At 48.8% G+C, this 139,354-nt stretch overlaps 11 protein-coding genes and 1 pseudogene across 14 annotated transcripts; 8 read left to right on the forward strand and 4 right to left on the reverse strand.

Annotated features, from left to right (window-relative positions):
• The first annotated feature begins 6,709 nt into the window (after positions 1-6,709).
• On the forward strand, positions 6,710-22,112 carry LOC120705690 (annotated as a pseudogene).
• Positions 22,113-25,027: 2,915 nt separating this feature from the next.
• On the forward strand, positions 25,028-49,819 carry LOC120709424 (probable RNA-dependent RNA polymerase 3). The gene is made up of 7 exons (XM_039995056.1): positions 25,028-25,689; positions 27,454-27,679; positions 46,675-46,817; positions 48,362-48,521; positions 48,739-48,877; positions 48,975-49,144; positions 49,239-49,819. Exons 1-7 carry the CDS (start codon positions 25,028-25,030, stop codon positions 49,488-49,490), a joined length of 1,752 nt encoding a protein of 583 aa, XP_039850990.1. The 3' UTR covers positions 49,491-49,819.
• A 12,646-nt stretch (positions 49,820-62,465) lies between these two features.
• Positions 62,466-66,671, forward strand: LOC120705692 (cytokinin dehydrogenase 2-like). The gene is made up of 3 exons (XM_039990170.1): positions 62,466-63,201; positions 63,319-63,746; positions 65,698-66,671. The coding sequence occupies exons 1-3, from the start codon at positions 62,547-62,549 to the stop codon at positions 66,304-66,306; spliced, it is 1,692 nt and encodes a 563-aa protein (XP_039846104.1). The 5' UTR covers positions 62,466-62,546; the 3' UTR covers positions 66,307-66,671.
• A 1,629-nt stretch (positions 66,672-68,300) lies between these two features.
• On the forward strand, positions 68,301-70,962 carry LOC120705693. Of its 2 annotated transcripts, XM_039990172.1 has the most exons (6): positions 68,303-68,684; positions 69,283-69,403; positions 69,759-69,880; positions 69,990-70,111; positions 70,192-70,351; positions 70,688-70,962. In XM_039990172.1, exons 1-6 carry the CDS (start codon positions 68,365-68,367, stop codon positions 70,695-70,697), a joined length of 855 nt encoding a protein of 284 aa, XP_039846106.1. In that variant the 5' UTR covers positions 68,303-68,364; the 3' UTR covers positions 70,698-70,962. The 2 variants fall into 2 exon arrangements, with proteins under 2 accessions (XP_039846105.1, XP_039846106.1); XM_039990171.1 differs by lacking the exon at positions 70,688-70,962 and having other exon boundaries at positions 68,301-68,684; positions 70,192-70,519.
• Positions 70,963-71,101: 139 nt separating this feature from the next.
• Positions 71,102-74,496, forward strand: LOC120705694 (DNA replication complex GINS protein PSF1-like). Its single transcript, XM_039990173.1, has 8 exons — positions 71,102-71,547; positions 72,229-72,346; positions 72,760-72,827; positions 72,940-73,053; positions 73,173-73,335; positions 73,414-73,560; positions 73,638-73,687; positions 74,115-74,496. The coding sequence occupies exons 2-7, from the start codon at positions 72,272-72,274 to the stop codon at positions 73,662-73,664; spliced, it is 594 nt and encodes a 197-aa protein (XP_039846107.1). The 5' UTR covers positions 71,102-71,547; positions 72,229-72,271; the 3' UTR covers positions 73,665-73,687; positions 74,115-74,496.
• A 301-nt stretch (positions 74,497-74,797) lies between these two features.
• On the forward strand, positions 74,798-76,776 carry LOC120705695 (putative pentatricopeptide repeat-containing protein At1g17630). Its single transcript, XM_039990175.1, has one exon. The coding sequence runs from the start codon at positions 74,816-74,818 to the stop codon at positions 76,742-76,744; it is 1,929 nt and encodes a 642-aa protein (XP_039846109.1). The 5' UTR covers positions 74,798-74,815; the 3' UTR covers positions 76,745-76,776.
• LOC120705697 (phosphopantothenoylcysteine decarboxylase-like) lies at positions 76,718-78,002 on the reverse strand. Its single transcript, XM_039990177.1, has 2 exons — positions 77,223-78,002; positions 76,718-77,131 (listed from the first exon to the last, which is right to left on the reverse strand). The coding sequence occupies exons 1-2, from the start codon at positions 77,538-77,540 to the stop codon at positions 76,859-76,861; spliced, it is 591 nt and encodes a 196-aa protein (XP_039846111.1). The 5' UTR covers positions 77,541-78,002; the 3' UTR covers positions 76,718-76,858.
• Positions 78,003-78,161: 159 nt separating this feature from the next.
• Positions 78,162-88,084, reverse strand: LOC120705696. Its single transcript, XM_039990176.1, has 5 exons — positions 87,380-88,084; positions 78,995-79,047; positions 78,809-78,902; positions 78,597-78,695; positions 78,162-78,506 (listed from the first exon to the last, which is right to left on the reverse strand). Exons 1-5 carry the CDS (start codon positions 87,884-87,886, stop codon positions 78,378-78,380), a joined length of 882 nt encoding a protein of 293 aa, XP_039846110.1. The 5' UTR covers positions 87,887-88,084; the 3' UTR covers positions 78,162-78,377.
• Positions 88,085-88,823: 739 nt separating this feature from the next.
• Positions 88,824-91,725, reverse strand: LOC120705699 (mini-ribonuclease 3-like). 2 transcript variants are annotated; one of them, XM_039990180.1, is made up of 8 exons: positions 91,433-91,725; positions 90,536-90,669; positions 90,335-90,424; positions 89,999-90,051; positions 89,621-89,723; positions 89,396-89,511; positions 89,255-89,316; positions 88,824-89,170 (listed from the first exon to the last, which is right to left on the reverse strand). In XM_039990180.1, exons 1-7 carry the CDS (start codon positions 91,650-91,652, stop codon positions 89,268-89,270), a joined length of 765 nt encoding a protein of 254 aa, XP_039846114.1. In that variant the 5' UTR covers positions 91,653-91,725; the 3' UTR covers positions 88,824-89,170; positions 89,255-89,267. The 2 variants fall into 2 exon arrangements, with proteins under 2 accessions (XP_039846114.1, XP_039846113.1); XM_039990179.1 differs by having other exon boundaries at positions 88,824-89,316.
• A 126-nt stretch (positions 91,726-91,851) lies between these two features.
• Positions 91,852-95,545, forward strand: LOC120705698 (DEAD-box ATP-dependent RNA helicase 20). Its single transcript, XM_039990178.1, has 10 exons — positions 91,852-92,093; positions 92,206-92,444; positions 93,312-93,491; positions 93,589-93,750; positions 93,954-94,108; positions 94,356-94,448; positions 94,534-94,619; positions 94,700-94,926; positions 95,005-95,238; positions 95,357-95,545. The coding sequence occupies exons 1-10, from the start codon at positions 92,038-92,040 to the stop codon at positions 95,404-95,406; spliced, it is 1,482 nt and encodes a 493-aa protein (XP_039846112.1). The 5' UTR covers positions 91,852-92,037; the 3' UTR covers positions 95,407-95,545.
• Positions 95,546-98,255: 2,710 nt separating this feature from the next.
• Positions 98,256-100,933, forward strand: LOC120705700. The gene is made up of 2 exons (XM_039990181.1): positions 98,256-98,605; positions 100,578-100,933. Exons 1-2 carry the CDS (start codon positions 98,458-98,460, stop codon positions 100,673-100,675), a joined length of 246 nt encoding a protein of 81 aa, XP_039846115.1. The 5' UTR covers positions 98,256-98,457; the 3' UTR covers positions 100,676-100,933.
• A 1,542-nt stretch (positions 100,934-102,475) lies between these two features.
• LOC120705703 (cytochrome P450 90D2-like) lies at positions 102,476-108,892 on the reverse strand. 2 transcript variants are annotated; one of them, XM_039990182.1, is made up of 8 exons: positions 108,558-108,892; positions 108,125-108,461; positions 107,103-107,255; positions 106,719-106,991; positions 105,767-105,856; positions 105,446-105,631; positions 104,809-104,930; positions 102,476-103,022 (listed from the first exon to the last, which is right to left on the reverse strand). In XM_039990182.1, exons 1-8 carry the CDS (start codon positions 108,809-108,811, stop codon positions 102,935-102,937), a joined length of 1,503 nt encoding a protein of 500 aa, XP_039846116.1. In that variant the 5' UTR covers positions 108,812-108,892; the 3' UTR covers positions 102,476-102,934. The 2 variants fall into 2 exon arrangements, with proteins under 2 accessions (XP_039846116.1, XP_039846117.1); XM_039990183.1 differs by having other exon boundaries at positions 102,491-103,022; positions 107,103-107,252; positions 108,558-108,865.
• Positions 108,893-139,354: the final 30,462 nt, after the last annotated feature.

The following is a 139,354-nucleotide window of genomic DNA, read 5'->3' on the forward strand; positions in this document are numbered from 1 at the left end:
CTAAGTCCATGCCATTAACTCTAGCAAAGACTTCCTCGCTAATGGCTTCGAAAATTGCATTTCTAGCCTTAGCATTCCATTTTAATTGTTCGGTGGTGGGAGTTCCGGTGAACCCGGTCTTAGTCGCCAACCATACTTCGGGGGCAATCGCATCAAGGTATGCGGCCATGCGAACTTTCCAATAGGCAAAGTTCTTGCCCTCGAAGTGAGGCGGCGAACCACCCATCTTGGCCATAGCTCTAGGCGGTGAAGCCTAATGATCCAAATGAGCAACGAGGCTCTGATACCAATTGTAAGGATCGATGGACCAAGAGGGGGGGTGAATTGGGCCTTTTTCAATTTCTAAAACAAAGTAAGGCAACCTTAACCTATGCAAAGCTAGTAGGGCACCAATTCACCAACCGGATAACTAAGCTACCTACACAAGCTAAGAGAGATAAAAACAAAGTAAAGCCTAGCAAGGTAGAGCTAAGTTATGATCTCTAAGTCAAGCACATGAGTAAATTGCATGAAGGAAAATGCTTGAATAAAAGGAATGGACAAGAGACAACCGGATTTTTTCCCGTGGTATCGATGTGTTGGCACACACCCCTAATCCACGTTGTGACACTCTCAAAGAGTCTTGTCACCTCCCAAGTCACCGAGACGAGGGCGCTCACTAAGAGTCTCCGTTCACCATCCCGGCGTGGTGGAGATCAAGCCACGTACAATCTTCTTCTCCGGGCTCCCACAATCCTTGGCAAGCTCCGCGAGAAACACCTCGATCACCAAGATCGCCTAGGTGATGCCAATCACCAAGAGTAACAAGCTAAGGCCTTCACTTGAGCAAGAACCGATCACCAAGAACGGATGCACACTAGCTTCTCTCTACTCAAGTCCTTAATCTTGCTTCTTGATTGATTGAATGCACAAGTATGTGAATGATGAAGCTCAAGGTGGCTCTTGACTATGGTATGAGTGTTTGGATGTTGCCTGGTGTCAAGAGTGGGCGAAATGACCCATTGGAGGGGTATATATAGGCAGCTCACACAAATAGAGCCGTTGGAGAAAAGCTGCCAGAAAACTGCGTAGCGCCGGTTAATCCGACGTACCCCCCATTGTCATCGTCGGTTTAACCGGTGAATGTAAACTGCCTCTTCTGAAAACTAGCCGTTACGACTGGGGCAGATTAACCGACGTAGCATCGGTTTAACCGGTGTGTGTAGTTGTCCACTGAACCACTGAAAAATCAAGTCTCTGGACAACTGCACCGACGTTAACTCAAACCTATCGTCGGTTTAACCGGTGAGTACAACTTTTGAATTCCTCTGAAAAAACCATCTCACTGGTCAATTGCACCGACGTCTTGATTCAAACAGCGTCGGTTAATCCGGTGAATAGAACTTGAATTTCCCTGGAAAAACCAACTCTGGACCAATGCACCGACGTTAAATTCAAACACGTCGGTTTAACCGGTGTATTGAATTTGTCCAGACTCTGCTGACTTCGTTTAACCGACGTATAGAAAATTGAGAGCGTCGGTTAAACCGGTGTATAGACTTTTTCTGATTTTGTCTTTTCTGATTTGAGTCTTGAGTGAAATCCAAATATTCTTGAGATATAGTTTGAGAACCACTTATTTGAACTTCTAGAAACCTGAGTGACCATAGTGTGCATCCATTTTCAAATGACCATGTCCATGCTCAAGTTACTAAGCCTTAACCCCTCTTAATAGTGCGATCACTACAAAACTATAAAACCTATACTAACCTAAGTGTCCTTCTCAACCTTGTGACACTTAGGACTAGAAAGATCCTTAGCCTTGACATATATATAAGTTGAAAACCGAGATCGCCTTTTAGAATAACCGAAATTGAGGGGCCTCTTTTGACATATGACCAAATGAGCGATAATGATCTTTTAAGCTGCACAAACTCATTAGTCACAATAATGGTTGTCATTAATCACCGAAACATACCTTGAGGGCCTAGATGCTTACACGGCGAGCGGCGGCGCATGACCGGAAGTTCGCCGGAGTTGCCGTTTTGGCACTCCGGAACTCGATTCGGCTCGGGCTTTGGTCGAGAAGCTTGCGCGAGAGGCCATGAAGCGATCTAGAGGGTCGGGTGCGCGAGATGGAGGCCAGGTAGGGGCGTGCGGCGATGAGGAGCGGTGCAGGCCAGCGGAGCTTGCTCCGACAGGCGACAGATCACGAGGGAGATCAAGAGAGAGAGAGAGGGAAAAGAGGAGCGCGGCGCTGCTCACCCCACGGCGAAGCTCCAGGGATGCACGGGCGCGCGAGGAGAGGCGTTGGGGCAGCGGCACGGTGGAGCGACGAGCTGCGGCGAGCTCGAGCGCAGCGGCGGCTAGGGTTAGGGTATCACGGCACGGCGGCTGCTGCGGATGAGGCGGGTCAAGAGCGTAGGGGTGGAACTTATATAGGGGGGCAGGGGATCCTTGGCTTGCGAGCCAAGGCGGCGGGGCGACGCGCGTCTGCCGGCCGGACTCAACGGAGTCCCGCTCGGCCACGGAAGGAGGACGACCCCGACAGGCGGGGCCCGCCTGTCGGTGGCTGCGGGAGGAAAAGGCCGGGACGGGCTGGGCCGGAGGAAAAGAAAAGGTAACGGGCCGGCGATGGGATTTTGGGTCGCGGGAAGGAAAAAGGAAAAGGAGGGAGAGGGAGATGGGTTGGGCCAACTGGGCTGAAAAGGGGAAGAGGGTAAAGAAAAGACATTTCCATTTTTGAAAGAATTCAAACACATTCAATTCAAATTCGAATTCAAGGATTCAAATTCAAACTGAACAACAAACAATAAAACTATGCAAGGACAGCATGAATGCATAACCAACAAACAACCTCATTTAATTTAAAAGGCAAATGATTATTTTCTTTATACTAAATTCCCTATAACGAAAATAAATGTTGACAAAATTTTTAAAATTATGAGAAAATTGTTGTTTTATTTTTAATTTTAATCACATCCTGAAATTTAAAAATTTTAGTGTGTGACAGAACTACCCCCTTAAAAGGAATCTCGTCCCGAGATTCACAAGGCTAGCAAGAGATAAAGATTTAGGTCGGTAGCTTCCAACACAAATTAACTTTTTGCCCAGTCATTCCTTCTCACAAATGTATGCTTCTTAATTCCCGGTAACTCACACAAAACACTTCACGGACACTCGATCTAATTCCACCTTTAACTATCAATTCTCTCCTCAGTTTCGTTGGTCTATTTGTTGAATACTTCACTTGTGCCTTAATAAAGAATAGAGCTGGATTGCTTCTCTCTAACTTGGGTGTCTTGTATCACCTCTCAAGTCTTCATGTACTTCTATCATGGAGTTAATTATCATTTTCCTTTTCACACCAACTGGCAAGATGTCCGTCTTCTCCACACTTGAGGCAATATAATCTCGCATCACGGGACCTAGTTCTCTTACGCTTCGTTAGACACCGATTGGCATAGTGGCCTTTTCACCACAGTTATAGCACATTACTCTTTCAACACGTCCATCCCGACTACTTTTCTGCTCCTCCACAACTCTTAGTGGAATGGCTTGTACATCAGGATCCTTTTTGGCAGAGGGGTCACATGGAGGTTGAACAACTTTTGGCTGTGGTTGATTGAAACTAAGTTGAGTACCGTTATCTGCCAATGGTTGTGGTAACTCCATCTTCTCTTGGCTTGTTTTACTAATTTGTTTCTTAGGCTGCTTGCTTCTTTTAGGCTGAAACTCTTTGAAAGTGATAGTCCAATCCTCGAGGTTTATACTCTGACTGCTATCTTCAGCTTGAGCATTTCCTTCTATATTTGGATCTTGCATAGGGAACTTCTTATTGATATCTAAATAGTAACGTTCTCTTGCTTCTGCTATCATTAAGCTATCTTCCTGGAGACATAGATTACCATAATGCTTACAACATCGACACACTCCTGATCCCTTAATATCCTTATATTGTCTTTCCATTCCCAGTTCTGGTGTTCCACGACTTCTCTTATTCCTTTGGAGGTTCCATGCTTCGGCGACTTGCCTCTTCACTGGTCCGGTAGGAATCTTTGCTTTGGTCAACTCCATGCTATGAGGTGATGCTATATTAGGCTGCAACCTTCCTTGTAAGACACGAGCTTGCATAGCTAACAGCTTCTCTTTATCAAACGGTGGCAGACCGGTTGGGACTTGATGATCACTGCTAACAGGGTTGTGGCTCCTAGGAAATGAGGCTTGCTCTGTAACATGTTGTTGGATATTGACCCTGGTTGGAACCATTGCTTGTACTCCCTGAGTTTGTGCTGGGATGTTGATGTCTTCTTTCTCCTTTTTGCTGGGACTCACCATCTAGTTGCGTGGTAAGGATAAGGTCAGTAGAGAGAATGAAAAAGAAAAATCGAATTAACAAGGCAAAATCCATGATATCCTCCTAACTCTTGGTGGTCGCAACTTAAAAGAAATCAAGGTGGAGGGGAGAAAGACATGGGGTAACAAAAAGGAAAAGAGAGCATTCTTGTCTTCAGTTTCTTTCATTTGTTGATCATTGTAGACGAGTGTTGCCATGAACTTCTTTCTTGACATCCTTTAAATGATTAGGTAGAAAGATAGAAGATAACAAGGAGGTGTGAGGTACATAAGAACCCATCTAGCCAACCCTTTGCATGGATGAGCTGTAAATCACGAGACGAATCTAATGAACCTATTTAATCCATGATTTGCAACAGTTATGCTACCGAAACCATCCGCTAATTATTGATGTATCGTGAATTAATTAGCATCATTAGATTCAGGGTAAAACCATCTATGAAAAAAAATTTATAAATAGACTTCGTTTAGTACATCAAATTGCCAAACGTTTACTTTAAAGGGAACTAAACAGTGCCTCAGGAACGCAGATATTATGCGTCTTTGAGTTGACGCATGAGTCTGCTAGGTGGCCGTGTTTGGTTACCCATCAAATCAACTTTACACAAAAAGACGAACGTCCGCATGGAGTACTAAATGAAGTCTATTTGCAAAACCTTTTCAGAGATGAGTGTAACTTTCCGAGACGAATCTAACGACGGTAATTAATCGATGATTTACTACAGTGATGCTACAGTAACCATCCTCGAATCACGTGGTCAAAGACTTCATTAGATTCGTCTCGCGATTTACACGGGAGGTTGTGGAGGTGGTTTTGTAATTAGACTTCATTTGATACTCTAAATTAGCGGTCAAAGCGTGCTACAGTAATTTTGTGAAAAAAACCAAACACGGCCAGGGAATCCATCCCATGCCGTCTGCACCACTTGAAGAGAGGTTTGCAGGCCAGCCGTCCTGCAATCTGGCCGCCGAGACCGCCGCATCGATGGGAGGGAATCCCACCGCGCGTGGTGGCGCGGCACTGGCTCGCGGTGCTCGGCGGGGCTCGGATGATTAATTTTTTTTTGTAATGGAATTCAGGGTTTACCCGTTTGGGCGAAAAGTGTCTCTCCACCATACAGCATAACGATCCACGGTGTATTTAGTTCGCGAACTTTTCGCGAAAAAATTATTATAGCATGTTTCGATTTTATTTAGCAATTATTGTTCAATTATAGAGTAATTAGTCTCAAAAGATTCGTTTCGTCATTTACAACTAAACTGCACAATTAGTTATATTTTTTAACTACATTTAACACTCCGTACATATATTGTAAAATTCGATGTGATGTGCATGAAAAAATTTTAGTAACTTTTCGCGGAACTAAACACAGTCCGTCCGAGTGTGGAAGAACCTCCAAGTATCTCTGATAGTCTGATGGTGTTTGTTCATTCCAAACTTGAAAACCAGTTCCCCCGAGAAAAATTAATCAAAGTTTCTGTGCTGTGAACCCGTGAGTAGCGTCACGTTCAAAAAAAGAGTACTCCCTACTCGAATAGCTTTTGACTTGCAAAGTTGCAAGAGGAGCCGCAGTGTACTACACGGCAAGAAGGCAGAGCTCCATCACTGATGAGATGATTGATGGAACAGCACAAGGAGGAGGTTGCTTGCTGTGTTTAATTGCAAAATCTTTCTCAACAAATTTTACTATTCACCTATCACATCAAATCTTTTGTCTCATACATGAAGTACTAAATGTAGATAAATAAAAAATTAATTGCATAATTTTGATGTACGTTGCGAGACGAATCTTTTGAGGCTAATTAGCCTATGGTAGAACAATATTTACCACAAATAAACAAAAAGTGATATAGTATGCTATAGTATCCGATGTGACCTTTTTTATTATTTTTTCGGATCTAAACAGCCCGGTGCGTTTAGTTCGCGAAAAGTTCGCGAAAAAGTTGCTGTAACACGTTTTGGTTTTATTTGGCAATTATTGTCCAAACATGGAGTAATTAGTCTCAAAAAATTTGTCTCGTCATTTACAACCAAACTATGCGATTAGTTATATTTTTTAACTATATTTAATATTTCATGTATGTATCGTAAGATTCGATGTGACATGCGTCGATGAAAAATTTTAGGAATTTTGCCGGAACTAAACACAGCCTGCGTCGTCGAGGCCCGCTGGCGCGCCGCGCGCATTCCGAAGCATGCCGAGACCGCGCCACGCCGCCGGGAGCGCCACCGCGCCAGGACGGCAACTCCGCCGCCGCCGCGGCGCCACCCATCCAACTGTTCATCCGCCGGTTGCCGCTGCCCCGAGGGCCCCTCGCACACTTGTACTACCCACTTCGCGTGCCTATTTGATCGATCGTCCTCGGCTCCCTCCTCTGTCCTTTCCCAAGCCCCAGTCCGGCAATCCCGTCCCAACGGGAGAGGGGAGAAGCATCCCCAGCAAGCCAGCTCGCTCCCTCTCTCACCGCGATACAGCCCTCTCACTTTCTCGCCACCGCCGCGTAAGCCCTAGACCCTACACCCTACACGTACATGGAACCGGCTCCGACAATGCAGCCCTCGCTGTGCTACCAGCCGCAGCAGCCGGGGCTCCTCCCGGCGGCGGTGTCCGCGGAGCTCGCGCGCCTCGAGGCGCGCCTGGGCCAGGCCGCCGACCGGTGGGCGCGCTGCCAGCTCGCGGAGCTCGGCGACGCGGCGGCGGGCAGGGTGCTCCGGAAGGTTGCGGAGGCCGCCACGGTGCGGAACCTGTCCGCCTTCATCATGTTCTTCGCCAAGCAGGAGACCATGGAGCGCAACGCCGCGGGGATCCCCACCGCCAAGAGCGCCCCCTGCTGCAGCCTCGGCCCCTCCCGCGCCACCTCGCGAGGTCGGTGTCAGTCTCGCTCGCTCCCTCCCGGCCATTGTGGCGGCAACGTTTTTCCTTTTTCGTTTTGGTCTTGGTCGCTTGAGCTCCTTTTTGCTTTCAGTTCGGTGAGTTTGTCTGTGGTGAAGCAACGAGTCCTGCCTGCAGTTTCTGCAGCATTTCTGTCGTTTGTTCCACTCGTACCCTTTTGGGATGAGAATGGTTCTTCTCCATTTGGGGGGCGCTCTTCCTGATCATCAAATAATCTGCATTATGACGCTGTTCCTTCAATTGTGGAAATTGCATTATCTGTTTTCTGTTGTCACATAAAGCTATGCTTTTCGTTGCTCATTCCCGTTGACTCTGGCCGACGCCGAGGGATGCTTTGAGGTTGCCGTTCGTGTTCTTGCTCAGCTATGAGTTCGGTAGCTGTTGTGATTGATGTCGTCGTCGCTCTAATCATTTCGGTTTTTTTGCAAATGTGATTTTTCCTTGTATTTCGGACTGTAATGATTGCCTTCTTCCTGATCGTCAAGGTTTTTTTTTCCCCTGTCAAACAGACGATTTCATATTGGGGCCACTGTACGACAACGATGTTCAAATGGAGGTTCAGAGCCCTGATTGTGAAATTGCCTTTGGCCTTCCAAACCAAGCATGGATCGAGCCTGCGAGCTCTGTGCAGGAGATGCCTTGCAGATTGCAGAACGAGCAGAGTAGAGATACTTGTATTATTCCAGACCTGCCAGGCAGGACATCTCACGGCGGCTTGCAGAATCAGTCTCCTTTCTCACTAGTGGCAAATCGTCGAAGAACCGAAGCTGGATGCCCCGAGTGTGAGATGCCTGCTACTCCTGCTGGATGCCCCGAGTGTGAGATGCCTGCTACTCCTGCTCGGGATGACACCCCGAGCCCTGTTAGGGATATTACAAAGCGTGTTCAACAAATGGATGGCCCATTAGGAAGGTTAGGGGTCACAACACCACGTCCTCTTGCTACTGGGGATGCTTTGAGGGCAATAGAGTCACTGCCACCGAAAACTGACTCCAGAACCGAGAAGCCTCCGAGCCCTCAAATGATAGCACTTGGGGAGTTAGAGTTTGATCAGATTTTCCTCATTCATGTGTACCTTGCAGGGTAAGCCTTGATTGGGTTTATGTTCTTTTTCCCTACATAATCAGAAGAAATAAGTTACTGTTTTCAACTTCTAAGGGGGTGGGGTATTTGGTTGACACTCGTATATCCAATGGAATAAAATTGACTAAAAAGACTATTTTTCTACCATTTTCTGAAATGCTTGCTCTATTTGTTTGTCCTGTTTTTGTCAGTCTCAAATGATCTAATCCATGGTGCCTCTCTTTATGCTCATGCAGCAAGAAGTTAGAGGAAGTAATAGAGGATGTAAACTACATAAGGTATTTGAAGTCTCTGCCCATGGATTGCTTCGAGCAAGAAATCTGGAACAGATTTGGACACGAGTCTCTACCAGCATCACATAGAAGCAAGGTTATATAACCCTCGAACTTTGGTTGCACTACCATTTTATTTCTATCATTTTAGCTGATAATGGAAACTGTACCAGTTTCGTAGTTGCTTACAGATTCTTTTAGCTGCATCTGGAACTATATACATATGGGCATGACATGTTTGTTAATGTAATGCTGTTGCATATGTATAGCATGATCCTTGTCTATTTGATTAATTTAATGATTACAATAAATAATATCTGACATTATTACTACCACAGGCATTACTGGATCTCCAACAATTTATGTTATCTTGGTATCTTCTAGAAAGTCCTCATCAATTTCACACTGTCTTATAGGGGAACAAAAGAGATCATTGAGACTTTATTCGTTTCACGAAATTTTATCATAAACGTTCTTGCAATATGGATATTCCTATTTGTAACTTGTGATGGTTGTGCATCTCCTGGCTTAAACTATGTAGGATCAGCATTAATCTGGGTTTTCATCTTGATAAATCAAATCATATCATTATATCTGTGTTGTTTTCCCTTTTTTTTAACCTTTATAGAGAATGCTAGCAGCTATCTGATGTAACTGTTTGCTGACTGAAACCAGCAGAACCTTGATTGGGACCCAAGCAAGAGAATACAGTACCACTGCATTGCTGAGAAAAGAGATGATTCCATAGTGATAATTTTTAAGGTTAGTGAGTTCCCTATTCTCTTCTATCAGCGCCTCTCAACGATATTCTTTTGTACTGCCATGTTCTTCAATTTATTTTAAACTTTTGTTTGGAAATTTGGTTGGGGCCTATGGGTGCAAGAAGCCTGTTGTGAAAGTGCAAAATGGACTTTCAGAAAGGCCCAAAATTTGTAGACTTGGTACATAATTACATAAATTCATTGTTAAATCAGTTGTAGAATGGAGTTGTCCCCCATGAACTATTCCTGCATACTTCATGTTCTACTTGTCTTTCTTGGTTTGCAATACAGCACATGAATTTAGTGATTTGATATTTTGCTGGTCAAATTGACATTACATACTTCATTACTTGATTTATTTTTCTTCAAATAGTTTTTTACTAGAACTGTGCATTTTGCACCTTTCAAAAAAAGGAACTGCACAAAACTGCATATTCCTATACCCAATACTGTGGTATGTGATTCTACATTTTTTATTGTCATACTCATATATAACATCTTTTGGCTCATCCTCGACAACCAAAAGAGTCCAATTTATCCACAACAAATAATTTTTGAACCACTCTTTTTTTTTCATATTCAGTCATGTGCATTGCAAGAGGGATTGGAGGGTCACGTTTAAATATCATTTCTTTCCCACCTATTGAATATTGGAACATAATCTTTATCAGATTTTCAGCATGTTTCGCAAAAAAAAAGATAAGAGTCGGTAGAATGATTATTGTCATTCATTTTTTTAGAAAAAAATCTTGGTTGCTGGCTAATGTCGGGTTTAATCTGTAGCCTACTATGCTTGAGACTAAAAGGTTTTGTTTCTTTTGTTGAACATTTCATTTTAATTTCTACAATCCCTGGAGCTGAGTTACTCAAATTTTCATGTTAATCATTAAATTTCAATATCGACATTGTTTATGACTTTGTATTGTTTGATTGGGTTTAGGGATTATATGTTGACAATACAAGAACTCATCTGCAAAATATTGTTGGTGATGACAATATTCTTATCGTGAACTTTGCTGACATACCTGGGCTTACGAATAGTGATGACAACTTTGGTGTCTACTACATGTATTATCGCCAGATTCTTGAAGATGGTATCCTTTTGGGTCTGCTTCGGTACCGATTTTTGAGTAAGTTTTTTAATTTGCTTTTTTTCCCCTGGGAATGCATAATCTATTTAGCTCCATTTCAATGGAAACTACTTAATTTTTGCTGACACATTTAATGCACCACTGCCATGAAAGCACACTAAAGTCAGTTCCTAGCTTTCAGAAACGAGTTATTCTGAAATACAGTGCATTAGGGGCACAATGGGTTCAGTACCGAGTATACTACTACAGTTACAGTGTGCAGCAATCACTAGAAATGCGGCCTATGGGAAGCTGTAGGCTAACAACAATGACATGCAATAGAATAACTTTTAGTTAGAACCATAATGTTTAAATATTGTCTGGACCACTGTTCACCGACCACTTTTTTTATATTATCTAAAGAGTAAATTGTGTTGGAGGTCACCGAACTTACGCTCAAATAGGTTTCTAAGTCTCGTTACTGTGTTCTAAGTTTCCAAGTGTGCCACTCTGCTCACCCAAGCCCTCGTAGAATCCTAGTTACGCTAATGTTGAATAAATGAGTTAATGTGTGAATATACTAGGAGGTTAAATGCAAAAATCGTAAACTATTGTCCCACTACCCTAATGTGAACTAATTGGCAGAGTGGCACAAAACGTGGTGTCTACACCAATGTGATTAGTATGTTAGCGAGCAAGGGACCTTGGGTGATCCATCACGAAAGTTTAGTGATGAAACAATCCAATTTCTTCAGTGATCTATTTGCACATATAAGACAACTTTGGTGATTTCCTGTGTAATTCACTCTTGTATAGTGTAAGATGGTTTATTCTATTGCGGGACTGTAAATCATGAACTGGTAGGGGTTAGCTGACATTGACTCCGTTACTGCTCTTCGGTTTAGTGTACACCTGCGTTACCAGCTGTCCTCAGATCTCAACATGGAATTCAAGAGGGAAATGTGTGATATGGTACCAATGTCACATACATGTAGCATCCAATCTTCTGATGACACGGTGGTCATGGAAAGAAAGCAAAATGAATGCTATTGTAGTTTCTCTCTCCCCTCTCCCCCTCTCTCCCTCCCCCTATCTGTCTCTACCTCCCTCCCACTCTCTCTTTTGTCAATCTCAATGTGTTTCTCATGTGCCTGAGCTAATCTGGAACAGGATTTAGTTGCTAGGAATAAATTATAGCATGCCCTGTTTTCTTGTAAGAAAAATTACATACTGTTTCCAGGGGAAAATATATTTCTGTGTTGATGAATCAGAGTTTTGGAAGAAGCCGCATACCAACTTAGATAACGAGATGGCAGTGAACTAGTTACCAAGTTTCTGTTGCTTTACGTTCAGGGAATGCTAAGTTTGTTTTAGAACTGCTGTCTCATGTCAAATAGCTGCTCGCTGATTCTGCTGTGTGAGTTGTCTTGACTGACTGATCTGCCTTTTTACCAGTCTACAAAGATGGAGGGAAGGAGGACAAACAAAAAGAGGAAAAAAAAAAGCAAAAAACAAGAAATGCAGTCCTTCTGTTAGGTGCTTTTTTGTTCGCACGGAGTCTGGATGGGACAGGGGTTATCCCTATATCCTCTCTGGTTGCACAATTGATCAAGCTCGTAGGCGCTTTATGCACATGCACACTGCTCCCACTGTGTCGAAATATCTGACCAGGTTAACCTTCTTATTTACTCTTATTACCAAGTAATTTGTAATTGATACTGTTAGGCATCTATTATAGGCAATGTCTTGTTGGTAGTAAGCTGCTGCTATCAGTCTGTGGATTGGAGCTTGACTTGCAGATAAAAGAAATGATTTGCAATGGGAACATGAAATTTGATTAGATTTGGTGATACTTTTAACATTTGTTCAAGTGAAAACCTTTTTTTATGTTTATGTCTCTCAGTTTTACACTTTTACTGCATATGTAATATTACAATGTTGGACATCCTTCTGTCCTAGTTTCTGGTTGCTTCTAATGCCCCATTGTTGACTTTTCTTACTAAAATCTATGTGCTCTTTTGTGAGAATGATACAGGTTTGCTTTGATATTATCCAAAACTATCACCTTAGATGTTAACTTCTCGGAGGTTAATGTTATAATAATTAAAGATGAACCTTGTAAGGTATGCATCTTTTCCTCTGATGTTTAAGGTGGGTTCTCGAATATATTATTGATTTTTGGCACAATTTTTAGGATGAACATGGTAACATTGTTACCAATGATGATGGGGAGCCCTTAATACACACTGACGGGACCGGCCTAATATCATTTGATTTAGCTATGAAATGCCCGACCAGTGTCTTCAAGGGAAACTTTTTGAAGGGACATGAGCTGCAGGTGCCTCCCCCTATCCCCATAAACTTTCATCAATTTGCTACCCACTCTTCTTGTATCATTTAGTATGAAGACTGATAGTGTTCTGGTCCTACCTCTTTTCCTTGGTTCAGTTGCTTTTCAGTTACCTATTTATCCATTATAAGGCAGGGCATTACTTCAAATATTGCACCCTAATGAATAATGAGATTTACCACCTATGGCACTTATGTCTGCTATCTCTAATTAACACCGACCAATCTAGCATTGTCGTTTCATCAGTCTTGTGTACTTATTATTTATTTTGGTTATGCCCTCACAGGATACAGTGGATTCAGAGAAGCATCGATATCTCCTCTCATATGTATTCCCTGAACTGTATAATAGAATGACCTGTTCTTTTTAATTGCTCTATGACTTAACTAATGAGTTCTTATTTCTTCTCTTGTTTGTCTTTATTCTAGCCTCTTCTAATACAGTTCCGTATGTTCTATAATGGAAATGCAGTAAAGGGAACCGTTCTAGCTGATAAAAGGGTATGTTTTATCAATTTCTCATGGTTGGACATTTAATTTAGTAGGCTTGTCTTGGTTTAGCAGTTAGGAAATGGTTGCTTTGGGCCTTACCTTGTTTTAGATCTTGCTTATTTATCAGGTCTGCTGGCTATAACTTTTGTGTTAATTTGATACTTCTGTCTTCACAGTATATTAGGATTGGATCTGGTGTTCATATCAAAATATGCAATTAAATGATCCCCACGAAAATCATTTTCAAATTCTATTTACTGTTTGAAAATCTGTTATCCTTTTATAAACATAAAGTTTCTCCTGAATTTGTTGCTGCCAATTCTCTCAACTCAATCCTTCATGTAAAATCAGTAAGAAATTCATTTCTTCTATGTCTCAGCTTCCCGATAATACCATTCATATAAGACCATCAATGATAAAGATAAAGGCTGATTCAAGCTCATCAGGCGTGCAGACATTTAATTCATTCGAAGTAGTTACTGCAAGGTACGGTAAAGTATTGCATTTATTGGATCTATTAATTGCTATGATGTAGTTATACATGCGTTTGTTTGGAATGAACAGTTTACCTTTTCTATTTTACTCTGCACTTCTCTGTAAAATCTTTGTATTCACACTTATCATCAAAAATGAAATATTTTGGCCATTTATCCAAATTCTTTGTAGTGTAATTCAAGTTTAGCCAACACTCCTGTAGTGTAGTGGTAAACTTCCCAGTTGAGGAAGACACCAACCAGGGTTCAAATCCTGGTGGCAGCCAAAAAAAAAAAACTCACTGGCAACCTGAAAAAATAGTTGCAGGGCGCCGGGCAATGGCACCTGTGGTTGGTCTGGGCTCTCCTACCAGGGATAGTTGCAATGGTCGCTAACCCAATGGGTCGTGGTCATCCTAGGTTACACTGCAGTCCTATAGTGTGAAACCGGGGTTTGGGGGGTTTCCTGGCCGGCTTGGCTGAGATTTCTTTCTTAGTGCAATGCCGTGTGGGGCAGTCTGTGCCCTGCCGGTTGAGTTTTTCTTTAATGCAAGTTTACCAAACAGCTAAGCTTTGCCACTGATTGTTAGCAACATTGCTACTATTGTTTTCTACAGATATTGGATTCCTTTCCTTTTTGCTTAACACATCAAGATCACTTACAAGCTACTATTGTTGCATCATTTCAGCCACCGGCCTAGAAAGGCATTTACATCGAGGTACTTAATTGCACTGCTTCATTATGGAGGTGTTCCAGATGAGTACTTTATGGAGCTTCTCGGGAAGGCACTAGAAGATGTCAATAAAGCTCGTAATAAAGCTGGAGACTCTCTGGAAGGTTGGTTTGGGATTCATGAATGTTTGGTTTATTTGTCTCTCTCCAGCTATTCTTAATAACATAGTTCAGTCATTGACCTAGTAAATTTAACCTTGGCTATTTTCTTTTCATTGACTTGTTACCTTCTGCAGTTGCATTAAACCATGCTGACATGGATGATTTAATGTCTGCACGAATGATCCTTGCTGGAATTCAGCCAAAGGATGAGGCATTTTTGCAATACCAACTAGGTCTAATGACCAAAAAGGAAAGAAAAGGGTTCCAACAGGGAAAGATACCGATTGATGATTGCTATTATCTGATGGGCACAACTGATCCCACAGGGACCCTGAAACCAGATCAAGTTTGCATTATACAGTAAGTGGCAGCAATATCCACCACATCCTTCGAATTTGGATGAACCTTTGTACATGTTTTTTCTGATGGTCCTTGATTATTTTCAGACATAAGAATTTTATAAGCATTTTCTTGAATGAACTAAGCCAAATTGCTAGTTTAGCAATATTTATAATGCTTGGGTTTCATTCTTTCTATGGGGATATGGGGTGGTCGTGTTTTACAAATTTGTTTTAGTAGGAACGTAAAAATACATTAACTTCTTCTAACTTCCCAAATACATCATAAACTTGTCATTTAATGCCCTAAGATTGAATCATAATTATAAACCTTGGACTAGAGGGTTATATATTTTCGTTCATGGATATTTTAGGGAACCCAATTTTTTTGTGCTTCTAATATTTTTTAGGAAAAAATCTATTGCTTTGTGATTTTCCTTCTGCCTTAAAAGAACCTAATATCTGGCAAGAAACGCAGATGCTGGACTAGAGTAGTCTGAAATGGGCTGACTATATGAGTTCATGATGACTTGTATATGCTAGATTAATGGCCTTTTTGGTGATAAGCTAGGCTAATGATTTTATCAGGAAGTGAGCCTAGCTCAATTAGTTGGAATAAGAGGGTTATTGTGCACCCAACCACCCACATTCAAGTCATTTCAACTCTTATTAATGAATAACCACCGTAGTTCCTCGAGGTTGAGGCCCTGATGTATTTATCAGGGCAAGTTGCTATCCATTCCGGCCTATTTGATTCTACATTAATGCCTTATTATCATGATAACATAAACTGTGGGGCTTTTGGCCTTATTCTAAGTTTAAAGCTTCTTACCGACTTATTGTGGTAATAATCTTGAGCTCATCTTTTTGTTACTTACATTATATCTTGTTAAACAGTGACAACCACCAAGTTTCAGGAAAGGTTCTTGTCTATAAACATCCTGGGCTACACTTTGGCGATATACATAAGTTGACCGCAACATATATTGATGGTCTGGAGGAGATTGTGGGGAATTCCAAATATGCTATATTTTTCCCAACTTCTGGATCACGGTCCTTGGCTGATGAGATGGCCAATAGTGACTTTGATGGTGACATGTACTGGGTCTCATGGAACCCACAGGTTGCTCTTTGTTTCTAACATTTACCATTTATAGTGTACTGTTGATGCATTTGTTATCCTTGCACACAAATATAGTTTGTAGTTCACATTACTTGGGGATAAATGCTGTTTCTGTTTAGATTACTACTTCCCACACTCCTTGCAATTTTGTTTTGTCGCTTCATTAAATCTTTTTATATACTCCCTCCGTTTCAAATTGTAAGTCATTCCAACTTTCTTGGAGAATCAAACTATTTTTATGTTGGATCAAAATTATAGAAAAGGTTACAAATATTTATAGTACCAAATCGATAAGCTATGAAAGCATATTTAATGAAGAATCTAATGATACTTATTTGGTATCATAATTGTTAGTACTTTATTGTATAAACTTGTTCAAACTTGAAATGTTTTGACTCTCCAAGAAAGTTGGAATGACTTACAATTTGAAATTGAGGAAGTAGCAATTGACTGAAGTTTTAGAAAACACCATGAAACTATAGGAAAATTATATAGTAGCCCCATATTGTGCTTGGTACCTGCTATGATGGACCCTGCATGCCAGTCAATCTTGATTCTTCTTGCTGATTGACAAGTTACGATTATTCTACTTTAAGCCAACACTCTTGTAGTGTAATGGTAAGCTCCCCAGTTGAGGGAGACACCAATCAGGGTTCAAATTCTGGTGGCATCAAAAAAATTCCCCTTGCTGGGCATCCAAAAAATAGTGGTACGGCGCCGGCCTGTGGCACCTGTGGTTGGTTTGGGCCCTCCTACCAGGGGGTAGTTGCAGTGGTCACCAACCCAGTGGGTCGTGGTCGGCCCAGGTTATGGTGAGGCCTTATAGGGTGAAGCCAGGGTTCTTCAGGGGTTTTCTCGGCTGGTTTGGCTGTTGTTTCTTCTCAGTTGTAATGCCGCAGGGGTAGTCTTTCCCCCACCGGTCGAGTTTTTTATTATTCTACTTTAATGAAATGATATGCAGCTCCTGTGTATTTGAGAAAAAAATTGCAATCATATAATGAATGAACTATACTAATTTCATTCTCGAATCTTTCTTTCATTAGCCAATTCGTAGTTTTATTCATGAATCTCCGATTCCCATTTCATGATTTCTGTTTTGTTCCTTTTAAAGCCAATTCGTAGTTTAATTCATGAATCTCCGATTCCCATTTCATGATTTCTGTTTTGTTCCTTTTAGCATCTTGATTTTTTTTTGAGTAGGAGTACCTGTATTAATAGTTAAGGAAAACGTACAGATACAGGTAGACCGTACAAGGATACGGAGTACAGCTGTCCAACCCAGATTGCACAAAGGTCCACAAGAAAACAAAAAAATACATCCAGGTCCCCGGACCCCTTTGCAGGCCGAACTCGCCAGAGATCCCCGCCGTGGAGGATTGCCGGCTCCGGCCGCCGCAGCACCACGCCAGATCGGAGGGTGCTCCATCGCACGAACGCTTTGAAGAAGCCGCAGTGGACACTCGTCCCATAGAACGAGATGAGGCCGTCGCCGAGACGCCCATCGGCCGGGGCCACGCCCCGAGCACCCTGGATCTTGGAACAGAGCTCGCTGTCGATGACGACCGCCGCCGCAGGAACTCGAGCTCGAACCAACCACCAGTCTTCCACAAACCTAGCAGCCACCTCTGCACCTCGGAAGCCGACCTGGAAGATCCGCCGTCGCCGTCGCAGAGGACGACCGCCGCCAGCTCCTCCAGATCCCGAGCTCCTATACCCGAATCTCACAACCCTGCCGTCGACCCCAGAGCACGAGTCGGTGTTGTGGAGGAAGGGCCGGAGAAAGACACTCCACCTCGCCAGCGCCGCCGGGAGTAAACATACCTCCACGCAGGTAGGCCAGCATCGCTCCGCCGCCGGAGAACAGGAAGGCTCCCGAGCCGATGAATGCACCCGCCCGCGAACGCCTCCCAACCACCAGAGCCGAAGCAGAGAAGGCAAAAGCATCTCACAGAGTCTTCGCCGAAGTCCACGCCGAAGTCGTCGCCGTCGACCTTGCCGAAGACCCAGAGGAGCCAAAATCGCCGGGGTAGAGACACCTCCACCGCCGGAACCCTAAGCTCCGTCGCCATGGGGACGACGAGCAAACCCTAGCCTACTAGATAAAGAACAGCCTAACCTAGCAGCTATAGCTACGCCGGCCGTCGATCCGCCCCTTCCCCCACCCGATCCGGTGTCGGAGAGGCCGCCAGAGGGGAGGGATTGGGTGGATCGACGCCGGAAACGGTTCGCCTCGGTTTCGCCTCTCTCAGTACTGTAGAAAGGGGAACGGAGCGAGAGAGCAGAACTTAGCATCTTGATTTTTGTTACTATATGAATGTGCACTTTTTATTAGGAAACCTGTATGTTAGAAAAGCTGGATGCAAGTCTGATTCCCGCATAGTTACCTCAATGGAAGCTAGGCCGAAAGCAGGAACAAGTGGCTGAGCAACCTCCAGTTATTGAGCTTTAGAAACTTGTTGCTCCATGTTGTCGTCAATTGGCTGTGGTGGCATGTCGAGCGGAGAGAATGGATGATGTGCTACTGAGGAGAGGCGATGGCTGAAAAGTGAGGTCCCATGATTCTGGGGTTTAAGGATAGGTGAACTGGGAACCATTCAAAGTAGGGAGATGCAGCAACAGTAGAATCTCACTGTTGAGACCATCTGCTCTGCTTTTGTCTCCAAAACTTTGACACCACTAACTGTTGCTAACTGCTTACCTCTGCCATTTGTCACAGCGGAGGGAGAGAGAACGAGCAGTGCCAGCTGATTTGCTCACTAATATAATATGTGGGACATGCTCACATCTGTCCATAGACAAAACATGGAGCCTTATTTTCTGCAACAAATTCCTCTGAAACTTAAGATTGCACCCAAAAAAAAACCTTGAGAATCCGCTTCTTTAACTCGCTATCATTGTTTTTGTTAATCTAACTAATCTATAATAGATTTTCTTCTACAATTTATTTTGGAGCACTCATTTAGCATCATTTTGTTTTGATATGCCATCAATTCAGTCATGTTCTTTCTCTATGGGCGGAATAGTTACTATGATGGCAAAATTTACATTTTCAGTTACTGAAGCACTTTGAACCTAGTAAACCATGGGAGCATAGAGACCAACCAAAAAATACTAAACAGAAGAAGCCTCAGGATTATGACGGACCCGAGCTGGAAAACTTGTTGTTCTGTGAGTTTTTGAGGGCCAGATTCTCGCCAAGGTATTAACATATAAGGCTAATTACTACTGTATTTGTATTAGTTACATTGACATTTTTATTTGCCACTAGGATGGAGGTTGTCTTAACATGAAAGTGGTTGCTATACATTTTATTCTTGTAACATCCAAGAGGTAATAATTTAAAGGTTTAACGAATGTGGTGTTGATGAATATGATAATATGGTTTAAAATGGTGAGGGACTAGGGAATGCATTTAAATCAGGTGGAGCTGAATACCATGTACCAATCCACACTGGTTTGGTCATTTATGCACAAAGTGAGACACCAGTAAGAGAAGGGTGAGTCAGACCCACGCTAGTTGAGTCATTTATGCACAATGCGAGACACCTGTAAGAGAAGGGTCGGTGAGTCAGGCCAGGGATGCACACTGACGATGAGGTACACGTGGGAGTAGCTACAAGCGAGTGTAGAAACCATATATATGTTGTAGTCGGGTTATTTTGCTGTAACCATTCCCTTTATGGACATTTGAGGATTGGCTTTTGAGAGTTTCTCACTGGCACGTGTTGTGTTTGGGGCGGGGGGTGGGGGCATGTCTCAGTGAGATAACATAGTCGTAAATCCTCAAATGCACTTCATTGGACTGCAAGTTATGCATTCTGATGATGGACAAGATTTTCCATCCTAATTAACAACTTTTTACTTTTTCCCTTCAGTTATGTGATGGGTATAGCTGCAAATTGTTGGTTGACACTCATGGATCGGCTTTTGACACCTCAAGTTTCTCAGAGCGAAAAGGATTTAATAAAGATCAATATGCTTGAGTTGGTTGACATTTACTATTGGGCCTTGGATGCCCCGAAGAATGGGAATAAGGTAATTTCCAATCATGGCATATGTTTTATAGATCAGCCATACTTTTTTAAAAAACTTTCCATATGCTACCGGTAATTGGTATGCGGTAAATCATCCGAAAAGGTAAACCAAAATCTTGTGCCGGCATGTCTAAGTGATTGGACTCCAATTGGTATGCAAAATTCTAGATACTTAGAACCCTTTGTTCTTCTAAAAGTAGCAACACACAATAAGTGTTTGAAACAGGGAATAAGTTGAACTCGGTTCACCTGTTGCTAGCTATTATCAACACGTTCTTATGAATTCTTTTGGCATGATAAACAATCTTGACTCTGTTCCACATGATCCAGAAAATTCAAGATATTGCTGGTATAATCATTCTATCTTGAATCCCATATACTCCAAATTTCATGCTACTCGAAAAAGTGTGTTCTTTTTGTTTAAGAGTATCTTGCATTATGCCCTTCAAAGTCTAAAATGAGCAAATTTTGTATGCAACTTGTGTTTTAATTTGAGCCTCCCAAAGTATTGTATTGTCCCATGTAAGACTTCAAGGACATTGGCATATAATCATGGTCATATCAATGTGATAACAAAGATAATCCTTATGATCCAAGTTGGATACCATGTTATGTTGGCATTGTGAAATATTCTGCAACATTACAGACCCAATTGACTCACATTCTGCTAGGGTTCCAGCCTTAAATTGTTTATTCTGAGAAGCTTACAGAAAACTCATGTTTTGGCAAAGGGAGGTATTTTAATCCATCTTTCTTCAAAACAGATCAAAATTCCTCAGCACCTGATAGTCAAGAAGTACCCACACTTCTTGGAAAGGGAACCTTCGTACAAGTCCATGTCGGTTCTTGGTCAGATCTATGATCAAGTAAACTCACAACAGTTTGAAACTGTTCCTCCAATCAGTAAGTTGCTATTTTCTTGCCAGCTCATGTCGCTTCATTTTACATATAATATCTTTGACTAGCTTACACATAAGTGCATATTTTGAGATAGCTCATTAACTTTTTTTACACATTTTATCAGTGCCCGTTCGGTTTTGTCTAGGAACACACTCTTGAAATATTGTTTTTAGTGGAAAATGCACTCTTCATATATTGCAGTAGAAGAGAACTGCCGAATTTAATCCTAACTGCACAGTCAAGTAGCATGCATGCTTTTTGTTCATGTGGAACTCTGATCTAATCTTATTTCAGCTTAAGAGAAGTGTGGTTTTGTCTTCTGACACCAATTTGTTTCTCAGAGATATCGCCCCTCAAATGCTTTACTGAGGAACCAGTATCTGAAGATTACAAGCAGCGGTGGACAGGTCTTTACCGCAAGTACCTGAAAGAGGGCTCTGCACTCTATAAGCTGGAGGACAAAGAAGAACTGAAAATCAGGTTCCGGGAACTCTACCAAGACTATAAGCGGGTAAGGATCCCAGCATCTACCGTACATTGAAAGTTGAAACAGGCTCCCTATGGCGGGAAGTGCTTTTATTAGTTGCGAGCATTCTTTTCTTTCTCGCTCTCGTTTTTGGTTGCCGGCATTCTGAGAGGCTTCTGTGCTTGTGTAGATCCTGTACGAAGCCGAGGAGTTCGAGACGAGCCCGCGGAGCCACTCGGATCTGTTCGACGAGGCCCGGGCGATATACCAGGTGGTCTACGAGCACGCGATGCCCCGCAACGAGGTGAGCAAGTGCGGGTTCGCGTGGAAGGTTGCCGGCCGCGCGCTGTGCGAGCTCTACCTCATGATGCACGGTGGCGAGAGGGTCAGCTGCCTGCGCTCCGCCCTCGAGGACGCTTTCAAGAAGAACCCCCGCGGCCCGCGCTGCTGAAGTGTAGACGAAGCTGGTGTCTTCGTGGTAGTGCCCTAGTAGTAGTGTTGGACCGTTAGGTGATGTCCAAGGTGTATCGCTTTTATGTAGAAGATGCTCGTGTCGTGTCTGTTAATTATGTGTGGTACTATGTCTGTCGACTGGGTTTATTCAGGGATCAGGACTAAACCTGTGTGGCTGTGTCGTGGATTATCTGGAAACCAGTAAAACTTATTAGATTTGGCACTTGTATTGTATCTCTCGCCAGTGTCCCTGGGCGTGGAGGATTATTGGATAGGATCTCATCCCAACCAAATTCCGGAGTTCGATTCTGCAATGCTCTGTGCCTCTGCTCCTGTCGGAGCGACTGAAACCTATACCTATGAGGCCTAGTTTGGAACACGGGAAAACCAAAGGAAAAATACAGGAATGTGGATTCCGTAGGAATGGAAACAAATTTGCTGTTTGGAACAAAGGAATCGACAAAACCTTTCCTCTCGAATACTGTATTCAGATGCTGGTTCCACAGGAATAAAAAAAATCCACTCCGTTCAAATGTTCTCTTCCGTCGTGTAAGCCCGAGGCAGCTGCTGGTGCATTTGATGGCACGACGCCTCCTGAATTCGACCATAGGCACACGGCCGTCGTCGTCCGGCCATCCGCGCGGTTCCCCGTCCAATCCAGGCAACTCGCCGGCGCAGTCTTCGGTCTTCCGAGCAACCAAGCGGCATGGCACTTTCCCATGAAGCAGCCTTTGCCCAGTCACGCGATCATCAGCATCAACGTCATGTCGCTAGCATTTTTTGTGTTGAATAATACCACGCTGAACTAATCTCACGCTATAAAGGGTGGATGAAAAGAGGAGTGGACGACACCAGTTAATTAAATTAACGAGCCCAGGCGTCGGTTGTTCATGAAGCAAACGGTTGCAAACCTCTTGCCAATTGCTTACAAACATTCTAAACAGATAGATTACTGTCTACTTAAATTTCTTATACTCTTCTCGTTCCCATGTTTCAAACGACAATCTTGGCGAAGTTCCCGTATTTTACAATCCTCTGCCATCGCAATTTCTTTCCTGTTAACGGACATTCGATTAGAGGACGGAGTCTCTGTCCTTATCCCTTGCTACAGTTGAGCCAGGCGAAAAGGGCGACACCGAGGTGGTCCCGGGTTCCGGCAGCGACTCCGACGGCTCCCTTGCTCTCCGGCGGCCGGCTTGGTGCCGGAGAGGGAGGAGAGCCGGCGAGTCATCGTGCGGATGTATATAGGTTAGATAGGTTCTTGTTTAGACCTAGGGTTTGCTCGCCGTCGGTGTCGATGGCGGAGCTACGGTTTCCGGGGGTAGCGGCCGTGACGGTGCTACTTCGCTGGCGAATAATGAAGCTCCTCGGCGACGGCGGCGAGTCCTGTGCTTTCGTCGGCGACAGCTTCGTCAGGTTTTTGTGACCTCTTTTGGTGCGACAGGGGAATGGATCTTTCTGTCCCCTGTTCCGCAAGCTCTTCTCTGCTTGGATGCGATTCGGGTGGAGTTTTGGTTTGCCCTGTTGAGGGGCTCTTCTTCCGAATGGTCGGCATTGTTGCTGGCTGTTGCGGATTTCGCTTTCGGGTTACTGGCATCGAGCCTCGACGTCAGTTCCTCCGACGCCTTTCCTCCATCTATTTTGGCGACAAGGTGGCCGATGTTCGATCATAGGCATCAGATGTGCTCTGGATGGAGTCTTGGGGCACTGATTCTTGCGGCTTTACCAAGTTCGGGAGCCTTTCGTCGAGTAGATGGGTGGACGTTCTTGTCTCACTGGCGGCAGCTGCTGCAGCCGGAGGCGAGCAAGAAGAAGACTGTAGGGACTTGAATGTGGCTGTAATTTCCTTTTCTTTGAGGGTCCTTACTGTAAAAGGGGTGATGTACTTGACGTACTCTGCTTTAATATAACTCTACCCTGTTTTGCAAAAAAAAGCAATTCTTTTCTGTTCCTACATTTTCTACTAGTATCATTCCCGTATTTTCTATTCCTATCCAGAAGCTGTACCATGTCTCCTCCAGGACGATGAATAGCACAAATCTGTACCTGCACAGTAAAAAAAAGATAGGACGGCCCGTTGGCTTTTTTTTCCCCACTTATCCGGAAGTAAGTCCGTGTTTAGTTCGAGCGTAAATATTTTTTGCGTTGGAATTTTGCTAATTTGAAATACTAAATGAAGTCAATTACAAAACTTTTTGCACAGATGAGTTGTAAATCGTGAGACGAATCTAATGATGCTAATTAATCCATAATTAATCAATAATTAACGAATAGTTATTATAGCATCACTGTTGCAAATCATGGATTAATGACGGTAATCAATTAATGATTTGTTACAGTGATGCTACAGTAATTATCCTCTAATCACGCGGTCAAAAGCCTCATTAGATTCGTCTCGCGATTTACACGGGGAGTTGTGGAGGTGGTTTTGTAATTAGACTTCGTTTACTACTCTAAATTTTTTGTCAAAGATGCAAAAAGTTTTCGCGAAATTTTTTTCGGGCCAAACCAAACACGATTGGTTTTTTCTTTGGAAGAAGATGGCACACAAGTCAAGAAACTTTCACCGTTAATTATGATGTCGAATAAAGTCAATTTATAAAACTAACTCCAAAACCCTACACTAGAAACCTAAAAAATCTAATGAGACATTTGATCGCGTGATTAGAGGATGATTATTGTAGTAATACTGTATCCAATCATCAATTAATTACTGTCACTAGATTCGTCGCGAAAAATTATATTCATCTCTATTTTTTTAAAAATAAATTTTATTTAATACTCCATATATGTAAATTTTTTCTCTCGATTGTGTGCACTGGAAAACCAAACAAGACCAGCGAATAGACCTGGGCAAACGTCGGGTCGGGTCGGGTTCGGGTCGGGTTAAGATCGGGTCACGGGTCGCATAGGACGGCCCGCGCCCGACCCGTACCTATCACCGGGTCGGGTCGGGTTGGCCCGTGCACCCTGCGCGGGCGTGTCGGGTCGGGTTTTTTTCGGGTTGGGTCGGGTTTTGGGTCAAAAATCACGGCCCGTGCCCGGCCCGTTGATTGTTGCGGGTTAAAAAATACGGCCCGCGCCCACCCGCCACGTAGCTCGGGTCGGGTCGGGTCGGATTTTTTTCGGGCGGGTTGGGTCGGTGACCCATGCCAAGTGTACCAGCGAATCAGCCAAAACCTCCCGTCACGCGGCCTCCCTGCCTTTCGGCGCCAGCTCGGCCCTGCTCTTCGCCTCTGCCGCGTCGCGTACCCCCCCCCCCCCCCCCCCCCCCCCGGCCCAGCGTCGCGCTTGATCGAAGACACGCTGCGCCGCGCAGCAGCCGCTCCCCGACAACAGGAGGCTTGAAGGCTTCCCTCGCTAGCCACCTCTCTCCCTCGCTCCTCCTCCCTGTCTCCCGCTGCCGCGACACGGCCACAGCCCCCGCCCTCCTTGCCGCCGCCGCCGCGAAAGGCGGCCGCCCTGCCCTAAACCCTAAACCCTCCCGGCCCGCCGCGGCTCGGAATGCAGCCCTCGCCGGGTCCCCCGCCGCTCCCGGCGGCCGCGCCGGTGTCGGCGGAGCTCGCGCGCCTCGAGGCGCAGCTAGGCCAGTCCGCGGACGCGTGGGCGCGCGGCCAGCTGGCGGAGCTCGGCGACGCCGCGGCGGCCAGGGTGCTCCGGAAGGTCGCGGAGACCGGCGCCCGGGTGCGGAACCTGTCCGCCTTCATCAAGTGGCTCGGCAAGCAGGAGGCCATGCAGCGCAACGCCGCTGGGGTCCCCACCGCCGAGAGCGCCGCCTGCAGCTCCGGCCCCTTCCGCGCCTCCCCGCAGGGTGCGCTTTCTAACTCCATTCTCCCTCCCTCGCCACTGCCGGTTTCGTTTGTTGGACGGTTTCGTTTTCCTTCTATTTTCGAATTTCTCTCGACATACATACACTTCTAATTTTAGACAAATCCTGTTGCTAGTTATCTCTGCATTTTTCCATGATGACTTCACAATGTTTTCGACATGTCTCCACTAGTTTGGAAAAGTCTCAATTTTTTTTCTCTGTTCCCATAATCTTCGAATTCCCTTTCGGAATATCTTATAACCTACATTATTATGATGTTCGATTACTTGTGGAAATTGCATTTCTTCATATAACTAACCTTTCAGTATCTGAGTTCGTTGGATAGAACGGATTGGGGGAAAAAAATCGTACTTTTCTTTTTTATTATACTAGTTTTAGTTCTTTCTTTTAGGTAAAGGAAAGAATACTATAAGTAACAAAAATTACCTTAATTTCACTTTCTTTTTTTTTAAAAAATCTTTCTTTTGTTATTCAAATATGACGTGAAGGGGAGAGTTTCATAATAACTACCCCAAAACTATTTGGTTAAAGCTTATTTGGCATAGCTTATTTGGTTAAAGCTTAATTATTTTTTTAGAATAAAAGATAATTATTTAAATTAATTCAACTGGAGGTTGATAAAAGACTTAAGGAACAGGGAATCAGGGTGAGTTGTATGTATTGTGCATACACACCCTCCGTATTAACAAGTTTGCTAGTAGGTCCATGCAACGCATTCACAAAAAATAAGCAACACATTATTTTGCTTTAGATATTTTCCTTACATTCTTGATTCTTAGCAGTGTGATTTTCCTCTGCCTTGAAAGAGGATAACATCTGTTTGAGAAAAAAGGAAAAAAAATCCAAATTACTCTCCTCAAGATTTGCTGAAGTCCGGTAACCCCATAAACTATTTTGTGGGTTCAATTTACTCCCACAGCTATGTCAATTGGTCCAATTTACCACTTAATAATATTTTCCATTTTTGTTTCTCCATGCACAAGTTGAGTTTTAAGCTAAATTTTTTTATGGTGATAGTGGACACTATAACTTATGCTAAAAAATATATATTATGTATTTTTCGTCAAAATGTTTCATACAATTATATCCCCAAGGTTAATATATTGTTAGATGTCCTAACTTTACTTGTGCGTGGAGAAATAAAAAAAAGATAGTTGTGTGAGTAACTTAAACCGAAAAAAATAGTTTAGGAGGTTATACAGAGTTTTTTTCATACTTGAGAGAAGTAATTTGGACTTTTCCTAGGAAAAAAGAGAGAGAGGATGACATCTGACAAGAGAAGTAGATGCTTTGTAATATAATATGGTTTTATTATATTGATCTGAAGTTATTTAATATGGGTTTATGATGATTTGCTATGCCAGGCTAACATCTGCAAGTAACTTGGTTAACAATATGATTTCGTATGACTTATGTTGTGCTAGGATAATGGTATATTACAGTGTAACTTAAAAAATATGGTTCTTCTAGATGTCTACTATTGCTACCTAATACCTAATACCTTGTTTACATTTTATCCTTTATTATTTTTGTCTCTGGGTTTACAGCCTCCCCATACTTTGCTTGGGACTAAACAGCTTTGTTGTTAGTCTTTCATAAGTATTTGGAGCTTCTAGATCCCTAGTGTTTCATAGAATATGTGGGTAGCTTTTATGAATTTCAGTTGAGTTTCCTTCCAACGTTTTGACTCAGTCTTGAATACTAATCGTGACCTCATTTTATTAATCATGTTGTCTCATTAAACAGTGACAATGGCCAGCTTTCTGGAAAGGTTCTTGTCTATAAACATCCTGGATTACATTTTGGCGATATACACGAGTTGACTGCAACATATATTGATGGTTTAGAGGATATTGTGGGAAATTCCAAATATGCCATATTTTTCCCCACTTGTGGACCACGGTCTTTGGCTGATGAAATGGCAAATAGCGATTTTGATGGCAACATGTACTGGGTCTCAAGAAACCCACTGGTTGGTAATTTTTTTTTTCTAACATTTGAATTGTTCATGCATAGTTATCTTGCTTGCCTTTAGAAACCACAGAGTACATTGCTTGCTATTATATTATATCTTATTCTGATCCTTGGGATTGAAAGATTCTCCTTATTTGTTATCGAATTCACAGTACTATTTATCACTGATTGCTTGTTTATCTTGCAGCAGAGTTTACTTTAGGCTTGATTTTTTTAACTGTGCTTTTGGAAACCGCATGCCTGATGAGTAGCATAATACGATGCCAATTAAAGAAAATCATGTAACTGATGATTATGATTAGTGTAGGAGGAAATGATGGCTTGTATTCCTCCAACCCTAGAAGGGTGGGTAAATATAATACCTATACATGGGCCTCTAGATGGGCCTCTATACACATGGGCTCAATATACTCCAACACCCCCCGCAGTCTGAACTACCGGCGCAGTGGTGTTCATGACTGGACAACAAGAAAGCTAACACCCCCCGCAGTCTGAACAACCGACGCAGCGGTGTTCAAGACTGGACAAGAAGAGAGTACAAAGGGCAAATACCCCCCCGCAGCCACAACTAGCCACCGGCTACGTTGAGGCTGGATCGAAACTCCGAGAAGGTCGAGGAGGGCAGCCTCTTGGTGAAGATGTCAGTAAACTGGGAGGTAGTCGGGACATGGAGTACCCGAACGTCGCCGATTGCGACTCTATCGCGCACGAAGTGTAGGTCGATCTCCACGTGCTTCGTCCGCTGATGCTGGACGGGGTTGGTGGAGAGATACACGGCGCTGACGTTGTCCCAGTAGACGAGCGTGCTCTTGGCGAGCGGGCTGTGGAGCTCCGCCAAGAGCTGTCGTAGCCAGGACGCCTCCGCCACACCGTTAGCGACAGCCCGGTACTCCGCCTCGGCACTGGAGCGGGAGACAACCGGCTGCCGCTTGGACGACCAGGAGACCAGGTTGCCGCCCAGGAAGACGGCGTAGCCGGAGGTGGAGCGACGAGTGTCCGGGCAGCCAGCCCAGTCAGCGTCGGTGTAGACCACCAGCTCAGCAGAGGACGAGCGGTGAAGTACCAGGCCGAGGTCCACAGTGCCACGGACGTACCGGAGGAGACGCTTCAGCGCAGCAAGATGTGACTCCCGGGGATCATGCATATGGAGACAGACCTGCTGAACAGCGTAGGTGAGGTCCGGCCTGGTGAAGGTGAGGTACTGCAAAGCGCCGGCCAGACTCCGGTAGGCAGTAGGATCAGCCACCGGATCACCCAGATCAGCAGACAGCTTCGCCTGAGTGTCGACTGGAGTGGAGCAGGGCTTGCAATCAGTCATCCCAGCTCGCTCCAGAATATCGAGGGCGTACTGCCGCTGGTGAAGGAGAAGACCAGACGGGCGAGGCTCAACAGTGACGCCCAAGAAGTGGTGGAGCTGACCGAGATCCTTCATAGCGAACTCCTGCTACAGAGAGGAGATGACACTCTGAAGTAACTGCTGACTGGAAGCTGTGAGCACAATGTCATCGACATATAGCAGCAGATATGCCGTCTCATCCCCACGGCGGTAGATGAAGAGAGACGTGTCAGACTTGGCCTCGGTGAATCCCAGTGTCATCAAGAACGTGGCGAACCGAGAGTACCAAGCCCTAGGGGCCTGCTTCAGTCCATAGAGACTTGTTGAGCCGGCAGACCATATCCGAATTACTCGAGTCCACAAATCCCGCTGGCTGAGAGCAGTAGACAGTCTCTGACAAGGTGCCGTGAAGAAACGCATTCTTCACGTCCAGCTGGTGCACAGGCCAAGTGCGCGAGAGCGCAAGCGAGAGGACCGTGCGCACCGTAGCGGGCTTCACGACCGGGCTGAAGGTCTCATCATAGTCCACACCAGGTCGCTAAGTGAACCCCCGGAGAACCCAGGGAGCCTTGTAGCGCTCCAGTGTGCCGTCAGCCCGACGCTTGTGTGTCCAGATCCACTTGCCAGTCACCACATTGCAACCAGACGGACGCGGCACGAGGTCCCACGTCTGGTTGGCAAGAAGAGCCGTGTACTCCTCTTCCATCGCGCGACGCCAGTGAGGATCCGCCAAGACGTCGCGGACAGAGGAGGGTACCGGAGAGACCCGCGGCTCTCCCTCGGTGGCGGAGAGAGTCGCGGCCTGGGACGCCATTCGCCGAGTCACCATGGGATGGATATGCCGAGGATCCCGATGGATGACCGGCGGGTGGTACACCTCCGGCTCGGCTCGAGAGGGAGTCGGAGGTGGCGGCGGCGGCGACGGCTCCGTTGTCGGCGTCGCAGGAGCCTCTGGAGCAGGAGGCGGCGCCGGTGTCGACGTCGAACGACGCCGGTACACCTGCACCGGCTCAGCGTACCGCTGCGGTGTCGGGGTCGGCGCTGAGCGATGTCGGGGTCGGCGCCGAGCGGCGCCGGTACACCTGCACCGGCTGAGCGTACCGCGCAGGTGCAGGCACCGGGGCCGCGCTCGGCGCAGCAGGAGTTAGAGCGCCCCACCTAGCCAACCCGACCATAAAACCCAGGTGTTATAGTGGGAGGGGTGTGGGCCTTTATCCTTGGTCCAACATTCCCCCTACGGCGTGCGAGCCGGGCGAGCCGCGGGGCCGTGCCACCTGTCCGGTCTCAGCACTTCGGTCTCAGCGAACGCAGCCAGGGAAAGTCCAAGAGTAATGAGAAAAATCATCAACAATGACCAGATAATATCTATAGCCAGACATGCTGAGTACATGAGATGTCCACAGGTCACAGTGAATGAGATCAAAGGCATGCGCAGCATGCGAAGAAGAAAAAGAAAACGAAAGTCTAACATGACGACCTAACTGGCACGCATGACAGAGGTGCTCAGGAGCCCTAGTACATGGAACATCGGTACTACGGCGGAGCTGAGCCAAAACGTCGCGGCCGGGGTGACCAGGTGGTGGAAGAAGGCGTCACAGCAAAAGCAGAAGACGAAGAAGCCGAAGGCGAGGCAGCGGAAGCAGGAAGCCGAAGAGTGTAAAGGGGCCCCGGGCTGTCACATCGGAGGAGCGGACGCCGGGAAGCCGAATCCTTCACAGTAAGACCAGAGGAGTCAAATTCGATAGAGCAGGAGTTGTCAGCAGTAAACTGGCGAATAGAAAGAAGGTTGTGAACCATTTGAGGAGCAACAAGAACAGTGGGAAGACGAGGAGCAGAATCAACGGCGGTGACAGGAAGGCAAGACCCATCACCAACCATGATAGAAGAAGGACAAGAGGGGTGTGGGGGTCGGACAGAAGAGAGGATACCAGCATCGGGGGTGGTGTGGAACGAGGCGCCCGAGTCGGCGATCCACTCGGTGCTGGTCAGCGGCGTCAGTCCCATGGTGCTGAAGGACTGCGCCAGAGCGGCCTGGTCCCACCCCCCAGGCCAGGTCGGCTGCTGGATGGGCTGAGCGGGCGGGGTCCAGGACGGCGCGAAGAGTGGAGCAGCGCCAGTGAACATGGCCGCCGGCTGGAGCTGAGGACGGTGCCCCCCTCCCGGACCCTGGAACGGCCACATCGAGATGCGCCCTGACCATGGGTTGCTGAAGGATGGCCAGGGCGTACCTCCAGCGGCAGTGGCAGGAGCGGGAGCCGGAGCCGGTGGTGGCGCGCCCCGACGGCCTCCACCGGTACCGGTGCCCCTAGAAGTAGGGCCACCAGTGCCACCACCACCACCACCACCCCGTCGCCGGCGACGTCCACGGCCCCCCCCCTCCTCCGGTCTGCCCGGCGGGAGCAGCACCAAGGAGGGAGGTAGCAGGAGCAGCGGAGGAGGCCAGTGGAGTAGCAACGAGCGCGGCGGGGGTGGGCGAGGACGATCCGGGCGCGAGACCCCTGGTGATCTCCTCGAGGGCGAGGTCGTCCCGAACCTGCAGGAAGGTGGGGAAGGGCCTCTGGCGGGCGATCCAGCCCTTCAGGTGGTCGTAGGTGCTGCTCAGTCCCCGTAGGACATTGAGCACCAAGACCCGATCGGACACTGGATCCCCGAGGTCGTGAAGAGCATCGGCCATGCTCTTCATCCGCCGGCAGTACTCACCGACGGAGAGGTCCCCCTGCACGAAGGTGCGGAAGGTGGCGTCGAGCTGGAGAGCGCGGTATTCGGCGTTGCCGAGGAACTGCCCCTCGAGCGCCACCCAGGCCTGCCGCGCGGTGCCGCCGTGTGTCCTGACGAGGTCCTGAAGATCCAGGGAGATGGTCCCGAAGATCCAGGACAGGGCGACGCTGTCGAGGTGCAGCCACGTCACGTCACGCGCCTCGATCGGCAAGTCGACGAGGACGTGGTCGTCGAGGGCGTAGCGGCGGAGGGTGAGGAGGACCTGGTCCCGCCAGCGGCCGTAGGAGGAGGACACGGGGTCGAGGAGTACGGAGACCAGAGCCCTGATGTTCTGGACGCCGGCCGCCTGGAGGTGGAGCTGGGCGACCATGGGGTCAGTCGGGTCGTACCGAGCTCCAGATCCAGCGTGCGGGGCCTGGTGGGAGGAGGAGGTGCCGTGCTCGGGGTCGACGGGCTGGCCGGAGGAGAAGCGGAGGAAGCGCTCCGCCTCGGCGACCCGGAGGGCGAGGGCGTCGGCCGTGGCGCGCTCGCGCTCCCAGGCGAGGGCAGCCACGCGGACCTGCTCCTGGGCCGCTGAAGCTTCCGACTTGGTGGCGAGGAGTGCCGCAGCGAGAGCGGCGTCGGCCTGCTGACCACGGAAGGCGGCGGCGGAGAGCGGCACATCCATGGGAGGCATCCCGAGCTCGGGCCACGAGGGACCGGCGGCGGCCGCGGCTGCTGCGGGCTGCTTGCCGGCAGCGATCGCGGCACGGTGGGCGGCGGCATCACCCGCGCCCGCACCCGAGACGTCGTGAGCTGCGGCGGCGACGTCGGCGGGCCCACCCGCGCCTGCGCCTGCATCAGGGACGGCTTGGGCGGCGGCTGTGGCAGCGGCATCTCCGATCTGGGCGGCGGCGGCGGCTGCAGGTCGACCCGCGTCTGCACCAGGGCCGGGCCCGACCTGGGCAGCAGCTGCAGCCCCGGCCTGGGCCCCTCCCGCGCCTGCGCCCGCGCCAGGGCCAGCCTGGGCGGCCAGCGCGGCGGCCCCAGGCGGCTACGGCGCGGCTCCAGGCGGCGGCCGGGGCTGGGGCGGCGGATCCGGCGGAGGGGAGGGCGGCGGCCGGGGCTAGGGCGGCGGATTCGGCGGTGGCGGCCTTGGGGGCGGCGGATCCGGCGGCCCCCAGGCCCCTGCCGGCGGCGGCGGCTCTGCCCTGCTCGGGATCGAGCAGGGCCAGGGAGGCGGCGGGCCGGGCTGGCCATGGCGCCGGCGCAGAGAGGGGGGAAGGAAGGGAAGAGAGGGAGGGGAAGTCGGAGAGGAGAGGAGGAGCCAGAGGCCGGCGGCCGGCCATGCAGGCCGGCGGCGGCGGCGCAACAGGGGAGCGGCGCCCTGGCGGCCGGAAAACAGAGGAAGGTGAAAACCTAAGCTATTGATATCAAATTAGAGCGCCCCACCTAGCCAACCCGACCATAAAACCCAGGTGTTATAGTGGGAGGGGTGGGGGCCTTTATCCTTGGTCCAACAGCAGGGATCACCGGAAACGGTGCCGGCGTGCCGAGAAAACCTGCAGGAAAAGGACAGACAGGTAACGGTGGCTGAACCACCCAGTCAAAGAAGTGGAGGAGGGTGGGGAAGGTCTCAAACTTGGCGCTAAGGAAACGTCCAAGAGTAGTGCGAGAAGTCGTCGACCACCACCAGATAGTACTTATGACCAGAAAGGCTAAGTACAGGAGAGGTCCACAGGTCACAGTGAACAAGGTCAAATGCATGCGTCGCATGCGAAGAAGAAGAAGAAAAAGGGAGCCGAACATGACGACCGAGCTAGCACGCATGGCAGAGGGGCTCAGCAGGAGCCCTAGTACCAGGAACATCGGTACTACGACTGAGCTGAGCCAGAACATCGCGGCCAGGGTGACCAAGACGGCGTCGCGGCAAAAGCGGCAGACCAAGACGGCCAGGGCGAAGAAGAAGGCGAGAGTGGTGCAGCGGAAGAAGGAAGGCGAAGGGTGTAAAGGGGTCCCGTGCTGTCACACCGGAGTAGCGGACGCCGGGAGGCCGAATCCTTTACAGTGAGGCCAGAAGAAACAAACTCGATGGAACAAGAATTGTCAGCTGTAAACTGACGAATGGAAAGAAGGTTATGAACCATCTGAGGAGCAACAAGGACATTGAGAAGACGAAAAGAGCAAGGAACAGAACCCACAGCGGTGACAGAAAGGCAAGACCCGTCACCAACCATTATGGAAGAAGGACAAGAGGGGTGTGGGGGTCGGACAGAAGAGAGGATATCGGCATGTGGGGTGGTGTGGAAGGAGGCACCCGAGTCGGCGATCCACTCGGTGAAGACCGGCGGCGTCCGCCCCATGGCGCTGAAGGACTGCGCTAGTGCGGCTGGTCCCACCCCCCAGGCCAGGTCGGCTGCTGGCTCGGTGGAGCGGGCGGTGTCCAGAACGGCGCGAACAGGGGAGCAGCAGCGGCGAGCATGGTCGTCGGCTGGGGCTGAGGACGAGGGCCTGCAACGGCCTGGACCTGCGCGGCGTGCGTGGCGGGTGCGACAGCCTGAGCCTGCGCGGCGGGCGTGACGGCGAACTGCGCGACGTGCGCGGCGGCGAGGGAGGCGGCAGCCCGCGCGGCGTGCGTGGTGGGCACGACGGCCTGCGCGGCGTGCGCCTGCCCGAGCTGGGTCTCGAGGTCCCGCAGCACCTCCTGCATGCGCTCGTAGGTCTTGAGGTGCGAGGTGGCGCCGCGCAGGTCGTCGACCGCGGCGGGTGGGGCGGCGCCGGCGGTTGGGCGGCCACGCGCACGCGCAGGAGGCGCCCGTGCCACCCGCAGCGTCGGTAGTGGCCTGGAAACTGCCGGCGTCGTCCGTGGGCATCCCGGCGACGTGCTGCTGGCGGAAGGCAGCAGCGGCGTACGGCGCGTCCAAGGGGGGCATGCCGAACGCCAGCCAGGGAGGAGGAGAAGCGGCGGCTTCGGCGCTTCCTCCAGCAGCAGCTACCGCGGCGCGCGCGGCATCAGCGGCGCTCACGGCGGCCACAGGATGGGGCAGCGGCGGTCCAGGGGGCACCGGCCCACGGGGAGGAAGCCCAGGGGGCACCGGCTCAGGAAGGGGCGGCCCAGTAAGGGGAGGGTCATCCCCTTCTGCTGCCTCACCCGCGCAGGGCAGGGGAGGCGTCGAAGCGACGCCCGCCGCACCCCCAGCAGGCGGATCCGCGCCGGGTAGAGGGGTGAGCGCCGCCAGGGCGACGGCCTCGACGCCCGCCGCGCCCCCAGCAGGTGGATCCGCGCCGGGCAGAGGGGTGAGCGCCGCCAGGGCGACGGCCGCGCCCCCAGCAGGACCGACGGCGGCGCCAGATCCCCCCCCTCCCGCGCCCGCGCGCGCATCGGCGGCGGCGGCAGGGGCAGGCAGGGGACCCCGATGGGTCCAGGCGTTCTTGGCGGCGGCGGAAGGGGCGGCGGCGCAGGCGTGGCTCGGAGCAGAGGAAGGGAGGGGAGGGAAAGAAGAGAGGGGAAGGGAGGAGAAGGAGGCCGGCGGCCGGCCGGCCATGGGCGGCGGCGGCAGCGCAGACTCTAGGCGACGGCCATGGAGAGAAGAGGGAGGTCTGATACCATGAAAGAGAGAGTAGGAGATAATAATGGCTTGTATTCCTCCAAACCCTAGAAGGGTGGGATATATAGGTCCTATACATGGGCCTCTAGACATGGGCTCAATATACTCCAACAATCACCATATGATTTTATCAGATGGACGACTCCTATTTTTTTCAATCATTGTAAAATTTCTCATATAAATATAGTCAACTTCAAATTAATGCAAAATTTCTCATATAAATATAGTCAACTTCAAATTAATGCTACTGAGTTTTAATATTGTGTTTGTGATGGCTTTAGTATTTTTATTTCTGTTGAACTTATTTTCTTTATTATTTTTTCTAGTTTTGTTACAGTATTGCTGGTTCATAAAAAACTCATTGTTGTTTTGAATTTTGGTAATGGTATCCGTATGAACCCAATATGGAAAAATTGAGGAGCTCGATGTTTTGGCTAATTTGGTAACTGACGTGGCAAAACCAATAGCCACAGCCCACAGATACAATTCTCACAAAACCAATAGCCACAGCCCACAGATACAATTCTCAGGAGCGTGGTTTTCTTCAACAAGTTTTTCTTAAACTTAAAGTTATGGGGAAATTTTCATTTTTTTGAAACTCAGGTGTGAAGGAACATATTATATTTGTGCTTGGCACAACATCGGTGTTCCCTTTCGGAAAGAATTACATCATTTTGGAGTTTGTATAATGACTTTTTAAAAGGAAATTTCTATAATGATTTAATTTGTAACCAAATATGCATCTGCTGCATATGTTGTGTCACTTTAACACACTACAAATAGAGTGAGTGGGGTTAGCTTTGTTGGGGAGTACTCATGTTTCATTTTCTTTTATTTTTTTGGTTGGATTTGCCATTGTTTCATTGTGTTGGTGTATATTGAGCCCATGTATAGAGGCCCATCTAGAGGCCCATGTATAGAAACTATATATCCCACCCTTCTAGAGTTTGGAGGAATAGATCAGATTATTCCTTCGACATGGTATCATTAGCCTAGGGTTAGTGTTCCTCTCCTCCCTCTCCTACCCAGCCGCCGGCAGCCATGGCCGGCAGCCGGCCGCAGGCGCCTCCACCCCTCTCCTCTTTCCCTCCCCTCCCCTCCTCCTATGCTTCCGCCGCCGGACCGGCCGCCGGCCCCTCTGCAGCCGCCGCCTGGTCGGCCGCTGCCTGGCCGGCCGCTCCTTCCCCTGCTGGCACCGCCGCCCTGGTCGCGCAGCCCGGCCCTGCAGCCGCCGCCGCCGCCTTTGCCGCGAGCGCGGGGGCCTATGCAGCCGCCGCCAGACCCGCCGTGCTGGCCACTGCCTCCTCTGCCACGCTCGTCCTGGCCCCGCCACCGCCGCTCCGGGCGCCCTCGTCGCCGCCCTCGTCGCCAGGATTTCTCCTCCCCTAGCGCAGCTCCCTGCGCCGACCACGGGCGCCTGGCCGCCTCCCCATGGGCCGACCCTTGGCGCGACTGGAGCAGGGGACGCGCCGGCCCCAGCCGCGATTGACGCTGCATCCCCTGCTGCCGTCGGCGCCAGGGCCCTTCCCATGGGCGCGTGGGCCCCCGGCGAGGGTGCTCCTCCTCCCTACCGCGGGCTAGGCATGCCCCATGCGGACGCTCCAGGCGCCGCCGCGGCCCTCGCCGCGGGCTCGCGGCCCCTCGTCGCCGGAGCTCCTACGGCCAACGACGCCCTCGCCGCCGCCCTGGCGCCTCTCGCGGCCCCCGGTGCCGCCCCTGCTACCGCGCATGAGCGCGCGCAGGTGCTGCAGGACCTCGAGGCCAAACTCGTCGCGGCCAAGCTCGTCCAGGCCGTCGCGCACGCCGCGCAGGTTGTCGCGCCCGCCGCGCACGTCGCGCGGGCCGTGCGGGCCGCCGCCTCCCTCGCCGCCGCGCAGGTCGTCGCGCCCAGGGACCCCGCGCGGGCCGCTGCCTCCCTCGCCGCAGCGCAGGCTGCCGCCCCCCGCGCGTGGCTGCCCCTGGGCGCCGCTGCCGCCCCGGCCGTCAGATCCGCCTTCCTCGGGGCCCCTGGCACCGCCCCTGCTACCAGACTTCCCGTGCCCGCGCCCGCGCTCGCGACGGCCGCGCTGGCCATGGCGAGCGTGCCTGCGTTCGGTATGCCGCCCGCGGTAGCGCCGTTCTGGACCCCGCCCGCAGCCGACCTGACCTGGGGGTGGGACCAGGCCGCACTGGCGTAGTCCTTCAGCGCCATGGGGCGGACGCCGCCTGTCAGCACTGAGTAGATCGCCGACTCGGGTGCCCCTTTCCACACCACCCCTGATGCCGGTATCCTCTCTTCTGTCCGACCCCCACACCCCTCTTGTCCTTTCATCACGGTTGGTGACGGGTCTTGCCTTCCTGTCACCGCCATCGGTTCTGCTACTGGTTCTTTTCGTCTTCCCAATGTCCTTGTTTCTCCTCGGATGGTTCCTAACCTTCTTTTCATTCATCAGTTTACAGCTGACAACTCTTGTTCCATCGAGTTTGACTCTTCTGGCCTCACTGTAAAGGATTCGGCCTCCCGGCATCCGCTCCTCCGGTGTGACAGCACGGGACCCCTTTACACCCTTCACCTTTCGTCTTCCGCTGCACCACTCTCGTCTTCTTCGTCTGCCGCTTTTGCCGCGACGCCGTCTTCCACCACCTGGCACCGCCGTCTTGGTCACCCTGGCCGCGACGTTCTAGCTCAGCTCAGTCGTAGTACCTATGTTCCTGGTACTAGGGCTCCTGCTGAGCACCTCTGCCATGCGTGCCAGCTTGGTCGTCATGTTCGGCTTTATTTTTCCTCTTCTTCTTCGCATGCGACGCATGCCTACGCTCTTGTTCACTGTGACCTGTGGACCTTTCTGGCTACAAATAATATCTGGTGGTGGTCGATGATTTCTCACACTACTCTTGGACTTTCCCTTTGCGCGTCAAGTCTGAGACCTTCCCCACCCTCCTCCACTTCTTTGCCTAGGTGTCCACTCAGTTCGGCCTCACAATTAAGACCGTCCAGTGTGACAACGGGCGTGAGTTCGACAACTCCACCTCCCGTTCTTTCTTTCTCTCTCGGGGTGTTCAGCTGCGTATGTCTTGTCCGTATACCTCTCCCCAAAACGGCAAGTCTGAGCGGATGATTCGCACGACAAACGACATCGTGCGCACCTTTTTGATCCAGGCCTCTCTGCCCCGCGCTTATGGGCCGAGGGCCTCCACACCACCACCTACTTGATTAACCGTCTTCCGTCCACTGCTTCCCCTGCTCCCACTCCGCACCACGCTCTCTTCGGTATCCCTCCTCGCTACGACCACCTTCGGGTCTTCGGGTGTGCGTGTTGTTAGCAGCTCAATTTTCACTCTCATTGAGCTGAGAGGATGACACTCAAGTTGGGGAAGTTTTCTGGGTTTTTCTTCATTCACACTCACAATGCCATGCCTTCCAACGGGAGGGGTGGCCACGTTTTTATACAAGGGCTGCAGGGCAGCCAAAACACACACCAAGGACTAGTCTAAGATGCTATCCTCTAGGTCCTAATTGTTGTCCTCTAGATGCTATCCTCTAGATGCTAAAGCTAGTCTAAGATGCCAATGTGCTGCAGCTGCAGCAACCACCACGCAGCAAGGACCATGCAAGGTCTGAGATGCTGGTCAAAAGAAGAACTGAAACCTGTCCTAGGTGGAGACCCACAAAGACCGAGATGACATAGACTTATTCCTTCATTCTCCCCCTAAGTCTTGTCCGTCGTCTTGTGGGAGGGTTGAACCATTCCGGTCCTGGAGCAAAGCTCAAGGAACTTGATCCTCCCAAGGGGCTTGGTGAGCAGGTCCGCAAGCTGATCCTTGGTGTTGATGTAGCTCGCCTTGATGCTTCCTTCCTCCAAGCAGCCTCGGATGAAGTGATACCTCACCCGGATGTGCTTGCTCCGTTCGTGGAAAACGGGGTTCTTCGCCAAGGCCAGAGCGGACTTGCTGTCCACCCTGAGCTCCACTGATCCAGTGTCTCTGCCGAGTAGATCACCAAGCAGTCGAGCGAGCCAGAGCGCCTGAGTCGACGCGGTGGAGGCCGCTATGTACTCGGCCTCGCAGCTAGACAAGGCCACCACCTGCTGCTTGACCGACTGCCAGCTAACGAGGCACTTGCCGAGGAAGAAGAGGATCCCGCTCGTGCTCTTGCTGGTGTCGATGTCGCCGGCGTGGTCGCTGTCACTGTACCCGACGAAGTGTGCCGCTCCAGGGCACCTCGGGTAGTGGAGACCGTGGTCGAGAGTCCCCGCAACATAGCGGATGATCCTCTTCACGGCCTGCTGGTGCTCCGTCGTCGGTCGCTGCATGAACCGACTGACGTAGCCGACGGAGAACGCCAAGTCCGGCCGTGTGTGGGCGAGGGTAGCGGAGGCTCCCCACAAGACGCCGGTACTGAGTAGCGTCTACCTCCTCCGCCGTGCTGTCACGGCTCAGCTTCAGCCTCTCCTCCATCGGAGTGAGAGCTGGGTTGCAGTCGGTGAGCCCAGCGAGCTCGACGACGCGCTTGGCGTAGGCGGTCTGTCGAAGTGTGATCCCGGAGTCGTCCTGGTGCACCTCGATCCCCAGGTAGAAGGAGAGAGGCCCCAGGTCGCTCATCTGGAAGGTGGCCTTCATCTCCTCCTTGAACGCCGCCACCTCCGCATCCTTGGTGCCGGTGATCACCAAGTCGTCGACGTAGACACCCACCAGCAGGGCATTGCCTCCTTTGCCCCGCCGGTAGATGGCCGCCTCGTGCGGGCTTTGCTCGAAGCCCATCCCCTTGAGCGTGGAGTCCAGCTTGGCGTTCCACGCCCTCGGGGCCTGCCGCAAGCCATAGAGGGCCTTGCGCAGACGTAGCACCTTACCCTCCTTGCCGGGGATCGCAAACCCCGGCGGCTGGTGCACGTAGACCTCCTCCTTCAAGTCGCCGTTGAGAAACGCCGACTTGACGTCCATGTGATGGACACGCCAGCCCTCCTGGGCAGCTAGCGCAAGGAGGAGTCGCACGGACTCCATCCGTGCCACGGGAGCGAAGGCATCGTCGAAGTCGACTCCCTCCTGCTGCACGAAACCTCGTGCCACCAGGCGAGCCTTGTGCTTGACGACGGTGCCGGCCTCATCCCTCTTCAGCTTGAACACCCACTTAAGGGTGATCGCGCGGTGACCGCGAGGGAGGTCAGCAAGCTCCCAAGTGCGGTTCTTCTCAACTGCATCCATCTCCGACTGCATCGCGGCACGCCATGCCGCGTGTCCCTCGGCCTCTGCAAAAGACCGAGGCTCGCCGTCGTCGCACGCGAGGTGCAACTGCGCCTCCAGGTCGTGAGGCACCAGTCCCGGCACCGGCTGATCGCCGAGAAGGTCCTCCATCGTACGGTACCGCAGCGGCTCACCGTCGTGGTACGCGTCGATGCGCTCCTCGTCGTGAGAGAGCGGAGTAGCGAACTCCACCGGGCTGTGAGCAGGTGCTGGAGTAGGCGTGCCCGGAGGAGTGGCTGTCGGTGCTGGAGTGCGCGGCGTCGCCGGCTGTGGTGGTACAGCTGAGGAACTCGGCGCAGCCGGAGTCGTAGCTGAAGGGCGTGGTGCCGCCGGTGTGGCGGGCGCCGGAGTCGGTGGAGGCTCGGGGACCGGGGTAGGCACGCTCGGCGAAGAAGAGCAGCCTACTCCCCCAGCTCCCTCGAAGTGGACGTACTCGACGGTGAAGTCGTCGTACGTCGGAGTCGAGCCGTCGTCCACCGCCTTGTCCCACGCCCATCCTCGCCCTTCGTCGAACACAACGTCGCGCGCCGTGCGCACACGCTGTGTCTCCGGGTCGAGAATGCGGTAGGCCTTCGAACCCGCCGCGTAGCCGATGAACACTCCCGGAGTGCTCCTGTCGTCGAGCTTGCCGATGTGGCCAAGCTCCTTGGCGAACGCGAGGCAGCCGAAGACCCGCAGGTGGGAGACCGCCGGCTTGCGCCCATGCCAAGCCTCATACGGCGTCATGCCGTCGAGTGCCTTGGTGGGCGAGCGGTTGAGGATGTAGACGGCCGTCACCACCGCCTCTCCCCAGAAGACAGTCGGCATCCCCCTCTGCTTGAGGAGGGCCCGGGCCATCCCCACAACCGTCTGGTTGCGCCGCTCGCCGACGCCGTTCTGCTGCGGGCTGTACGGCGCGGAGTAGTGGCGCTGGATGCCCTCATTCGCGCAGTACGCCGCGAACTCGGCCGCCGTGAACTCGCCGCCGTTGTCGGTGCGCAGCACGCGCAACTTGCTGCCGCTCTCCGCCTCCGCAGCAGCCTGAGCACGCCTGATGGCGTCCGCAGCCTCTCCCTTGCTGCCGAGGATCATCACCCACATGAAGCGGGAGAGGTCGTCGACGAGCAGCAGGAAGTAGCGTCGTCCTCCCGGTGTGACCGGTGTCACCGGGCCACACAAGTCCCCGTGTACGAGCTCGAGCCGCTCCTTGGCTCGGAAGCTCGCCTGCTGGGGGAAGGAGTGCCGCCTCTGCTTCGTCAGCACGCAGACGTCGCAGAGCTGCTCCACGTGGTCGAGGCACGGGAGGCCTCGCACCATCTCCTTGGCGCCGAGCCGCTTCAGGGCCTCAAAGTGGAGGTGCCCAAAGCGCTCGTGCCACTGCCATGCCTCGTCGTCCCTGCGAGCTGCAAGACAAAGAGGCTGGGCCACCCCGACATGGAGGATGTAGATGCGGTTCTTCCCTCGAACCACCCTGGCGAGAAGCTGGCGACGGTGGTCCCAGATGCGGAGGACCCCGCTGTCGATCACCACGCGGGAGCCGCTCTCATCGAGCTGCCCAAGGCTGATGATGGAGTTCCGCAGCGCCGGGATGTAGTAGACTCCGGTGAGCATCCGGTGCTCTCCGGACTTGGCATTGAAGATCACGGAGCCCACGCCCTTGATCTCCACGGCGGAGGAGTCCCCGAACCTGACGGAGCCACCTACGTCGACGTCCAGGTCGGAGAAGAACTCCCGCCGCCCGGTCATGTGGTGCGTGGCGCTGGAGTCGAGGTACCAGCCATCGACCCTATCGTCGTCGGAGCCGTTGCCGAGGAGAACTCGGGCACGCGGCTCGTCGAGGAGGAGTAGAGCGGTGACAGGCGGTGCCGCCAGCTGCGGCTCCATGTCCCCGTGGAGTAGGAACAGAGCCGGCTCGTCATCCGGCTGGGCCTCCGCGACGTGGGCTTGGCCCCCACGCCTCCGCTGCGGGCAGTCCCTGGCCCAGTGGCCGGGCCTGCCACAGTTGTGGCAGGCGTCGTCTCGTGCCGCCTTGGGCCTGTCAGCGGCGCCGCCCTGAGCATCTCCGCGGGCGCCACCCTCGGCGCGCCCTCGTGCCCCGGCTTGGGCACCTCCGCGCCCCTTTCGCGGCTTGCCGCGCTTGCGGCCACCAGTCGAGGAAGAGGGCTCCCCCCTCCTCCTGTCACCGCGCCGAGCCTCCCACTGCTCCTGAGTGAGGTGGAGCTTCCCACCGATGGAGATGCCTCCCGAGGGAGGCTGTGGCTCGTCGCTATCGACGACCTTGAGGCGACCTATCGCCTCCTCGATCGTCATGGTGGAGAGGTCTAGCAGAGACTCGATCGAGCGAGCGGTCTGCCTGTACCTCTCGGGGACGCAGCGGAAGAGCTTCTCGACGGCTCTCTCCTCGTCGTAGGTGTCGTCGCCGAACTGTACCACCTTCTGCAGTAGAGTGTTGAGACGGAGGGCGAAGTCATCAACATCCTCACCTGGCTTGAATGCCAGGTTCTCCCACTCCTTGCGAAGTGCCTGGAGAGTGGTCTTGCGGGCGCGGTCGCTGCCGATACGTGCCGCAGCGATGGAGTCCCAGGCCTCCTTGGCAGTTCGCTTCTTGGAAAGCGTGAACTGCATCTCGGGCGGGGCTGCTACGATGAGAGCATCCAGCGCCCGTCGATCCTCATCGTAGTCGACGTCGCCGTACCGGACTGCCTCCCACATATGCCGCACCTGGAGCTTCACCTCCATGACTGCGGCCCACTCGACGTAGTTGGTCTTGGTGAGGGTGGGCCACCCACCACCGGGACCGACGTCCCTGACCACTGCCTGGAGGCCGTGGTAGCCGGGGGCGCCGCCGCGCGCACCCCAGCCAGGAGCGCCGCCGCCGCCCTGCGCGCCGCCGCCAAGGACGCGGACGCCGCCAGGGGCGCCGCCTCCGCCGCCGGGCGCGCGGCCCCCTGGGCCGTCGCCGGGCGCGCCGCCATCTACGCCGCCGCCGGGCGCGCGGGCCCCTGGACCGCCGCCGGGCGCGCCGCCGTCCAGGCCGCCGCCGCCGGGGTGGACTGCTGCCCACCGCGCGGTCTGCTCCCGCACTCTCTCCCTCTCCAACTCCTCAAGGTCCTCGTCGGCGGTGGTGTCGCCGGCGATGGAGCCGCTGAGGCTGCCGCGCAAGGTCTCAACCTCGACCTCCGCCGCACGCGCTGCATCCTCCGCCGCCTCTGCTTCCACCTCCGCCCTGGCCGCCGCCAGCTCCGCTGCAGCCAGCCTGGCCGCCCTCGCCGCTGCTGCAGCGGCTTGTGCCGTCGCTCGCCTGCGCTCCTCTGCCGCGGCGAGCTCGGCATCTCGCTGACGCCGTGCGCTCGAGGCGACCGAGCGCTGAGACGGTGCGTCGGACATGGCGCGCCTCCAGGTGGCTCCTGCGTGGAGAAGACGCAGCCTCAGACGAGCTGCCGCTCGTCTGCTCGGGTGAGGAAGGTGGCGTAGAGGGTGCAGCAGGTGCTGCTGCGCTAACTGCCGCTGCTGCTGCGCTAGCTGCTGCTGTGCTAGCTGCTGCTTGGGAGGGAGAAGTGCAGGAGATGTCTAACCTACAGGAAAGTACGGCTCTGATACCAGATGTTAGCAGCTCAATTTTCACTCTCATTGAGCTGAGAGGATGACACTCAAGTTGGGGAAGTTTTCTGGGTTTTTCTTCATTCACACTCACAATGCCATGCCTTCCAACGGGAGGGGTGGCCACGCTTTTATACAAGGGCTGCAGGGCAGCCAAAACACACACCAAGGACTAGTCTAAGATGCTGTCCTCTAGGTCCTAATTGTTGTCCTCTAGATGCTGTCCTCTAGATGCTAAAGCTAGTCTAAGATGCCAATGTGCTGCAGCTGCAGCAACCACCACGCAGCAAGGACCATGCAAGGTCTGAGATGCTGGTCAAAAGAAGAACTGAAACCTGTCCTAGGTGGAGACCCACAAAGACCGAGATGACATAGACTTATTCCTTCACCGAATATCGTTCGACGCCGACACCGGTGCCGCCTTCGCCTCCGGAGGCTCCTACGACGCCTACACCGAAGCCGTTGCCGCCGTAGCCTCCGCCGACTCGCTCTCGAGTCGAGCTAGAGGTGTACCACCTGCCAGTCGTCCATCAGGATCCTCGGCACATCCATCCCATGGTGACTCGGCGGATGGCGTCTCAGGCCGCGACTCTCTCCGCCACCGAGGGGGAGCCGTGGGTCTCTCCGGTACCCTCCTCTGTCCGCGACGCCCTGGTGGACCCTCACTGGCGTCGGGCGATGGAAGAGGAGTACGCGGCTCTTCTCGCCAACCAGACGTGGGACCTCGTGCCGCATCCATCTGGTGGCAATGTGGTCACAGGCAAGTGGATCTGGACGCATAAGCGTCGGGTTGACGGCACACTAGAGCGCTACAAGGCTCGCTGGGTTCTCCGGGGTTTCACCCAGCGGCCTGGTGTGGACTACGATGAGACCTTCAGTCCAGTGGTGAAGCCCGCTACGATGCGCACGGTCCTCTCGCTCCTGGCCTGTGCACCAGCTGGATGTGAAGAATGCGTTTCTTCACGGCACTCTGTCAGAGATTGTCTACTGCTCTCAGCTAGCGGGATTTGTGGACTCGAGTCGTCCGGATATGGTCTGCCGGCTCAACAAGTCCCTCTATGGTTTGAAGCAGGCTCCTCGGGCCTGGTACTCTCGGTTCGCCACGTTCTTGCTGACTTTGGGGTCCACCGAGGCCAAGACTGACACTTCTCTGTTCATCTACCGTCGTGGGGATGAGACTGCCTACCTGCTGCTCTATGTTGATGATATTGTGCTCACCGCCTCCAGTCAGCAGTTGCTTGAGCGCGTCATCTCCTCTCTGCAGCGGGAGTTTGCTATGAAGGATCTTGGTCAGCTCCACCACTTCTTGGGCGTTACTATTGAGACTCGTCCGTCTGGCCTGTTCCTTCACCAGCGGCAGTATGCATTCGACATTCTGGAGCGGGCTGGGATGACTGATTGCAAGTCATGCTCCACTCCTGTCGATACTCAGGCGAAGCTGTCTGTTAATCTGGGTGATCCCGTGGCTGATCCTACTGCCTACCGGAGCCTCGCCGGTGCCTTGCAGTACCTGACATTCACCCGGCCGGATCTCACCTATGCCGTTCAGCAGGTCTGTCTTCACATGCATGATCCTCGGGAGTCTCACCTTGCTGCACTGAAGCGTCTCCTCCGCTACGTCCGTGGCACTGTTGGCTTCGGCTTGGTTCTTCACCGCTCTCCCACCTCTGAGCTGGTGGTCTACACCAACGCTGACTGGGCTGGCTGCCCGGACACTCGCCGCTCCACTTCCGGCTACGCCGTCTTCCTTGGCGGCAACCTTGTCTCCTGGTCGTCCAAGCGGCAGCCGGTTGTCTCCCGCTCCAGTGCCGAGGCGAAGTACCGGGCTGTCGCTAACGGCGTGGCGGAGGCGTCCTGGCTACGACAGCTCTTGGCGGAGCTCCACAGCCCGCTCGCCAAGAGCACGCTCGTCTACTGCGACAACGTCAGCGCCGTGTATCTCTCCACCAACCCCGTTTAGCATCAGCGGACGAAGCACGTGGAGATCGACCTACACTTCGTGCGCGACAGGGTCGCCGTCGGCGATGTTCGGGTACTCCATGTCCCGACCACCTCCCAGTTTGCCGACATCTTCACCAAGGGACTATCCTCCTCAACCTTCTCGGAGTTTCGCTCCAGCCTCAACGTAGCAGGTGGCTAATTGTGGCTGCGGGGGGTATTTGCCCTTTGTACTTTTTTCTTGTTCAGTCTTGAACACCGCTGCGACGGTAGTTCAGACTGCAGGGGGGTGTTGGCTTTCTTGTTGTCCAGTCTTGAACACCGTTGCGCCGGTAGTTCAGAATGCGGGGGGGGGGGGGGGGGGGGTTGGGTGTATATTGAGCCCATGTCTAGAGGCCCATGTATAGAAACTATATATCCCACCCTTCTAGGGTTTGGAGGAATAGATCAGATTATTCCTTCGACAAATTGGACTAAAGCGGTAGAACATTTTCTTTTGGATTATTTTTGTAGTGCTCATTTAGCACCAATGTAGAAGAACAGCACAAAATATTCTGCTGTTCCTTTTTGTTTCCTCTGAGAAGAACTGTCACTTCAATTGCTAATTCTTTTCAGTTACTGGAATGCTTCAAACCACATAAACCATGGGTTCGAAGAATATCACCGAGAAAGACTGACCAGAAGAAGCCTCAGGATTATGGATCCAAGTTGGAATGCGTATTATTCCGCGAATATTTGAGAGCTAGATTTACACCCAGGTACTAACCGGCAAGGCTAGATTTCTCTTTATCCCTGTAGTTCCATTGATGTGTTTATTTGCTGCTAAGAAGGCTGGAGAATGTATTGACACTAAAAATAGTGCCATGCATTATATGCAAGAACTAAGAAGTCATGATTTTAGGGTCCACTGGATCCGAAAGGAATAACCTCTGTATTAGACAAAAAATGTTGATGACCACCAGGTTTCGTAGGATTAGTACTGTTGTGGGGGTTCTAGGGGTACCCACAGCCGGGTGGCGGAACGCACCCGCCTATCCCCAGTGAGGGAGTACTCGGGGAAGTACTAGGCGATGGGGCTGGATCTATGCTGAGACAAGGACTCAAGAACACACGATTTAGAGTGGTTCGGGCCGCCGGAGCGTAATACCCTACGTCCACTGGGAGATGTATTGTTCTCGGTGGTGTGTATGAACCTCTCCTCTGCTGGCCTTGGTTATTGCCCAGCCTGAGGTTTTCTAGCGGCGCCCCCTCCTTTTATAGATCAAGGGGGAGCGGATACATAGAACGTTGATGCTCCGACAGGTGGGCCCAACGTGACTGTGGCTACAGTGGTAGCGAATCTTTCCTCCGATATGCGTACTGCTGCTCCTCTGACACAGGGGGGTCTTCTCTTGTCCCGTCAGCTATGTGCCCGTTGGAGTAGCGTAGCTTGCGGCGTGGCCTGCTGAGGCTATTATGTAGCGTCATAAAGGGCGAAGCCGAGCCGTCGTATCCATCTGTTACGGCAGACTGGCAGTCGCGGCGTGGGCGGCGCCAGTGCCCCCACTACCTTGGTAATACGCGATCAATAGTGTCCCCTGGCTAGTCAAACGCCTCGGCTTCTGCTATATCAATGCGGACGTCCACCTACCGCAATGAATGCGAAGGTAGGTGGACCATCCTGAGGCGGGACGTCGAAACCTTCCCTTGGAGAGGGGTCCGATTGCTATGCGGGGGGTCCGGGACCCTATGAGGGGTCCGGGACCCCGCGGGGGTCCGGACTCCTCGGGAGGTCCGTAGCCCTGGCTCCTTGCGCTTGAGCGCCTGTCTCTCCTGGGACACGTGGCGTCCCCGGACCTTCCCCGGCCGTGGAACGGGTCCGGACCATTGTCGGGAGGACAGGACTTCGGACCGCAGGGGTCCGGCTTGTTTGGTTGTAGTCAAGGATGACTACTAAGGCTCTTGCCTAGACACAGCAAGAGGGGGTACCCCAGTCCTGGGGTACCGACAAGCACATTGGGTGCAAATTTTATTCTCATCTTGTTGAGGAAAATCATGACAGCATAAATTGTTGTAAAGTGCTCTAAGCTTATGCTGGGTTTATATTTTAGTATGTACCATGTTTTTTCTTAATTTTTTGTGGGTTTTAGGGTTTACTGAAAATTTGAGGACATTTTGGAATTTTAACTCAATGTCTTGCTGACATGTGGATCTTTACCTTCTTGGACCACATTCTAATGAGAAAATGAAGTGGTAATCCTTAGTTAGCATCACTGTAAAAGTCATGCAGTTTATTAACATATTTTTGTTTTCTGCCTTTCAGTTATGTCCTGGGTGCAGCCGCAAATTGTTGGTTGACATATATGGATCGGCTCTTGACAGGCAACATTCCTAAGAGTGAGCGGAAAGAAATAAAGAAGAAGATGCTTGACTTGGTTGACATTTACTATTTGGCTTTGGATGCTCCGAAGTCAGGGAACAAGGTTATTCCCAATCCTGGGCTGATATGTTTTGTTTTGATGTGAGAACTATTTGACTGAAGAATGAGATATATGTATGAAACTGGCAGAGATGAAATAATACAGGAACACAGAGAATAAACAGATGAACATTAAATCTGAATTATGTTTAAACATTTCCGTTTTAACACTTTTAACCTTAAGATTTTTTATCTTCTTTTGCCCATCTGGCTTCAAATAGATCACTGTTCCTGAAGAGCTGATGGTCAAGCGGTACCCACACTTCATGGAACGTTCTCCTGACTACCATTCGGCATCAGTGCTGGGCAAAATCTATGATGAAGTAAAATCACAAGAGTCTGAAGCTGGTCCTTCAATCAGTAAGTGGTTGATAAGTCTCGTATCACTCTTTCCCTTGACAACAGAGATGTAACTAATTTCTCCTTTTTTTCCCTTGCCATTCTTTTTTATTATCAGAGATAGTGCCCCTGCAATGCTTCACCGAGGTAGCAGTATCTGACGATTACAAGCGCCGTTGGACATCTCTTTATCAGGAGTACTTGAGGGAGAGCTCTAAACTTTGTAAGCTGGAGAACAAAGCAGAGAGGAACATCAATTTCCGTGAACTCTACCAAGAGTACAAGCGGGTAAGTATCCTTTTGCTGAATGGAATACATTGAAAGTTCTAATGGTCGTCCTAAGAACAGGCAGGGCTTTTTTTTTGCTTGTGGGATTGTGCAGATGCTGTACAAGGCCGAGGAGTTTGAGTACAGCCCGAGGGAGCGCATTGATCTCTTCAACGAGGCCTGTGCGGTGTACCAGGTGGTGTATGAGCACGCAATGTCCCGCAACGAGGTCAGCAAGTGCGGCTTCGCTTGGAAGGTGGCAGGCCGCGCTCTGTGCCAGCTATACACGCTGAAGCATGGCGGCGATACCGTGCTTTGTTCCTTCTCCGTTCTTGAGGGCGCTTTCAAGAAGAACCACCGCCCATAGCACCTAGCGCTTTGCGTAGTGGGAATGCCTTCTTTTTGTGTGTCAAGCTGATGGTGGTGCAGCACTTTGTAGTGATGCTATTAGGCGATGCACAATGTTACGAAGAAGCAGACCTGTTGGCTACAAATTCACCTGCATCTGATGCAGAGGACTGTAGTAATGTATGTATCACTCCTGGAAGATCTTAATGGTGTATGTATATACTAGTATACGGTATGTGTATCGAGTGGGTTCATTCAAAACTAGAATCTGGTACATGTCCATGTCCTCTCTTCTCGGTGATCCTCACCTTCTGTAATCTGAATGAAATGGAGCCCTTTGACACTTAATAACGGCATGCATCTTTAAACTTTTATATGTGCCACTTGGACCTCTCACTGGTACGGGGGGCAGGCACTTGATGCTGGCAAGTTCTAGCGGGGAACAAGGCCAGAGAAAGAAAGAAAAAAAAGGAAGAAACCCCCCGTCAAAATGTTCTGCTATGATTCTCATGAAAGAAGCGCCGGATTAGCGCTTTGGCCCAGTTCGTCCTTCAAATTGGCAGCCCAATTATTTACCACTCAGGTGGCCTTCGTCGAATGACCATGCCAACAACGGGTTTTGTTAAATAATTTATCCATAAAAAATGTTAAATAATTTCAAGAAACTTTGCTTCTTCAAATGAAATGAATGAATGAGTCATGCACGATAAGCAAAGAAAACAGCAATTCGATTTTAACACTAACCTCACTTCCAGCGACATAGCAGCCCGTGCGTCGTCAACGTCAACTGTAGCTTTTCCTGGATCCCCCAACAAAGCCGGCACGGGTTGCTTTCAGACATGATATGCAAATCGACAGGTAGTTGAAAACATCCTGGTCGGATCCGATAGACGACACGTGTACTTTCGCCTCAGAAACCGCACAAGATTAATTACATTACTAGTTTGATTAACATTCTCTCGAAAGGGAAATGATGCTAGCTTAGTATATTACTCCATAACAAAGATAGCGACTGAACTAGTTCTGACCAGAAACAATCGAAGTCTATTAATTATATAGGATATCGACAAGGTCTACATATATAGTGATGCTTTGAGCAACAGAATCTGTAAAAATATACTGTATTATCATAGCTAGCTATACGTATTATGAAGGTATAGTGTTCTTCTAATATATAAGTCTACTACTAATGCCAATTATATGTTGGCAATATCTATCCCATATAAAATCTTAGACGTTAATTAATAGTTAAAAGGAAACATATCAGATGCAAACCAATCTCTTCGTGCAAACTATGGAAACTCCAATCTGGATCATCAGATCAACATCCAAGGGGTACGAGAGATTGAATAATTTTATAATCTGGACCCGCCCTTGGACTGTGTAATCACACTTTTGCAAATCTCCCATCCCACCTCTCTGCGCCCCTCTCCTTAGATATTGATCTGAGGGTCTAGATTGAAGTTTTCATAGTTTGCACGGAGAGGTTGATTTGCACCCTGATATGTTCCCTAGTTAAAAACTGACTTAACCTAGATGAACGCAAGGGTTTACGTTACATCCACACCAATGGATCGACCAACAGTACATAAGTAGCCATCGTTTTTGTGATCGATCTGGATACCGACCGGTGATCGATGGATCTCTCATCAGCATCTTGGCAAGATCTCCTCGTAGGATGATACACATGGATCACCGATGGAACCTGTCGGCTGTCGTCGTCTATATATCTCAATCAGCTATAGTACGTCGTCTTTGAATAATCAACTGCTGCAGCTGCGTCACTGAACTCGAACTGAATCGGCTGCTAGCATCTAGTTATGCTAATGGTTAATTAGGGCACGTTCATATAGATCGATGCTGGCTCTACGAGGTAATTAACACTGGCCCTAGCTACATCTTTATTTAGTTTGACAGATTAGATGGATAGATCGGTCTCTCCAAGTTGGAGATAGATCTAAGCAAGACGTGGCCTAGCTACTCGCAGGGAGCAACTTGGTAGCTAGCTAGCTTGAGAAGGCAGGAAAATTCAGATGGATACGCGCGAATCTTGGACGAAGCATATCGACCGGGACAGTGACAGTAATCCAAGCATGATCCTGATGAACGACTACACATGATCAGTCTGGGCTTCTAGAAAACCGGCGGCTGGTGTTGTGTCAAAAGAGGAGGGATCTGCGACTAACTCGTTTATGACTGCATTCATTCATCACTAGCTAGTTTGGCTGGACAGAGACATCGTGTATGTGCTGGACAGCTTGAAGATCTATCCACCCAGACCTGATTTCAGGTACCATGAGCTCTAGCTACACCGGTTCTGAAGAAACAGTCATGTCGGATCCGGATATGCATGCAGGTTGGTCAAGGTGCATATCCGTAGCAAGATCCCGTGAGGATCCTGCGAATCAAACAGGCATGACGACGAAAACAAAATTCTTGACACGTCGTCGCCGGTCGTCGATCTGCATCGGTACACAGCAGCAGACGTCAACGTTGGATCGATCGTATCCAAATAGATCGTCGCATCTTGCAACGATTCCATCGTATCCACCAGGATCTCATGCTGCTTCACGTGACGCCTGCATTGACTTGCTAGCTAGAAGCTAGTAGTGTCTTGCGGATTCGTGAGCACGGCGGCACGCAAGCTAGCCCTGCAGGATTTGACGCGACGCGCGGCGGCCGTGATTGATGCATGGGGACGATGGAGAATTGGAGATGGTCGTCGACCGTCATCTGAATCCATCCTCGATCAGCAGGAATTTTATTCCTCCTCGGCTCCTCCGTCTCTGCACGGTCGGGGCCTGCGTGCATTCGAGATCAGCTATATATGCCATCGATCACGGGCATATATGTATATAATAAATATAATGTAAAACTACATATCGATCTACAAAAATCAGAATGATCTATAATATAATTTAGGAGGAAGTACCAGGTAATTAACCAACCACATCTTTTAGGGCAGTGTATATATGTGCGCATGCATGATCCATGTGACGTGAGGACCAACCACGTCTTTCCACGAAAGCGACCTTGCAGGATCGGAGCGAGCTAGATAGCAGCCAACGACCCCGATCGCTCTCTGCCTAAACATGCTGCTCCCTCCGTTCCAAATTATAGGTCGTTTGACTTTTTTGACATCAAGTTTGACCATTCATCTTATTCAAATAATTTGTGCAAACATAGTCAAATTTAAGTCACTCTCGAAGAACTTGTATTGATAAAGCAATCCACAACAAAAGAAGTTGTGTTTTACATAAATTTTTGAATAAGACGAGTGGTCAAACTTGAGGTTGAAAAAGTCAAACGACCTATAATTTGGAACGGAGGGAGTAGTAGCTACCTCATGTGTTGTACTGCAAGATCCGAAAGCTTGCGAGCTAGCCAATCGAATCTCTTCGCACACCCTGCCACTTGTCGATCGATAAATCAAAGTGCACCTTTATATTTCGGTCCCGCCACGCCAATCCAATCGCCGTGTGTTGCCGTGCTTACTATACAAAGAAAAGCTTCTAGCTCTGCACAGTTCCGGTTCCCTACAATGCATGATTACACGTACGTACATGTGCTGAATAAAAGAGGGTTTAGGGTTTAGGAGAAAGAAGAATCGCCCTTACTTTATTTAGAGTTGGGTGAATGGTAGGAGATGATGGATCTCAATCAGGCATGGAGACTGTTTTTGAGCTTTCAGGCAAATTTAAAGCAGATTCGGTCACATGGGTCTTTAATTAGGATCTATTTGTTTGGGCTTCCGAATGGCTAAAATGCTAAAAGCTCAAACAAACAACAAACTTCTTGCGCACCTTCCTGAAAGCTCACAAACTCTGAGTTTATGCGAAAAACTGAAAAGCAACTTCTGGCGGGCAGCTTCCAGTTATGCATCATGATTCGTGCTAGTGAATGAAGGGTGATTACGACGACGCGGGACGATCAAATCAACTACTGGCTCACATTTTATAAATTATTAGCAGATACAAAAATTAAAGTAACTGACAATAAGCAAAGTGTCTATCCATCGTCTACCCTATAGTTGTGCTGCCTGTGACAAGGCTTATGCATGAATCGGAGACGATATGGCATGGCCAATTAATAAGGTATACAGGTATCCGAGATACTCCACACTATATTTTGATTGGGACTTATTGAGAGCCACATCTTTGTCCTTAATGTGAGAGTTTAATTCATCTTCTGAGTGGAAAGAATAATACTAGCTAGTAATATATCTTCTTTTAACTGATCTGGGATACATATATTCATACATGCATGAATCCACAGCATATTAAATTTTACGTGCGTGTGATTACGTGAATAAACAAAGCAACTTTCTAGTAGTAGAGTTGCTTTTGGCGTGCCCAAAGCATATACATGCATCGTTGGGCATCTTTATTTATTTGTTCATTCCTAGCTAGATAAAGACGATGATGACATCTCTCTAGTTAATTTAGGCATACATGTAGGTAGCGACACCATCAAATCTGTCGCCCATGATGTCATGAAATCATTCGCCTTTCTTTCATCACCAAGATAGATCGTTCAATCCAATCATCCAATCAAATCCAGAGAACATGTGCATGCATCATGTACCGTATCCTACATCCTACATGTAATTAAAACACGTTGCTTGCATCAGCGTATCTTTGTCCGAGTCAAGCTCTGAAACTCGCAACCACACAGCATGCATGGTACCTGTAATACTGTACATCTCCAAAGACAAAGAGACAACTACAAAGGAGATACATAGACAGATGTGTAAGTTTCTTGTAGAAATTAAGATCTCGCTTCTGCCATCAGTGCGGATGGATGCAGGTCTACTTTCAGAGATCGATCAGGATCTCGTACTGAAGATCTCACGAGATCATGAAGGGGAAACATTTTGCTTGACATGTTGTGAAAGTGCAGCTTTCGTCCAGATCCTGCATATTCGATCGATCTTCACGGATCAGAGACAGAGAGATAGTCGTAGCATTCATGAGAGAGAGAGAGAGAGAGAGAGAGAGAGACTTGGATTATTGCAACAGAGAGAGAGAGACTTGGATTATTGCAACAATCCAATGCAAGTCTCTCTGTCTCCGCATCGTAGCTGTAGCGTGCCGTGCGGTGCGGTGCGGTGCAGTGCGGTTGCAGTGCAGCGCATCCATGCCTGCCTGCCCTGCTATAGGTGAGGCTGACCGGCCGAGACAAGGCGCGCGCGCTGCGTCGCACGATCGACGAGCGAGATCGGTCGCGTGTACCGCCAGCCAGAGCGCGCGCACCAATCGCTGACCCGTGCGAGGCGCGAGCTGCACGTACGAAAGATTTGGCGCGACATGCATGCATGATCTGCGGTACACTGACGCGCCGGCCGCGGCCGGCAAGCTCTCGGATCAGTGCGCTTTGGCGCTCTGACCGCACGCGACGAAATTAAAGTTGGCCGGCCACCAGGGCCCAGCGATGGATGGACGACGACGCCCGGAGCAAATCGCGCGCCGGGCGGAGATTGGTCGGTCGATGGATCGATCAAGGACGGCACACCCACCCTCTTGTTGCTATCTATCGTCAATAATCGTCCTCCGCCCCTTCGTCTGTTATCTGTGTCTTCCATGCAATGACAATCACTACCGGAAACATGATAGTTGCCGTGTGCCTCATGCTTTGCTGTGTGCTGTTTATCGGGCATATGGCAAAGACACTATTTATCGTGTGCTAAAAAAACAATGCACGGCAAATATAAGGCACACGGCAAAGACAATATTTGCAGTGTGCCTTACATTGGGCACAAGGCAAAGTTGTGGCAACAGGCTTGTGGCCCGTTTTATTTGCCGTGTGCCACCCATTTGGCACATGGCAAACATGTCAGTTGTGGCAACGGGCTTGTGGCATTGTTTGCCGTGTGCCTGACCATGTGGCACACGGCAAACAGCCCACGTGGCATGCTGGGTCAACGAGGTAACTTTATTTTGCCGTGGGTCCGATAAAACACACGGCAAACACCATGTATGCCGGCCGAGGTTTGCCGTGCGCTGTTTACCGTGTGTAACACACGGCAAATCTTTTGCCGAGTGTTTTTGGGTCTTTGACGTGTGCTTTGGCACACGGCAAACCCACTGTTTCCCGTAGTGAATTACTTTGATAGATAGATAAATAGATAGATAGATAGATAGATAGATAGATAGAAGGCCATTATATGTATGTGCAGCAGTGTGTGCCAGGCGCCATTACTTGGCTTGTTTGTGCGTGTATCATTATGCGCCGATGTCTAGCTCATTCCGGCCGTGATCGAGACCGAGTCTTTGTAGCCCAGCCCTACAGCCTCACACAGTGGATCGTGTCCACCACTTAGTCTTGCCCCTCGCCGGTCGCCGCTAGGGGCGTCAATGCGCAACAGTGGATTTGATGCGCCGGGTACCATCTTTCTTTCTCCGCTCCGATCCCTGCCTGAATTCGTTAGTACTATTTTGGCTTCTTGCGCAACCGCGAATTAATTACTATATACTACTATTACTACTATTATATATAGTATGTGTCCCAAAGTCAATTTATATTACGTATATAAATTTTATTATCTAGATGACTAGTGCCGTACTAGTATGTGTGAACTAGCTAGCTAGCTACACATGCATGCAAGAGTACTCGACATATCATTAGTGTGTCAGTATGTACCCATACATGCATGCCTCCATTATCTTGTCTGTATGTAGCTTGCTTCTAGTGTGTAGTTTCGTCTGATAGCAAAGGAATCACCTCGTCGTCTAGAATGGAACGGTCTACCACGGACAATGGCGGACCCAGTGGGTGGGCCAGGTGGACCAAGGCATACCTAAAATTTCAACCCAAGGCACAGGAAAAAAAATCATAGCCCAGCTCTCCGGCTACGGGGCGTCGGGGCGTCGTCCGCCGTCCGCTTCCTGGCGGCTGCGTCGTCCGCCATCCGCGGCGTCTCCGGATCTCCGTGGGATTGGCGAGAGGCGAGCGCATCGGGCGCCCGGCGCCGCCTCCGTCCTCGGCGTCCGGCCCTTCGCGGCTGCGCCCGTTTGCCCGACGCCGCCACGCCGGACACCCTACAACAGGCCAGCAGCCGCATCTGCATCGACGTTGAAGCACGCCGCTATTGTTTGGCTTGGCTGTGTGGCGCCGGTGGGCCGGCGGGCGGTGGCACTCCCTTCTCGCCGTCGCCACAAGCACGACCTCTTCCCTCCACGGCTCCACCCCTCCAGGCTCGAGCTCCGCATCCAGAATTCCAGGTATGAAATTTCACAATACGTACAACCCTAACTGCCTAATTGTATGTACCAGTCCGTGGCTAATTTTGTTTTACAGTGATTGAACAATTGCAAATTAATTCCTTGGTACTTAATTGTTGAATTTAAGATATGCAATGTTATTTACCGAATTTTAAGAGTTTTTTACCGAATTATATAAGATAATATACCGTTCGTATATGGACAATATACCGAATTGCAAGTGAAAAAATATCACGGCATACCCTTTACTCAAATCCTACCGCGGAGCTGTCCCATCGATGGCCTTGTTTTACCAAAGAGGCAAAAAAAAAAACAATGGACGGTGGACCGGATTTGGTTCATTAAATTATATTCGAGCTTGTGCCGACACAAACCCTAGTAGCTAAGCTAGCCTTTTGGTCGTTTCTTGTGTGCACCCCACCGTGGCTTTGGCTACATGCTAATGCCCAGAACGTGCGCGCGCTTGTTGCCTTTGTCGACCAAAAATATATGTGCAGTACTATAGCTCTAGAGAGAAAATCAGGTGACCTGTAAAGCCGGTCATGGGTGTCACAGTTCCATCCGATGCCGTCATGTCACCGCACCACATGCCCTAGCTAGCTTTGCGAAAGCGCCGGCCGTCGCCTGGCCATATGTGACGATCGATGTGCCTGCCCATTTCTACGCGCCCTTTCTTCCATAATCCACAGCATCGTCCTCGATCGAACCTAAAAGAGGACCGTCGTCCGGCCGGCCCATCGATGGAAGACGTAAAGCAGTGATGCTGCAAGCCATGGGGGGACCTTTTATTTGCATATATACCAAATGTCACTGCTAGCCATTCAGCTGCTTGCATTGCTTTGCTCACCAGTGCTTCTCTTTTCTACGGCCACTAATAGAAAACATGCTACCGGTCCACCTCAAAAATACCGGTAGGAAGATGACCTGGTATTAATTCTAACATTAGTACCAGGTCATCTTCGTATCGGTACGTTTGAGGTGGATGGAAAGGTTCAAGGACCTTTACTATCAGATGGTAACACCATCCGGTACCATCAATATCTCTAGTCTTTGGTACTAGGTGATTTAAAGGGCCATCCATGGGTTATTTCGAAAGGAAATTATCTTCGTTTATATTACAAGTGTAGTGTAGGTGAGTTGTTAAGAGATGTATTACGCACGAGGCAAGATGTTTTGAATTCGAATCCTGGCTGCCGCACGCGTATTTCGCATGAAAAAATCGCTGATTTGGGACGTGCCCGTGTGTGCGGGCTTCTTCACGGATTTAATATTTTTAACAAAAAATGCTCTGGTACCGGATGGAATAATGCTAAGAAAGAGGGTATCGTTTTCGTAGTACCGGTGCCTAAAAACTTTGCGAACCGATGCTGATGGGCTCTTTTCTAGTAGCGGGCTCAGCTAGCTGGCTCTACGATACCAGTACTGTCCTGGCCCATCGAGTGATATATAGCATCTAGGAACTTGTCGTTTTCCTGAGAAATCGAAAGTCCTCTTCGCGTTCACATGCTGACATGCGCACACATCGATCGATCACCGGCGTACGTGTACGTGTCTGATCACCTAGTACGGCACCGTATCTTTCGGTCTTTGTCTACAGATCTCGAAAGCCCAGCAGCTGTGGCAGCTCAGCTCCGAGCAAAGCTAAGTCACCGGTCGTCGTCTTCGCAGATAATGCGATGGATCATGGCCGGCAGCTACCTCATCGATCTCGCTTCTCGCAGCTGATGACCAGTTAATAAAGCCCGTGCCTAACAGTATCTCCAAGCTCTTTTATTTTGACTAAGTTGGCTAAAAAAAGAAAAGGAGACAAAAAAAAACTACATCCAAGAGCTCTTGTATCTACCGCGTTTTCTATCCTCATTTTGTATCCATGGGGTGCTGCTGGGCAAAAATGCAAGAGCCCATCGGCTTTGTATCCTCCCCGCACGGCCCCACCCCGCCCTCCCGCCCCACACCCGTGGCCCATTGGAGCGCCGCGCCGGAGACGCTCGACGCCGGCCAGCCGCGCAGGCCGCCGTGAAGAGAAGCGCGAGGATCTCGTCGGGCAGGTTCTGCGCTTAGTCCCGCACGGGAGGGGCGAACAGGCAGGAGGAGGAGCTGTCGATGCCCCCCTCGGCGACCTGCACAGGCACAGTCGTCGGCGGTGGCGCCATCGGGGAGAGCAACCTGCTGCAGCACGGCGGGGAGTTGGTGCTGGATTTGGAGAGGGAGGAGGGGAGAGGCCCATGCTACGGCGGCCCGGGGCGGGCGGGGGAGACGGTGGCCATCCATGAGACGTGCCGCACACGGGGGTAGGTAGGGGCGGATTTGTCGATCTGTCGGTGATTGGAGCTCATCGGCGACGGAGCGAGAGGAGAGGAGGTGGGGAAGAAGACAAGAAAATGAGTATGACATGTGAGGTCCACTGACAAAATAATATATAGAGAGTGCAGATTTAAAGAGCCTGTTAGTTTACTCATATTATAGGAAGTTTTCTATCTTTTTACAAAACTTGTAAAACTTTAAATTTAAATAAAATTATATAAGAACTATTGGAGATGCTCTAACACTACGACCTGCAGTCCAGCGCCGCGAACGAGCTAGCTACCCTTGCTATTTATAGGCTGTCCCGGGCTCTCCCCACTGCTCACTACTAGAAAAACACACATTCGTCCGCGGCCGTTAGTACTGGTCACGGCTTTGGCCGGTACTAACGTGCAAATTTAGTACCGGGCCAAAGGAACAGTGGCCCTGGGAGCCTATTAGTACCGGCTGGTGGCTCCAGCCGATACTAAAGTCCGCCACCGACAGACTCTGACATCCGCCACCGACAGCTAGTGACAGTTTAGTACCGGCTGCTAAACTGCTGCGAGGAAATTTAGTACCGGCTGGTGACTCCAGCCGGTACTAAATGTGGCGCGTTAGTACCGGCTAGAGCCACCAGCCGGTACTAATGCGCCCACTATAAATTGGCACCCTTCTTCCTCCCCGAGCCCGTGCCAGTGCCATTTCACCAGAGAAGCTCGAGCTCGGGGTTGTTCTTCCCTTAGAGAGTTGCCGCCATTTGTTCTAATTTTAGTGAGTGTTCTAGTTATCCAAGTACGTCAAAGGTTTGCAACTTCATCCTCTCTTCATTGATAGTCTTTATTCTTCGTTTTATGCTCTATAGTTAGAAAAATTTGTGACTTTTAGAAATAGTGAGGATGAGTATGATTTCTTTGATTTATGCAATGATTTGAGATATATAGAACCGATGACTTGAATGTGGGAGTAGGTTTATTGGCTAGGTTGAATATGAAAAATTTATAGACATATTTTTCAATCATTTTCTATATATTACAAATGACCGTAGCACATTTTTTATTTTTAGATTCATATGAGCATGTGGATAGTAGAAATTTTTAGAATGAGTGTAGACAAAGCATGTGATTGTAGTAGATATAACTATAATGTGGATAGTTAATTTTTTTATAATGAACTAATGAAAGAATTATAATAGATTTTTTTTATTATGAATTGATTATTTTGACACTCTAGTGATATATTTATTCAGGCTCACATTGAAACCATCTCCTCGTCCCGCAAAGAAGAAGAAATCTGCTTGGGTGCCGCCACCGCCACCTCCAAGATATAAGAAGACCCAAGAACGAAAGAAGAAAGAGAAGCCCACGCCAGAGAAGTCAGGTTACGAAATGACTCCAGAGGAATTGGATGCTTGGGTGCAAGAAGACGTGCGCAAGCAGTTGAAGCCAAAGAAGCCTCCGCCAAAGGAACCAGTGGATCCGGCAGCGAAGAAATTCTATCTATTCATGATGTGCCAACCAAAGCCTCCATTGATGTCGGACTACGACCGCTCGATTACAAAATCATGGGAGAAGAAGAGTAATCGGAGGTACAACCAAGTCCCCCAGCTCGGCGAACAACCCAAACAAAGCGTACCCCCTCTAGTAGTGCTTTCAAAAGAGGATGAAACTACTGCTGAGTTTGTCAAGGAAACAAACCTCACAAAAGCTCAGCTCCTAGGTCAGGAAAAAATCCCGGTTCACCAAGAGACGGGAAGAAAGCCATTTGTACTGGGGGAACCTCTGATGTGGCCAGAGTTGATTGACACCCTACCAACAAGAATGCGTGAGTTACATCAGCGGTACTTGAAAGCATGTACAGAGGGGTATATAATGCTAGCTGCTCGAATTAAACATACCCATTTCTATCGGGGAATGGATGACATTTGGATTGATTTTGACCATTTTTTGTTTCTATTCCATCAAGACGCCCTAGACAAGTCCCTCGTCAGTGTATGGTCTATATAAGTGTTTTCTGTCAATTGTATACTCTAGCTCTACTAAGTCGTTTAGATTTCTCATTCCCTTCTTTTATTTGTAATCGTGCAGGATGAAAATGCAAGAATGCCGGAAGAACGGGATTTACAACGTTGGCTTCATAGATCCGAATGTTATACATGAGGAGTGTGTACGCCAATATCCTAATCGGACCGAGAATAATTTAGTCATGTCCTTGGAAGGGCAGCACGATCGCATATTCATTCTGTTGCCGTACAATTTCAAGTGAGTCCGTTTACTTTTTGAGTCACTTCAACTAGCCAATAAGTGCATATATCTAATATTTCTTGTATCCATATGTATGTATCAACAGTTTCCACTGGATCCTATTTGTGATTGAAATCGATCGGTCCCGAGTTACTGTGTGGGACTCCTTGAATAAGCCATCAGAATTATATCAAAATCTCGTAGACATCATGCAAAGGGCATGGTCTCGGTTCCTCAAAACACAATTAGGAGTCTCGTCAACACCGACTGAGCTTGAATTCAATCATAACAAGCCGGTACGAATATCGCACATCTACTTTCATTTATTCAAACAGCATGAATATTTCATAACATATATATATGTATATATGTATATAGTGTTTGAGACAGAAATAAGGAACCAACCTCTGCGGATACTACGTATGTGAGCACATGCACTTTTTTTTGCAGAGATACCAAGAGGGTGACACAAGAAAACTTCGAAGTACGTATAACATTAGTAACAATTTCTTGCATCTAATTCCATGCAGGTACTAAATTAAACTATTGGTGTTTATTTGTTGTTGACAGATTTGGAGACTGAAAGAGAACCTCATCGAACCGGAAAGAATCGGGCAATTCAAGAAGCACTCTGTGGATTCCTGTTGGATGAGGTGATAAATCCAAAAGGTGAATTTTATTCCGATCCAATGATAAGTGTGGCTCGAGCTGATAAACTCAACAAACGCCGCAAGAAGGATGCCGGTGCCGATGACGATGCTGATGATTAGAATTATTGAAGAATTTGTCGGGAAAAATTTATGAGAATTCATACTTGTAAATATTATTGTCTTTTATCCATGTATGTATATAATTTCTAACATTTCTTTTATCCATGTATGTATATAATTTTTTTATTTGCTTTGCTCCATATACAAATACGAATTCTAGATACGAGTACGAGTACGAATACACAAACCGCTGCGAGTATGACTACTAATACTAATTAATTGAAATTGAAAGAAAAAGAGAACAAATATAAAGCATAAAAAAAACAATCATTTAGTATACCAACCGGTATTAAACTGCTCGGCCTAGCTGCTGGCGTCGCCAGCAGTTTAGTACCGGTTGGTGTTACCAACCGGTACTAAACAGGCCGTTTAGTCCCGGGCCAGCTGACCGGTACTAAGTACGCGTGCACTTAATACCGAAGGAGCGGTACTGGTTGGGAAACCGGTACAAACCGGGGATTCCCGACCGGTACTAATGAGAGATTTTCTATCAGTGGCTGCGTGCGAGCTCAGAACGAGAGGCTAGAGCTCGAGAGATCGAAGAGTGAAAGCTAGCTAAATGGTCTCCATGGCGGCGGAGATCGGCTTTGCCTTCATCTGCGTCGTCCTCAAGACGACGACGACCCTTCCGCCCACGCTCGCCTCGCCGACGACGACAACGTCCGTCGTCGACCAGATCCGCGAGCTCGAAGGCGCCACCGCCGGTCGAATCCGCACGGACGCCGCCGCGACGGCGCTCGCGTCCACCGACTTCGGCACCAACGCGTCGTCCGTAGACGCCGCGCGCCCGGCGGCCGTGTTCTACCCGTCGAGCGCGGCCGACATCGCCGCGCTGCTGCGGGCGTCCAGCGCCAGCGCCTCCCCGTTCCCGGTCTCGGCGAGGGGGTGCGGCCACTCGACCGGCGGCCAGGCCACGGCCCCCGGCGGCGTCGTCGTCGACATGGCGTCGCTGGGACGCCCCCGCGGAGACGGCGACGGCCCCTCCGACGCGCGGCTCGCCGTCTCGGCGCGCGGGCGCTACATCGACGCCGGCGGCGAGCAGCTGTGGGTGGACGTGCTGCACGCCGCCCTGGCGCACGGCCTCACCCCGCGCTCGTGGACGGACTACCTCCACCTCACCGTCGGCGGCACGCTCTCCAACGCCGGCATCAGCGGCCAGGCCTTCCGCCACGGCCCGCAGATATCCAACGTCCTCGAGCTCGACGTCGTCACCGGTACGTAGTAGCACATCGCCGTCGTTGTGCATAGCCATGTCACAAGCTAGGCATGGACTTGGGGTTGACAAAGATCGTACCTGCGGGAACACCACGCCATTAATTATTCGTGTTCAGGAACCGGGGAGATGGTGACGTGCTCCAAAGAGAAGCAAGCGGACCTCTTCGACGCCGTGCTCGGCGGGCTGGGGCAGTTCGGCATCATCACGCGGGCGCGGATCCCGCTGGTGCCGGCGCCGGCGAGGGCGCGGTGGGTGCGGCTCCTCTACGCCGACGCGGCGTTGCTGACGGGCGACCAGGAGCGGCTCATCGCCGAGCGCGGCGCGGTGGCGGGGCTCATGGACTACGTCGAGGGCTCCGTGCTCACCGACTCCCAGGGCCTCATCGGGAGCTGGCGCTCGCAGCCGCCGTCGTCCTTCTTCTCGGAGGGCGACGCGGACCGCGTCGCGGCGTTGGCCAAGGACGCCGGCGGCGTCCTCTACTGCCTCGAGGGCGCCGTCTACTACGGCGGCGCCGCCGATACCACCGCCGCCGACGCTGACAAGGTAATCACACCTTATCATCATCTGCCCGGACACCATTTTCTACGTGTGCACACGCCAGCCACATGATCGATCGATCGATGGGGTTACATACTGGTCGATCTGATCTGAGGATCCAACGGCCGGTGAGTCGATCTGTGACGCACGCGTATGCATGGTTCCAAAGGTGTAAGCAAAGTTGGTGGGGGCAGCATGAACAGCCGCGCAGCGTCAACATCGTACTTGGCCTGGCCTTGTCGGGCCCTTGTGGTGCATATCTTTCGCAAGCTTTTCACGCACTTTTTTTTCTATAGTAAAAGCAAATTAACACAAAAGGCAAGACGATTAGACACACATCACTCGCACATTGCATAAGCTAAAATAGTTATAACAAAAATCAAAAGTAAACGCCTAACTTTCCATTTGAAATATATGGTAGTGGTGACCTTTTAGATTGGGGGAATCTTAAAAAGGATCATTCGAGTTTGCCAATAATAATACAATTTAATATATAAGCTACACACACGTAATAACTTCCCGTTTTTCCTCTTGAAATAAAGTATAGTGGTGATATATATGTAACGACCCTTTTGGACCGGAGGAATATCATTACAAAACTTCTCTAGCTGGCTGGTTAAAATTCCAATATATATTTCTGATACGGTGGAACCAATTAATATAAAGATCTAATTTATTTTGTGGAGACTGCTGAGGCATGAAAAGGGATTAAAAAGAATACAACAAAGTGGTGGATTTTTTTTTTTGCTTCAATAGCTCAATTATTGCTCGAAAAAATGTGAAGAAAAATTTATTAACACTCACTTGGTTAGTAAGACTAATAATTCATGGCCTCAATGGGGTAGCCAGACAAAAACACAGGATTGTTCAAGCTATCGAAGGAATTTTTCTAAGATGGCAGAGCTAGCCAGAAGGTAGCCTAGCTTGGCAAGCTAGGCAAGCTTTAGCTTTGAAAGAAAGTCTTTAGGAGTAAAGTGATCCGTTAATTGGGCCACTGCCGACAAAACAAAACCTAGTTTGAGGATAGAAAGCTAGCAACAGTACTGAGCGTACGAGCTATGCAAGTGCACTAGCTAGCGTCTAGCAACCAGCCAGATCGCGAGATCAGTTGGGGCGGCCACGGTTTTCCACGAAAGGGACAGTGCGAGGCGAGAGCACCACATGAACATCCATGGCTTGGCTAGCCAGCTACCAGCAGGCTGCAAGTTGACATGCATGTGTACTCGCGCGGAGGTCCCGGCACGCACACATGCCAGGAACAGTGCCCGGATCTTTTGCACACAACCACTACCCGCGGCTACCACTAGACTGATAATGGTGCAAACTTGCAATGCATCACAACATGTTATGCCTTGGTAGCTATTACATGGTGCCTGGACCAGCATATAACGTATGTGACCTCACAGTCACAGAGTCACTTCACTAGCCCCCCACCTTGACACGTACCATTTTTAACATGTGTGGAAGTACATGCACATGCAAATTTATAGAAGAAGTACACACTATATGTGACATGCTTAATTGTTTTCTAGTTTAACCTTGTGTATGTGGAAGTAACTTTCTAGTTTACTCGCAGTAATTATACTACAGTGTAGTAATAAGTAGGTGTAGTAATAATAAGCCAGCTAGGGTTTAATTAGAGATTATTTATATACTCCCTCCGTTCCAAATTATAAGACATTCCAAGAATCTTGGAGAGTCAAAGCAATCTCAAGTTTGACCAAAATTATAGAGAGAAATATAAAGGTTTATAATATCAAATTGATGTACTATAAAAATATAACTAATAAAAAAGCTAATGGTACTTAGTTTATATACTAAATGTCATTAATCTATTATATAAATTTGGTCAAATATAAAAAATTTTGACTCTCCAAAATTATTGGAATGTCTTGTAATTTGGAACGGAGGGAGTATCTATCAAGCTAGGTGACAGATGATGATGACGTACGTGCAGGGTCTGGAGGTGATGCTGCGGGAGCTGCGGTACGCGCGGGGTTTCGCGTTCGTGCAGGACGTGTCGTACGTGGAGTTCCTGGACCGCGTCCGCGCCGGCGAGCTCAAGCTCCGCGCCGCGGGGCTCTGGGACGTGCCGCACCCGTGGCTCAACCTCTTCCTCCCGCGCTCCCGCATCCTGGACTTCGCCGCGGGGGTCTTCCACGGCGTGATGCTCCGCCGCGGCGGCGGCGGCGCCGTGATGGGCCCCGTCCTCGTCTACCCCATGAACCGGCGCGGGTGGGACGGCGCCATGTCGGCGGTGTTCCCGGAGGACGACGGCGACGAGGTGTTCTACACGGTGGGGATCCTGCGGTCGGCGGTGGCCGCCGGCGACCTCGCGCGCATGGAGGCGCAGAACGCGGAGGTGGCGCGCTTCTGCGCGGACGCCGGCATCCCGTGCACGCAGTACCTGCCGTCCTACGGGACGCAGGCGGAGTGGGCGGCGCGGCACTTCGGGCCCGGCAGGTGGTACCGCTTCGCCCGGCGCAAGCGCAAGTACGACCCCAGCGCGATCCTGTCGCGCGGCCACAGGATTTTCTCGGACCCACTTGCTGCGCCTACTAGCTGATCGTACGTTGGTCGATCGATGCACTGCACGCGCATGAAATAATGATGCGCGGTTCGATCAGTCTCACTGTACTGGTGGTACAGTTACTACGCACTGTTTGTAGCTGTGTCGTCTAGCTTAGGTCTGAAATAATGCACGCACGTCGTCGTCAGAAGTTGAACGAGAAAGTCGGAGCGCTGGAACAGTGTAACGTCGCCTCCTCAGGATCTGTCTGCATATAATGGTGACCTGGATGTACATGAACAGTGTCTGAACGATGATCTACTTTGCATGAATGAAATGTACATGCATGCCTATTGTATATATATGGATAAATAAATGTGCATGTACCATATGCTATTCCACATTTTAGGTGGAGCAGTTTATTCTACACCAATAGCGCTAGACTGAGCAAAAATTACTAATCAAATTTGTAGTAGTCCAGTAACCGGCGAGCTATTACTGAACATTGTAAATTTAGTTTAGTATTTTGATGATTATTTTTTCTATAGTAATAGAAGGTAGGTGTAGTATTATATTCTAGACCTAGGTGTAGAATAACATTTAAGGTACCTGTATGTGTAATTATAATCGTATATTATATAAATCGTATATTTAATTTTGTAGGTATGATACATGAATGAAATGACATGTATGTATAATTGCTTGCTTTTACCTTTCTTCGTTTTTTCACTGGCTTGCATTGGAAGCACACGCTCTACGCAAAGCTGATGACCACGAAAGTGCGCAGATTGCATTTATTTTTTTACGCGCATGGGACATTCACTGCTCACATGCTCCGATCTCCGCAGCACGGGCGGAGCTACGTGGCCAAAGGGGGCTATGACCCCCTGGCTATGCAAATTTTCCACTAGGTGAACAGTAATTTTTGGCACTGTTCATCGAATTAGCAGCTTAATTATTACGTCTGCCCCCTTAATTCCAGTGTTCCAGCTCTGCCACTGCTCGGCAGTTTAGTATACAGTGGTTCTCAGTCGTCGTCGCTGTTCCATGGATATTGCTAGATCCCAGCCAGATCTTGGCTGTACCAATACCTACGAAAGCAACAGCGGAGGATCTCCGTCAAGCTACTAGCCCACAGGCCACAGTCCAAGCTCTCGGTCGTGTGGCTAGCTAGCTAGATTCAGACGTGATTTGCAGGCAGCTGCAAGTTAGCCAGCGGGCATGTGACACGTACGGCGTTTTGGTTGGATCATGCATGACGCCACGACCACGAGCCAGTCGCATGCTTGTCATGCATGGCATGTTGGCGCAGACCGCAGTGAAGAGAAATCAGAAATCTAACCCTACTAATAAGCTTTTCTAGGCCGAAAAATCATTAAAAAGATTATGCATGCAGTTAACCCTAGAAGACCGAAAAATCAACAAAGATAGAATGCTTTCTATATCCAAAAAAAGAACATAAAGTTACTCGTAATAATTTTCCTCCGTTGCGTGCAAAACAGAGAATGATAAGCGATATGAGGCCCGGTAAGGTAAGAGCCTGACTCGTGGGGCCCGGCTGCTTCGCCCCTTATGGTGTAGTTACAGATAACTACATGAGTCCTGCCTTGCTGCAGTAGAAGTGTGTATCCCTACTACAGGGTACCGACAATCTAATATAGTCTTAAAATTTTTAGCTCGAAATTGTATATAATTAGAGCCCGACCCTAGTCCTTAGATTCTCTAAGCCAAATTCTAAGGCTCTTTACCACCCCTAATTGAGGCCACTGGATCTGGTGTACGTATTCGATGGACGGACCGATCGTTTTTCATCCAGATTTGCCTCTAGGTTTTCATCTTCATCTTTACTGAAATTTTATGATTCTGCATCCAATTTCCATTCTCTAGACACGATTACGTGGTGGAATACTATATCGGATAAAAAAATTTGACTGAAACATAAGCAAAAAAAAAAACACCCCGATTGTTAACTGAGAAAAGAAAAGGCCCGTGGTCACAAACACGGCCCATCAGCGGAAATCTAGCCCTCCAGTCCACTGTCCGTCAAGCCTGTAGCCAGCGCATCCGCCGACTGCGCGAGGCGCAACCAGCAGCATCTCACCGCTGGCGCCCCGTATGCATCTCGCCGCCGACCTGCCCCCGCACCGGGGCCGGGGCGGCCCCGGCGCGGGGCCCATCGCGCTCGCCTCCGCCCTGCTCCGCCGCGAGAACCACCGCCGCCGCGCGCTCGCCGGCGGGGCCGTCCTCGCCTCCGCGCTGCTCCTCGTCGCCACGCCGCGGCTCCGCCACTCCCCCGCGCTCCACCTCTTCGCCGACATGCGCAACCTCCTCGGGGTCCCCAACACGCTCAACGTGCTCACTGCCTACCCGCTCCTGCTCGCCGGGGTCCCGGGCCTCATCCTCTGTCTCTGCGGCAGTGGGTGCTTCGGCGTCAGGTGCCCTTACTGGCCCACTTTTTGTTTGATGGAATGTATCACTAAACAAGTTTGTCTCGTGTTCTGGTTTAATCACAGTGGGTCAATTGAATAGCTCAATGATGCTCAAATCGAAGAATTGGGCTAACCAATGTTTTTTTTTTCTTTTGAGGGAGTGGTAGTTATAGACGAGCCCAATCTGTCCCGTATAGCAGTATCCAGTTATGCTTGGGGCCTCGGAACTCAGAATAGGTGATTGCTGTATATCTAACAACCATACTGCTTTAGTTAAGATTTCAAGATGGTTAGCCATGACCTGCCTTGCCCTATTGAGATCCCGCTAATCCAGTGGACTAGAGTTAAATGAGAATGGCCATATAATGGGATTTGGATCATTGGTATTTAATTAAAATAGACTGAAATGGTTCAAGAAAAGCCAAGAAATGAAATGTGTGTGATCTTCTTGTTTGTTCAAAAAATGCCCACTTCATATGAAACTAAATCTCGTTTTCTGTGAGGTGTTCTGCTTAAAGAAATTTGCTATCACTAATGACACCAAATCCCTGCGCTGTATTAAATTTTGCAAAATGATAACATGTCACTTTGTGGAATTATGTAGCTTGAGGTGGGAGGCTTTGGGATGGTTCCTCTTTTATGCTGGGAATGTAGCAGCAGCATTTGGCTCAGCTTACTATCACCTCAAGCCAGATGATGACCGCTTAATATGGGACAGGTTGCCGGTATCTGAATACTACTTTCTTGCTGTCATCTTCTCATCTTCTGTTTACTCATTCCTAGGCGTTTTCAAATGTTTTTTTTATAATATAGGTGTTTCAAGCTGGACACTGTTTGAATGTATTAGGGTTTTTTTGAAATTGGTGTTTGAGAAAGTGTATTGTTTGCAACTTATGTAAATCTGTGACCATATGTTAAACTGTGCACAACTGAGATTTCATGCGGGTGTTCTGTGTTTACTGTAGCAATCAGTAAAAAAGATCTGATTTGAATATTTCATTGGCATCTAGCCAATGGGATAAATGATTATCAAATATTTTTTCTAGTTATGGATGTTTAATTGATGCTCTTGCGATGCAGATGATGATATCGTCCTCTTCACTTTTGTCAATATTGGTAATTGAAAGAGTTGATGAGAGGGTTGGACTATCTTGTTTGATCTCACTATTGTCTCTTATATTAGTGAGCAGTGCATGTGAAAGGTATAAATACATCTGACACTCATTCAGCGTGTTCCTCTTTTGTTTCATCTCGAAATAGATACTGGAAAGTGGAAATGAATCATCATCATATGTTCTTCTGGCTGATCAGGGTTCTTGATGATATGCGCTTATGGGTGATTCTGAATTTTGTTCCTTGCATTGCAATTCCTGCAATGCTATTCTTGTTTCCTCCAAAGTATACACATTCAAGATTTTGGTTCCTTGCTATAGGTAACTGTAACCGGTACCTGCATTCAAATCTGGTAACTTAACTCACATCAAACGGTTATTTGATTGATGCACTGGTGCAGGCTTTTACCTTCTGGCAAGATTTGAAGGCCTTGCTGACAGGAAGGTTTACAGTGTGAACCGATACTTCATTAGCGGCCACTCCTTGGAGCACCTTTGCTTCGCCATGGTGACGTTGATACTAACTGTGATGCTGTCCTTCAGAAATATTAAGATTGCCAGGTACCTTCATGAACAAATGTTTGACATGGTCGGAGGTTTTGAATAAATGGATTGGGGACATGCTTTTCTTCTAGAGCATGAAAAAATGATTATTCTGCTCGGTTTCAGCTATGTGCTTAGTAATCTGGTAGGCCTGTTTACATCAAATGTTGCAATTTTCTTTCTAAAGTAAATGGCTATACATTGTGATGTCAAACGATTTAATGAGCTGTTCACTTGAGATAGTATAGTCAAGCATGAGCCCATATTTAGGTGGGCAGCTTCACGTTTTCATGAAATGCTAGCGATGGATATCAATTTTTCCCTGTTAATGATGGTTCTTCATCTTCTCACCAGGGACTCGTGACCTTGTCGCTGGTTGTAACATGGGTGCACAAATCATGTGGAAAGATTGTATGTTTGGAAGACGGCCTCCGGGGAGACCTGAAGAGACGTAGCTAGAATCCATACATGATGTACTAACTAGTTTGTGTTTTCCTCATGGATCGCACCTGTTTTATGATTTGGATGCTTGAAATAGTGATGATTAGCAGGAATTCAAATATTATGTTATCTGAATCGGTCAGACCCCGCACAGTGCGGGAAGCCTACGGCACTGGGTACACCCCTTTTATCTGAATCGGTCAGAGAAATGTTCATATAACACTGGAAACGATTTCAGGTTCTTGAAAATGTCAGTTGTACCATTCAAAAAAAAAAGTTGTAGCCGTCTCATTATCTGAATTTCACAAGCCTATCAGCCTGCTTATGTCCGGGAAGCCAATCAGTACCCTCCCGTCTGTCTCTCTGAGCCCTCAAACCTCACCAATTTTCTTCCCGCGCGGCAGCACCAAATCCCCCCTTCTTCCACCGCCCCCGCCGGCCGCCGCTACGCTCCGATCCCGACGTCCTGGTCCCGCGGTCCCCGGCGGCCCGAGGGCCGTGCCTGACACAGGCCCCGCCTCCTCTCTCGATCTCGTGCGCACACGGCCTCACTCTCGCCTTTCTGCTGCTCTGTTCCCCCAATCCCCAGTCCGACCAAACCCTAGCAGCTAGGGAAGCAACCGGCGGCGCGACCATCCAACCACGCGGCGCAAGCGCTCGCGCAGGAGAAGGGCAGTTGGCAGCGTCGCAGCAGGCAGGCAGCCAGCAGCGATCCGCGTCTGGGGATCGAGCTCGTCCGCCGAACGCACACGCTGAAACGGTGATTCGTTGTGGTAATCCCCACATCCCAGTTTCTGATTTCATTGCACCATTGGTACTGTTATTTAGTTGTGTGTACGTACCGACGAACGTGTCGAGCTTTAACAATGAATAATAAATCCCTTGATTTGAAATTCTTGTTTTGGCGGAGGGTTTTTTTTTTTTTTTTGCAAAAGAAGCATTTGGAATTTGGCGATAAACTCGGTTAAGCTTGCTCAGTTTTATCATAGTTTCTCAAGCGTAGAACCTTTTTCAAATTGACCACTTCATTACCGTTTACAGATATGTTTAGAGATGAAAGGTTTATCACACAAGTGAAAAATCATGCTGAGATTTCTATTACGCGTGTTGAAATAACAAAGAACATCGGACATGATATTGTGTACAAGCTTCTAAAATTTAGGCTACTCATTACTGTTGCTACTGTTAGTGTTAAGAGGATTTTCCCCTCAATGAATAATGTGAAGAATAAGTTACGGAATAGGATGGAGGACTAATACTTGAGCTATTGCATCATCAACGACAAAATGCTTTCAAGCCATAAAGGAATACAAAGTTCCCTGTAATCTTATTTAATATTTTGTACTTTCTCTTAATTAGTTGAGACATCTTTAAGTTTAATGTGAACAATTTATACTTTAATTCAATTGATTTTAGGCTTTTCACCTTTTCGATTGAACCTTTTTTTTGCCCAGCCGTTTCGGAATACCCAAGTGCCAGCGTTAGGCGAGGAGGAGGATGTATGGGAGGCGTGCGACGCAGCTGCTGAAGGAGATCGATTCCTCTGAAGCTGGTCAGCTCGCACCGTTCAATGTAATTCCTGGTTCTCTGAACTTAAATGCATTTACTAGTTTGTAATCAGAGTGATTGCTGCTTCTATCTTGTTTGAGTTTGTGAAAGGCTGCAATTTTGTTTGACCTGCTGTCTTAAGTGTCCGATATGAATAGGATTACTGTGAATTCCCATTAAAGTATCACTGCATGTTTCTTGTTATAATATTTTTTAGCATATGTATTTGAATTGGATGTAAAACAGTTATGTGTTATGAAATCTTCAGAAGGAAATTAAGGTAGCAGCTCAGCATGCTTTATTATTTTGCCATTATATAAAAACTTAGTTAAAAGTATCTATAGTATTCGTCCATTATCGGAAGAAATATGATTTTGATAGCCACAGTTCCTTTTAGTTTATTTAGTACCTAACTTTCAGTTTCTCAAAATGCGCAGAGTGATGTGTTTGATCAGGTGATTAGAGAGTGCAATGAGCACAATTCACAGTTTCAATCATTGATCAGGTAACTGGTGTCCTACATTCCTACTAGAATGTTGACCGTCACCATCAAATGGCACCTTGATTGATAGGCATTTTCAATATACAATCTACTGATTTGCTCTGGCTTATGACAGGAAAATGGTGGAGCAGAACTTAGACATTGAGACAACTAGAAACGAGGACCACTATGGTGCAGCTATCCACCATCTTTCCCTGCTCCGTAACAAAAGATGCCTCATGGCCTACATGTACAAATCTAAATTTATTCGTAGATGAGCAAAATTTCCATTTCTCTGTTTTATGCTGACATCACATGCTTAAAATTGGTTTTAACTGTACTTTAGCTGAAAGCATTATATCCTACCAGGTACAACCGGGCAGAAGTTATTCAGAGTTTTAGATGGAAAGTTGGACCTGTGCTTCCTCATGATATTCAAGAAAAACTCCATTTCTCAGAGAAAGAGTACTTTAAGAACCACTCTGCAGCCATTAAGTCATACATATCGGAGATGGATATAGATTTGACAGTAGTATGGTGTTTCTCTATATCTTATATTTTCTTAGGAATGAGATAGATTTATCAGACTTTCTATACCTTCTTTTTATAGGATATGGTCCCTCCCAAGGATCCTTACATTCAGGTTCGGGTGCTGGAGGACATTGGCGAAGTATCTCTTGGCGACCACTCTGTATCATTGACCAAGAATTCACTCCATTTCCTAAGGCGCACCGATGCTGAACAATTTATATCACAGGTTTGCTATTTGTTTCTTTGCAATATCCTTCGATTTCTATCTCTTCTGGTAATAATGTGATTCTCAACTTACTGCAGGGTCTTATGGAAGAATTTCTGGAGTAGGGATCACATATGATGTATAATAGGTATTACTCCTTGCCTTCTTATCTTATTACATAAGATGTACTTTCAGTAGTGTAATACTGCTGTAAAATGTTTCATAGTGGCCAAAGTTTACTTGTCAGGTACCTGCATGAGCAAATGTTTATAATGCTTGGAGTCTTCGGATAAATTTTATGAACAAATTATTATTCTACTCAGTTTTATCCATGTGATTAGTAATCTGTTAGGCTTGTTTACATCAAATGATGTTCTTTTCTTCTAAAATAAACGGATGTACATTGTGATGTCAAATGATTTGTTTGCTTGAGATAGTATATTCAAGCATGAGCTCATATTTGGCTGAGCAGCTTCATATTGGTTGCACTTGAATTCCGTGGGATCATTTCCATGGAATGCAAGTGGTACATAATCAATTCCCCCGTTAATGATGGTTCTTTATCTTCTTCACAGGTACTCATGACCCTTCGCTGGTTGGTTGTAACGTGATGCAGACATCCTGTGAAAAGATTGTATGTTTGGAAGATGGCCTTCCGGAGGACCTGAGGAGACATGGCCAGAATGCACTTATGCACAGATGATGTAGCTAGCTTGTTTTCACCTGGGTCGCTCCACCCTCTCCTGTGCTGCTTCCGATTAGTGGCATCTGTTGGTGACATCGTCCATAGAGTTCTAACAATCTTATCGGTCGATCCAATTTAACCGTGAGAACTGTTGTGCTTGGAGCTTCTTGACATGGGAAAACTGGTGGCAGAGGCTGTAGCCTGTATTGTATATTTGTATACAGACATCCAACTGTGAAATGAAATTCTTGTATCTTATTTTCCTTATGGCATGTTTAGTTTGCATCTGTTTATGATTTGGACGCGTGAACCGTGAAATTGTGATGATTAGCACTAGCTGGAATTCGAATCTGTTCTGTTCCAGTTCTTTGTTCTCTCTGTAGGCAAATTTCATGCTGTTTGAATCAGTCATGAAAATGCTCCAAATTCCTTGCTCTTTGAAAGTATTCTGATGATGATCCGCTTCCTGTCTGTATAAACGAATTAAGCTGTACAGAAATTTGAACAAATGCTGAGAGAAAAGCTCGGCAATGATGTTTTATACTAGACTCAGAGCGAGTCTAACTCGTGATTGGAGAGCCCCGCTCGCGGATGCACCGTCTCCTTCGGGCCATCGCCTCTCCTTCCCTCGGTCACCGCCAGCGCCGCCGTCTCCACTCCGCCTTCGCCGCCGATCAGCCAATCCGCCACCACCCGCCGATTGACAGCGCCGTCCCATGGAACAAGCTCCTCCGCGACCACCTCGCTCGATCCCGCCCGGACCTCGCCCTCGCGCTCTACCGCCTCATGCGCGCGCTGTCCCCCGCGCTCCCCAACTCCTACACTCTCCCCCTCGCACTCCGCGCCACGCCGTCCACGCGCATCGCCTCCGCCGTCCACGCCCACGCGCTCCACCTCGGCCTTCACGCCCACCCGGACGTCGCCGGCCAGATCCTAGCCGCCTACGCCAGGCTCGGCCGCGCGGCTGACGCCCGCCACGTGTTCGACGCATTGCCGGTCAGAAGGACCACCCTCTCCTGGAACACGCTCATCTCCGCGTACTCCATCGGATGCGACCCCGACGCGGCGAGAACCGCGTTCGCGCGCATGGTGGCGGGCGGGGCGTGGCCGGACGCCGTGACATGGACCACGCTGCTCTCCGCGCACGCGAGGTGTGGGAGGCACCCGGAGGTTCTTGAACTGTTCAGGGATATGCATGACAGCGGGTGCGAAGGCAATGCTGAGGCGGTCGCTGTGGCGCTTTCGGCGTGTCCGTACGCCGGCGGCACAGCATTGGCGAAAGGGAGGTCCATACATGCCCATGGCTTTGTGAAGGGCGTCGTCCATGGCTACCTGTTCGTCACCAACTCATTGGTGTGCATGTATGGAAAGCTTGGAGAGATGGAGGAGGCCGAGAAGGTGTTCCAGGAAGCCAGAGAGAAGAATGCAGTGACATGGAATGCTCTCATCACCAGCTATGCGGCCGCTGGGATGTGTAACAAGGCACTTGATGTGCTTGCTCGGATGGAACAACGCGGCGGCACTGTTGTGCCCAATGTCGTGAGCTGGAGTGCTGTCATCGGTGGGTTTACGTCTTCAGGGAACGTGGAGCAAGCACTGGAGCTGTTCCGGCAAATGCAACAACGGCAGCTTCCGCCAAATGCGGTGACATTAGCAACTGTTCTTTCTTCTTGTGCTGAGCTACTGGCATTGCGGTTGGGCCAGGAGGTCCATGGTCACACAATCAAAACAGTCCTGGACCGGCACTCTTTGGTGCAGAATGGGCTCATCAACATGTATGGAAAGTGTGGGAGGGTGACTGCTGCACGCAAGGTGTTCAATCAGATGAAGAACAGTGACTTGATTTCATGGAACTCGATTATTGGGAGTTATGGCATGCATGGTTTGTGCGATGAAGCCCTTGCAATGTTCGAAGACATGGCCAGAGCTATGGTTGAGCCTGACGGTGTCACTTTCGTTGCTGTTCTCTCTGCGTGTAGCCACACAGGGCGTGTGGCAGAGGGCCGTCGTTTGTTCAATCAGATGGTAAGGGAGCACAAAATTTCCCCATCCAGGGAGCACTTCACCTGCATGGTTGACCTCCTGGGGCGTGCCGGCTTGCTGAAAGATGCGTCTGAGCTCATTGAGGCGATGCCGATGAGACCTGACCTGTGCGTGTGGGGAGCGTTGCTCAACTCTTGCAGGACGCATGGGAATGCAGGCATGGCTGAAGCCACCATTGCTAAGGTTTTGCAAGCTGAAACAGAGACCACGGGGAATCACATGCTGATCACCAACTTGTACGCCACTTGCGGGATGTGGGACGACTCAAAGAGGGTGAGGGTGATGACGAAGGAGGCAGGCTTGAGGAAGAATCCAGGGCAGAGCTGGATTGAAGTGAAGAACAAGGTGTTTGCCTTCACAGCCGGGAACACACCTCTGCCTGAAGCTGCGGAGATCTTCAGGGTGCTCGACGATCTATATGGAGAAATGGAAGACGAGAAACATCGGGTGTGTGATGCCATTGCAACCATCGTATAGAACAATTAGCCATAACAAGATTACTAGAGATCATCAAGCAAGTCACACATCTCATACAGAAAGCAAATCTAACTGAACTACTGAAGAGCTTTGACTATCAGGCTCCAGCTGCTGCTAAAGATGTTGTGGTCCGAAGAAGAGCAGCAGGGTTCTGCAGATCTCCGACGGCTCCGCCATTGCGCCGTTGCCGTAGTCCCCGCAGGCCAGCCGCTTGGTCACCGGCGGGATGAGGGAGATACCGAGCTCGCGCACGACGCCGAGGTGGCGCGCCGTGAAGGGGTTGTCCCACATGAAGGTGTTCATGGCCGGCGCGACGTAGACGGGCTTGCCGTAATCCCACGCGCGCACCACGCACGTGAGGAGGTTGTCGCACAGCCCGCCGGCGATCTGAAGCCGCAGGCAGAACTCTCAGACGAGGAGGAGAGCGGCCGGGGGGATCAGAGGAGAAAGTACCAGAACCGTGTCACCACCACCGTACCTTGGCGAGGGTGTTGGCCGAGAGCGGCGCGATGACCAGGGCGTCGGCCCACCTGCGGAGCTCGATGTGCAGGACCTCGTCGCCGACGCGCCTCCAGCGGGACCACTCGTCGTCGTCGGTGTAGAGCGGGACGCCGATGGGGAAGGAGGCCCCGTCGATGAAGTGGAGGGCGGACGCGGTCGCCACCGCGCGGACGTCGGCCCACTCGGCGACGCTGCGGCAGAGGACCTCGAACTTGATGGCGGCCACGCTGCCGGAGGCCGCCAGGAGGACGCGGGGCCGCGCGCCCTCCGTCGACGCCGGCTCTTGCGCGGCCATCGCCGTGAGGTGAAGGTTGGACCCTTGGAGCCTGCAAGATTGATTTTTTTTATATATTTACCACTATTAGGAGAGGCACTTGCTCGTTTAGCACTCTTAAAATGACTCTTACATATTTAGCACTACTGTAGCTCGTACATTTTTACCACTTTGGCTGACGTGGCACGCCACAGAAGCATGACACGTTGGCGCACAGTCAGCAGGGTCACGGCGCCTAGAAGAAGAGTTGCTAGGACTAGGAGGCAATTCAAGCTGGGTAGGCGGGAGCTGGGAGGCAAGGGATGAAAAATCTGGAGAAATTGATGTCCTCGGACACTCAGATACTGCAATTTTTTTAATGAAAAGCCCAATTGTTGCATTGCATAGGGTTGTTTGGACGGAAAATTGGATTAAGAATTGCGATGTGAATGCGCAGTTCTTTTTTTTTTTGAGATTGCTGTTCTGGATGCTGAAACCACACATCCAAACACGAATAGGTTTCTTCAGTTAAATGGCACTCGCACATCACAGCAAAGCTGGGCACAGGATTAGCAGCAGTGAGCCATCCACCACCAGCTGATCTCGCCGGAACCAGAAACCATAGCGATACCAGCGAGGCAGATATAATGTATGGAAGTGCACTTATTACTGACGAGCACGACGCAACACTCTTTAATCTGCCAAGATTCAGGCCACTAGGCCAGTGTAAGTGGCAAGCGCCCAACATCATGATAAGTTGATAACCACACTACACCAACGGTTCGGGAGAGCATTCGGTTTTACACTACTGATGTTGAGACGCTATGGATGTTGCAGTCTGCCATCGTCAGTCACCACCCCAAGTAGGGACCTTGCGTCCTACTTGGATGAGATTGACCTCATCTTCCCATCACGCTGCCAGAAGGCGGTATCCTCTTTCTCCTTAGCCAGCAACTCCTCAAACGATATTTCAGGGGCCTCCATCTCCATAGCACTGAGCTCCATGATCTGCGATCATAAATGGTAATTGTCCAGGGTCACAATATTTGTCATTATCAGGAAGCAGAAGTGGTTACAAGGAGAACAGACACGGCATACCATTTTGTATGGCACTGACTTCTGAAGGCGCTCTTGAATGTAATTGTAGATGGCGGCATCTTTCTTTAGGTTATCATGCTCAGCTTCCAATCTGCGTACCTATGACAGGGGCCAAGGATACAAAGAGGAGACAGAAGTTCAAGTTATAGCAGACATATGTTGAATGCTTGCATGGTTGCGTTGGTCATTTCTGTTTCCCCTCAATGACTAACCTGTTCAAAGAGGCGATCATATGAAGACCTATAGTTTCGATGGTTGGATAGCATTGCCTTCTTTATTTTGAAGCTCCTTTGGACGTTCTCACACCTGGAATGATCACAGGAAACATTAGTGAGAGTCTGCAAAACATTCTGAGCAATGGATATTGGAAGGTATGTTCAATGCCAATAGCAACACACCTCTGCAGCAGCTCGTTTCTAGCATCTATGAGACAGTTAAGAAACTCATTAACCTGAAAAACAAGGCAAAGAGCAAATTTCTTTTTCAGTCAACTCTGCGACTGATAGTGCCCATTGAGAACAAAACATATCAGTGATTGCAACCTTAGTACGATGCACTAAACCTAGTTATCACCCAAAAAAGCAAAATGTGCAAACTTATGTTTTCTTTCCTTGAATATGCATAGCTGCACATCTTTGTATTATAAGAAAAATAATTGATACAATGTTTAAACAGCCCGAAGTGCAGACACTCATGCTAGTCGCTTGTACACCTCTCTACACAAACCAAAACACTTCTACTGAACCTGCACTAGCTCACAACTCGCTGTACGGACTACCTACATTCATCGTGGACATGAACCAAAACACTTCTACTGAACCTGCACTAGCTGACTATTCGCTGTACGGACTACCTATATTTATCGTGCCACTTTTTTTTTCCAAAGCATCTCTAACAACATTGATGCTTTTCAAGGTCCTGTATTGCAGCATTACAGTCCATATCCTTTTTGAAGCAATACTGGGTTGATGCCTGGCAGTCTGAGAATCTGAGATCCACACCACTAGGTCCTGACCTACAAATCGTTGGCTCACACCCATAGTTGCGTGACAAGCAACAGAACACCTTGATGGCAGCACAAAGAAAGCTAAAAGAATGCCATGAGAAGCAATATCTGCAGCAATAAAACCACTGGCTTTTAAGCTTCAGTTTTCTTTTCAGCTAGTAGTTATCAAACTCAGCTCTAACTACTTGGTTGTAAAGCAACATACGGAAACTAGAGATACACGTCGTCCTTCATGTCATAATTTTAATCCACATACCATTCCAAAGTCATGCAACCCACTTGGATTTAGTTCAAATCATGTTACCGACGCTTTTGTTGGTAAAGTGTACCAGCGCCGTAGGCCGGCAGCTGGCGAAAAGAAGACATCGGCAATGGATAAAGATGCAGGAAAATAGAAGATTAGTTTCCTTTAATTATAAAGAGTATTTCCTTTTACGTATGTAATTGTTTTGGAAGGTGCCTGATACTATAAAGGCCATCAGTTTGTACTAGGGAAACTATCGAAGGAATTGATATCTCCCTAGGAGGGGCGGTGTCATCTTCGACCTGGCGCAGGACCTCCCTGCCGCCGGTGATCTGACATCCGGCCATCCTCCTCGCTACCCACTGCGTTCCCACTCTTCCTCTGCTTCTGTGTTGTGTCTCACTTGCGTACGCCTCGCCGGCCACGGTCGAGCCGTATCAATTTGGTATCAGAGACAGACACGGGGGCATCGTCATCGCCTTCACTGCCGATGACCGGCCCTGGAGATTCTGAACCTACGCTGCGGGACCTTGGCGCGGCCATGCGGGAGATGGACGCCAAGATGGATCGTGTCCTCGGCCAGCTCGCCATCGTCAACACCAGACTGGAGTCTCATGACCGGCGGATTGCTCGGACAGAGAAGTTCCAGGGCGGCGACGAGGACGACGACGCTGGTTTTGTGGAGAACCCCCGGCGTCCGTGGCGCGGCGGCGGCCGTGACTGGAGCGGTGGCGACGGCGACTTTGGCGGCGGCGGCGGTTTTCGCGGCGGAGGCGGAGGTTATGGCGGCAGCGGCGGCCCAGGCGGCCGTTATGGTGGCGGCGGTCGCGAGGACTTCGATGGTGGCTACGGTGGTGGGTATGGTGACGGCAGACCGCGCGACCCGCGCCTCTTTGGCGGCGGCCGCGGCTTCGGCGGCGGCGGCTACCCTCGGGAGCGCCGTGACTATCGGGATGAAGAAGCATGGCGACGCATCCGGCAGCCCAAGTTGACGTTCCCGCGCTACGACGGGGAGGCTGACCCCCTCTTGTGGCTGAACAAGTGCGAGCTGTACTTCAGGGGCGCCGGCACCATGGAGGAGGAGAAGGTTTGGATGGCGTCATTACACCTGGACGGGGTAGCGTCCGAGTGGTACTTTCAGTTGGAGCGCGAGCACGGCGTCGTCTCCTGGGCGCGGTTCGGCGACTTCCTGAACCTGCGTTTCGGTCCACCAATCCGCTCAAATTCCTTGGGAGAATTGAAGGACTTGAGAAGAACATCCACGGTGGAGGAATATCAGCGCCGGTTCTTGGCGCTATTGTGCCGTTGTGAGGGTCTCCAACTCCAGCATCAGATTGACTTATTCACAGCGGGGCTGGGACAACCGATGAGCTCTGATGTGGAGATGCAGCACCCAGCTACACTGCAGGCTGCCATGAGCCTCGCACGGGCCTATGAGAAGCGCACATCGGTTACTCCCGCATTCCAGAAGTCATCCAACCGTCCGAAACTGCCGATTGCAGCAGCAGGTGTGAACTCCTCTGCCCAACCTGCTGACGGCTCCAAACTTGAACCGGCGAAGCCGCGCTTTCGCCGGTTATCTCTAGAGGAAATTGCTGAGAAGAGGGCGAATGGACAGTGCTACTTTTGTCCAGAAAATTTTTCCAAGGACCATAAGTGTGCCACGAAAGGAGTTTTCTTGATGGCCATGGATACTAATGATGATAGTGAGCCTACAGAGAAAGATATTGGGATTTCAGTTGCTGCCATTACGGGGATTAATACTGATGATAAGTTTCGGTTGCATGTCATAGTCAATAGGGTTACTCTCCAGGCATTGGTTGACGCGGGCTCCACCCATACGTTCATCCATGATGAGCTTGCTCAGAAGTTGGGACTGCACATCTCTCATCGGCCTGGGCTGTCTGTTAAGGTGGCCAATGGGGACCGAGTAGTGAGCCCAGGAGTTTGCCAGAATACCATTGTCCAAATTGAGCAGGATTCATTTGGGATTGACTGTTTTGCCTTGTGCCTTGATGGCTTTGATCTGGTTCTGGGAGTTAAATGGTTGAAAACATTGGGGCCTGTCAGCTTTGACTTCAAAGGTCTATGGATGGCGTTCTGGAGAGAAGACAGGCCTATTTGTTGGCGCGGCATTGGAAGCAAGAACCAGCCAGCATTAGCGACAACTACCACAGTGGACCTCATGGAGGTGTTGTTGTTGGAGTTCTCGGATATCTTCGCTGATCCACGGGGACTTCCACCACCGCGTAGGCATGATCATAGGGTCCATTTGTTGCCGGACACCGCCCCGGTGGCTGTTCGTCCTTATCGCTACCCTCAGTTACTCAAGGACGAATTGGAGTCAATTCGAAGGATTAGGACACCCAGCCCATACAGGCCCTCACTCTCATAGATCAACAACGAGGTCACCGATAAGTAAATATTTCTATTTCAATATAGAGCTTAATGTACCCCGGATAGGACCACACTTGCACTTTATTTTTTTAAACAAAAGAGCTTATAATAAAAGAAGCCAATCGACAATAATGCTTAATTGGTCAAAGTTTACATGTTCACATCCAGTTCAGCTGCAGAGTAGAAACAAACAAATGTTAAAGAACTATCCATTTAATCAGGTCCTAATCCAAGTCAGGAAGTAGATACTTTTTTATTACTTAAGAAACTTTCAATCTAGTGTCTAATAGAAGTTAGTAATATTTTATTATTTTGGAATATACGTAGTCAATGTGATTCAACCTGACCTAGAGTATATTTATGTGTGTAAAGATTGGCCATATGAAACATGATAAATACATGTTCCCCTTAAGAAAAATACTTCCATGATATTAAAATATATATTAAGCATATAACAAAATAGAAATTGATGGTAAATAACTTATAAATTGAAATGATTCTACCTAAACTAGCCAACTCAAAAAATCTTTGATCCAAAAGTATGCATACCATGATCTAACAACATTGGGTGGTACTCAAAATATAAGAAGCACAGATATCCTCCATACAACAAATCAACAATGGTGGTCAGTTCAGCTAAGGTAACATAACACATTGTCAAGGAAAGGAATGTAACTTATTTTTTTGACACCATTGAATGGAAGCAATCTTGAATGCACTGTTCCGAAACTCAATTCACCTAGCAATACCATAACAGAAACCATGCTTGCATGCTAAAGGTTCCTTAAAAATGATTTTCATACTGCAGCTCAAATGGTAACCACAACATGGATGACCAGTAAGCATTCAAAATGCTCCCTGCAGTCATCGTGCAGCACACTGTCTACTGAAGCAACATTTTACAGTTAATTCTGACTTGTGAATAATCTCAACCTAACAAGTGAACAGTATGATGCTATATTTGGTAACTTAGTAAACACTTAGTAAACATACCATATCGTTTCAACCCAATGCTCAACCAAAAAAATAAATAAATAAATAGCATGGCAGAACTAACAACTTAGGGGCTTAAAGTTTCCCTATTTACGCTTCTAGCTGTGTGTTCAACCTAATCCAGTGGGGAAAGTCTCCAAGAGAGGTAAAAAGAAAGCAGATCTTTAAATCCTACTCATCTTGGATCGCGCATAAAAGACTCCAAGTCTGCACATCCCCATAAGCATCATACATGCTCCGCACAAACATGGAAATTTCATAGTCCTTGTCTTGTCAAAATCCAAATCACACCAGCCTCTCAAATCAACCAGAACCTAAAAGATTAAACAATCTATCAAAGGTAACCAAATCAAAGAAATTGCAGAAAGAATCTACCAACCAGATCTTCAGTAATCGTAGCACAACAAAGCTCAGCATAAATATCTCTGATCCGCCGTTTCATGGCACAGCTCAACATCGAGAGGGGGAAAGGCGGTTCTTCTGGCATCTGCTTCCTCATCACCTTGTTTCCTTTCTCCCCACTCTTCATACCAAGTGGAATTGATGGTTGGCCCGATTCATGATCCCGGCGGCGGCGCTGAAGAATGAGCGCCATAACGGAAGCAAGGAGAGAGCGTGCAGAGGAGTTTTCCATGACTTCAGGTTGCGATGGGAAGTTAGGGGCGAAATACTTGATTTTGAGAAGAGTAAAGTCTATTTTTGGCCATCCAACTCTTGCCTCGGTTTAGTTTTAGCCATTGAACTCCAAAACCGGGTATCTTCGACCATCTAACTATCAAAACCGTTCACATTTGGCCATCCGACGGTTTTACAGGGCAGTTTCGCTGACGTGGACACCACGTGGCAGCGGGGCCCACTTGTCAGCCTATTTTCTTCTCTTCTCTCTCATCTCTCTGTCTCTCTCTCTTCGAGCCCCCTGCTCGCGCGCGGCCCCCGCATCCTCAGTGGCGGGCGCCGCCCCGCGCTGGGCTACGCCGCGATGGGCGCGCGCCTGCTCAGCCTGCCGCCGACCATCGCCGGGCCACGCTGCTCTTGCTCGGGAACAGCGCGCCCGACGCGCTCTCCGCGCTCGCGTCCTTCGCTGCCGGGGCGGCGGAGGGGCCGCCGCCGTCGGGCTCAACGGCGTGCTCGGCGAGGCGATGTTTGTGTCCGCCGCCGTGCTCGGCGTTGTCACCCTCCGCGTCGCCGGCCACGGAGTCGCCGTCGACCGCGCCAGCTTCTTCCATGACGCGGGCTTCCTTCTCCAGGCTCTCGCCGCCGTGGCCGTCGTCCTCGCCCCTTTTTCTCCCCCGGCGGCTGACGATCCCGAACGCGAGCAAGGAGCGGTGGAGCAAGCCGACCGCGATGACCGCGGCCACGCTCGCCCCCAATCTTCCTGTCCATCCTCTGGAACCACCGCGCCACGGGGAACCCGTTCCCTGCCGTCCTCCTCGGCGACGTCGCCGGCATCGCGCTGGGCCTCCTCGCCTTCCTCACCACGGACGCAGCAGGGAGACGCCGGTGACGCGGCGGCGCTCACGGGATCCACGCGGCATGGCATGGCACGGCACGGCACGCGGCGTGGGGAGCGAGCGGAGCGGCGGCGCTGGCGGCTCGGCCTCCCCTGCCTCGCGCCGTCCGCGCCCGATCCGGTGGCGCTGCGCGGGGCTCCGCCTCCGCACCGCGCGCTTCCGTCGCCGCACCGCGCCCACGCCGATCTACGGCCGAAGAACGCCCCTGTCTCGCCGCCCCCGGTTCCTCCCGCCGGTCAACGAGCCAGGATGACTGGCGAGGAAGCAGTGCGGGGTCGTGGTGGAGCTGTCCACCGAAGGAATCGACAGACAGCGGCGTGGTGGTGGCGAATTTGGCCAGAAGCTCCTGTGCTTTCTCCCCCACTGCTCGCCGCCGAGCTCGAGCGCGCGCGCGGCTGCCCCCCGCGTGCGCCTGCCGCCGCGCCCGCGCGAGGCCCCGCCAACGTGGCATCCAAGGCGTTCACACTCGGCTCGCCGGCATGACGGCCTCAGGCCGTCACGGCCACCTCCTCCACGAGCTCCGCCGGGCGCACTGGCTAGGGAGGGGGAGGAGGAGGGCCGCGCGAGCACTGGCTAGGGAGGGGAGAGAGAGGAGAGCCGTGCCGGCCCGAGCCGGCCATGGCCGCCATCTCAACCGCGCTCGAGCTCCGCGGCATGGCCTCTGCTCCGCTGCGCCATGGCCTCTGCTCCGCGCGCGCCCCGCCGCCGTCGTCCCGCGCGCGCCGCCGCCGCCGCCCACACGTGCGGAGCTCCGCACCCGCCGCGCGCAGCGAGCAAGGAGGCGTGGCGAGGGACGGAGGGGCCGGAGAAGCCGGCGGAGGCGCGGAGAGGGAGGGAGCAGGGGCGCACCCGCGCCACCGTTGGGGCACCACGCTTGAGCCGCTTCCCCGAGCCGCAGCGCAAGCTCACCCTGCTCCTCCGCGCCGCCTCCGCGCTCCCACTCCAGCGGAGGCACTGAGCATCGGCGGCGGCCGCCGCGGCCGAACCAGGCCTCGCCTTCCCCTTTGCCGGTGACAGCCCGGGAGGAGGAAGGCCGGCGTGGGAGGAGGAAGACCGGTGCAGGAGGAGGAAAGCCGCCCAGGAGGAAGAAGTCCGGTGCGGGAAGGGCCGCCAGGGAGGGAGGCCAGAGGAAGCCCGCCGCCGGCTTGGGGAGAGAGAGAGGAGAAGGGAGGAGAGAGACAGAGGGGGGAGGGCGGCGGCGCAGGGTGAGAGGAGAGGGAGAGGAGAGAAGAGAGAGAGGAGAGAAGAGAGAGAGGAGAGAAGAGAGAGATGAGAGGGGAGGGCTGACAGGTGGGCCCCACCGCCATGTGGCGTCCACGTCACCAAAACCACCATCAAAACCACCCCGATGGCCAAATATGACCGGTTTTGAGAGTTGAATGGCTGCGGATGTCTGGTTTTGAAGTTGCATTGTCAAAACCGGACACAGTGGATTGTTGGATGGCCAAAAATGGACTTTACTCTTTTGAGAATTCACCAGGCAGGCTAGAGTTAGGTTTATCTTGTAGTCGATCGTAAGCTATTTGTAGGAGGGGAAAGGGGAACGAGGAGGGGCGAGGCACGTTCCCATTTATGGATTTGCTACTTTTTACAAACTTCCAAAAAAAAAAACTACCGACGCTGTCAATAGCATTCCAAATTACACAAGAAACACAATTCAAGTTTTGGCACTTTGTACCAGTCTCTTCTAGCTAATTAGTAATCAAGAATACAGAAGCATGACAAGGTCATCTTGTGGGTAAGTTCTTCAGTTTACAGAGGATTCTGCTTTTTTTTTCAGGAAAAGCTGCCCCTTGGCAGATTTTTTTTTTTTAAATACCATGCCTATAAAATGGATAAAGTCCTGATTGAATTGTCTTGTGTCATTCAGCTCTAACGTTCACTACATATACTTTTTGGATAATTTAGCAAAAAATATTCTTAGTTTGGACAAATGCATCTTCACACACATATTGGGTACACCTATATTATCCATCCAAAGTATTTCAATATGGGTTTATTGGTTTAAATTCTGAAGGTTTTCATCAATCCTGAGGTACATTTGATGGTTAGGTTATTTTTAAGCAAGGTGACAGCATGATGTTTAAGAGTAGTCCTATACGTGGGCATCATACAACTAGGATGCGATGGTTTTTACTTTTGGATAAATTGAAAACTTATTAATGGGGGCTGATTTGTAACATTGCGTGGCCATAAGTTAAAGCGAAATGGCAGTTCATCACCGATGACAGCAAACTGCTACTAAAATTGCAACCAGTAACCAATTCATGAAGCTTGGCATCCAAATAGTTTAGATTTTCAGTGTCATCTAACGATGCAAAACTTCCAACCATTTAACTGCTTTAATAGTGGAAACTTAAGTTGTGGAAATACAAAATTCTATAAGATCCAATTTCACATCAAACGTGCAGCATTTGGAGCCAAATTTCCATGGAAAATCGACATTCCAGGTACTAAACCCCATCCCTAGCTAATAGCTTGCAATCGGAGCGACATTGTCTGGGTCTTGCAGCCCAGTGACCCCCACATTGTCTGACCACTTGTCACCTAAACAACAATGCTACATGCAGACATCGAAGTAAGCAGAGCCATAGAAGAGCGAGTGAGAGGGTATCGGAGCACCGCAGCGTACCTGTTCGATGGTGAGGCACCGCGCCTCGCTCGCCCGAGCGAGGTCGTCGTAGCGCTCGTTGATCCGCCGCTGGAGCGTGCCGGCCACCGACGCGAGCGGGAACTGCGGCCGCCGCCGCGGCAGCGGCTCCTCCTTCTCCGGCTTCCCCTCCCTCCCCGCCGCCTTCGCGGAGGGCGCCGCAGCGGCAGCGTCCCCGCCGCCGCCCGCTCCCTCCTCCTGCGGTTGCCGCCGCCTCCGCGCCCTCCGCCGCCGCCGCTTCTCCTCCCTCCCGCCCTCGTCCCCGTGCTCCTCCCCTTCCCCCTCCGCCGGCGCGGGCGGCTCGCGGGCCGCCGCCTCGGTCCCGGGCGGCTGCGGGATGGGCTGCTGATGCGGCTGCTGCTGCTGCTGGGGGTCCCTGCGGCGGGTGCGGAGGAGGCGGCGGAGTTGGACGTACAGCGCCGCCGCGGTGAGGAGGAAGTTGAGGAGGATGAGGCCCGCGAGCGCTAGCGTCTGCGGCTGTGCGGCCATCGGCGGCGCGCGCGCGTCATTCGCGATTTCCACTCGCCGCTTGCTCCCGCGGTCCTGCCCCCCTTTTCCGACCTTGAGAGGAAAGGCGAGGAGGACGACGACGACTTGGATGCTTGGATTCACTGGGCGTCGCGTTTTAAAAGCATTGGGCGGCAGCGGCACACTGCTCCGAGCCAGCCACTGTGTGTAGGCTTCTCTTCTTCCGTGCGGGGTAGCCTATGCCTGGGTTGGGTTTCTCGGGAGGAGGTGGAGTGGTTGCGTTGCGGCGGGGGGCTGCGACCTGCGAGTCTTCCCTCGGTATTTACCTACCGAGGTAAATACCGAAACCGAACTGAATTTACCGAAGTTACCGAATTTACATGAAATGTGATAAGTTTGAGTGTTGTTATATAATTGATTGTACAATTATAGACAATATATTATGTATTTTTGGCACTCACACTTGTAGTCATGTGGATTTTTATATGTATTTGTATTTTGCACTATTGGTATCTATGAAATTGTGTTAAAATTAGTTTTTGAACCGGCTATTACATCTTCTCTGTGACTAATTCGGTACTATTCGGTAAATACCAAAACCGAATCGAATTTACCGATACCGAATTTGTTCGGTACCGATTTTTTTAGGAACCGATCGGTACCAGTTTCTGAGGAACCGAATTTGTGTAGTTACCGAAGTGCCCAACCGATCGGTTCGGTATTTACCAAACGCCCAGGCCTACCTCCGAGTGCAAGTCCAAAGAGGGATTCGGGGGTGTCTATACCCGGCCTAGGAATGGAAGAGGAGCATCCATGGAACACCACCAGCGGCTGCAAACCGCACAAACATGGCCTGATCACACATATTTGGCCATTTGGGGCGCACATGATAGGTGGTGCATAAAACCTCCATATTACCCAAGCTTCTGCCAGCAGCACTCAACTTTGTTCAAGAGGATTACAGAAAAAACAGAACGGCATGCATGTTTTTTCAAGTGGAATTTTCACTGGTTCTGCAAACAAATTCCCATGAAGCGGTTTATTTCCTACACGAATTTGGGTCGATTACAGTTTACATCACCCCAAATTGGGCCTCAATTCTATTTGCCTGTCACCAGACAAAACTGGAGCTTCTTTGCAATAGCAAACTAATCATTCCTAGTCACAAGCCCCAGACCTCCCCAACATAAGTCCTTGGTTCCCGGCAGACTGTCCGGTGTATGTGCGCGCCTCAACAATCATGTTGCTCCATTCGTGAATATACAGAACTTCCAGACCTTTTGATTCCAGCCTTACTATTGGACCCTGATATGCCGCAAGCCATGCATTCCCATGTCAGTCGCTGGACTACAAGAGAACTCCTTGTGCAAGTGATACCAGGTTCATTACCCCTCGGAAATGTTCACTGCGTGGCAGGTTGCTGAGCTTCGGCAGAAGTAGGGGTTGTTTTCCTGCCAAAGATCATTGATTAGCAAGAGCAGATTCTCTTAGAAGAATTCAAACATATAGTACAGATCAAGAATGCTTTACTGGAAGCTTGAGCGCAGCTCATCTGCAATATGTTGTGAAGAGGCGCCACTTGTGAAGCCTAATTGAAACATCAGTTGCTCTAACCGCTTGAAATTTGTGAGGTAAAGGTATCCAATCTAACAGAAAATGACACCAAGAATGTGAGGATTAGTCCCTAATACGGAGGAGTAGAACACAAACTACAGCTTAGAATAGAATTATACGCAGTTGAAGAGTATCACACACCAGTGTTTCTAGTGAAGATGCCCGATTGTAGACTGCAATTCCTGCACGTTTTCTGGTGCGAGTTTTGCTGCTAACAATATTCCTCCCCCAGCGAAGTATGTCCCTACAAAATGTGATTAATCAAGTAACTCAAAGTACATCATAAAGGATCATTTTTAATAGGCTCGAGGCCCTGGATAATGTGAAGAGATTGCCCCAAATCACAAATGATAACTCGTAAATACCATACTAGTCTTGACAAATGGCAAAGAGCTAACAGTCCATATAACTGCAGTCATACATGTTAAGATTACAGAACAACATTTCCTTATAGAAATTATATTGCAGTCTTGCAGATAGTGTTGCATGAATTATAAGATAAGAATTTTTTTGCTTCACCTTTCTTCTTGAGTTAGAAAATCCTCTCCAAGAAGCTTGTTCAACAAAAGATCCTAAAGCAAGGAAAAGGGCAATTGTAATGACAAGGTTTTTGAACAACATATTTAGAAAGCTGAAATGCAAAACAGCAAATAGAGTGAATAGTTTTCGGAATTCTGGAATTTCTAACCATATAACCACAAGTTTGTAAATGAAACAGCATATAGGAAAGAAGATACATCAATAACCCATGATACAAATGCTTAACATTAGTACATCATAGATTTTAATTTTTAGCACATCATAATAACTAATATATGTTGAGTTTAGCCAATAAAAAAGGAAGCAAACCCAGACCTGTGACTCACACTTTACAACATCCATCACGCGTTTGTTGTACTCATTGATGCTCAGAGGTGGAAAGAAGAAGTGCCTCCGAGCATAAAGCTATACACAGAAACAGAGAGAATCAGATCCTGTACAGCAAGCAAGCGTGAACTTGACAACTAAAAACACAGTAATAGTAATCAGTGTGCACGTGATTGGCCTGATTCTCACTTCATATATGCAGTCTCCCAAGTAAGCCAGTGATGCAGCACTGTAGAGTGATCGGGGTTTCTTCACCTCCGGTGGCGGTGGCAACCACCATTTCTCAAAGCCCATATATGTGCTCTTCTTTACTGCTCCTGTATCTGTGTATCAACCAAACTAATCGCAGATCAACCTTCAAGATTATGATGACGAACGATTGCAAAGAGACACACTATCAACAGTTGAACACATTGGATTAGTTAGTTCCCATCAATGTTTTGCTGACAGGGAGTGGCAAATAATATTTACAACATCTTTCAGTTTTGCAGAGGTGCAAACTTGGGGAGAATCATTGGAACTGGTAACGATTGTTCAGCAGACTGATGCTAGAGGCATGGGGTTTATTGGGGGACTGAACCAACCAGTGAAGTACCTACAGATCACTCTGTAATCTGAGTAGTTCGAGCTTATGGTAAATACACATATGCAGGATAATACAAAGTGCTACGAAACTGGCCATTGCTGAGAAGAAGCTGCCCAGTGTAGTAAACCTGCACTCAATGGGGACGCTGAAAATTCTGACCATATAAGTTTTTCCTACCAGACTGCCCAATTGTTAGAAGTTCATGGATAGAGGCCTGTGCTGATCTAAGCTGGTGCTCCTCGCAGTTACGAGGTTAAACCCTTGTTTCATGCCTGAGTGCCTGTATAACTATTTCTGCTATTGCAGTGCCTATCAAAAAAATCAACCAATCAACTTATATTCTCTCTTCTCAATGCAACCACAATCCACCTGTCACACCTACCGTTTCAAACTCAACAGCTCATCAGCATTACTACAGCAGCAGGCAACAGAGAGCGAGCGCAAAAGCTTCAGGCGGCCGCACAAAGCGTCGAGCACATGGTGAGGATACGAGACAGTACCTTGACCCTCGCTGGAGCGCGCGAAGAGGTCGGCGTGGGTCGGAGGAGGCGGGCGGGCCGGGGTCGGCGGCGGCTTCGGCTTGGCCTTGGAGGGCTTGGGCACAGCCACGGTGGCGGCGCCCGGGTTCATGTCCCAGGCGGCGCAGACGTATAGGCGGGCGCGGGTGCGGGCGCGGGGGTGGTGCGTAGCCATGTTCATGGTCGCCGCCGCGGTCGCCATTGCTGCTGCCTGCGCTCTCACCGCCGCCGCCGCGAGCAAGGATTCAGGATAACACACGGCCGTGAAGATCTTTTCCCCACTTTTCTCCGTGGCACGGGCGGGCCCTACCTGCCAGTACGAAGAAACGCGAACGAATACGTCTTGTGGGCCGCGGCCCACTGATCGAGCTCTTGGACGCAAAGAGGCCGCCATCGATTTCGCTCGCTTCAATTCGATGACACAGCTTCACCTCCTCTCCTCCTCCACCGCTGGCTTGCTCCTTCTAGAATCTTCGGAGCGAGAGCGCCGCGCGACGCAGTGAACCGAACCCCCACCGGCCATCGCTTCCCAATCCGTGCTGTACCCTTCCCGCTGCTAAACCCTAGCCATCCTCCTCGCCGCCGCCATGAGCCGCTTCGACGGCCGCGCCGCGGACCCGGGCTCCTACCGCGACCGCCGCAGGTAATTAATCAACCGCCCCGGTCTCCCCGACCGCCCGCGCGGGGGCTCTAAACCCACGAGCTCTGGCAGTGGCAGCGGCGAACTGATTGTGGCACTCCGCTTTGTGTTCCAGCGAGGGGGCGTTCGGGGGCGGGTCGAGGGCGTTCGCGGCGCCGAGCAAAGGGGATGCTTCTGCGGCGGCGGAGCTGGATGGGCTGCCGCGGTTCGAGAAGAACTTCTATGTGGAGTCGCCCGCGGTGGCCGGCATGACGGAGGACGAGGTGGAGGCGTACCGCCGCCGCCGGGAGATCACCGTCGAGGGCCGCGATGTGCCCAAGCCGGTGCGCGACTTCCGTGATGTTGGCTTCCCAGGTATGATGCGGTTGTTGTTTTCTGCAACTACTCTCAATTAGGTGAATCAGGAGGGGATGCAATTTTGTCCAATGTTTGGCTAGACCTGTGCGCGGTACCAATTCGAACCAAGCAATGGAAATATCATCTTAGTTGTGACACCAAGCTGAGAGGGCTTAAACTTATGCTACCACATGAGTAAGATTAGTGTTGAAGCAACTTCAAATTTCTAGCAAGCCCTAAGAACCTAATAGGGCATTGTGCTTAAGTGTGTGCATGCGGCACCACAGAAAACACATATAAACTAGTTTTTCAAGTTGTGCTATCATCACCAACTTTTGTTTAGAGGAAGTCATCGTTCACTGCCAATTCCATTGAAATGAATTGTCTACTATTTGCAAGAGTTGCAAGGAAAAGACAGGACACTGAATTTAAACTTATGTGGTCTTTGCTAACAACTTACGGCATGTTCCAATGTCCTAGGACCTTTTGATTTCTGGCACGGTGGCACCCACATGTTGGAGCTGATTCTTCAACCGAAGGCCCTTTGCCTTTAAGTTCTAATTCTGTGTACTAGTGGAAAATGCATTGGTTCTCAAAGCAGTCTGACTTGAGGAAGTACCCGAATTGGATTCTGTGGAATGGGGAACCTAGCTTCTACTAAATGTACCATTCATAGCGGTGTAATTAGCTTGTATGACTTCCATTATCTATATTAGCTACCATATCAAAGATATGGTACGGCTGAGTTGCCCATGATAGGATCCTTTAAATCAGGCAGCACTCTTTTTGCATGAAGCAGTCAGTACACTTTTCTATTGTGCTGTGCATATTTGCATATTTATATATTTAAGGTTGACCTTGGTGGCTTCACTTCCATTTTTTCAGAATATGTGTTGCAAGAAATCACAAAAGCTGGCTTTGTGGAACCTACTCCTATCCAATCGCAGGGTTGGCCAATGGCACTTAGAGGTCGTGACCTTATTGGCATTGCAGAGACAGGATCAGGGAAAACTCTTGCTTACCTTTTGCCCGCCATTGTCCATGTGAATGCTCAGCCTATTCTTGGTGAGAATATGTTGCACTGATGTTTTTTTTTCTCAATCATATTTTGGAAACATCCTGGAAAAAACCCTTGACTAATATATGTCTGTTGTTGTTGAAGCTCCTGGTGATGGTCCAATCGTCTTGGTGTTAGCTCCTACACGTGAACTTGCTGTTCAGATACAGCAAGAGGCAACCAAATTTGGTGCATCATCGAAGATAAAAAGTACTTGCATCTACGGCGGTGTGCCAAAAGGTCCACAAGTTCGTGATCTCCAAAAAGGTGATATCTCCCTTCCTCTGCATGAAGTAAACTTTGTTGATCTCTAGGTTGAGCTTTGATTGATTGCAATGGTCTCCTCTGTGGACATATCACGAAATCCTACTGTAGATGCATGGATGAGGTGTGACTTGGATCTGAAATTGGATGAAAAGTTCAGAATTACCTGGATTATATTAATTTTGTGTTATGTTTTTTCATGCCAGGTGTTGAAATTGTTATAGCCACACCAGGACGACTAATTGATATGATAGAATCACATCATACAAACTTGCGAAGGGTCACATATCTTGTTCTAGATGAAGCTGACCGGATGCTGGACATGGGCTTTGAACCTCAGATTAAGAAAATTATTTCTCAGGTATACCTCTTTCTTTGGCTACTACATGCAATGCTGCATTCCATAATGGTTCCCCTGTCCCTTTAAACGTGCATGTAAACCAATGCTTTGATAGTTATGTTTGCTTTATATTTCAGTATCTTGTGCTTTTATCAATATTTGGATAAATGTATTAGTCATGCTGAGGGTGTTTGACTTGATTCAGATATTTCTAGAAAAACAATGAGTATTCTTTTACGAGATATTAGAACTTCATCTGTTATTACAGATTCGTCCAGATCGCCAGACACTATACTGGAGTGCTACCTGGCCGAAGGAAGTTGAGCAGCTAGCAAGGAATTTCCTTTTTGACCCATACAAGGTATATCCTATAGCCCACCCAACATTTTGCCTTGCATTTGTCCATTTCTACTGCGTGCCAACACGGCTGAACTAATGCGATGCAGGTCACTATTGGTTCTGAAGAGTTGAAGGCTAATCATGCCATTGTACAGCATGTGGAGATATTATCTGAGAGTCAGAAGTATAACAAGTAGGATTTGCACAACTTTTTTCCATTTCCCACACATCATTCAACTAATGTATTAATCATACTTTTATGTGTATAATAAGGCTGGTTAATCTACTGGAGGATATAATGGATGGCAGCCGAATTTTAATATTTATGGACACCAAGAAGGGATGCGATCAGATTACTAGACAACTTCGAATGGATGGTTGGCCTGTTTTGTCAATCCATGGTGACAAGAGCCAAGCAGAACGAGATTGGGTCCTTTCTGAATTTAAGTCAGGCAAAAGTCCTATTATGACAGCCACTGATGTCGCTGCTCGGGGCTTAGGTATGCAGAACTACTCTTAATGTGATACATGACATGTTTCTGGAGAAACTGATACATTCTATTGCCCATGGGAAACAGATGTCAAAGATGTAAAATATGTCATTAACTATGACTTTCCGGGATCGCTCGAGGATTATGTTCATCGTATTGGTCGAACTGGCAGAGCTGGTGCAAAAGGAACAGCTTACACCTTTTTCACTGCAGCTAATGCCAGATTTGCGAAGGAACTTATCAATATTCTAGAAGAAGCTGGACAAAAGGTCAGCTCTGAATTAGCTGCTATGGGTCGTGGGGCACCACCTCCTTCTTCAGGTATTTTTTGCCTTTGGAACAGTCTACTTGTAGTTTTGACAAATGAAAGTCTGTTATTCCTGAGGTGGTACTGATTCATTGGTCATCTGAATGAGTTGGAATAATCACATTTTTGCAGGTTACCGTGATAGATATAGGGGGTATGGGGCTGGCCGATCATGGAGTTGACATTCAAATACTTAGTTGAAGCTAAGAGTAATGCTTTAGTTTTGTTTGTGGATGGCTATGTTGTTCTGGCTCCCTGAACATTTTGACTAATATTCAGTAAAGATGGATTCATAAACTCTTGGGTACTAACTTGTCTCAATACTAGTGAAGTGGCATAATGTGATGCATTTAATTTCATTAATTTCTTCCATAGTTTTCAGACTGACAGCATCGCCTCTTTGTATTAAAGAACACAAAGTGACCGCGCATGTAGCATGGTGGGTTGGCGTGCCGTAGACAACCAACCGGTCAGGGGATCAAGCCCCTGGTCTCGCATGCAGGTGCGCAAATTTGCGCGGTGGTTGGATGTGCCTATTTGTGGCCATCCTCATCCGGGTTAGTGCTCAGGTGCTGCAAAAAAAAAAAAAAAATCGCCCTTGCTAGCATAGCCAGGGTTTGCTGGTTTCCTCGTCTGGAACAAGGTTGAGCTGCTTCTTTAAAAAAGGTCGTGGGGTAGTCTTGCCCAGACTGGTCGAGTTTTTTTTTTACTTAAGAACACAAATAAAATTAGATTGAAAATTTGTTGTAAAACTATGTAGTATTGTGGTTATGCAATCGTGATCAGTTTAACACTACGTAGTTTTGAAATGATACATCTACAACAACAACATAGCTTTTTTTCCCAAGCAAGTTGGGGTAGGCTAGAGATGAAACCCGAAAGAAATAAGTTCAAGGTTCAGGCATATTGATAGCTAGTCTCCAAGCGCTCCTATCCAAAGCTATCTCTTTAGAGATATTCCAATCCTTAAGGTCTCTCTTAACCGACTCATCCCACGTCAGTTTAGGTCTACCTCTACCCCTCTTTACATTATCGACCCGCTCAAAAACCCCATTACACACCGGCGCCTCAGGAGGCCTTCGTTGGACATGTCCAAACCATCTCAGCCGATGTTGGGTAAGTTTCTCCTCAATTGGTGCCACTCCGACCCTATCCCGAATAACTTCGTTCCGGACTCTATCCCTCCTTGTGTGCCCGCAAAACCACCGCAACATCCGCATCTCTGCTACACTCAGTTGCCGGACATGTCGCCTTTTTGTAGGCCAACATTCAGCACCGTATAGCATTGCCGGACGAATTGCTGTCCTATAGAATTTGCCTTTTAGCTTTTTTGAAATGATACATCTTTGGTCCACATTTTCTTATCTTTTTCTTCCACCTCCATTTTTTTACATATTGTGTTTGTCAGATCTCAGATGGAATGGTTTCCAGGCTCCATAGAATTTGACCCATTTCTGAGTCAAGTTGACAGGCCATGCACACCTTAATAAGATGATACTTCTTGTAGGTTGTCTGGTATAGCAAGTAGGGTATGTTATGGCCACATCTTCTATGAAGATATTCTAAAGGGTTATTTTTTGGTCTCCGTAAAATATGTTGTGGCCATGAACATGCTTCCTGATGGACTGCCATACAGGTCGTGTGATATTTGCTGGCTGCCCAGCATAGGATGATTTTGATCTAAACAAACGTCCTTGTCGATTAGGACTGGGAACTTCAGAGGGACAGAAATTTTCTCGTATCTACATCTACCTCTTTTCCTTAGTATTTTTTTACTTCAATGCAACATAATTAATGTTCATATCTGAAGTTGCAGTCTGAAATTAATAGCTCTGTAATGGCATGTGGTTCCCTTTGTAGTGGACTAGTGGTTGCTATTGTTATATCGACATCTTGCTTAGTACGATCTTCAGCTTCCTGCCAGCTTTTGCTGTACTGACCCGAGGGCAAACAAGGATTTGGCAGAAGATGGAGATTTGTGGTCATCACTGCTGCTGTGCATCTAATACATCTGTCAATTGGACCTATCTGCCATGCTCGCTGAAAACTGAATTTTGTCTATATTAAGGGACTCATTCAGTGGTTGGTTGCAGACTTGCAGTGTGGTCCATGGATGATTGTTTGGAACTTGTTATATTTCCTGAACTGTTTTACTACTTCAAATGAGTTAATTTTTGTAGATGGCTTGTTGCATATCGTGTGTTGTTGATTGATTGTCTCCTATATTCTGTGTGCAATCTGGAATTTTCTTTGCTTGTCTTCATTTCTTCTTTCCTCGCTGGTGTTTACGTTTACTTTTGGATGTGATTTGGTGTTTACATGATGTACAAACCTTGGAACCTTTTTAATCTTCAATCTGCCATGTTTACCGGGTAATCGTCCTTTGAACTTGCAATGCAGGTTTTGGCTTACCCTTGTTCTTCAATACATTGTGAATTTGTAAGGTACTACTAGTGTAAACACAGAGGCTCCCTCTGCTGTTCACCCTGATGCTGCGGACAAGCTATTTTGCCAGTGATCTAGCTCAAGCTTTCTGCGGATATTCTGTTGCTCTGTTGGCAATATAGTGTTGCTGATTCGTCTTGGAATGTTTGAGATCATCTTTCGCACACTTTGTTCGGCTGGCTGTGGCTGGTAGCTGGTGTTGATTTGTTGTGAGATAAAAGTATTGCTGATTGGTTGGTGCTGATTCGGTGTGAGAGAAAAACCTGCTGGCTGGTTGGCTGACAAGCCAGCAGAACAGAGTGAAGCCTAGCATTTTTTCCAAGAAAGGAGATCTATTCCTTTCTTCTTTCATTGTGTGCATTTTTTTTAGTGCAAAGCAAAGGCAAACACGGCCACGGCTCGTCGGCCGTCGCTACACGTCTGATGACTGGTTTAGATCGTACGTTCACTCTAAACTGAATTTAATTTCTGACTAATACCCATCCACCGTGTCACTGACAGTGGGTCCGGCCCTACGTGATGACATGTGGGTGCGTTCCAACATGGTTCACTGACATGTGGGTCCGGGCCCACGTGATAGTACTCTAATGTAATGCACTACTGCAGAGGAGTCCCGTCCCTACCGTCTACCGCCGCCAGCACGACTCCGCCTCCTTCCCGCTTGCTCTTGGTCGTCCCCGGCGCCGGCGAGCTCCTTCATCGGCATCTCTTCCCCTTCCTTCTGAGCGCTTCATTTTCGTCGTCGTCGGGCTCTCCGCCTCCGCAGCCACAGAACCGAAGTGGCGTCGATGGGAGGCGAGGCCACGAGTGCCGGCGGCGGGGGTTTCCGCGCGCGGATGGAGCACTACCTGTACAGTGGAGAGAAGAAGCACGTCCTCGCCGGCATCGCCATCTTCGCCGCCGTCTTCGGCGTCCCGTGGTACTTCATGACCCGAGGTAAGTCAGACCCCCCCCCCACCCCCCCCCCCCCCCCCAACTGCCCTAAAACCCTAACCGTATTCCATTCCTCCTCAGAGCGTTACGGTGAATTGTTCCGAATTTCGATTATTCGTTAGGTTCGCTTCTGCTGGAGTCCTATTCTGCACTTCTATGTGATACGCGGTTCATTCATGACAGGGCTTCACCTTTTGGGATTAGCTCGATTTGTATTGTTCTTGGCTGATCTCTGATTTTTGGAATGGATCTGCACTGTGCAGGGTAATAAGATCTAGGGTTTTGTTCACTTAGGTAGTAATGCAGTTTTATCTTTTATACGTGGAGATCGAGAGGTATTGTATTGAGGGTTGAACATAGAGATTCATTTGCGCTTGATTAATTAATTTAATTGCATTTTTTTTGGAACCTGTAAATGAAGTTATGTTTAGATTTGTTAGACTGTTTAGGTGCTCGATGATTTTGGGTTTTATTCATTAGCTCCATGTTTGGGCAATTATATTCAGAACAAGGTGAAATTAGGCCTAAGAAATGCATGAACCATCAGCTCGCTGCTCGCGTGTGTGATTTGTAAACAAAGTTTCATGGTTAGTATGCACAATCATAAGCTTAAAGAGCAGTATTCAAATCTCCAGTGTGAAGGCAGAGCTTGTAATATCGCCTGTACTGAAGAAAATTGGATATTCAATCTGTACCCTTATGTTTGTTGACACTGAAAAGGCAGTGGATCTCTTTAGCTTCGAAGAGACAATTTAGCAGAATAATGTAGTCTGAACTATGTCTTGATAATATATCCAAATTCTTCCATCATGATACTTATGTAGTTTTGGAGGCTCATGTTTGACGTTTTAGTGAACTAGACTGCCATTGAAATGCATCACCTTTAATTGAAATCCAAGCCCTTCAACAGTATCTCTCTGCATCTGCTTGGCTTCCAAAACAGTAAGCACTTACATATGGTTCTCATGGACTTAGGTTTCCCCATTCCTTAACTGCATCTCCACTTCCCATTGCCCCCAAGGCAGCAGCACCACACTCTCAATCCCCATTCATACTTTGCTTCAGCAACACCTCCAGACTCTCATTGTCCCCTCTAGCTGGAGATGACGACCCCATGGAAACGGGATGATCGTCCAGCCTAAAACAGGGCATCAACCCTGTGCGACCCTGACTCTCATATTGGGATTAAGGTGAGCGTTGTTAGGATCATGTTGCACAAGTCTTAGATATCCTAGTAAGTATATCTTTTTGTTAACCTTAGTACTGCAAAACTGTTGAGTACCTTAGTTCAAAATTGGAAAATTATGGCCAAACTTATAGCTTGTGAAAGAGAAGCCCAAAAGGCATGGCTTGTGAAAGAGACTCCCAACTGGCATGGCTTGTGAAGTTCAAATGCCCAAATGGCACTGTGCTTAGAGGAGAAATGCACAGCCTTTGCTTTCAAGTAATTTGGATGAACCCCTTCTTGAACAGGCCTTGCAAAGTTGAACTAACAGATAAGTTGATAGATATACTAATACAACTATCTTGCTCGTCTAAGAAGTATCCAAATGCAGCAGCTCATCTCATAGGGTTTTGTCTCACTGATCTTGTTCCTGACTTGAACACTATCACTCAAATATGACTACTGTGTGCTCTGGTCTGGCTGGGCCTATGTCCACATTAAAAATGATTTGCTGCATTCTGGATTATCTGGATCATAGTATGTTCAATGACAACTGAAGATTGATGTTGGATGTCTTCTTATTTTCCCTTGTTGATACAGTTTACTTGTTGTATGTAATATATATCTAAAGTTGGTACCATCATATTTTAATGCCATTCTTGAGTTATTGAGTTATGGCAAATCCGATAAAACAAAGAACAAGTAAACAATTTATTGTATCATCTAGCTAGCTATTGATCTTTATGTTGGGCAGGTGGTTTCTGCTTGTTGTATGAATATGTCCTCAAATGTGTGATCTATTCATTGTAGGAGCAAAGCATGAATCTCACCAAGATTATATGGAAAGGGCTAACAAGGCGAGGTTGGAGAGACTTTCTTCTGGACAGCCATCGGCACTGAAAGAATGAAGTTGTAGTGCCTATTCTGGCACCTGATGTCTAGAGCTCAGCATACTCGTTTTGCTTGTAATCGGAGGATTTTGGTCTATTGTGAAATAAGCAGATATCTTTCTTATCTCGCTAGATGTAGAAACATAGTATTGGTGTAATACGTACCAGAAAATTTGTCTACTGGAGCCTACGTTTCCGTCTGTCATATTCTCGAAGGCATGACCCGTACAGAAGTCTTGCAATATTTTCTACCTGTTGCGTAGTATTTCTGCTAAATGTTTCCCTAACATGTCTTGGTGTTCTTTGGTTAAAAATCTGAACTTGACCGGATCAAAGTTGAGGGACTAAAACACCCATTTTACCTTTTGCAAAAGCTCCCAAAAGCTGGGGTTAAACCACTAGGTTTTGGCCTTGCCAGTATGCACAAATCATCTTCATCTTTCTGGAGCCGTCTTCGGATTGCTCCATGGAATGAAAACCTAGCGATTTTCCAAGAAGGGGGGGGGGGGGGGGGGAGGGGGGAGATCCAGGCCCTTTTTCTTTCATTGTGTGCTGCTTTAGTGCGGCGCAAAGGGCGAACACGCCCACGTGGCTGGACCATGAGGCCACCCAAGCGTGCGGGCATCAATGCCCTGCCTGCCTGCCTGCCTCTGGTGTTCGCAAAAGCTGTGCCTCACGCTGAAAGGATGTAGGAAGAACAGCAGAGGCCCAGGCCAGCCAGACTTTGTGTTAAGATTGTAGCTGCAGACACTGTTGACATTTTTGCCTGAAGGGCATGCGTACCAACTCATCGTGGTGAGGACAAGAGGCTTGGGAGGAGAACAAGAAGGTTCAGAATTTCAAGTGCCATGAGAACACGCATATGCATATTGGAAATTAGCCAAGAATTCCTCTACTGCATCGAACTGCAGCTACAAGACGTACAGGGCTGGCATTGCCTCACGAGAACAGGTGATTTTGGATGGTTGGCAAATTGAGTTGGGTCACTGACCTGCCCGCCTGCTCATCTGTTGCTGTTCTTCAGTGCCATAGGGTGTGTTTAGTTGGTGAAAAAATTTGGATTTTGGTACTGTAACAAATTTCGTTGTTACTTGACAAATAATGTCCAATCATGAATTAATTAGGTTTAAAAGATTCATCTCGTGGTAATCAGTTAGACTGTGTAATTGGTTATTTTTTTAACTATATTTAATGCTCCATGCATGTGTGCGAAGATTCGATGTGAGGTACTGTAGAAATTTTTTTGGAAACTAAACAGGGCCATAGGCCATACAATACACCCCTCTTGAGAAAGCGTCCCAAAAAGGATCCAGTGCGTTTACCCTTTCCTCCACTGGAGGGACAACGGCATTTTGTTTGCAGCTGCAGCATGAAGGGAGCAGGAATCATCAGGATCACACAAAGGCAAAGCTGGTATGTATGGAATTCTTAAGGAGCTTTTATTTTCCGGTCCATTCCATCCATCAATCCAATCCATTTCTTTGAACTATCTCCTCTTGCTTGGATCTCTCTCTCTCTAGGCCCTATATAGTATGGTACTTGTCTTCCCCCTGCCCAAAGCAACGCAGAAAGCGTGCAGGTGCAGTCGTGCAGATGCAGTGGGCACGAGCACCAGGCCACCACAGTCCCAGTTCCCAGAGACAAACAGCCTGGTCGGTTCGCTCGCGGCTGGGGCTGGCGGCCTGGCGCTGGACTCGCTGGAAATACTGAGTTTGCGGATGGGCCCAGCAGCTCTCGCCCAGCCGAATAGGACCAAAAGCTTTCCAGTGGTCAAAGTCCTATCAGCATGTAACACTACTACACTAGGACCCATTCCTCTTATCACAATCCAGCGCCACTTAACCTTTAATTTCATTTCATTTTAGCCGGGCATCATGGCATGGACCATCCCAAATCCCAATCCCTTGTGACACATACAGTACTCTATAATAGACACCATGCTTACATGATGGGTCGTCATGGCTAGCATAACCCTATACTAATACTAAGCTTAACACTAATTAATCATATATTAGTAACCATGCTTCCTAGCCTTCCTCTTCCTCTCTTTTCTGTACACCTCCACATCCAAATGCACAGCAGCAACGCATTTTGCCGGGACCCTCAATAATGTGTAGATGTTCTTGCCATCTCGAGATCAAGAGGGTACTTCCTTCATGGATGCTATTCGAGCCTATACATGATATGATAGTGTGTAGTAGAGGTTGCTGCAAATCCCGGCGGATCTGAAATCTGCATCAGATGAAGTCATCCACAATGCAAGCGGCGGCTGGGCAGTCAGTCCTTGCTGGTGACCATGATGGGCATGCCTCGCTTCAGCCGCACGGTTGGGAAGTTGACGATGTGGTCCTCCTCCGCCACCCACCTACAAAGAGCAGCAGCAGCAGCAGCAGCAGGAGAGAGCATCGTCAATTCAATGCCATCGATGTATTTCGCCAAGCAACAAACAACAGCACGATGCCATTGCCATGCATGATGAATAATGGTTTGATCGCCATGAAGACGACCTGTGCTAGCTGCTTAATTGTGTACCCACAAGAAGCATGAGGAAAGCAAGCAGGCATCCAGCCCTCGAGTTTCGATTGGTTCTTGATGACCATCCAAAGCCCGGCCCCTTATCCACTGGCCAGCCAGTCAACACAATGTAAAGAAGGGGGCAAACCATATGTCGAGAACCATTTTAAATTCCAAGCCGGAGCAAGCAGCAGCAAGGCAGCAGCTAGTACTATGGCCACCATATGTTTATGCTTGTCGACAGCGGCCATACCCATACCCTGGCACGTCGAGGCACTGACTGTCTGGCTGACTGATTGGTCACAGCGTTCCAGCATTTTTTTTAATTCTATGGGCCAGGCACAAAGCATGTCATTGATCTGATCCGTCCGGATGGACCGTGAATTGGTTGGGTCGAGAGCCTAACGTGCACTCATGTCTCCCCCGAATCTCTGATCGATCCTCATCAGTCCGTCTGAGGGAGCAGATAGACCAAGCAAGCAGGCGCACACTTGCTTGAGACTTGAGTTGAGAGATGGCTCGACTCAACTCAACTGTGCTATGCTATGCCAATATGCCATACCAAGACCAGGCGAGCCTGCAACAGGCAGAGAGACTCAGGCGACACGGAGGCGTGCGGTTGCTGGCGCTGTAGCAGCGCGCGAGCGCGCACGGGTGCGCCGCCTGTGCCCCCACACGCGCTGTGCAGGTGCAGCTGTGCTGGGCGCGCTCATGTCCTCGCCGCAGCTACCCTGCCCAATGCGATGCGCGCGTCCCCGTCCATGGCCACGCGCTCCAGGCTAGCGCCGCTGGCAGCTGCCCACTACGCTACGCACACACACGTGCGGCCGGCGGCACGGCCCTCGGCGGCTCGGCGAACGAGCGTGCGCCGGCCAGCACCAGCAGCGGTGTAGATGTAGGTAGGCGCGCCCTAGGTTTGGTGTTCTGTGGGCACGTATGAGTTGGTAGTACTTGGGCGCGGCCATGGCGCACGTGTGGCCCCACGCCGGCCGAATCAATCGCCTTCCTCTATGGCGTAGGGGTCACCTTCGTCCTGAGCTTGGACTCCTGGACCTCCCTACTCCCCCCTAGGTCTCTCATCTCACTGTCTGTACCACCAAGGATCGGAAGATCCAAACATCGATTCGCTAATTATTGGACCATCTCCATCATGGCCTTACTTTTCCATTCTGAATTAAGTGACGATAAGCTCGCCATTCCCCCCGACCATGGTTCTGAACTTCTGATGATATGAACTCGGTTAATTTTTTAGATTAAAGGAGAATTCCGGTGTTGAACATTCACAGGTGAATGTCTACGACCAATAAACTCGGTTAATTGGGGAGATCATCAACCCAGGTTGAGTGGAGGATGGCCATCCTCATCTTCTCTCCCTGATGCAGGGGGGGGGGGGATGTAGCGAGGCAAGCAAAGATTCATCATGCTAAGCTAGGGCAAGTCCGGCGGTGCAAGCTTACTACTCCGTAGAGAGCAAGGACGGACGGTGTGGGGGTATAACAGCAGTGGGTGAACGGTCTACCTCGCTCCGTGGAACATAATAAGAGCGAAGATCAATCAATCATGCATGCATAAAAAAGATAAGGTAATTTCAATTTCCATGGAAGAATTCCAAATGGACGGACGGGATTGATCCATACCTGAAGCTGGTGACCAAGTGATGCAGAAAGATGGAAGCTTCCAGCCTGGCCAGATCCAGGCCTGGGCACAGCCTCTGCCCACCACCAAAAGGAGTGAAGCTGCTGGTGCTCGTGTCCTTCTCCTGTTCATGATCAAGTTGTTGACCAAATTAACGCATTATTAGGTTTCCAAATCAAATCGCGATCATTGTAAGCCTCACAAATGCAGTAGCCCCACAATGATCATTCATTGTCAGAAATCATCTGCTTAGAATAATCTATGGCGCGCATAGTAACATTTGAGACCTTTAACCAATCGTCGTCAGTGCAAAAGATGATGCGGCCGTTTTCTTGACCAATGCATACTACTTAAGTTGCTAGTTATTTCCAATATTAAATATGCAGCGCAGTTGAAAACTGAACAAACTTGAGCATGCTAAGAACAACAATGCAAAAATCTGACAATAAATGGCCTCTGTAATTTTCCTGACATACTAGGTGTTAGTACAAGGCAACTACATGCATGATGAGCTATAGGAGTAAAACCACATGTTAGGAGTCCCACAAGCCCCACTCATCAAATCCCAATTATGCTGGTGTTGCCTAAAGGAGTAGCAATTGGATGAACATCTCTACCAAATGTGGGGCTCAATCTTACCTTCCACCTCCATGGATTGAACCTGTAGGGCTCATCGTAGTGCTTGTCGTCGAGGTGGACCGATCGGAAGTACACGAACACGCACCAACCTTTGGGGATGAGGTGCCCCTTCACCTCGACGTCCCGTACCGCCTTGCGCATGATCCCGTTGATGATGTTGCCCATCCGTAGTGTCTCCGTTATCACCTATATATGATCCAAAAAAATTTATCCATGTAGCTGTAGGTTTTGACGGTAAAAGAAAATATACAGATCCTAAAAGTCCATCATTATTGATGACATAGGAATTTAGAGGTAATGAGGACGATTGGGTATACTTACATGTTGTGTGAATGACAGTGACATGTAGTCCGTCCACTGCAAGGTCTCGCCCATGTCGGTTTTTCGCCTCTTGAGCTGCATGTTCTCCTCCTGACCATTGCAATTTTGGTTGGTTTCATTATTGCAGAAAATGACCACCACCACACTTTTATTTGTGGGTTTTATTTACTGTTGCTGGACGAAAAATAGAAATCAAAATAGATAGGCACGTTCTCTAACAGTAAAAGGCAAGCAGAGGTTTCAATGGCTTCATTGTTTCACGTGGCATCAAAACTGAACAAGGTGGACAGAATAGTACTTCTCTTAGCACTGCAGCGCTGTAAATGGAAACTAGTAAATCACATGATGCTGCTTCAGTTGCAGTAAGAGACCATGCTTTCTAGCTAGTGGAATCTTTGTCCTATAATTTCCCTAGGAAAATGCTCATGTTAGGAAAGAAAGAAGACTTATTTTGCCCAACTGATGGTGCGTGAATTTGTACATGTTTAGGCGCACGTCGCCATCGACTGCACTAACTGAACAAATTAGGTTTGTCATCATGCAAACCAAGTGCCAAAGCAAGGTAACAAGAGTTTGGTGGCATGACAACGTCCAATTGAAGTGACTAGATGCACAGTAACATGACTTTCGCTCGACCAAGTAGATGGCACATCATGGTACATAGCCTCTTGTGGGGGAGACTACGACTACCAGTAGTGACGTACGTATTCGCTCATGGTACACGTATGCTCCTTCCTAAGTCCTGACCCCAACAATGCCGATTTCTCGAATGCAAAGGAGGCAACGTTTGACAAATCTGTGGCATGTGCCTACCAATACGTCGATACAAATGCTAGTGCGTGGTTGTTATCCATTGAAAATTATGCATGAATGCCACCCAAAAAAGGAAATGGAGAACACTGGTCAGCACCAAAATTAGCTGCTCACGCACAGAGTCGGAGGCTCCACTCACCTCCAGTTGTTGCAGAGCAAGAGGGCACTCGCTGAGGTACTTGACGGCGAGCGTGATGAGCACCGGCACCGAGTCCTCCGCCGGGATCATCAGGTCGATCATGTTGTCGGATATCAGCTCGTCGGTGAGCTCGTCGTCGCTGCCGCCGCTTATGAGCACGTCGATGGCGTCGCGCGGCGGCGCCCGCGGCCCCTCGCCGCCGTCGAGGACTTCCAGCCGCCTCCTCTTCTCCTGTATGATCCTCTGTATCAGCCTCGCCATCCTCTTCTTGGCCTGGCCAGGCAACAGATGCAGCTTCAGTGTGACAGATAGAGACCAAGACAGTGTGACAGAGATAGAGACCGGGACAGTGTAGAGTGCTAGCAGGATCGCAGTAGTGTGTACCTGGAGGGATCTGTAGAGCCTCGTCCCCGGCAGCTTGATCGGAAGGGACATGAGGCCGACAATGAATTCCTGGAACTGCTGCTTGAGCTGCTGCGTCTCCGGGCCTGCCTCCAGCCCGATCAGACCCTTCACCAGGATCTCGAACACTATCTGCTGCCACAACACATTCATTATTCAATACTCACTGCTCTGCAATGCACATAAACGCCGTTTCTTTCAATTCTTTGCTTGGAATGCCAGGATTGAACAGAATGCTGGAGCCCTGCAGCTACTGATTCCGCTGATCTGAATTTGCTGTGAGCCATAAAGAGCAGCCTGCCTGCCTGCATACATACAGAGCTCCAGCTCCAGCTCCTAGCATGCTAGACACACTTCGAATTTCCTGTGAGTGCAAGGAGGGCGTGGTGTCTAGACAGCACATGAACATGGCACAATAGTACAGTACGGTCTGAAGAATGTAAGGTGTTTTTCTTTTTGGGTGTTGCCGGTAATTGGGAGGGGCCCCACCGGGGCATGTATTTAAGGCGCGCGCGTGCGGAATTGAATGGGGGAGAAGAGCAGGTAGGCACCAGCAGTGCCCCAACTCCCCTCCCAATCTCATTGAAAGATACCACCACGCCCACTCGTACAGTGATACGAGTACGCGGCCGGGTGGTATGGCACGGCATGGTGACCGAGAGAGAGGAAGAGAGACGGGGCCACTCCTTTCGCGGCCTCCGATAGCTGCTTCCATGTGGTGACACGGCCGCGCACGTGTGCGCACCGGCAGCGCCATTGGTCTGCGCGCCACCATGCCATTCCTTCTTGATTCCTCTCTCTCTCTGTGTGTCTCTCTCTCTCTTTCTCTCTCTCTGATGTTCGATCGATCAACAAGGCAAGGAGCTTAGCAGGCGGGCGGCAATGGAGGAGGACTGGAGGAGAGCGCAGGAGCAGAGCAGTAATCGCCAATCACCAAGGCGTACATGCTGCAGAACAGTAAGGTATAGGTAGTGGCAGAGGCGGCAGAGCAGAGGGGCACGTACCGCCTTGGCTTGGTCCTGGATGCGGACGCGCGCGCCGGGGCCCTGGGCGCGCCAGGCGGCAAGCGCGGGCGCGAGGCGGCGCTGCATGCCGGCGGTGACCTGCGCCTTGAGCTGCGGCGACTTGAAGAAGGCGCCGACGAGGCCGTGCACGCGGCGCTGCAGGCTGCCGTTGATGAGCAGGATGGAGGACTTGCCCATGAGCTCCGTCAGCGAGCGCGGGTACCACGGCACGAAGGCGCGCGCGTCGCTCTGCAGCACGGCCCGGCTCACCTCCGCGTCCGACGTCACCACCGCCGCCGACCCGAACAGGTGCGACCGGAACACCGCGCTCCCGTGCCTGCAGCCACCGCCGGCACGTCACCACCATATCCATATGCCACGTTGCTGTCGCCGGAGAGGAGAATGGAAACAGAGCTAGCTGGGCGGCGCTTACAGGAGGCGGCGCTTGTCGACGAAGGCCTCCGGGCGGGACGTGTAGGCGCAGGACACGAAGTCCAGCGTCTCGCCGACGACCGGCCACCCGAAGCTGCCGGGCGGGAGCCGGGCCGCCGCCCCGTTGTCATCGCTCGCGCGCCGCCGCCGTCCGGGCCAGGACAGCAGCGTCCACAGACCGACCGCGGCGGCCGCAAGCAGCGTGCACAGCGCGACGGCCGCCACCCACGCCGGCGCCGGACAGAGAGCGGGCATGGCAAGGTGTGTATTTTTGCACTGCACCCACCGAGCTCTCGAGCACTACGACAGGACGAGGGGGAGCAGAGGCACGGCACTTATATGTAGCGAACCAAGTGAAGTGTGAAGTGCCAAGTACTTATTATGGACACGAGAGCGAGGAGAGGAAGAAGAAGAGAGGCCAATTTTTTAAAATTTCATTATCTTTTTGGAAAACAAACCTTTCAAGGCAATGGGATTTCTCGATGGATGATGATTTAAAAAATGTTTTTGTGTATAGTCCCCACGTCTATGATTGTGTGTCGTGGCAGGGGCAGTGTCCTACTGTTGCTCTCTTTCTCTTTGTTTTGCTCCTTGAGGGTTGCTAACAGGTTTTTTTTTACCGACCGGAACGGGTCCGGAAACCGCGGTAACCGGTCAAACCGGTCCGGACCGGTTTCAAACCGGCCCAAATTTAAAATTCAAATTTAAATTTAAAAAATAAATTTTTTAAAAAAATCTTTAAAATACTTCAAGTTACGACGAATCTAATGATATCAAATTTTTTCAAATATTCGTTCATTTAGTATACTTTGCGGGCATTTAAATTTAAACAAAAAAGTGTGCATACAAAAGTATACAAATACAATGTAAAATATGTTATACATTGTATTAATGTAAAAGTAGTACAAAAGAGGGTTGGAGGGTTCATTTAGGATAAAACATGTTATACAAACATTCAAATTTTGAACGAAAGTGGGTTTTCTGTCGGTTTTATTTCAACTACCCGGTTACCACTCAAACCAGACCGGTTTAAGAACCAAACCGGCCAGCCAACCGGTTTCAACTAGACGCCGACGGTTTCAGGCGACCGATCCGTAAAAAAAACCCTGATTGCGAAGTGAGAGTTCCGAGCAGAGGTGAGGTGAGGCGACAGGGCTCAGCCTCAGCTGCTGCTCATGAGTGATGCCCGATGCTCAGCTCACCCCCTCGTGCACACGCCCGGGCGGGCCCACGCCCATAAAAAGGGAGGACCCGTCCTCTTTTTTTATTCTTTTGAGTTTTGACTAGTAGCAGAAAATCCATGGAAACAGTACCATAAAATCCTCTATGTTTAGTTGTCTTCAAAATTCCAAAACTTTATAAGATTTCTCATCAAATCAAATGTTTCAACGCATGCATTAAGTATTAAATTTATCTAAACAAAATAACTAATTACACAGTTTGTCTATAATTTGCGAGACGAATTTTTTTAGCATAATTAACTCATGACTAGATAATAACTATCAAATTCAAATGAAAGTGTTACAGTACTTTACACCTAAAAATTTACGCATCTAAACAAGGCTTGAATCCTAAACTTCATTTAGAAAAAAAACAAAAAAATAAAATTGATGGATACTAGTTTTTTTCTTTCAGAATGGCTCATCTCGAACGTCAATCCGGTGGGGTGGTTCCATTGAACATTGATACGGGTGCACTGAAGAGGAGATTTTTGGAGACGAGAGATGAGACCAGGAGGCCTCCTTGAATAGAGTGGCGCTCCTAGGCGAGCTAGAGCTAGGCATGCCCACAGTACCACTCACTCCGTCCCACGACAAATCTGTGCACACGTTCGGTTTGAAAAGACTTGCGAGTGCAATCAGTGCCTATCCCTATCTGCAACTGCCGCTGGGCCATGGCTAAAGATGAAATCTTTTTCTCTTTTTTTATTTGATCTTGAAGAGAGAAAATTAAAATGGGCTTAAAGCTACGCCGCCGGGCATGTGTTGATCTCGCGATCGGCTTGTAATCTAGCATTTGTTAGTGCTTATAGCTAATGGGGACTCGTGGTGCCCATCTCTCCAATTGATCATGTCCTTTTCTTGGCGTAGGCTGCCGACTCGTCGGGAGGGATAAGGCACGGCCGCGCCACCGTACCACCTCACGCGGCTCCTGCTTAGCAGTAGTAACATTTTTAGTTGCCAATTGAACCCTTTGCCATCATATGATTTGTATGTGTGACGGAACCGTCAAATTAAAATTCTAAATTAAACGTAATGGTCGTCATTTGAACAAATCAGGCACATTAACTTAATGGTTTAATTTGACGGTCCTTTCTCAACCCACGACCCGATCGAAACAACACCGGTAGTCCCACGCGAAGGCGGACGCAGATGGTACAAGCACAACAAATACTTGAAAATAAACAAGGATGGCAAACCGATAGTCGGTACCCTGTAGCAGGGATACCCACTCCTACTGCAGCAAGGTAGGACTCGCGTAGTCATCCATAACTACGCCCTAAGGGGCGGAGCAGCTGGGCACCAGGGGTCCGGCTCTTACCTCACCGTGCCAATGGCCCCTGACCCGTTCCCCGCTCTGGGAACGGGTCCGGTGACGCCACGTGTCCCTGAGGAGGGGAAGCTCCGCGCCAACAGCCGAGGGCTCGGACCCCCCATATGGGTCCGAGACCTCCCTGCGTCCGTCCGGACCTCCCACGCGCGTAAAACCAATATACCGCCGGGCGGGGTCCGGGGGCGCCACGTGTCCCGCAGGCGCACGCGCTGGCGCGAGTCTTCCAGCGGAAGACTCGCCCACCCACCGCATTCAATGCGGGTGGTTGAGGCGTGCTCTGCCGCTGCGGCACGCGGGGCAACTTTTGTCAGGCCTCACTGTAGACCGCATATTACCGAGGTACACAGTGCAGCCGCATGCGCCGCATCCGCGCAGAGCCCGTCTGCCGCATTAAATGGATACGACGGCACGTCACCCTTTCATCATGCCGCCTACGCCGCAAGCTACACGGCCCGTTCAGCTACGTGGTAGGCTACGGCAAGCTACGCCGCAAGCTACGCCCTGGCGCCGTTTCGACAAGACAGGGCATGACTATGCCGGATGGAAGATTCCCACGGGCAAGGCAAGGAAATCCCGGAATAAGATCTTTCCCAGGCGTAGCACCATAATAGCGCTAGGCCATTCGTATTAAATACAACATCATTGGGCCCACCTATCGGGACTCAACGGCCATGTACGCGCCTCCCTTGAGATATAAAAGGGAGGCGCTCGCTGCACATCGGAGACTCGCTCGACACTCTCTAAGGCCAAGGAGAGCACAAGCAATACAACACACAGTGGACGTAGGGTATTACGCTCCGGCGGCCTGAACCACTCTAAACCTGCTGTGTTCATCGTGTTCTTGCATCTAGATTGGACTAATGCTAGCTACCCCCGAGTACTCACCCTCTGGGTTTAGGTGGGTGCACTACGACACCCGGCTGTGGGTTTGCATATATATATATATATATATATATATATATATATATATATATATATATATATATATATATATATATATATATATAACTCACATTCTAACATTTTGCTACGATGCAACAAAGAGATCAAGGCCCTCATAACCGCGAGACACGGCGAATCGATTCGATTTAACCTTGCAAGGTGGACCTAACCAACACGGCATGCAAAAGCTCCGTCGGACCCCACGCACCAACCTTTCACCTCCCCGCCTCAAATTACAAGAACCAGCCCAACGACATATGGTCAGCCGAGCTCAATGTGAGACCACCAAAAGTAAACATATGCATCCTCGATTCTCCGCGACTACTCGACTACCCCAGGAGTTGGGTGCGGGTTCCTGTACTTTCGAAGCAAGGCAGTACTCGGCTTACCGGTTTCGACTACCTCCTACTCCCGGTATGCGGTTCAATCCCCGATCAGCACTGCCGACAATAACCGGTCCTTAACCGACAACAACCGGTAGCTTGTTTACCTTGAATGGGCTCCTCCCCCACGAAGAACTCGAGTTCTTCGAATCCATGGCTTCCCAGGGAGGGAATCACGAAGAAGAAGCTCCCCCACGCCGTTTTGATCCTTCCTTGGCCTTGGAAGCAAGTGGAAAGGGAGGATTGGGGATTTGGGGCTTAAGAAGAGGGAGAGCTCGGGAGAGGCGGGCTGGGCACGGTGAGGGCGAGGGAGTTGGTGAGGGAGAGATAGGGCAGTTTAAATGCTGTGGGGCCCCTCAAAATGGTTGAAACCAGTTCAACCTACCGGTCGCCCCGACCGGTCAGACCGGTCCGGCCTTTGCTGACAAGAAGCTTTGGTTTTGTGCTTTGTCGTGTGAGTTTGAACTAATGACCTTAATTAATTCTAACTACAGTGGATTAACACCTGAGTGTTACAATCCTACCCCCTAAAAGAAATCTCGTCCCGAGATTTAGAATGAAAGTGCCAAATTGAAAGATAGAAATTGGTGGGTACCTTGATATGCTTGTAGCAATTCAGGACATTTAGACTGAACAAATTTCTCCGTTTCCCAAGTAGCTTCCCACTCGGAGTGATTACTCGATTGCACCTTATAGAAGTTGCTAGTGTGATTTTGAGTGACTTGAGTCTTGTAATCGACAATTTTCACCGGGTGCTCGGGATACACAAGATCAGGCTCCAATTGTAACTCTTCTATATCAACAATCTTGGTGGGAACACGGAGGCATTTCCTGAGCTGACAGACATGGAATATATTATGAACCGCGGATAAGTGGGCAGTGAGTTGCAGACGGTATGCCACTGGCCCACATTGCTCAACAGTAAGAAAAGGCCCAACATAGCGAGGTGCGAGCTTTCCCTTCACCCCAAATCGTTGAACCCCTTTCATTGGAGATACCCGCAAATAGACATGATCCCCCACTTGAAACAAGATAGATTGATGTTTCTTATCCGCGTAACTCTTTTGTCGAGATTTTGCAATCTTTAAATTTTCCTGAATAACCCGAACCCGTTCTTCCGCTTCATTAATACAGTCGGGCCCAAAGAAAGTTCTCTCCCCAGCTTCTGACCAATTCAATGGCGTTCTACATTTTTGTCCATATAAGGCTTCAAAGGGAGCCATCCTGATGCTCTCTTGATAGCTATTGTTATATGCAAACTTGGCCAATGGTAGACATTCATCCCATTTTTGGCTATAGGTGAGTACACATGCTCTAAGCATGTCCTCTAATATTTGATTTGTTCTTTCTTTCTGACCGTTATTCTGGGGATGGTAAGCTGAACTGCGGAGGTGCTGAGTGCCGAGGGAGGCGTGAAAGTGCTCCTAGAACAGGGCAATGAACTGAGTACCCCGGTCTGAAATGATTGTCTTTGGGATTCCATGAAGACTCACAATACGGTCCATATACAACTGGGCATATTGCTTCACTGTATGCGTGGTCTTTACCGGCAGGAAATGCGCTGACTTGGTGAGATGATCCACAATGACCCATATCGAATCATACCCCTTAGAAGTTTTGGGTAAGCCAACAATGAAATCCATACTGATGTCCTCCCACTTCCAGGATGGAATACTCGAGGGTTGCAAAGGGCCGGTTGATCTCAAGTGGCTCGCCTTAACCCTTCTGCAGGTGTCACACTCAAACACATATCTGGCAATTTTCCGCTTCATCCTCATCCACCAAAACCGCTGCTTCAAATTTTGGTATATTTTATTGCTGTCCGGATGGATGGAATACCTAGAAAGGTGAGCCTCATCAAGAATTTGTTTTCGAAGTTCCAAATCCTTAGGTACTACCAACCGGTTCTCAAACCATAGAACCCCCTCTCCATCAAGCTGGAAGCATGCCCCACGAGGGTCACTTTCTCTGAGCATTTGCCTAATCTTTTCCATGCCAATGTTATTTCTCTGAGCAGCAATAATTTGATCTTGAAGTGTTGGAATGAGTGTAACATTGGCAATAGTACCTTCTGATACAATAGCCAAATTTAAATTTTCCATTTCTCGGCATAGAGTTGCATGCAAAGCTGTGGCTGAGATGCAACTGCAACTTGCCTTGCGACTCAGTGCATCAGCAACCACATTTGCCTTGCCCGAGTAATAATGAATCTCTAAGTCATAATCCTTGATCAATTCTAACCACCGCCTCTGGCGCAAATTTAGCTTGCTCTGGGTAAAGATATACTTTAGACTCTTGTGGTCTGAGTATATATGCACAGGATTGTCCAGGAGATAGTGACACCAGATCTTCAATGCATGCACCACTGCTGCTAGCTCCAAATCATGGGTGGCATAATTTTCTTCGTGTCGCCTGAGTGCTCTGGAAGCATAAGCAATCACCCGCTGATCTTGCATGAGTACACAGCCGAGACCCGTACCTGATGCTTTACAACAAAATCAACGGGCGAAGGAATAGCTAGCTGAGTCAAAACAGGAATGAAAACACAGTGGAAACTCATACCTGATGCATCGCAATACACATCAAAAGGTCGAGTAATATCCGGCTGAGCAAAAACAGGGGCCGACGTTAAGAGCTTTCTCAATGTCTGAAAAGACTGCGCACACTTGTTGTCCCAATTAAACCTTACCTACTTCTTAAGCAATTCAGTCATGGGTCTAGCAATTTTTGAGAAGCCTGGAACAAATCGGCGATAATATCCTGCTAGCCCAAGGAAACTCCGAATCTCTGAAACAGAGGTGGGAGCGCTCCAATTCAGGACATCCTGAATCTTGCTAGGATCAACAGAAACTCCATCTTTTGAAATGATATGGCCCAAGAATTGAACTTCCTTGATTCAGAAATCGCATTTGCTTAACTTGGCATATAGCTTGTGCTCTCTGAGGCGTTGGAGAACAACGCGAAAATGCTCTGCATGTTCTTCTTTATTTTTGGAATAGATAAGAATGTCGTCAATGAAAACCATGACAAATTTATCTAGCTCAGGCATAAATACCGAATTCATGAGGTACATGAAGTGAGCAGGGGCATTTGTCAGCCCAAATGACATAACCAGATACTCATAGAGCCCGTATCTAGTAGAGAAGGCCGTCTTGGGAATATCCTCAGCTCTAATCTTTATCTGATCATAACCAGAGCGGATGTCAATCTTTGAAAATGCTTTGGCCCTGACTAACTGATCAAACAGAATATCAATCCGGGGTAAAGGATATTTGTTCTTAATTGTGACAGCATTTAAGGGCCGATAGTCCACACACATCCTGAGGCTCTGATCTTTCTTCTTGACAAAAAATGCAGGACATCCCCAGGGTGAGGTGCTAGGACGGATATAGCCTTTATCAAGTAACTCTTGCAATTGCTTCTTCAGCTCGGCTAACTCATTGGGTGGCATCTGGTAAGATCTTCTATAGATGGGTGTCGTGCCCGATTGCAACTCAATGGCAAACTCCACATCACGATCAGGTGGCATTCCAGGCAAATCATCCGGAAAAACATCCGGAATTCGCATACCACTGGTATGTCTGCTAGCTGCTTGCCCTCGACTTGGTTCACCGTATGAGTCAAAGACATGTGATCCCTCAAGTTCAAGGTCATACTACTATGAATAGAAGATTTGATGTGCACCGATTGTGAGGTTGTGTCCAGAATAACTCCCTGACCCTCCATCAAGTTCATGCCCAATATAACATCTACCCTTTGAGTTGGTAACATTATAAGGGCCGTAGGAAAAATTTTCCCTTGCAACTGTAGGGGTACTTGCTTAACAAACTGATTAGTGATTAACTTTCCCCTAGGTAAGTGAATATAGTACGGTTTGGGCATGCTCTCTATTTTTAGCCCCAGTCTAACAACACACTCCTTGCTAATAAAGGTATGAGACGCCCCTGAATCAAATAATACTGTGATGGGTTGTTCATTTACTGAGAATGTACCAGCCATCACTGGACCTCCCTCTGGGATACCCTCGAGGGTGGTGTAGTGCACTTACCCCGGCTTGAAATGAGCCACGTTCTACTTCTGGCTCTGCTGACTGGACTGCTGGCCATGCTTTGATGGCATCGGGTAGTTCCGTGCAAAATGTCCCGGCTGCCCACAGTTGTAACACGGAAACAAATTGGGGCGTACCCCCGGCTGCTGCACCCAGACATTCTGCTCGTTCTGTTGAGGGGCAGGAGGCCTGACTGTCCCCTGTGGCTGTGTGTACTGAGGGGGCCTGTATCCCCACTTCTACTGTGGCTGGTGCTGAAAGGGGGCTCGCTGTGGGCCTGACTGCACCAGGCGGTCACTACTAGAAGATCCCACTGCCGGTACCTTTCTCTTCTTCTCCGTCTTGTGAGCTAGATGGGCATCCTCCTGAATGATAGCCCCATTGACCAGCTCACTGAAAGTGTCAAACTTGATCATCGACAGGCGATCCTGGAGCTTGCTGCTGAGCCCCTATTTGAAGCAAGCTTGCTTCTTCTCATCTGTGTCCACGTGATAGCCCGCATACTGCGATAAATTGTTGAAGGCCTTGGCATACTATAGGACACTATTGTTACTCTGTTTCAGGGCCAAGAACTATGTGAGCTTACTGCGAATGACCCCTACAGGAATATGATGTGCCCTGAAAGCTTTCTTAAACTATGCCCAAGTGAACCGAGTGCCGGCAGGGAACATGGCCACATGATTGTCCCACCATGTGCGTGCGGGACCCCTGAGCTGCTGAGCTGCAAATTCTGTCTTGTCCCCATCATTGTACGGGTGCAGGGTGAACTTGGACTCAATGGTCCGGAGCCAGCTATCTGCTTCCAGTGGCTCATCTGCTTTGCAAAACAGCGGCGGTTGAGTGCTCAGAAACTGCTCATATCCAGGGACAGCTGGCTGGTGGTGATGTTCAAGCCGCTATGCTCTGCCCTGCTCCACAATCTTCTGAAGGAGTGCCGTCTGCTCGTCGCGTCCGGTGATCATGGCCGCAATGGCCTGGGTCAAATCAGGAGGGTTCGGTGGGTCTGCCATTCTGCATTCAACCATGATTGGATTAATTATATTTTTCTGGTCACATAAAAATAATCATGACCGCAACTAATATTCCAATCATGGAAGAAATAACAGAAATCAAAACATTTCAGCGCATCATATGGCTTTCAGCCTGCACCAACCGGTCAGACCGGTGCAACAAACCGGTCGGACCGGTCTGCATGTCTTGCACGGACGGTGCACGTGGACCAACCGGTCAAACCGGTAGCCAAGACCGGTCAGACCGGTCACCACCCAGAAATCAAGTTCCGAACTAAAGTTGTGTGCTATACCCCTGAAACCAAATCCTCCAAATGCAACTTTGAAAATAACAGATGCCATGATGCATGATGTGATGCATAAGTCCCTAAACCAACTCACATATGCAACCGGAAGAAATACAATTAGCATGATGCATGCACGTCCTGCACCCACTTCTTAATTAAACGGGACATCTAACTACGACTTTAACATAATCTATGTAGGCCTTATTACGAATAATCCCACCCTCATCGCTAAACAACTTTTATTATATGTTGAAAACCCATTTTTAATTTGTAATGTCTGAAAATTAGTCATGCTCGTACCACCTCCGATGCGTTTCGGCTCTGATACCAGCTGATATAACTCAGAAAAACCTAGGGATTATGCAACTAGGGTTCCAAACTGAAAGGCCTTTGTTTGTTTTTGGTAATTGAGTGACAACTTAGGTGGACTAATAAGTGTTTATGTTGAGATACACAGGTGATTAGTCCACACAAAGACAATAGTATGAGCAACATGTGCCATGGAGGGAGAAATGGCTAAGGGTTGATGCTATGCTCATATAGTGTGATGGAGGAACTCATTGCATATGAGACATGACATGGAGTTATGTGACCAAAGTGGAGAAGATCAAGACAAGGCTTGGCTTGATGGACTGGTTGCAATGGAGAAGGGCAAGTCAAGGCTTTGAAGTGAAGGACCGCGAGGCGGTGAAGCTTGGGCAAGATTTGACGCCGATGGACCGAGACAACGGTGAAGAGCGAGCAAGGTCAAGATCCATGGACCAAAGAGGTCATGTGATGATATGGAGTGGATCATATTATTCAAGAAAGATCAAGCCAAGTGTTGACTCATGATGATGATCAAAAGGCTTGATGGAGTTTGGTGCTTGTGTGGCATCAATATTTGGGAAGATGAAATGGAATGCGCAAGGCAAAGGTATGACTTGTAGGGCATTTCATTTCACCGGTCAAAGGTTGTGTAGAGAAGTGCATGACCGGATTTAGGATAGATGGCCGTACTATCAAGAGAGGCAAACTTGTTTGCATATCGGTCATCTAGTGCCACTTGAGCGATCTAACATTGCGATGTTGCTAGGATCGAGTGGCGTGGTGAGATCAAGTGAAAATCCTTTGAAAATGAGTGTGAAATGCTAACACACATGCACATGGTGTTGTTCACGTGGTGGTGTTGGCACATTTGCAAAGGAGAAGGTGTTGGAGTTGTTGTTGATCAACTTGTGGGAAAAAGAAATGACGGGCGGACGGTCCAGCCATGTTGGGCGGACAGTCCGCCAGTATAATTATGTTTTGTCCAGAGAGTTTGCATCTCTGTTTGGGATTGAAGGTCGTACTACGGACGGTCCGCCCCTGGGATGCGGACAGTCCGCAGGTGTTTTAAAGAAATCGTCCAGAGAGGTTGTTTCTCTGGCTTGGGCTGAAAGGTTGGACTGCGGACGGTCCGGCCAAGGGGAGCGGACGGTCTGCTGGTCACTTAACAATTTGAACAGAGACGATTTCGCTTCTGGTGGGTTGCACGATGTGAAGGGCGGACGGTCTGCCTAAGGGGTGAGGACGGTCCGCCCCTCAAACTTTAAGTTTGTCCAGAGACGCTGTCTCTCTGAGTGTTTGGAGTGTCTGAACGGTGAACGTTCCGCCAAAAGGGCGCGGACAGTCCACAAAGGGCTCTAACGGTCGACTCTGACACATAATCATTGCAGATCTAGCCGTTGGGTTTGAATGGCGGACAGTCCAGTTTTGTGAGGCGGACAGTCCGCGAAAACTCTATTTTCACGGGTTTTGAGTATAACGGCTAGTTTGGGGCCTCCCTCTATAAATAGAGGGTGTGGCTAGCCATTTGAGGTTGCTGAGCACCTTGGGGACTTGGTGTCCATGTGTGAGAGTGCTTGAGAGCCCTCTACTCACTCTAACTTGATAGTAATCATCCGATCGAGTGAGAGAGCGATTCTAGTGTGATTGCTTTGAGAGATTGCATCGAGTGGCACTAGGTGACCGTGTTGCAAGCCGGTGTGCTTGTTACTCTTGGAGGTTGCCACCTCCTAGACGGCTTGGTGGCAAGAGGCTCCGTTGAAGCCCGCAAGAAGATTGTGCGGTGCTCCGGAGAAGAGATTGTGAGGGGTATTGTGCTCACCCCGCGGAAGCTGCGAAGAGCAACTCTAATTGAGCGAGACGTGAAGAGCAACAAGTGGTTCGGCCGGATCATGTGCTAGAGCTCTGTGTGAGCACTCCACGTGGGAGAGTGTGACTTGAGAGTCACCACTAGCAAAAGGATCGGCGGCAACCTTGGAGCTTGTCTCAACGGGGATTAGCTTGGTGGCAACCAAGTGAACCTCGGGATAAAATCACCATGTCAATTTTGTCTACTCTTCTCGGTGGTTTGCATTCTCCAAATCACGAGCCTTGTATTTACATTCATATATATGTTGTGCTTGTGTAGTTGCTCTCTAGTGATTAGTTAGCTTGTGTAGCTTGCTAATCATCTTCTTACTTGTGTAGCTAGAAGTAGAGATCCTAGTGCAACTAGTTAGCTTGTGTAGTTTAATTAGTTGCTCTTGCTTAGATTGTGTAGCTAAGCAAGTTGAGCTCTTGGGTTTGGATTGTGTATCCTTGTCCTTGAGCATCTAGTGAGCTTAGGTTTGGGTTTGTGCTTTTGCTCGTTAGAATTGTGTAGGAGCTCCCCTTGTTTGTGAAGTACTAGTGCTTAGGCTTGTGTGGCTTGGCATTAGAATTGTTAGGAGAGCTCTTGCAAGCTTGGCACTCCATTTGCTTTGTGTAGGATCTTTTTGGAGGTGCCTTAGAGTCATAGTTAGAGGGGTGAATTCTTGGCTAAGCGAATAGTTTCAATTCCGGATAAGTTTCGGTTAGCCGGTGCAATTAGTTTTAGAAAGGATTATTCACCCCCCTGACCATACAAGTGGCATCAGAGCCGAGGTCTCTCATTTGTGGTCCTTACCGACCCGAGAGGATGGCGACTTATGGGCTAGATGTTGAGTGTCCACATATTTTTGATGGCACACACTTTGCACGGTGGAAAAATTGGATGATATGCAATTTTAAATTTATTTTCCCTCAAATGTGGTGGATGGTGGATGTAGGTTTTTCTCATGTGTTAGATGAAGGAAATCTAACTCCTACACAAGAGAAATGCCTAGATCTAGATATCCAAGCTACTAACATCTTGTTTATATCTTTGCATAATTGCATTCTTGGTGAGATCATGGACAAGGAAACCGCCCATGAGATTTGGAGTTATCTAAATGAGAAATATAGGGCGGCCTCCGATGATAATGGTGATTATAAGACCAAGGAGGAAGTGCATGAGGATGATGAGCACATCCATGACATGGTGGTTGTGGAAGATTGCTCCACCTCATGGTCAAGTGATGATGATGATAATCAATCTACAACAAGTTCACTTGACATGATTGATAATGATGATTCAAGTGTTGCAAATTATGATTCTACTCCAAGCACACTTGATGATCAAGTTGGCTCATGCACGGATGATATTGCTACGTCAAGCTCATCTCCAACTCCACATTGCTTCATGTCACAAGGTGACACAAAGATATCAAATTGCAATGTGATTGATCATAATTCATATGATGAGCTCTTGAGTGGATATGCTAGCTTGACCAAATTATTTGAGGAAGTGTTAGCCAAAACAATCAAATTTGAAAAAGAAAACTCTTTTCTTAAAGACACATGTGAACAACAAAAGCATCTACTTTATGTCATAAGTTGTTCACATGAGGAGCTAAAATTAACTCATGCGGAGCTTAGTGTTGCTTATGAGAATTTGGTACTAGACCATGCTTTACTCACTAACAAGCTTTCTAGTAAAGGAATTAAAACTAGTGAGAGCTCATCACATGGGTCAAAGGATCAATTGCAAAATATTGCTAACCCTTGTGATGTAGGCAAGAAACATGTATCCACCTCATGTGATGATTTATTGTCTACGCCATGTACATCACATATAGATGCTTGTTCTTCTTCTACTATGCAATATGAGACTAACCTTGTAGAAGAAAACAAAGAGCTCTAAAGTCAAGTGAAGTATTTGAGCAACAAGATAGAGAGATAGACAAAATCAAAAGTCACACTTGAAAGCATAATCAAAAACCAAAGAAGCTTCGGTGACATGAGTGGCATTGGTTCCAACAAGAGCAAAGTCAAAGGCAAGAAATGAGGCAAGAATAAATATAATAGGAAGATGAAGAAGTAAAAATAAATAAAGCTATCTCATTTCATGTGCTTTTAATGCCATGAGATGGGACACTTTGCAAATGGTTTCCCCAACAAAGAAAAGCTCAAGTGGAAGAAGGAAGAAGAGAAGCTTAAACATGTTAAATGCTTCAAGTGCCACACTTGGGGTCACCTCACCTCAATGTGCCCAACCAAGCAATTGGTTAAGCAACAAGAACCGCAACCAAAGCCACAAATTGAGCAAGAGAAGGCACCCCAACCTCAAGTCAAGATCAACCATGATGATCAAGTTGATGACTTGAAGATGATGAAAAAGAGAACAAGAAGGGGTGGCAAGGCAAGAGCAAGGCAGCAAGGCATCCAACTCACATTCAAGATGCCAAGATATTGAGCAAGAACAAGATTCAAGAGAAGAATCCACATGCTCACATCAAGTGCCATAGTAATGCAATATTGGGTCACCTAGCTTCGGGTTGCCCAAACAAACTTGAGAAGAAGGCTCAAGCAAACAATGAGAAGCAAGGCAATGAGAAGCATCAAATGAGTAAGGAAGAAAAGGCTCAACAAAAGAGAAGATGCTACTTATGCCGGGAAATGGGACACATGGCTTATTCATGTCCCTTAGGTAACAATTCTAAGCCTATTTCAATTGATGCAAATATTATGCTTAGAAAGAATGGTAATGGTACCTCATTTGTTACTATTGCAAAACATCCTGCTATTCATACTAAGGCATTGCCAAAGTATGTTGCTCCTAACTTGAGAGGACCCAACCTAGTTTGGGTACCATCAAAACGTGGATGAATGTGTGTAGGTACCAAAGGCATTGGAGGCTTGATTCAAATAAAATTCATATTTTTGATTTTATGATTGAATCAAGGAATTGAAGCTTTTTGCATATATACAACCCAATGCCATGACAAGCTTATGAAGTTCAAAGTGCTTTCAACATACAAGTGCAATTATCATGTTGTGGGTGATTTATTGGAAATATTAGATGGCTTGCAAACTTATTTGTGTTAAACCTTGCTTTTGGATGAAAAAATCATTTTGCAAATTGAAAAATGAGCTAAATGTCATTTATATCTCAAATGTGGCTTGAAAACTAGTACATATGATATTTGGTTCTTATGTGCACTCTTTGCTTCAAAATTCTGATTTTTCAAAGCTTTTATGGGCCATTTATGAGTTTCCTTGATTTTACTTGATTTATTTTTGATTTCTCATTCTTACTCACTCATATGAGTCTTTGGATGGTGTTGATGCTAGTTTTGAGATTTTTGGAATGTTATTTGAGCAATAATCCCAATTCAAAGTTGAAATTGTGAAAGTTGGCAAAATTCTGGGCTGTTTGAAATTTGGTAGCGCGGTCGGTCCGCGGGTAAGAGGCGGACGATCCGCCATTCATGAAGTTTTTCACCAGAGGCTCTGATCAATAGAAAATTGTAGCACGGACAGTCCGCCCATGAACCGCGGACGGTCCGCCAGATGCACCGGTAAGCTTCGGTTACACCGATGATGTGTCCACTAAGCAAGCGCGGACAGTCCGTCAAGTATCCGCGGACGGTCCGGTAGGCTTCAGTCAGTCCGACGCCTGTGCATTGGAGTAATTGGATGACAAGTGATGCAGGTGCGGACGGTCCGCCAGTATACCACAGACGGTCCGCCAGAGATAAGTTGAATCTGCCCAGAAACAATCTTAGCTCTGTCAAAATCTGGTAGCAATCTAGAAATGTTTGGAAGCTCAAATTTTTATGGCTGCTATATGACTTAGTGTCACACATCTCCACAAAATTTTATGGCAATTCAACTTGTACTCTAAGAGATATGATATATTCTTTGAGAGGTACAAAATCTTCCAGAAAAGTGACAAATGTTGGATTGATCTTGAGTCACTTAAATTGAAAGGTCCTCAAGTTGGAATCATCTTTACAAGTGGTTGAGGAACCAAGGTTTGGTTTTGAGAGGAGCTAGAAGCATAACTAGTATTAGGTACAAGGCCATTTGATTGTGGTGTGTACTTGGCACACATTTGGCACTCAATTGAAAGATCAAGACCAAGCTCAAGAAGAAAGAAAAGGACTTAAAGAAAGATGTGAAGATTTTTCATCATGACAAGTCCATAGTTTGATCAATCAATCAAAGTCATTCAAGTGAGTGTCAAAAATGGTTCTTGGAGAGATCACTTCTCCCTGGAGAGGGGCCGGGCCGCCCAAGAGTGGGATGGATAAGCAAGGTGCTTGGAAGGCCGACATGGAAATGATAATCTAGAGTCATTGGAGATGTTTAGTTGAAGCTATCAAATGGGTTGATCAAGAAAAGCAAGCAACACCTAACATAAGAGAGATTCATGATAGTTCAAGTATATTCAAGTGGTATTCTCTCAAGCAAGCAAAGATCAAAAAGAAGAAGCAAGCCAAACCCCAACAAGATAGTGCACTTGATCATAAATAATTCTCAATTCATATGGGTGAAAGCATGGTACTCATATTGGCATTCTTTGTCTTCACCAAGCTATTATAATTGGACTTCATGATGCTAGTTGGAGAGCTAAATTGGAATCTAATGACTACCCTCGCAGCTGCCCTGCTGCGTACAGGACACGTTCCCGCTCATCGCACTGTGCGATGTCCAACTGGCGCTCCACTGCACGGAGCCAGTCGTCCGCCTGGAGTGGGTCAGACATGTGGGAGAACGTCGGCGGGTGTCCCCTCAGAAACTCCGCGCGCCTGTCACGGGGCTGCTGTGGCGGAGGCGGAGGCGGCGGCTGAGCGTGGACCTGCTGCAGTGCCTGAACGGTGTTGTTCAGGGTGACCATCATCTGTATCTGGAGCTGGAAGAACTGCTCCGGAGTCAAGGGTGGAGGCATCGGCATTCCGGTACCCTGGTTGTTCTGCCCCTGCTGGCCAGAACCGGAACCGGTGCTCCTGGTGTTCACCATCTGATTTGAACAAAAGATGTATGAGCAAAGATATTGCAGAAATAATTTCAGACGGATATGATATCTTTCTGCAAGAAAACTCGGGCATGATAGAGTGGACAGGATAGAGTGCATGGTTTTAACCCCAACGATCTAACTCATTTTATTAATTAATTAACTTTAACTTAAGACTGATTTTCATTAAACAAATTTAACTACTAAGCTATGCAATCAACCAAAAATCCAAATCAAACATTTACATAATAACAAGCATTCAAAAGTTCACACTTTAGTTGAGTTTAGCACGCGACTCGACTAACACAACGCGTCGCGGAACATTCTATCGCACTATTATAAAGTCATTTAGCTTACACCTATGATGGTCGGTCGACTTACTTCTGGCCAAAATCTACGGAAACTAATTCTATAGAGAAAAATCAAGGTAAAGACGAGTAAAAGTCTCAGAATTCAAGGAATATAATAACAAAATATTTTCAGCAACCAAAGCTAGAGAGAAGAAGACCTAAAACTCGACCAGTTCTATCTAGGCTTTCGTCCTACAGTCGATATAGCTCTGATACCACTCTGTAACACCCGGTTTACAAAAGGACATAAACCGAGCAATCATATACGTGCCAGGATCAAGTCACACGTATATACAACAGAATAAACAGTATATCACATCACATATCACGTAAAAAGATATAATAAAGCGAGTACGAATGTTATTTATTACATAAATGACAAATGTTTGATACAGAGTATGCGGAAGCGTAGAACAAGTACGAAACTCGGAAGTTGGGCGCCACAGGGAAACGACCGCCTAGAAGTCCTCGTACTCCTGGTAGCTCCAGGTGAACTCCTCCGCGTCGCCGGGAACTGAGTAGCAGTAGGGTATCCCCAAAGAGAACAAGAGGAAAAGAGTAGAGTAGGCAAGAGTGAGTACACAATTTGTACTCAACAAGTATAATACAAACTATGAGGCTCTAAGGTTGGCTGACTCAACTGCATTAGCTTTTAAGTCTTAGCAAAATTTTATTAAAACTAATTACTACAAGTTGATGAATTACCATAAACCCAATTACATAATAATTAATCAGAATTAATTAAGAACTACTGAGAACCAAACCAAACCAAACCACTCGGGGAACCTCCCTAATCAAAGGAAGATAACCCCACTAATCAAAAGGAGGATCTGGGCCGCTCATGACCGTGAGCACGGCTAGTATACCAGTTTTACACTCTGCAGAGGTTGCACATCTTTACCCACAAGTCGTGAGCTACGCTAGTTGTTCATCACACTTCCTTAGGTGAGATGGCTAGCAAGCACACTATGAGGCCATTACAAAGAATCTCGTTGGTAAGGCGTAACCGCGAAGAGTTGGATCAGCGACGATGGGGCCCACCTCACGGGGGTACAAGACACGTAGCACAGACCAAGCCGGAGGAGCAGGGACCATTGACGATTACCACCCTTGCCCCACAGGTAAGTTACTCCAAACCAAAAAGACCTAATTAGTAAGCCAAGACCATCCCATTCCCGTCTTGTGGTAGCGCTATTGTCCCAGGTTGTCGCTCTATGAACCGGTCCTTAGGGAGAGTGGCCAACCAAGCACTAAGCACCGTGATGGCCCCCTAAACCATGTTCTAGAAAAAAACCAATTTTTAACGAGACGTGAGCCACTCAAGTACACCGCACAGAGGGCCACTCTCAGAATTAAGTTGCATATACCATTAATCATATTAATTAAAAAGGACCAAGTGTGTTATAGCGCGGCACCTAGCACAACTAACCAAAATGCAACCCAAAGGATATATATAAAGGATATAAAGTGGCTAGGAAAGTCCTTATATGTATACAGTATTAAAATGCAGTATGAAAATATATTTAAAAGTGATAGGTGGTGTTCATGTTATACTTGCATTCCTCAAAGTTCTCCTGCTGCTCAAACTGCTCAAAGGAAGGTGGCTACTCCGGGTACTGGTGCTCCTCCGGTAGCTCGACGTCTACTCACGAACACATGGCCAAAGACAAGGCAACAACATAAACATACAAGCAAACAAGAGCAAACACTAAGAAATAGTACAATAATACATAAAAATAGCAAACAAAACTGAGCTAGAACTATTCTACGCGTTACAACGATCGCGTGGGCATAAAGAACACCTAAAACGGAGCTAGAACGCGAAATCTAGGGCTAAAACAAGGTCCAGGGACTAAACTGCAAGAAAAACTAAGTTTCCAGGGGTTTTCTGCAAAAACCAGGGACTTATGTGTAAAAACTGGAAAGACCCGAGGGCTGATGTGCAAAAAGAACTAGGCTGGACGGCGGGTTCTATTTTAGAAAAACTCAGGGACCTAAACATTAAAAATAGGAGCTGGTTGGAAATACTTTTGAACTATCACGGACTGCGAGTTGATTCTAAGAAAACCCAAGGGCTCTTTAGCAAAAGTGCCTGGCTGAAGCGGTACGCACGGATCTGATCCATTGGATCTGGATCCGAGGGCTGTTGTTAGAAGGGTCTAAGATCTAATCTCGATCGCTGGTTCCAGATCAGGCGGCCAGGGTTAACTCGCGCGAGGGGGCGTCGACGGGACTCGCCGGAGCTCTGCTCCATGGCGGCGCTGCGCGGGGGCTCGCCGGCGTTCGCCATTCCTGGCGTTCCGGAGCTCGGTTTGAGGTGTGGTTTGGCCGTGGATGCTCAGCACGACATGGCTAAACCACTTGGGCACTCGGGTTGGGGAAATGGAGCTTGGGACGGAGTGCGTGGCGGGGAGGGTGGCTCTGCGCGGCGAGGCTCACCGGCGTGCAGGCGTGTAGGCCGTTCTGGGCGCGGGTTGTGGTGCAAAGGGGTGCACGTGCATGTGCGGGGTTAATGCGAACCCGATCTAGGGTCACGCGGGGCTGGGGTGTTCTGCAGAGAACCCGCCACGTCGGGCTGCATGTCGTGCGGCGGCGGAACGCCGGTGAACGGCGTTGCGGCCACGGGGATGGGCTACAGCCTACAAGTTCTAGCGCAAAAGGACCAGGGAAGCGGGCTGGTGCTCACCGAGGGCTCGTGGTGGCCAGAGTAGCAGCGCAGGGCGGTCGGCGACGAGGACCGGTGGCGACGCTGGGTGGAGCTCGAGGACGGGGTCGAAGGAAGGTGTCTCCGGGCTTCTGGACCTCACGGCTCGACTCGTGGAAGTGCTGCGATGGTGCAGTGGGGGTCAGGATGACCGGAGTAGCACCGGCGGCGAGCAAATTCACGGGCGGAGCAACTCACCGGCGGCGGCGTCCGGGTGGAATTCCGGTGCGTGCAGGGTCCGAGGTCGGGGATGGCGGGCTCGGTGTCGATCCTAGGCTCGAGGCGGAGCTTCTGCGGTGCTTGACAGGGCCTGGGGGTGGCGAGGCGGCGACTCCACGACGGCGCAGAGCCTCTATGCGGCGGAGCGGGGTGGTGGCGGCACTAGGGTTGCGGTGGCAGCTGCGGGATGGAGTGGTGCAGGGAAGGCACGGGGTGGTTCCTATTTATAGGGCGGCAGACCATCCTAGGCGTGCGCGCCCGGGCGAGGAATCACGGCGAGATTCCCGGCCGGAGGTTGCGCTGCGTGGGGGAGACGGGCCTGGCGTGTGGGCCGGGCATGTCAGCGGCAGAGCGAGCGGGTCGCGGGGGAATGGCGACGCGGGGCGAGCGGCTGCAGCAGCTGACAGGTGGGCCCGTCTTGTAGGTGAGAGCCCGCGCGCGTGGGATGAGGGAGCGGCCTGAAGCGGGGTTGGGCCGGGGAACGCGAGCTGGGCTAGCGGGGACTGTGCTGGTGCGGGCCGGGTGCGGAGAAGTGGGCCGCGGGGAAAGGAAGGAAGAGAAGGGTCGAGCTGGTTGATTGCTGGGCTGCCTGGGTTGGGTTTGGGTCCTGTTGGGTTTTCTGTTTTTTTTCCTTTCCTTTTCTCTTTCAAACCAACTCAAACTAATTTGAATTCAAATAAAATTTGAATTCAAACCCTAAGCACTCAACCAAATAAAACTTATGCACCAGCATGAATGCACAAACATGTTTAAACCTAGGAAAATTTTAATTACTTATGAAAGAAAATTAATTTAAATGCAAGGTTAAGCACATAAAACCTTAGAAAATTAAATAAAGCTAATTAAATTTATTATTAAATGCTGAAAATTAAATTAGGGTGTTACATAAACCCAAATAGTTGATCTAGAAAATGAGCTTTCAAGTGTTTAACTCAACATTGTCAAGAGAACCCTTAGAATGAGGTGTGAAGAAGCTTGTCATTGGTTCAAACCGAGTTGAATTATTTGGGCAAGTAATCTAGATGAAGTCAAAGAGAAAGAAGCTCATGGAAATAATCTAGTTCAAGAATTGATTATCAATGTCAAATTCAACAAAGTGGTCCATCATGATTTTACAAGTGATACTAGATTCAACAAAATGTATATCATTGTATCTCTACAAGTGATATACATGGTCATACAAGTGGTATTCATTCAAGTAGATCTAGTGCAACAATGGTGGTTCCACAAGTGATTCTCAACTTTAAGTGATCAATTCAAATCAAGAAAGCTACCCTCATCAAGAAGAGCTCAAGATTCAAGTAGATTGACAAACACTTTGACATAGGGGGAGGAGCCCCACTACAAGGTATCAAGGTCAAGGATTCTACTAGTGTCCTACATGTGGCATTTTAAGGTGGTCTTCATGCTTCCACATGTTGTTGTTACAAGTGGTGTCAATTCCAATCAAATTGAAAGTGTCCATAAAAAAATGAAGATTCAAAACTTAACCATCTACCCAAGTCTAACTCTTTGTATCAAACCACAAGCGCTTCATATGACTGCCTACAAGGGGTATTCAAGTGGTAACCCTACAAGTACAAGAGGTACAACTTCAAGTGGTAGCCATTGATCTTCACATGACAAATTTCATGTGGTTTCGGCCCTTTTTATGGTCATTGATGACAAAGGGGGAGAGGAATGAACAAAGATATGAATTATCCTTGGATGACAAAGGGGGAGATGAGATGAGAGTGTGAGCATGGACATGGATCAAGAGGAGCAATATTGAGGAGTATCAATATTCTTGGACAAGAGGAGCACACAAGTAGGGGGAGCAAGCTCATGAACTTGGTTGTTTGCATTTGATATGTGCATATTCATGTGCTTGCTTGCATTTGCATAATTTCTAAAATTTATATATGCAATGCTTGTGTGTGATGTATACTAGTCATAGAACTTGATTGATGATTTGATAACTAGCATGCATAGATTGTAGCTAGACATGTTAATTTTACATGTGAATCAAGAGCCTTGCTAATAATATTGATCTCATGAGGTATCCTGAGTTTTTGATGCATGTATAGTTACTCATTGATGCTAAGGAATGAACTTCAAGGATGCAACTCCAATTGGTATCACGCTTCAAAGGTTTATCCTATATACCTTAGCATCACTTAGTAGTGATAACAATCCCACAAATTTCATATTTATGCATGTGTGTGAGTTTAAAACCAAATCTCTTGAGCACACATGTAGGGGGAGTTATCACTACCAAGTCGGATTTTTATGGTGCTTATCCAATCTTTTACAAGTGGTCTTAATGGTGGATAAGAAACATAAAATCCAAACCAAGTTAGCTATTTACACTGTTGTGGGATTTCTAGGGTACCCACAGCGGGGTGGCGGAGCGCACCCGCCTATTCCCGGTGAGGGAGGACTCAGGGAAGTACTTTGGCGATTGGGCTGATCTAGCTTTGAGGCAGCACACAAGAACACACGATTTAGAGTGGTTCGGGCCGCCGGAGCGTAATACCCTACGTCCACTGGGTGAAGTATTGTTCTTGGTTGTGTATGAACCTATCCTCTGCCGGGTCCTGGCTTTTCACCCAGCCTGAGGTTTTCTTCTAGCGGGCGCCCCCCTTTTATAGACTAAGGGGTGCGGATACATAGGACATTGGAGCCCCGACAAGTGGGCCCAACGTACTGTGCAGCATACTGCGCAGAGTACCTAAATGGCTACAGTGGTTACGAATCTTTCCTCAAATATGCTTCCATGCCTTGCTGACTCTCTGACCAAGGAGGTCTTCTCTTGTCCCGTCAGCAAGGTGCCCGTTGTGGTAACGTAGCTTGCGGCGTGACCTGCTGAGACTATTATGCAGGCATCATAATGGGTGAAGCCGTGCCGTCGAATCCAACTGTCATGGCAGACTGACAGGCGCGGCGTGGCGGCGCCAGCAGCCCCACTATGTATCTTGGTAATACGCGATCAATAGTGCCCCCTGGTCAAAGAATCGCCTCGGCTTCTACTACATCAATGCGGTCGTCCTCCTACCGCAATGAATGCGGTGGTTGGTGGGCCTTAATATGGAGACCAAGCAGCCTTATATACGTGCCTGTGCTTGCAGACACGTGTCGGCTCTGGACCACCCCGAGGCGGGGTGTCGATTCCTTCCCTGGGTGAGGGGTCCGGTTACTATTCAGGGGGTCCGGGACCTCATGAGGGGTCCGGGATTCCCTAGGGGTCCGGACCTCCACGGGAGGTCCGGAGCCTCCGGCTGTCCGGGCTGAGCGCCCGCTTCTTCCGGAATACATGGCGTTCCAGGACCTTTCCCAGCCATGAGTCAGGTCCGGAACCGTTGCCGGGAGAACAGGACCCCGGACCACAGGGGTCCGGCTGTTTGGACGTAGTCAAGGATAACTACAAGGCCCTTGCCTAGATATAGCAAGAGGGGGTACCCCAGTCCTGGGGTACCGACATACACGTGTGTGAAGTGCTAGCTTGGAATATGCTTAATTTCCATATCTTTGTAGAGTTGTCATCAATTACCAAAAAGGGAGAGATTGAAAGGCCCTTGTTTGGTTTTGGTGATTGAGTGACAACTTAGGTGGACTAATAAGTATTTATGTTGAGATACACAGGTGATTAGTCCACACAAAGACACTAGTCTGAGCAACATGTGCCATGGAGGGAGAAATGGCTAAAGGTTGATGCTATGCTCATATAGTGTGATGGAGGAACTCATTGCATATGAGACATGATATGGAGTTATGTGACCAAAGTGGAGAAGATCATGACAAGGCTTGGCTTGATGGACCGGTTGCAAAGGAGAAGGGCAAGTTAAGGCTTTGAAGCGAGGGACCACGAGGCGGTGAAGCTTGGGCAAGATTTGGTGCCGATGGACCGAGGCAACGGTGAAGAGCGAGCAAGGTCAAGATCGATGGACCAAAGAGGTCATGTGATGATATGGAGTGGATCATATCATTCAAGAAAGATCAAGCCAAGTGTTGACTCATGATGATGATCAATTTGACCAAGGGGAGCGGATGGTTCGCTGGTCACTTAACAATTTGACCAGAGATGATTTCGCTTCTGGTGGGTTGCACGATGTGAAGGGCGGACGGTCCGCCCAAGGTGTGAGGACGGTCCGCCCCTCAAACTTTAAGTTTGTCCAGAGACGCTGTCTCTCTGAGTGTTCGGAGTGTTTGAACGGCGAACGGTCCGCCAAAAGGACACGGACAGTCCGCGAAGGGCTCTAACGGTCGACTCTGACACATAATCATTGCTGATCTAGCCGTTGGGTTTGAATGGCGGACAGTCTGGTTTTTGTGAGGTGGACAGTCCGCGAAAACTCTATTTTCACGGGTTTTGTGTATAACGGCTAGTTTGGGGCCTCCCTCTATAAATACAGGGCGTGGCTGGCCATTTGAGGTTGCTAAGCACCTTGGGGACTTGGTGTCCATGTGTGAGAGTGCTTGAGAGCCCTCTACTCACTCTAACTTGATAGTAATCATCCGATCGAGTGAGAGAGCGATTCTAGTGCGATTGCTTTGAGAGATTGCATCGAGTGGCACTAGGTGATCGTGTTGCAAGCCGGTGTGCTTGTTACTCTTGGAGGTTGCCACCTCCTAGACGGCTTGGTGGCAAGAAGCTCCGTTGAAGCCCGCAAGAAGGTTATGTGGTGCTCCGGAGAAGAGATTGTGAGGGGTATTGTGCTCACCCCGCGGGAGCCTCGAAGAGCAACTCTAGTTGAGCGAGACGTGAAGAGCAACAAGTGGTTCGGCCGGATCATGTGCTAGAGCTCAGTGTGAGCACTCCACGTGGGAGAGTGTGACTTGAGAGTCACCACTAGTAAGAGGATCGGTGGCAACCTTGGAGCTTGTCTCAACGGGGATTAGCATGGTGGCAACCAAGTGGACCTCGGGATAAAAATCACCGTGTCAATTTTGTCTACTCTTCTCGGTGGTTTGCATTCTCCAAATCACGAGCCTTGTATTTACATTCATATATATCTTGTGCTTGTGTAGTTGCTCTCCAGTGATTAGTTAGCTTGTGTAGCTTGCTAATCATCTTCTTGCTTGTGTAGCTAGAAGTAGAGATCCTAGTGCAACTAGTTAGCTTGTGTAGTTTAATTAGTTGCTCTTGCTTAGATTGTGTAGCTAAGCAAGTTGAGCTCTTGGGTTTGGATTGTGTATCCTTGTCCTTGAGCATCTAGTGAGCTTAGGTTTGGGTTTGTGCTTTTGCTCATTAGAATTGTGTAGGAGCTCCCCTTGTTTGTGAAGTACTAGTGCTTAGGCTTGTGTGGCTTGGCATTAGAATTGTTAGGAGAGCTCTTGCAAGCTTGGCACTCCATTTGCTTTGTGTAGGATCTTTTTGGAGGTGCCTTAGAGTCATAGTTAGAGGGGTGAATTCTTGGCTAAGCGAATAGTTTCAATTCCAGATAAGTTTCGGTTAGCCGACGCAATTAGTTTTAGAAAGGACTATTCACCCCCCTTTAGTCCGCCATCTCGACCATACACAAACAACTCCTGAAACGTAATGCACAAGTAATAAATACATACATATAGGTGTTATAATTTAAAATAATAGGACATGCACCGGGGCTTGCCTTGCGTCTGCTGCTCAGTGCTAGGGTCAGCTGGGCCTTGGGCCGTTTCCCCACGAATCTCTTGCGGCGGGGCTTGTCCCTGCGGCTCCTGTGGCTCCGCAACCACCTCGTACACCACCTCCTCTGCCGCGGCTGCTACACGTATGTATATGCATATGACATGAGAAATGTATGCATGATTTATAAAAATTATAAGTAACCAATAACCAAATTAATTCCTAACTATTTGTACCAACAAACTCTGATTTAACCCTCTCAGCCCTGCTAGCACTGGTCAAACCAGTTCCCCATACCGGTCAGACTGGTCCCATTTAACTCAACCGAGATACCGGTCAGACCGGTCCCTCCGACCGGTCAGACCGGTCCTACCCAGACCACAAATTGGAATCCAAGTCGCGGCTAAACTAGCCCACAAATTTCAAATCCTTTCTAGGCCCTAGTTCATAGATACATATAGATGATCTTGACCCAAGGAAATCGACTAAAACCCTCTAGAAAGATGGATTCACCCAACCCTAGATGAGATACCTTGGATGTGTCAACTAGCCCACAAATTCTAAATCCCTTCTAGGCTTTAGTTCGTGGTTACATTTAGAGGTGTTTGATCAAAGGGATTCACCTATAACCACCGAGAAAAGAAGATCACCCAACCCTAGCTTGTTTACCTTGAATGGGCTCCTCCCCCACGAAGAACTCGAATCCACAGCTTCCCAGGGAGGGAATCACGAAGAAGAAGCTCCCCCACGCCGGTTTGATCCTTCCTTGGCCTTGGAATCAAGTGAAAAGGGAGGATTGGGGATTTGGGGCTTGAGGAGAGGGAGAGCTTGGGAGAGGCGAGCTGGGCACGGTGAGGGCGAGGGAGTTGGTGAGGGAGAGAGAGAGGACAGTTTAAATGTTGTGGCCCCCCTCAAAACGATTGAAATCAGTTCAACCGGTCAGACTGGTCGCCCCGACCGGTCAGACCTATCCGGTCCAGGCTGATAGAAGAAGCTTTGGTTTTGTGCTTTGTCGTATGAGTTTGAACTAATGATCTTAATTAATTCTAACTACAGTGGATTAACACCTGAGTGTTACAATATGCCACTTGTGTCTTTGGTGATTTGGTCCCATGAAAAAAAAAGAGAATCGGCTGATGGGGGAAAGACAGCCCCCACGGTTTTCTATCAACAGAGATCCACTAAACAAGAACAGAGGAAAAGCAAAGCTAATGAGCTCCAAGTTGATCATGAGTCGATGCCGAAATGCGAAAGAATGATGCACAATCATGGATATCACTAGCCTCGTGCATCGGTGGACAGGAGGGTCTAACTGGATTACAGCTGCTTTGCAGCTGATTGCACATAAGAAATCGAATTAGAAATCAGGAAAGCAGGCGAGCACGGCCCCATGAAGAATCCATGCAAGGAAAACAGTAAGACTACAGGCGTAGTAAAATAAAACTGTGGTCGCTGCCGGGGTGAATCATTGCGCGGCTCGTCGACAAAGCCCCTTTCGGCTGGAGAAAAACAATTTTTTCCATACAATTAAAAATCGTCAGGCAACTTCCTCTTCGATGGTACCGCCGATTGTTGTTCATCACTTCGCATTGTCACTCTTGCAGCAGTTTAGGCATAGGTAGGCATGCGTCAACTAACAATTGGAGCAACAAAACACTTCATTTTGAGACGGGCATTAGATACGTGTGATCCTAACACTTCCCCAACACGAACAAACGTACAGACGCGGCCAACCACCCGGGGCCTAGTACCAGTAGGTTCGTGCGACGCAGGCACGAAAACAACCCCGCGCGTCTACCGCCTGGACGCGCCCCCGGAAACAAACAAAGCGGCGTCGCGTCACCAGCGAAAGCGAGCTCGGTTACGGAGTACGGACCCTCCCCTCCTCACCTCAGTCCTCCCCCAGCAAAATTGCACGGCAACAGGACAGGCCGGCAGCGGCGCGCCAATGGCCGGAGCCGCCGACCGAGCGCGCGGCCCGGCCACCGGCCGGCGGCCAGTCCGCGGCGGACACGCCGTCTGGCTCACGAGCAAGGCCGCAGCTGCCGGCTGCGTTGTCTTGACTCTTGCCTCCCGTTGCCATGAACGGATGCACCTGCAGGGGCACAGGGCACTGGGGTACTAGTAGCGACCGTTTCGTCTGCTGCTGCTGCCTGCTAGTACGGCGTCACCGGGAGGGAAATGGACAACTGGTACACTCACTCACTTCCGACAAGATATTTTTTAGGGGTGGTCAAAGAGAGCCGAAAGCAAAGGCGGTCCTCTTCCCCTCTGGGAACATCGTGTCACTCACTGCGACATCGATGGATAGAAATTTCTGCGCATCCCTCGCAGGAAACAACTCAGATCCCAAAGGATGATTACTCCCCGTGCTCCAGAAAGCCTGACTGCCCGTGAACAAATCCCATCCCAGTAAACCCAACTGTTTTTTATCACCTTTTTTCAGGATTTTAACAGTTCTCAGCTTCTAATGGCGCGTTCTGTTTGCACCTGAGCGCAAAACCACAGCAGAATGGCATACTCTCACAAGCAAAGCAATCCCTCACTACCCACTGGGAATTTACTGATTGCCGCCGGGTCTAGAACCCTTGCAGGCTAGCCCACAGGATGCAACTCCTTGAGGCCAGAAAAAAAATGGAGGTGTAAAGAAAAAGAGCACGAATTCTTGAGCAGTGTGGTATCAAGCAATGATCGTGACCAGAGCCATACCCCACCATACCGAAATGATGCAGATCACACTCCGGTCACTTGTTAAATGGAGCTTTTCTTCTATCTGCCCCCACACCTAAATCACTAGCGTTGTTCTAGTCTTTTAGCTCCGCCCCAGTGATTTGATTAACACGGCCACACAACCATGGCTGGGCCAGAGATTTTGATTCTGTTTTAAGGCAGCTCACCCAGTCGGCGCTTCACCTAATTTCACGGTGCCTCTGTGGGAAACCAAGGATCACCATTCCTCTAGCTTAAACAAAGGCCTGATAAGCTAGTTGATCTAGGGTATTAGGGGAATCTTGCACCTAGAAAGCACAGTGCAGTAACAAAGTAACGGCAAAAGCGAAACCTTGTTGTGTTTCTAGCAAGATTTTCCTGGGTTCTGGTCAAATCCAGTAGCGAAACGAATGCTGTGCAGAGAAGCTGCTAGGTGCCGTACTTGGTATTGTGCTTTAATAGGTCAGCGGGCTATTTTTCCAAATATTCCAGTCCCCTAATTTGGATTTGTTCAGATGGATTTGACGTTGGCAAGTAGCAAGCCAAAATCTTCGTGCTAAAGAAGTAAAAACCTGAGGAAATAATCAGCGACACCTTACCTGAATTTGAAGCCGACGATTAGGAGGTGCAGATATGGAGTTGTCATCCCCACTGCATTACAAATGAAGAGTTATCTTAAGAGGCTCCGAAATTGCTGATACACAAGCTTTTACACGACAATCCAATATAAAATGCTATGAAAATTTCTTGTAAATTTTATTCATGATGCACACAGAGTAAGATACTAAGATGTAATATGCAGAGGTGGAGGCGGCCCATTTTTGGATTTAGATTTGGCGCCAATCATTGGGACTTGCCAGAATATCTTGGTCAAGGTGATGTGAAATGCCAGCTTGATAATGCCCCGACAGTCACTGAAACATTCTTCTAACCCTAATCCTAACAAACAGAACAGGCTAGCTAGATACTGTACGGGCATCAAGACAGCTTGAAGCTTCAGATACCGATTTGACGCCGACGGGCTACCCAATCCTTGGCACGGTTAGTGGAAGAAAACAGGAAAGTCACATGCAAAAAAAACAAAACAGCCCGTCGTGCGTGCGCAGAGAGGCATCACATTGGGATCGCAAAGGAAGGAGCAAAAGGGTAGAGGCTGCAAAAATATATTTCTGGGCAGCAGAGCAGTGGCCAAAGGCAAAGGGGGATCTCAATAGTGACCATGCACAGCTCCTTGCTCCTATTGCATGCAGCTGACGAGGACACTGGTGAGTTGCAGTTCAGGCTTTACGAGCGCGCGTACAAGAGACATGTACAGGGGCAAGATGGGCTGGGAGGTTGATTGATCAAGACCAGGAGCAAAGGATCTGTATGGGGCAACAGAAGCAAGTACAGTCCCACTTTCGGTCGTTGAAATTAGTGCCCACAGATTATCAGCAGTCTCGCAACATCATGGACTTGATGGGTACGGGGTAGTTTTCCCGTTACCATGGTAGTACTCGTAAACGGTAAAGGCCAAGATACCGGACAGTGCTTGGATTTGTGCAATGATGTGAAATGAGAATGCTGTGTATGAAAGTATTGCAGGATGACAACGGGAAAAGAAAGGAATGATAGGCGAGGTAAATTTTATTCAGTACAGACAATACTGACCATGAGATCTATAGAGCAACAGTATTGCAGGCACATAGGCAGGCTTCCTTTGTTTGTCCTGAGAATTATTTACTGTGAATTAACCTGCAGCTGATGCCAGCACACCTGTTTCTCCTTGCAGACCAGCACATTACCACCATCTCATGTGTACGGTCATGCAAATGATGCAAGGAGCCCTGCGAGAGGAATGGCATTGATAAAATACGAGGCAGAATTTACTCAGCAGTTTAGCATATCTAAGAAACTGGTGCATAACAAGGATATGACTACACTGAGCATTTAGTCTTCCATACAAATATTACAATTTTTTTATGGCTAAAAGGAGAACAGTACTTAATATATTCTTCAAAATAAAAGGACTGCTTATATAGATGTATACAAACAATGAAAGTGTAAAAATGGTAGAGAAAGGACCAACACTCCCACTTGGCAGATCCAGTTCATACAGTGAAGCATTTTTAGTACCAACTAAAGCATAAGCACATTAACACCTAATATGGACCGAAGAAATTAAGATAGCAAACTACCAGACACCAAATGTGCACATTGTCTGCAAAACAAAATCAATAAAAGAACCTATTAAAAATAATAAATTGGGTGGCATTTGGACCCTCGGTATTTATAGCACGCACTGTTTCACTATTACCGTGTTACCGGCCCCTGCAAGATTGGAACAAGGCCACGTTTGCTAGTGTTCACTATCTCATCAGTCTCCATATGTCCATGACATAGTCTGGGAGACCAGCTTACGGCTGGCACAACTTTGCCTGCAGTACGCTGCCCAATTATATTGAAACAGCGGTGGATCACATGACCATTGCACTCTTCGCCTCCTACTGTGTTGCATTTATCACTAGATCACATGGCACCTCAAGTTAAAGGTGCAGGAGATTCAAGCAATAGACGTGTAAACGAGTTGCGATTTTCAGCAGACTCTTAAAGTGTAGTTTTCTGACATGGAACGTCCATACAACTACAGTTTTGCTAAAATCAGTTGTTAAAACTTAAGAGTGTAGTTTTATGAAATCTACGCACTAAAATTAGATTAAGCTGATCTGCTATCGAGCATTGGTCCCAGCTGTTTGTAAAAGTTACTCTGTTTTTTTTGTGCAGAAAGCATCACGGCAATTAGTTGACAATATATGAACTGAAACAGTGAAATGAGGCAGCAGTACGTAAAAGTAAAGGTAAAGGCGTAATGTAACTAAAGGACAGATA

Source organism: Panicum virgatum, chromosome 5K (genome assembly GCF_016808335.1).
Source record: "Panicum virgatum strain AP13 chromosome 5K, P.virgatum_v5, whole genome shotgun sequence".
Classification (NCBI taxonomy): domain Eukaryota; kingdom Viridiplantae; phylum Streptophyta; class Magnoliopsida; order Poales; family Poaceae; genus Panicum; species Panicum virgatum.

Bases quoted from the DNA above. Each gene is read 5' to 3' on its own strand.
- LOC120705693 (XM_039990171.1), top strand. From the start codon at position 68,365: ATGCATCTCGCCGCCGACCTGCCCCCGCACCGGGGCCGGGGCGGCCCC. The intron at 68,685-69,282 runs GTGCCCTTACTG...GGAATTATGTAG, and splicing joins AGTGGGTGCTTCGGCGTCAG to CTTGAGGTGGGAGGCTTTGG. The intron at 70,112-70,191 runs GTAACTGTAACC...GCACTGGTGCAG, and splicing joins ATTTTGGTTCCTTGCTATAG to GCTTTTACCTTCTGGCAAGA.
- LOC120705698 (XM_039990178.1), top strand. From the start codon at position 92,038: ATGAGCCGCTTCGACGGCCGCGCCGCGGACCCGGGCTCCTACCGCGAC. The intron at 94,109-94,355 runs GTATACCTCTTT...CTGTTATTACAG, and splicing joins TTAAGAAAATTATTTCTCAG to ATTCGTCCAGATCGCCAGAC. The intron at 94,449-94,533 runs GTATATCCTATA...AATGCGATGCAG, and splicing joins TCCTTTTTGACCCATACAAG to GTCACTATTGGTTCTGAAGA.
- LOC120705695 (XM_039990175.1), top strand. From the start codon at position 74,816: ATGCACCGTCTCCTTCGGGCCATCGCCTCTCCTTCCCTCGGTCACCGC.
- LOC120705699 (XM_039990180.1), bottom strand. From the start codon at position 91,652: ATGGCGACCGCGGCGGCGACCATGAACATGGCTACGCACCACCCCCGC. The intron at 89,512-89,620 runs GTGTGTGATACT...ATTTTCTGTTAG, and splicing joins CATCTTCACTAGAAACACTG to ATTGGATACCTTTACCTCAC. The intron at 89,317-89,395 runs GTAAAGCATTCT...GATCTTTGGCAG, and splicing joins GAGCTGCGCTCAAGCTTCCA to GAAAACAACCCCTACTTCTG.
- LOC120705696 (XM_039990176.1), bottom strand. From the start codon at position 87,886: ATGGCCGCACAGCCGCAGACGCTAGCGCTCGCGGGCCTCATCCTCCTC. The intron at 79,048-87,379 runs GTACGCTGCGGT...CTTGTTTTTCAG, and splicing joins GGTGCCTCACCATCGAACAG to GTTAATGAGTTTCTTAACTG. The intron at 78,903-78,994 runs GTGTGTTGCTAT...TGATCATTCCAG, and splicing joins AGAAACGAGCTGCTGCAGAG to GTGTGAGAACGTCCAAAGGA.
- LOC120705697 (XM_039990177.1), bottom strand. From the start codon at position 77,540: ATGGCCGCGCAAGAGCCGGCGTCGACGGAGGGCGCGCGGCCCCGCGTC. The intron at 77,132-77,222 runs GTACGGTGGTGG...CTGCGGCTTCAG, and splicing joins CGGCCAACACCCTCGCCAAG to ATCGCCGGCGGGCTGTGCGA.
- LOC120705694 (XM_039990173.1), top strand. From the start codon at position 72,272: ATGTATGGGAGGCGTGCGACGCAGCTGCTGAAGGAGATCGATTCCTCT. The intron at 72,347-72,759 runs GTAATTCCTGGT...CAAAATGCGCAG, and splicing joins GTCAGCTCGCACCGTTCAAT to AGTGATGTGTTTGATCAGGT. The intron at 73,336-73,413 runs GTATGGTGTTTC...TTCTTTTTATAG, and splicing joins TGGATATAGATTTGACAGTA to GATATGGTCCCTCCCAAGGA.
- LOC120705700 (XM_039990181.1), top strand. From the start codon at position 98,458: ATGGGAGGCGAGGCCACGAGTGCCGGCGGCGGGGGTTTCCGCGCGCGG. The intron at 98,606-100,577 runs GTAAGTCAGACC...TATTCATTGTAG, and splicing joins GTGGTACTTCATGACCCGAG to GAGCAAAGCATGAATCTCAC.
- LOC120709424 (XM_039995056.1), top strand. From the start codon at position 25,028: ATGCCAAGTGTACCAGCGAATCAGCCAAAACCTCCCGTCACGCGGCCT. The intron at 27,680-46,674 runs GTTGGTAATTTT...AATTCTTTTCAG, and splicing joins GGGTCTCAAGAAACCCACTG to TTACTGGAATGCTTCAAACC. The intron at 48,878-48,974 runs GTAAGTGGTTGA...TTTTATTATCAG, and splicing joins TGAAGCTGGTCCTTCAATCA to AGATAGTGCCCCTGCAATGC.
- LOC120705692 (XM_039990170.1), top strand. From the start codon at position 62,547: ATGGTCTCCATGGCGGCGGAGATCGGCTTTGCCTTCATCTGCGTCGTC. The intron at 63,202-63,318 runs GTACGTAGTAGC...ATTCGTGTTCAG, and splicing joins CGAGCTCGACGTCGTCACCG to GAACCGGGGAGATGGTGACG. The intron at 63,747-65,697 runs GTAATCACACCT...ACGTACGTGCAG, and splicing joins CCGCCGCCGACGCTGACAAG to GGTCTGGAGGTGATGCTGCG.
- LOC120705703 (XM_039990182.1), bottom strand. From the start codon at position 108,811: ATGCCCGCTCTCTGTCCGGCGCCGGCGTGGGTGGCGGCCGTCGCGCTG. The intron at 105,857-106,718 runs GTGAGTGGAGCC...TGCAATGGTCAG, and splicing joins TTGCTCTGCAACAACTGGAG to GAGGAGAACATGCAGCTCAA. The intron at 105,632-105,766 runs GTAAGTATACCC...GATCATATATAG, and splicing joins CACTGTCATTCACACAACAT to GTGATAACGGAGACACTACG.